Here is a 144,179-nt window from a genome sequence, read left to right as displayed (position 1 = left end):
AAAATCAAAAAGATGGTTATTTGATTTGTTTAATGATTTGAGGAGATATGAATTCTGGTTTCAAAATGAATTTCATAAGTTTTATTTGTTCAAATAGTTTTAAAAAATATGTGGTTGAATTATGACTATACATTTAATGTGAATTTAAATATTTTTTATTTAAATTAATTTAATTAAAATTAAAGTATTGCACATCATACATCATTGTAATTTTGGCACCTATACTTTTAAAAAAGTATTTTAAGGTTAGATGAGTGTTGTTTGTTTGCATAATGATATTTTTCTGTGCCACCCCAGAGTAAGTGCTGGCCCCTGCCTGGCCACCACTATGAAATATCCCTGGCTCCGCCACTGGCCTCGGAGCTTCAGTTTCACTGGTAACATCACTAATTCTAAGCACAGGGAAAAAACAGTGCTCGAACATGATGTGTACACATGATGCCCCCGTCACATTTCTGACTGCACCCCATATGTGCCTGTCTAGAACCAGCCCTGGGTAGGGACTCAATAGCCCTGCAGTAGGTGAAGTGCTGTGTGCATGGGATTGTAGTAAATCTGGTTGTTTTTTTCAACCACATTTAAGTTCCCTCTCATGGGCATTGATTTTTTTGTTGTTGTTGTTGAATATGAAGAATAAATTAGTAATATTTAAATTGATGAATAATGAGAGAGAGAAACATTGTTATGCTGCACTGATGTATGACATTGCTTCCTACAGTACATTTATTCTGAATGTTTAAACAAGATAGAGTGTGGGGTCGCTGTATAAATAACATTTAAACTCCTGTTCATTAGAGATTACATTAACAATAAGTGCTTTAAAAGTAAGAGATATTTAACAGTCCAATCTTTAGGTATTTTACAGTCCAAACTATGTCCTAGTTTTATTCGAATCAGGTTAATAAAACAAATTTTCTACACTTTTGTCAGTGATTAACTATACAGCAAATTTCTGGAGTTGCATTTTCTGGAGTAAGACATAAACATGGGGAAGAGTTTTGGGAGTTTATTTTCTAACTTAGACTACAGCCAGTGATAAAAGGTACTCTAAAGCGGTATAATATTTGGTGTTTACACACTGGGTGTTGAGGAGCTTGATTAAACTACCACTGGTATTGTTTGGTTTACATCTTTCCTGCACCCAGCTGCATTATCTTGGACTTGGAGAAGTGCCATTATACTTCTTTTTTTAAATCTTTTTTTTTACAAGGGGGTGAGAGGCAAGTCTATATGCATCATCTTTATTATCTCATCCTTAACCCCTCATCAAAATTTGGTTATTTTTGGACAATCTCAGAATACATGTGTGTGATCTCTAACCAATCCTTACCCCCTTCAAGATTTCTTTGCTCCCAAACTGTATATCATCAACAATGTTTTCAAAAACCTTATTTTTTTTTAGTCGACCTGATTGTTGATGACCTTATGGTATCCTGTGCATATGTTTTCCCAAGTCTCAATAATTTCATTTAATTCAAGCTCCCACTTTGTCTTTATATAGTGTGTTATCTGTTGATTCAAGCAGTAATCTTCTGTATATGTGCGACATATACAGTATATCAGTATGGGTCTTATTTCCTTATATCAATGAAGTATTGTTTCATATTAGTTAGAGCCTTCTAAATTATTTCCTTTCCTTTATGATTTATAATATAGTTTCTTATTTGTAGGCATCAAAAGAATTCACTTACAATTACATTAACAGTCCATTTCAGCATTTTGTTCGCGTAACCCATCAGTCACTTGCTTACCATTATGCTAAGATCCTTCTCATTCCATCTTCTAAAAAAGGATCCCACCTGGAGGGTAGAAACTCTGGGTTATCTGCTATGGACAAAGCTTTTGATAGGGTTGCTATTCCTCTCAGTTTCTTTTTTAACTCTTGTCCAAAATCAGTGTTTGCTAAACCCAAACATTTTTTATTTTCATCCTTTTCTGAGATGGGGTATTATAAAGGCTAGTGTTGACAAAGGGGTATATGGTTTTACTTCCCTCACTATGTGAAGGCAAACATAGCTATGCAGCAAGCTTAACACTCCTCCAAAAAATAATTTAACACTCTAACAACTCTAACTTAACACTTTAACAAGTGTAATTTAATGGAAGAAGTGTAAAACTGCAAAAGACAACAGTAGAAGTATATATGAGCATAAACAATTTCTAATGATAAATAGCACAGCATACCTAGCGGTAGTGTAAACAACATTACTGGGCACACAGCTTACATTTCACTTTGAATGCAAATGTTCACACAAGCTTTAAAATACACTGAAAGATTCTTAACAATAAATGCGTAGATTACATGAATCCAACAAGCAGAGGAGTACTTGATAGTCTTTCTGTATATGCACACATGTACCTTCACCTAACATTTCCAAATACAACACCATTTCGTCATCGATCCGTAACCTTGGGGTTTTATTCGACTCTAATCTATCTTTTGGCCCTCACATTTCTTCTCTTGTTAAAAACTCTTTCTTCCATCTTCGTAATATTGCTCGTCTCCGATCTTCTCTCACCATAGCTGATACTGAAACCTTAATTCATGCACTAATCACTTCACGTCTGGACTATTGAAAAAACTTATCGCAAGATTACAGTATGTTCAAAACTCAGCAGCACAAGTTCTCACCTACACTAGGCGCTCTGCTCACATTACTCCACTGCTTCATGACCTTCACTGGCTACCTGTAGCATCACGTATACACTTTAAGGTATTGCTTCTAACATTCAAAGCATTAAATGGTCTTGCTCCCCAATATCTGTCTGACCTACTTTCCCCTTACCGCCCTGTCAGGTCCCTTAGATCAGCTGAACTTGGTTTGTTGTCCATCCTTTCTGTCTGTCTACTGTTGGTGGAAGGTCATTTAGTATAAATGCTCCTCAATTATGGAATTCGCTGCCTCCTACACTACGAAACATCACATCCGTGGGTGCATTTAAGTCCCAGTTAAAAACATATCTTCTATTTAACAAGCATTTCGGATAATGCAATTATATGTATTATGTGTTGTGTATATGTAAGTGTCTGAATGTACTGTATTTGTGAAATGTAAAGCGACCTTGAGCTATGGAAAGGTGCTATATAAATAAAACTTCTTCTTCTTCTTCTTCTTCTTCTTCTTCTTCTTCTTCTTCTTCTTCTTCTTCTTCTTCATGGTCTAACAAAACACCAAAAAACATTCATTTAGAAAACACTTACAGACAATGCTTTTTCCAAGAATAAATGAAGTGTGAATGGAGATTCATCTGTGTGCACTCTCAAACAGCTCACAAGATGGCTAAACAGCACATTCTCTGCTTAAATATATGAATGTCACCACTAGGGGTCGCTAAATTGCGAAACTGGAGCTGAAATCAGCACAATGGTACGGAACTCTGTTCCACCTTGACCCATCCTGTTTTGACATCCTTGTTAATACATGTCACTATTAAGACAGAGACCTCCCTTATCTTTTCCTAAACTTAATGATTTAATTTTATTCTGATAGAATTATCCTCCAGAAGGATACATTGTTGCAATCCAGTGTTTATTGTCCAGACCACTGTCTACTGCATCCCATACTCCATTTTTTAGCCCTCCTTGTCCTAGGAAAATTTTCTGTCTCACACAGATTTAAGGTTTATGGATACCAAACATCTTAGAAACAGCAAGAACTTTATTCTGTGAAAAGCTGCATGATGTTACAAACCCCAAGAGAAAGAACACCTCTTTTGCATTATTATTAGATGTTTATGTGTCAAATTTAGATACCAAATTGACTTTGACACAAAAATTAACCAAACTGTCAACAAAAGCATCAAAACAATTGGGCTCCACTCACTGTAGGATTTATTCATTACTCTCATTTTGGCCGTAGTCTTCAGTTTCTTCATAGTCCACCAATCTCCAACAACTTGTTTTTTTTGTGTTTGACTAAGTGATATAAGAATGGCTGCATACAAACACACCTTCTGGAATCTCAATGTGGTAGTCCCAGCTCTTCTGACAAGAGCCAGGTTTTCATATGTAACCTGAGATATTCCCTTTTGAGGGAACTCAACACTATGTCATGGTTTGACGCTATAAAATTTTCAGTTGTTACACATAGCACCTGCCTAGAAAATGTAGCTGAGTTTGTATTTTTGTTTTTTATTTCCAAAATGGCATCTTTCTATGTAGAAATCCATCCAGAGACCAACGGTGTCATGTGGGGGCATTGCAAAGGGAGCTATGGAACACTTGCGTGTTTTCATGTGTTTGTTTAAATGTGTGTTTGCATTGGTTCATGTCTTGCCACTGGTTGTTGGCCACATAATTAATCTCACCTAACCCCCATGTGTCTTTGCTCTGAGTGTTCATTCAGTTTCCATTGTGTTCTATACTGAGCCTTTTGCCATTGTTGGTTTAACCTGGACTCTCAATCACTGCTGATTTTACCTACTCCCTGATTTCATTTTTGTAGATCACCTGACCAATGGCTGTGCACTGATCTACATCCACTGCTCTTCCTATAAATAAATTAATTAATAATAAGAAGAAAAAGAACAAGAAGAAAAAGAAAAACGATTATTATTATGTAAAATAATGTCTAAACATTTCTTAGGTAAATTGGATTTTCTGCACTTCAGTTGATCAAGTTAATTGTTATATCATTCTTTTTTTTCTACATAGATTTCACTATTAATGATTTCACCCAAAGGGTGCCATCAATCAATTGACCATCCCACGGAATCTCATCGGAGCCTCAAGTATGCATTAAGGGATGCATACTTGATGACAGTGCCATCACTCAATGGACCATCCCACGGAGTCTCATCGGTGCCTCAAGTATGCATTAAGGGATATCAACATCAAGTCCTATACAACAGATCAGAGCGAAAACCTTTAATTAAAAAAAGGAGCATAGTTTTCATAATTCTTTATATTTTCCATGAATAATATTCTTAATTAAGGTCATGGGAGAATGTAAGGTGTAATCAGAATATAACGCATCCTTTATGCTGCTTCCTTTTTTTCCAATGGGCAAATACACTCCTTATAACAAATAACATAAACCCCTCCCTTTTGTGAAGTAGCCACCCATTGTAATGAAAGTCATGGGATTGACTGTGTGAATGTGTGACTGTGATTGTATGACTTTTTCAAGCCATTGCAGGCCCATTCAAGGTCCCTGCCCCAGCATCAGTAAAAATTAATATTGTTTGAAGACCTTCCTCAAGTTTACCATGAAGGAATGTATGTATGCTTTTCTTTTATTTATCGTCAATGCTGGCTATGTGGATTCTGATGACTAGAAGAGGCTTTTATTGATGCATGACCAGATGCATAGTTTTCAATTTAGAGAAATACATATTACTGTAGAACTGTCTTATCTATATATTTAATCTGTGGTGTTCGAATGTGATTATACCGCATGCATTTTTACAGTCAGGATTTATAGCCAATGTTACCCGATAAGAAAAATTTACTATGTATAGTAATATGTCATTTTTTAGAAGAACCAAATTATATAAAACATATATAGATGGAGTGTATTTTTATGATTATGTTAATTGTTTTAAGTGCACTGACTTGGAAAGTTTGAATGTTGATTGTAGAATATATTGAATATTAAAGAGAACTAATATGCTAATTTTCTCCTCCCTTCACAGGTTTAATTTACATTTTTGACTGTAAAGGAAGGCATAAAATGGGCAATATGATTTCAGGTAGGTACACCTGTGAGGACCAGAAACATAAACAGCAGGGCTTTAGGGATATGCAGCAGGGATTTGAACCTGCACATTATCCTAATTCTCTTTGTGTAAGCTTGAATACAAATAATAAGACCTTCTCACACTAAGTCATCTGTGGTGAACATGCTATTATTTTTTTTTACTCTAAAGCAGGGGTGTCAAACTCATTTTGGTCTGGTGGCCACATACAGCTTAATCTGATCTCAAGGGGGCCAGACCAGTAAACTCATAGCAAAGTTACATAGAACTAACAATAAGTCCACTTTTTTCTTTGTATTAGTGCAAAGAAGAAGTAAATTATAAAAATCTTTATGTTAAATGAATTCTCCTTTTACAAAAATATATTATGAACAACCTAAGTAGTATGTGCAATTTCAACAACACTTTTACCCAGTTTAACATTTATTTAAGTGCATTATGCATAAAAACTGAACACAGTTATTGTACAATGGCACAAAACATTTAGTCACAGGTTTGTGGAACTTAAAAACACTGTCCTGCATGTTAACATAAATCAAACATCAAAATATAGAAACTGTTTAAAATCCAATTTCCAATTACGGGAAGCAATTCTGAATACATGAATTGTCTCCACACACTTAAAATCCTAAATGGCAGAAAATCTTTGTAAAAATTGTTAATTTACATGTATGTATGTTTTTTTTTTAAAGTAAACAACTTTCAATTTGCCCCTGAAACTTGGCATCTTTTAGCCTGCACAAGTGCATCAATATCAGGCATTATGTCCAGAGTAGCAGCCAATTTTAGAATCTCATGTAAAGGTGGGGTCTCCGATATTTGAGAAATGCTTCAGAAAACTGCTTTGGGCCATCAAACTAAACAGAAAACAAAACAAAGTGTAGCCAATGAGCAGAAAGGGGCGGGTCTTGTCAATATGGGTGGAGAGAGTGTTCAGTGCGCATGTGTGACATTAGCTCCGTACTACCATCTGCTGGTAGTTCCGCCGAAAATGAATATTTTTTCATGTTGCAGATTTATCCCCCGGGCCGGACTGAACTCCCTGGCGGGCCGGTTCCGGCCCACAGGCCATACGTTTGACACCCCTGCTCTAAAGCCACCAGTAATGAAGGACAATCCATTTTCTTCTACTCACCACTGACGTATCTTGCATCTTGAACATACAGGGAAACCTGTTCACCATGGTTAACCAGGAGGCTGGTTTCCAGTATACATTCAGATTCAGTTTCAAGAGATTACAAGACTCAGAGTAACTGAGTAACAATCTTCAGTTTTTACATCAACTGTGCTAATTGTGTGGTGAATCAGTGCTACTTTGCCATGTTAGCAGAAGTATAACCTCACTCCAAGGATCTATAAACTGTGTGTAGCTAAAGCTGGTAGTTATTTCACACGTGGCAGTTAACTGAGAGTTAAATCAAATTTTACACAACTCAGCTTCAGGAGGTGAATCTAATTTAAATCAATTCACTTAAGTTTTATTTGAATAACATTGGACATTTTCTAAAAGCAGCTTTACAGAAATAGAAAATTTCAGAATAAAATGTTCTCCCCGTGTTTTGGTGGTTTCCTCCGGGTACTCCGGTTTCCTCCCCCGGTCCAAAGACATGCATGGTAGGTTGATTGGCATCTCTGGAAAATTGTCCATAGTGTATGAGAGTGTGTGTATGCCCTGTGATGGGTTGGCACTCTGTCCAGGGTGTATCCTGCCTTGATGCCCGATGACGCCTGAGATGACGCTCCCCGTGACCCGAGAAGTTCGGATAAGCGGTAGAAAATAAATGAATGAATGAACTTCCTACACAAGTTGAGTTGGTTGATTAGGAATTTTGATCAATATATAAACATGAGCATCAGTGTGATCAGTCCCATTTATCTCCAGGTAGTTCATCTGGGGACATCCTCAACAGCTGTGAAGACTTCTAAATGATGAAACTCTAGATAGAACTATGGCATGAGGCTAGATTAGACAGGGCCATTGGAGAAGAAATACAGACAGTTCAGCTCTGTAAAGAGTCGGCAAAAGAGATGAAAGATCTAAAGACAATTATAATAATAAATAGTAAACAATCTGTAAGGCTGTACATACAATGAAGATGAAGCATCAGATCTGTTTGATTTTGAAGGAAATCAATACATATTTCTGGTAGACTATTACTCCAAATTCATAGAAACATAGCAGCTAAGAGATATAGAAACTGAACCATCATAGATGCTCTAAAAGATTGGTTCAACAAACATGGTATTCCCACTACCATGAGAAGGAAACACTTGAAACTTTTGCGATAGCTAGTACACAACATGTCTCACCACCTACAACACCTTTAAACAGTAAAGTGAGTGTACCATGCAGAGTACCTTGGTGTAAGGCTCCAGAGGCCTCAGATCATCTAGCATTGTTGGACTACAGAAACTTGGCTTGGGACAGTCTCGCTGACTTGAAAGGGTGTGCAATGAGCCCTAAATAGAGCAGCCAGAACCAGTAATGGGGGATGCACCGTGTCCAGACATGCATTTAGAATAAGTGTCTAGCATTTAGAAGCTGCCCTTATGGAGAAAGAAGATTTTACAGAAAAATAACAAAAAATATTAACAAATACAGCTAAGCATTTCAATTATAATCCAAGAAATGTTGCAATATAAAGGACCATATTTCTTTGTTATAATTGTAGAACTGGTCATCATCATAATCCTTATTGGTCACATAAGCACAGGTCCTGGGACTACACCAAACATAAACCATATTGTGATTGGACGATGTTATGAGTACATTTCTCTGGTAAACCCTAGTAATAGGTGAGTTCTTGCATATGCCGTCCCTTTAATTTGATCTAATGATATACGTATATGTATATGTAAATTTGTGTGTGTGTCTGTATGTATGTATGCATGTTTATACAGATATAAATGTGAAGAGATATGGCATGAATTTGAGAAAGCAGTGATCCAGAGAACACCATGCAGTGTGAGAGTAAAAGATTATGAGCAAATGTTTTATGCTGCTCCTCAGACTCCTCCCTGTGATAAAGTAAGACCAAATTGTGTGTACAGAGAATTCTTACACCTGTTTCAGCAACCCCTGATGATCCTCATTACCTGACAAACAGTAATTAATGTTACTTTTAAACCTTGCCCCAGCATTGTTTCTGTGGTATTGAAGCATTTGTTGTATGCCCACCTTAACTTATGTCTTGACCTTAATTTCTTTATGCTTACTGACTTTAATGACATACATGTTTTCCATCCAAATTCTTGCCCTTTTGTCAGCTACATTTTTTTAAAATAAAAAAAAATTAGTTGTCTGTCGACAACAGTATGTGTATTGAATTGTTTTTTCATGTTTTTCTGGGTTTGTGAGTTTTTGTGTTCAGTGGGGCTTCTGGCTTGGTTATAGGAAACACAGCATAAATCCCATGGTGCATTACAGACCTGAATTACACCCATATTCTAAAAAAACTGCATTACCCACGTTCAACATCTAACAGCTGCTGTTCTGGAGCAAGACACGAGAGCTGATGCAGAGCTACCCAGCTGTCACAGGAAGCTTTTGGACCTTGGAAGACACACTGGTGGGATTTATGTTCAAGGACCTCATCTGGTGTGGTCAGAAGGAAAGAGAATGTGGTATAGTAATATGATGTGTTTGGTTTATTAATATCTTATTAATAAATGCATAATTAAGAAACTTTAATTGCAACAAATTGAAAAGTTCTATTTTTTTTCTATTTTTCCTTTTTTATTCATCCCAAGTCTCTACTCCTAAAGGCTTTGATTTTCATTCTTGTCCAGAATGGTCCAAGTGTGTGAGCCATCCTGTTTACTCACTCTGGAAAAGAGCATCTCAAAATGTAAATCTTGTCTGGTAATTTGTCCTATATTAAATATTTCATCTGGTCTCAACTCATCAGCAACAGAAGAATATGATATTAATTAAATATGAAGTCAGGCCATTCAGTGTGGGTGATTGATAGTGACAAAGTATACAAAGTACAAACATATCAGGGTTATACACTATATGGTCAAATGTATTAAGACACCTTAACACCTCTCCAAATCTGCATGTTGAACATCCTATTCCAAAACATAGACATTAATATGAAGTTGAAATTCATGGTATGTATCCTTCAGGATTTAGACCTCACAATAGCACAGAGACAGCACTGAATAAAGTGGTTAATGACCTACAACTGGCCTCTGATTGAATCATCATTAAGCAGATGAATCATTTATTCCAATCATTTAGCACTTATGCCATTAAAGTCAACATGTCAATATATCCAAAAGCTGTTTAGTGGGGTTACGATCAGGCCTCTGTACAGGCCACTCAAATTCTTATACATCAACCTTTGCAGCTTTTATGCAACTCTCTTTGTGCACAAGGGCACTGTCATGTTGGAACAGGTTTGGGATAGGCCTCTTGATTAAAATGAAGGAGACTTGACTGCCAATGTCAGCATATTTAGGAAATATATATCCAGTTGTGTAACTGGATGGTTGCATTATTTATTTTTACAGTTTGCTGCAGCAGCCTGTGGAAATATTACAGTGCTCTTAAATGGATCCATTGAAAATGCATTCGACAGGAACAGGTCAGAAATAGGCATACAATAGTCATACAATGTTGTTAATTTGTTTACACATTTCCATTCTTGGTCATTGTCAGTGTAATTGCTTATTTTACATAATTTAAAACATTAAAATATTGCTATGTCAGTTAACAATAGTTATTGTTTTTGTGGTTTTATTTTCTCTAGCATGTTTGGGAGTGAAGAGCTGGACAATTTGAACCCCAGGATGGTGTCCCATGTCCACATTATTGTTGTTTCAAACTTAGAAGGCCCTTTTGTGTAAGAAAGAATGAAAAAAGTAGATTGAATGCAAAGCAGTGTTTCAACTATTTTCAAGCCCCATTTTGTCAGATCTCTCCTTGTCTTTGTGAAAAGAAGAACCTAATTTTAATTACTGCTCAAAGGAGAACTGACAGCTGTGTAGTCAATAGGCCTGTTTTGCTTACTGTATAGCTTTTTGTCAGTAAGTTGCACAAGATCTCCACATGGGTATTTGTTTTTCTTTGTAGCTGTTACTGATAAACACTTCTGCATGAGAATCTGCTTTGTGTGTTGAGGTCTGAATTGACATTTCTGTTGTTAATAAATTCTTTATGTTTCTAGAGAGTCCTGTTCCAATGGATCCATTCTCAGACTTGTAGGTGTACTGCAAACCCGAGGGTTCCACTGGTCCTGCACAGACATTGATGTCTATTTATTCTGACAACAATTATAACCATGATTTTTCTGTGATTAACCAACATATTGTATACTTATATCTGAAACTTGTACTGCACCAAGCCACATGGAGCATCTTTAACAGAACCTCACATACCTGTACAATACTATAGATGCTTTCTTAGCAAACTTGTTCCAAAAGCAACTTGTACCTACGTAAAAAGATCTCATTATCTCTTATCTGTATAGCCACTTTCAACATTAGCAATTGTATTCCACTGAACATACATTTATCATTCCCACATTTGAGAATTATTATAAAAATAAAAATTGATCTTGCATTGTAGTCTTAATTATACAAGGCTCTGTATAATGTTATTTCACTATGAACCACTTATTAATTAAATTCTAACTCAATAAGACTGTAATGTAGATTTATATGTTTGATATTTTCAGCATGTAGCACTGTTTTCCCTCACTCTAAAAGAAAATGCCCTAAGTTGTACATGAACAAATTATGTATTCTTAAATCAGTATTACTACTTTGGTCTCCTTGTATTTGTCTTCCTACATATGAAACAGGCTAATACACTAATAACAACCTTGCTATATTTAAACCCATATCCTATTCTTTTAGACACAAAAGATCAAAAGAAATATTCAATCATATACCAAGTTTTAACATATAACAAAATATGTTATAAACAAAGATTCTAATAAAACATTAACAGTCACATTCAGTTTCATTGATATCCTTACTTAACACATTAAAAATTCCAAGTGTCAGTAATAAATAATCGTTCAACATTTCCTGCGATTGGTGCCCATATGAAGATGTCCCTCACCTTTGAAATTAAGGTTAAATCAAAAATACCACCTAGTTGATAAAACACTCACATCACTTCATAATGACCTACTCTATGCTCACAATAAAGATTATCCAATTTTACTGTGGAATTTTTTAATAGTTCCACTTCAAAGTCACCATATTAGACAATAAAATTGTGCAAGTTGCCATAATTTAATTTACTACAAAATGAAAATGTTAGTTGCTAAAATCATGTCACAACACTTCATAGTGAGCTACTCTATGCTCAGAATAAAGATTAGCCTATTCCTCCTTCATTCTCACAATAAACATTTTTTGGGAATTCCCATTTATGAGAATAAACAAATTTACTGTGGGATATTGAAGTAATAGCTCTTCTAACTCTGTGTTTTATGTAAATATAATTGACATTTTGATTCATTTCCAAATTTTACTGATTTTTTTTTTTTTTTTGAAAATCTGTTTACTTATTGAGCTTCTCTATGCTCATTATAAAGGCCAAATAATTTTATTTTTGGAATTTTGAAGTAAATGCTTTTCAAGTCACTATGTTTATCAATATAATTGTTCCAGAGGGACAGTTCAATCCATTGTTGTCATGATGCGGGACAGGAAGCGGACCCAAACGCAGGATAGCAAAACAAAACAGGGTTTAATAACAAGAAACATGACACGGACTAGCAACAGGACAAATACAACAGTAGATTCCGCGCTGCACAAGGCAACGCGGCACAGTTAAATACACAAGACAATGAGATACAATTAGGAGCAGGCTTGGAAACAGGGCAGGGCCGACAAGGGCAGGACAGACATTTGAGGAGGAACATAAACAAACACATGCACGTGGCCAAAGTCCGGGCTGAGTCATAACAATGAAGAACATCGACAGGGACAGTTGAAATGTGAATAACCTTTACAGGTAATTCAGCACACTGGGATGACTGCATAAATTGTCCAACCACGAGCTGATGTTTCCTGCACAAAGTCTTGGTAATATTTTTTAAACCGTTTGTATGCCTAAATACCTGTTTAAAAAACTGTGCTTGGCTTAGAATCTCATTGTCCAGAACAAAACAGGTGGACCACACTGCAAAAACAAAATCTAAGAAAGTAAAAAAAAAATCTTATTTCTAGAAAATATGTCTTGTTTTTTGCCATAAAAGATAAAAAGTCTTATAAAATACATTGCACACTAGCACATAAATCTTAATTTAAGAAAATTGGTCTTCTTTCTTATCAAGTAAATGTAACTCCTTTTGAGGTAGATTTTACCAGAAACAAGTGAAAGCTATAAAGTGCAAGTTGTGTGTCACGATGAGTCACAGAGGCGAATGCGGATCCAAATGCAGTGAAATCCTTCTTCTTCTTCTTCTACCGATTATCCGGGGCTGGGTCGCGGGGGCAGCAGTCTAAGTAGGGATGCCCAGACTTCCCTCTTCCCAGACACTTCCTCCAGCTCTTCCGGGGGAATACCGAGGCGTTCCCAGGCCAGCCGAAAGTCCCTCCAGCGTGTCCTAGGTCTTCCCCGGGGCCTCCTCCCGGTTGGACATGCCCGGAACACCTCCCCAGGGAGGCGTCCAGGAGGCATCCGAAACAGATGCTCGAGCCACCTCAGCTGACTCCTCTCGATGTGGAGGAGCAGCGGCTCTACTCTGAGCTCCTCCCGAGTGACCGAGCTCCTCACCCTATCTCTAAAGGAGCGCCCAGCCACCCTGCGGAGGAAACTAATTTCGGCCGCCTGTATCCGGGATCTCGTCCTTTCGGTCATGACCCAAAGCTCATGACCATAGGTGAGGGTAGGAACGTAGATTGACCGGTAAATAGAGAGCTTCGCCTTGTGGCTCAGCTCTTTCTTCACCACAACAGATCGGTATATCGACCGCATCACTGCAGAAGATACACCAATCCGCCTGTCGATCTCCCGCTCCATCCTTCCTTCACTCTTAAACGAGACCCCAAGATACTTAAACTCCTCCACTTGAGGCAGGAGCTCTCCACCAACCTGAAGGGGGCAAGCCACCCTTTTCCGACTGAGAACCATGGCCTCGGACTTGGAGGTGCTGATTCTCATCCCCGCCGCTTCACACTCGGCTGCAAACCGTCCCAGTGCACGCTGAAGGTCCTGGTTTGAGGAAGCCAACAGGACAACTTCATCTGCAAAAAGCAGAGACGAAATCCTGTGGTCCCCAACCCGGACCCCCTCCGGCCCCATACTGCGCCTAGAAATCCTGTCCATATAAGTAATGAACAGGACCGGTGACAAAGGGCAGCCCTGCCGGAGTCCAACATGCACCGGGAATAAGTCTGACTTACTGCCGACAATGCGAACCAAACTCCTGTTCCGGTCATATAGGGACCGGAAAGCCCTTAACAGAGGGCCCCGAACCCCATACTCCCAGAGCACCCCCCACAGGTCACCACGAGGGACACAGTCGAAAGCCTTCTCCAAATCCACAAAACACATGTGAACTGGTTGGGCAAACTCCCATGAACCCTCCAGCAACCTGGCGAGGGTTTAGAGATGGTCCAGTGTTCCATGACCGGGACGAAACCCGCATTGTTCCTCCTGAATCCGAGGTTCGACTATCGGCCGAATTCTCCTCTCCAGTACCCTGGCATAGACTTTTCCGAGGAGGCTGAGGAGTGTGATCCCCTATAGTTGGAACACACCCTCCGGTCCCCCTTCTTAAACAGAGGGACCACCACCCCAGTCTGCCAGTCCAGAGGCACTGTCCCCAACCTTGAGGTACTCAGGGCGGATCTCATCTACCCCCGGTGCCTTGCCACTGAGGAGCTTCTCAACTACCTCAGTGACCTCAGCTTGGGGAATCGACGAGTCCACAACTGAGCCCCCGCCCTCTGCTTCCTCAGTGGAAGACAAGTCGGTGGGGTTGAGGAGATCCTCGAAGTATTCCTTCCACCGTCCGAGGATGTCCCCAGTCGAAGTCAGCAGATTCCCACTCCCACTGTAAACAGTGTGAGCAGGGCACTGCTTCCCCCTCCTGAGGCGCCGGATGGTTTGCCAGAATTTCTTCGAGGCCAACCGATAGTCCTTCTCCATGGCCTCACTTAACTCCTCCCAGACCCGAATTTTTGCTTCCATAACCACCCGGGCTGAAGCTCGCTTGGCCATTCGGTACCTATCAGCTGCCTCTGGATCCCCCGAGCCAACCAGGCTCGATGGGACTCCTTCTTCAGCTTGACGGCATCCCTTACTTCCGGGGTCCATCACCGGGTTCGGGGATTGCTGGGAACGTTTGACAGAGTCTCCGGTCAGAGAGATCTTCAACTCCCACCTCCGGCAGAGCTTCAATCAGATCCCGAGGGAGGTTGGAGACATTGAGTCCGAGTGGACCATGTTCTCCACCTCCACTGTCGACACGGCCGCTCGGAGCTGTGGCCGTAAGGTCTCCAGTGAAATCCTTTTAATAGTAAAAACAGGAAACAAGAAACAAACAAGCAGGCAAAAACAGGGCAGAACACTGAGCAGGACATGGCACAGGAACAGGGAAATGAACAAACAGTAGATATAAACAGTAGGGAACAAAAACCAATCACAAGACAGAGGCAATCACAGACTAAGACAAAACACCTGGGGAAGAGAATGAGTGCAGTTAATGTCCATGGTAACAAATAGGTGGGTGGGGTCAACAATTAACAGCAGGGAATGACAGCAGACAGAAACAAGGGAAAACACAGACAGACTCGTTACAGAACCCCACCCCCCCACCCCACCCCCACGAGTGGCTTCCAGACGCTCCCAAGTCTACATAAACCAGTCCAGGAGGGTGGAGCAAAGGCGCAACCAGGGTGGGAAGGCGGGTGGGGTTCGTGTAGTGGCGGCGCCGGCAAAGCAGGAGGCCAGGGCGGCGCCGGCAAAGCAGGAGGCCAGGGCGGTGCCGGCAGAGCAGGAGGCCAGGGTGGTGCTGGAGGCTGAGCCGGAGACCAGAGCTGGACTGGACACCAGGGTGGTGCTGGAGGCGGAGCCAGAGACCAGAGCAGAACCGAAGACCAGGGTGGTGCCGCAGGTCGAGCCAGGGACCAAAGCGGAGTTGGCGGCCAGGGTGGTGCTGGAGGCAGAGTCATAGACCAGGACAGGACTGGGAGCCAGGGTGGTGCCACGGGTCGAGCAAGGGACCATAACGGAGTTGGCGGCCAGGGTGGTGCTGGAGGCGAGGCCAGAGACCAGAGTGGGACCGGAGACCAGGGTGGTGCTGGAGGTGTTCTGAGCCTGTAAGCAGAGACAGGAGGTAGAAGGCCTGGCAAATCTAGTTAAACAAAACACAGGACAGATACCACAGGAACATTAGTAGGTTCAGGCCAGGCAGAGAGTTCAGGGAGTTTGGGTGTAACCATGTCGACTGCGTTCTCCGACTCAGTCATTTCGGTTGACCCGGCCCGGTTCGGCTGGTTCCGTCGATCCGGTCGGTTCGGCTGGTTCCGTCGTCCCGGCTGGTTCCGGCAACCCGGTCGGTTCAGCTGGTTCCGGCAACCCGGTCGGTTCGGCTGGTTCCGTCGACCCGTTTGGTTCGGCTGGTTCCGTCGACCCGGTCGGCCCGGCTGGTTCCATCGACCTGGTCGGTTTGGCTGGTTCCGTCGACCTGGTTAGCTAATCTGGTTCTGATGACCCGGTCGGTTCGGCTGGTGAGGCCGACGGCTTAGGGATGCCGGCCGCCCGAGCCGACCTCATCAGGGTATCCGCCAGTTTGGAGACCAGCCGGTTCACACTGGCCTCAGCCGAGCTTGCCGGTACGGTAGCCATGAGAACTGGCTCGGTCACAGGTGTGCACAGGACTGGGCTGGACGGAGGCACTGTAGGGCATTCGGGCGTCCGTGGCTGGTTACGCTCTGTAGCCCACAGACCCCGATGCTTGCATGTTCAATTAGATTGTTGTGCTAATTTTAAGAATAATACCACCCCTAAAAACGCTAATTTCAAGAATCTTAATTAAGAAAGGTCAAAGATTTGATTTTTTGTTGTTGTTTTAGTGATCTTTTGTTTGTGTCTGTTCATGTATTTGTGGTTTTAAAAATGGTAAAAGTGGTTTTATTCTGATTTATTCTTATCATTAACAAACATACAACAATGAATTTATTATATATTTACAGATTTATTTATTCCTGGGGCTGTCAAAACAGACAGCACTTACCATGAGTATTAAAGTTTATCCAAGGAATATTCTGTGTGAGCTCATAAGCAGCATTTGTTGATGAGCACAAAAATAATTGACATTTTTTTCTGCTCAAAAAAGGGGTTTGATCAACATTGTTGTTGAATAAGCTCAACTTGTATTAAAAGCAGATTATTTCAAAATATCACTGTTATACATCCAAAATAAGTCAAAACGTATTCAATTTAGAACACACCCAATAAAATTTCATAGGTACGTATGTACTGTAACGTCCCTGTGATTGAAACTGTAATACAGTGTGGAGTCTACAAGGTTGTCTGCATTTACTAGTTCAGTTGCCTCTGCCAGGTTGAGAACCTCAATTTTATAAGACATGTAGTCTCAGTCAAAACAGACTGTACTGTACATCTGACATTCAACACAATACAAAGATGAATTTATGACTTTTGCGGGTGATGACATTAGGCCTGATCAACCTGCTGTACTCAACTTTCCCTGCAAGTGGAAAAACATATTTTGTTGCACGATGTTCTGGATAATTTGGTCTAATGCGTGTACAATCCCTGTAATAGCAAAATTTGTGAAGTTCAGGGGGGTGAATGTAACTGAGGTAAAAAAGTGAACTCATTGATTTAACCTGACCCTTGTCTATTTCCTGTATTATTATTATTATTATTATTATTATTATTATTATTATTATTATTATTATTATTTTTTTATTATTATTTTAAGATTAGTTTACTATTGTTTTATATCTTCATACTTTTTTTTTTTTTTTTTTTTTTACAAAAGAATGGTTTAGTAATCCACAAAATTTTGTCCTTAATTAGTGTTCATAGAATATAACTTTAAAAGTAGCGGAACTTTTCTTTGAAAATTTGTTTGGGGAGGGAATGTTATCGGTGGGACGCTTATGTGCGGCTCCCTCTTGTACATCATGCGGTCGCCTCAGTCTATGTTGCGTATGATGCCGATGATGATGCTCGTGTTTTTCGCTCCTCCTGTACTCTTGTGGTAATATTTCTTCTCTGAAACGCATTTTGACGCTAAGAGAATGTGATTAACATGATGATTGTGTTAGTTATGTTAAAACTGTATCAGTGAATGTGTTTTTTTAATTATTCAAAACGAGATATCATGTCGTGATCGTGATGCTAACTGTTTAGCATTATATGTACTAGTGTGTACCAGTGAGGGAGAAACTGACGCCTTGGAATCAGTTCATCCTGCTGGATTTGTTTAAGAGGTTTTTCAATAAATGTTCAGCAAAATGTAAGTTGTTTGTTTATTCATTTAGTACATTATTATGTTTCATTATTGGGGTGTTTAAATAATTGATCTATTTTCAGGTTATTCTGCATCTTGGAAAAAAACAAGGTTAAATATTCTAGTTTTAATGCATTCTGTACTAAAATTACTTATTATTCAAAGTTTATAATAAGTGAAAATTGCATAATTATAAGCATATCTGTCTAGTTTCAAGACCTAACAGTAGTTTTAGTGACTAGATTTAAGATAAAATATTCTAGTTTTAATGCATTCTGCACTAAATGTAAGTATTATTCAATTCTTATAAAAAGAAAAAAAACTGCACAGTTTTAAGCATTTTTGTCTAGTTTTAAGATCTAATTGCATTTATTAGTGACTAGATATTTATGCTATTTTCAAGAATTCTTATCAAGTCAATTTTGCTTACCCCATTGGCAGATTTTTTTTGCTTGATTCTAGTACACTTTAACTAGATTTAAGCATATCTTTCTTATTTCAAGAGGGGCATTTTTTGCAGTGCAAAGCGATGAATCATTGTTAGATAATGCTCCAGAAAGTGATGCTTTTGCAAAAGCTATCTTTCTGGAAAAAAGTAATTGAAACCTGTTGCGGTCCACAGAAATATTGCATTCCAAGTATGCAAGAGACGCGCTAGTATGCACAGGACATACAAGAAGCCCAACAATGTATTTTAAGAGAAGAATGAGCTACCAAGAAGGTTCATCCTGAGGTACAAGTTTTCCAACAATTAATGGTATTAGCCGTATCATACAGTATGTTTCCACTATTTCTAAAAAATAGTGTATTTTATTACAAAAGGGAGTGGAAGCACATTGAGGGTGATTGGTCTTATCTCCCAACTTGAATGGGAATTCCTGAATCAGCTTATAAAGTTTGTCAAAGGTGAAATATTTCTTTATAAATATTAAAAAGCCAACTCAATAGGTACTTAATAACCCTCTAGGAGATCATGGGCCACATCTGGGGGAAAAACTGCAGTGACTTTAATGTACTAGAGGTTCACAGATAAAGGATACATTTTTTATACACCACAAAATGCTTCTCCTTTCTCACATGCATTTGCAGCATGTACATCATGTTGTTCTTCAAACCTGAGAGGGAAAACACCATCTCTGACATCTTTTGACTGAAAACCTGTATGTGTAGCAAAACCTACCAAAGTATTCCCCTGAAAAAGACTCAAGAAAACCTGTCAAATCATGTGCACCAAGACTGTCCACAACCACACTGTGTCAATTATCTGGAAACATTTATCAGAGTCAAACCCACCTTGTGTCACGAACTACGAGCCAGCGCCTGAGGTGACGCGTCTCCGGAATACTATCGCGCTTCCGGACTACATTTCCCATCCACCACCAGTCCCGCTCATTATCACCGTCACCTGTTTCTCATCTCCTCTCCCGTTAAAACCACACATGAACTTGTCATCTGTGCGAGGTCTCGACTAGTCTCCGTACTGTCATTCTGAGCGTTTTCCTGTGTTCTGATATCCTGGTATTGTTCTGTTTCCTGTTTCTGGCTCTTCTGTCTGTTTTCTGCCTGCCTGACCTTTTGCCTGTTCTCGACTCTGATTTTTGCCTATCCTCTTATTTGTACCTCTGCCTGTCCTGATTTTTGCCTGTCTGAACACTCTTCTGATTGTGATTAAAACTAAGCTGCAAATGGATACACAGCCGTATGCCTCCTCATTACACCTTGCTTCTCTAAAGTGATGAGGTTGTTTACAAGAGGCTCAAGAATTTTTTCATGGCCAAAGGCCTTCACATCATCACTTTTACATAACATTGCAAGATGAATTGTGGAAAGTGATGAACTAGAGCCTGGTGTTACATTTAAGATCCAATAAACTGCACATATTTTATGCTTTTTAAGTGATGTTCCTAATGGATTACACAGCTCAAAGTCATCTATGTATAGTCACAAGGAGAGTCTGAGCTCAGTCCCTGAGAGAATCTTCAAAGTGTTGACCATCTTTGAAATATCTGTAAGATCCATCATGTATGATTTGTTGCCCTGTATGACTATTATCTACTTTATTAACTACTTTATTAAGTATGTCTATCTAATTAAGCAGCTGTTGTAATGATTTTATGATGGGTATACAGGTCCTTCTCAAAAAATTAGCATATTGTGATAAAAGTTCATTATTTTCCATAATGTAATGATAAAAATTTTACTTTCATATATTTTAGATTCATTGCACACCAACTGAAATATTTCAGGTCTTTTATTGTTTTAATACTGATGATTTTGGCATACAGCTCATGAAAACCCAAAATTCCTATCTCAAAAAATTAGCATATCATGAAAAGGTTCTCTAAACAAGCTATTAACCTAATCATCTGAATCAACTAATTAACTCTAAACACCTGCAAAAGATTCCTGAGGCTTTTAAAAACTCCCAGCCTGGTTCATTACTCAAAACCGCAATCATGGGTAAGACTGCCGACCTGACTGCTGTCCAGAAGGCCATCATTGACACCCTCAAGCGAGAGGGTAAGACACAGAAAGAAATTTCTGAACGAATAGGCTGTTCCCAGAGTGCTGTATCAAGGCACCTCAGTGGGAAGTCTGTGGGAAGGAAAAAGTGTGGCAAAAAACGCTGCACAACGAGAAGAGGTGACCGGACCCTGAGGAAGATTGTGGAGAAGGACCGATTCCAGACATTGGGGGACCTGCAGAAGCAGTGGACTGAGTCTGGAGTAGAAACATCCAGAGCCACCGTGCACAGGCGTGTGCAGGAAATGGGCTACAGGTGCCGCATTCCCCAGGTCAAGCCACTTTTGAACCAGAAACAGCGGCAGAAGCGCCTGACCTGGGCTACAGAGAAGCAGCACTGTTGCTCAGTGGTCCAAAGTACTTTTTTCGGATGAAAGCAAATTTTGCATGTCATTCGTAAATCAAGGTGCCAGAGTCTGGAGGAAGACTGGGGAGAAGGACATGCCAAAATGCCTGAAGTCCAGTGTCAAGTACCCACAGTCAGTGATGGTCTGGGGTGCCATGTCAGCTGCTGGTGTTGGTCCACTGTGTTTTATCAAGGGCAGGGTCAATGCAGCTAGCTATCAGGAGATTTTGGAGCACTTCATGCTTCCATCTGCTGAAAAGCTTTATGGAGATGAAGATTTCGTTTTTCAGCATGACCTGGCAACTGCTCGATTTTATGATGATAATGAACCAATGAGCTCTTTTATGACCAGCTGATCAACACCTGGTTTGAAGTCTTGAAGAGAATAAGGATTGTGCTTCCTTTATTTATGGGACTTATATGTGCCACACACATTTGTCTGGAAAGAACAGTGTTCAAACATACAACAAACTGTTTCTTTGTTTTTTAGGTGGTTATTGAAGTGACTAAAATACACTCGTTCTGATGCTATATCGCTACTAGAACACACCGCAAATAAATGTGGCTAAGCTTGCCGGTAATTCAGTGTTTTCTTTAGCATGGTAACTTTTAAGGTGGCTGTGTAGCACATTCCAGATTTTAGCAAAACTAATAATACGGACAGTTTATTTTTTGGAGTTTGGATGTTCCATAATGTTCATAAACAAGCTCTAGTCCAGAATGATTTATTTTAAAATAACTTATACTTTTTGTTTTTGTGAACTGAGATGTTGTTAATCTCCAACTCTCTCATGTTCACTCAACCCTTGTGCAGACCAGGGGTCTATTTGACTCATCTGGAAAGTTTAATGTGTCATAACTTGGGTTTCCTTCCACATATTTGCCTGAAATTTACCAGGATTGTTCCAAATTATGAACTTTGCAAGTAAAATTAATTTTGTCTATTTTCATTGAACTATGTGTTCGTAAAATAAATACTTTCCTCCTCAAGTAATCCCGAGTCAATGTGACCTGGCCACATTTAGTGGGGCAATAGGTCACACTTTTGCCCTTTTCAGCGCAACGAACATACATACAGACACAAAAATGCACACATAAAATGTCCACTAACACATGCACCCAAAACACACACTCACACACCACACACACACACACACATACACATGCACGCACACACACACACACATGTGCGCGCACACACACAAATTGGGCATTGCATTTCATTAGGCCTCCAGAAAAAAAAAGTCACACATTTGTAAATATTTCACACTTTTGATATGCCTTTGCCTAGCAGAGGGCAGAATATGATCTACCGAAATGAAGCTACACACACACACACACACACACAGTCAAACACTGTTCAACGCATTGGGCATTGCATTTCAGTTGGCCTCCAGACAGAACAAAAGCTATACATTTGAAAACATTTCACGTGCACGTGCACGCATGCACACACACACACACACACACACACACACACACACACACACACACACACACACACACACACACACACACACACACAAATTGGGCATTGCATTTCATTAGGCCTCCAGAAAAAATAAAGCTACACATTTGTAAATAATTCACACTTCCTTCACAGAAGCAGGCCCGATGCTTCTCCCGGTGCGAGCAGCACGGAATTACATTAGGACTCATCCGCCTCCAATCCCGCTGCTATATCGGCCTGCGAGCCCCACAAGTGCCAGTGCTGCTCTGCCTCGGCAAGAGCGGGACCGGAGCCGCGAGGGAGAGAGCTCTTCTCGAAGGGTTCCGAAGGGAAACTGAACTGATACAGCGAATCTTCAGTACACTGAACTGAGAACTGTTTCTTCCCGACATACTGAGAACCGATGAGCTGTTGTTACTGCGCACGCGTAAATCACTGAACTGATACAGCAACACTGATACAGTTTGTGGAAAGAACCGAACTTCCCATCACTAAATCTGGCTAGAGCCTGTGCAATTCTTCTTGGACTCACATATGCATTATTAAACTGCACCTACCTCAAAAAACTGAGACACCCGTTCAAGGCCTTATAGAAGCTTCTTTTTGGAACGGAATGTGTGCAAGTTTTCACCCAAAATACAATCACTCAAAAAGAAAACTAATCTGTTAGATTTTGGGAGACAAATCCATATTTACAAAGTTTAGGTAATAATGCATTACAATGACTTACTGATTGTGGTAATATTGTTCTACAGCTTTTATCAAGTTAACTGGGGGGATGTGGTAACTCAGTGGATAAGGTGTTGGACAACTGATTGAACGGTCATGTGTTCGATCCACAGGTTCACCAAGCTGCCTCTGCTGGGCCCCTGAGCAAGGCCCTTAACCCTCAATTGCTCAGTTGTACAAATTGAAATAAAAAAAATGTGTCACTCTGAATAAGGGTGTCTGCTAAATGCCATGAATGTAAATGTAAACTGGTTTTATATGTTATAATACAATACACAAGTTCTGTCAAGTTTTAGTCCTGAATGTGACACAAAAAAGTTTGTGTAATGCGGAGAGTATGCCAAAAATTACGCACAAAAAGATAAACCTTTTATTTCCACGACATGCATGAATTCAAGCAGTGTTATTTCAGATCTTAAAACTGCTGTACATTTTACATAGATTGTTTTACAAATGGTGTTTACCATTTTGTTATCAGTGAAACATGTAATAAAAGAAGCATGCATAATGAACAAATATGCATTATACATTTTTCTATTTCAGAATTAAGTAATTTTCTGTAATACATGAAAGTAAATTGTGATTGATTTTCTTAAACCAAAAATGCACATACCATTAATAATAAAAAAAATCATCCTCTGTCAGGGTAAATAATTTAGGAATTTTAAATGATTTATTTAATTAGATTCTGCTTTTAAAAAAAAGTCTTCAAAACTAGTCGAAAATAATATGTACAATATTGTTACCATTATTTTTTTAAAAATTAGATTGCAAGTAAGAGAATTTTTTTACAGTGTTCCATATAAATGCACATACGCATTCACATTTACATGCATGGCTGTGTGCTCAACGTTTTACACGCATGGCTGTGTGCTTTCTCTCACCAACTCACAGCAACAGAGAACAATCATTACTACAGTTAAACACAGGTGTGTGATCCTGTTCCCTAATATGAGCTCTTACACAGAATCTTTTTTAGAGTAATTTGTGATGAAAGTACATGTTTAGTACCACCAGTAGAGATCTCATTGTTTAAAACACTATGGAACTTCACTCAAAGACACTGTGGAAGCAGATCTTCCACATTCCAAATAACCACTCTTTGAAGAAATGTCAGCTTACTTTACAGCTACTAAAAGGACAACTGCACTTAATAGTATGTAAGATGGCCAAAACTCAACCAGACCTCCAGCAAACCAGTGCAACCTGGGAAATCGCTTTCATAAATTATGCAACATGGGATTCTCATCAAATAAATACAAAACCATATACTGTAAATTGCCTCTAGATTCTCCTTGAACTGGTGCGATTTACATACATACATACATAAAACATTTATAATAAAACTAAAAATTGGTCACATTGTTAACTGAAATGTAATTTCATGATTTGAGAAATGGTATGGTATTGTGCTGGAAAGATTAATTCGTTTCTATGCAATCAACCTGTCTAAAATAATCCATACTGTATGTGAATCTAAATAGCTAATGTTCATACACATGATTTACAGTAGTCATCTAAGATTAAGTTATGATTTTTGCTTACTCAAATTGTATAAGGGTCTGTTATTTGTTCTTTCAAGATGTGTTTGCCACAGTGTGTTCTATGCATGTACACCTCAGTATAAAAATCGACTGTATTCAACTTATTTTTAAACTATGTTGTCTCTAGGCTATCTCTGTCTCCTTGTATTTTTGCTTGTGTATTTTTCCTTTGATTAATAGTATTTGAAAATTCAAGGTCCTCTTACATCTAATAAAACTGCAGAATTAAACATGCAAAACAGTACATACAGTATGTATTCCAGATAACATTTGTTGCTGTTGTGGTTTGTATAAATTATTACTGGTTCAGTTCAATCAAAGTGAACACGTTCTAGTTCAAAAGACCTTTAATTTTTTGTGTTCAGAAACATTAATGGGTTGAAGACAGAGGGGTACAAAGTGGTTTCAGCTCTTTGTGGAGACTGGGCCTGCCTGAAGGCCATCTGCTGCAGTCTATGTCGTAAATAGAATGTCTTCCTTTTATTGTTGTTATTATCTGTATAGGGGCAGTAAAACTTTAATGAATACCCTATTCTTAAGAGTGTGAGGGTGCATATTGTGAGGATATGAAAAAAAATGGATAGTAATTCAATTGTATTGCAGCTTGAGCAAGTTTGCATGGAAATAATTGCTTGTGTGTTACCAGTGTGGCTCGTTTGGGTGGGAGGCAAAGTGTGGGGGACAGCTGACAATACAACCACTGTTTGCTCCTCTTGAAAAGCTATTGAGTAATGGATGGTAGCATGGCATAACGAAAAAGGGAGGAGAAAGAAAGAGCTGGTTATTTTGAGCAAAATCTCCATTGGCCGTTAATCGTACTATATATTTTGTCAGGCTGTTTTTCTAGCAGTTCTAGATCAGTTAAAAACAAGAAGAATAGAGCATTCATGCAGGTGAGTTGGTTTTATTTTTATTAAGAAAAACAAAAAGTACAAATCATTTTTGGCATGTTCTTTAGATCAAAATGTAAATAATTTAACAGTACATATGAATGGAACATTTGCAATTCATGTTGGCAGTCGAAAACGCCCTTGAGATGGCAAGAAAAGATGCCTTGTGTGGAACCAGAAATGCAGTTCAAAGACATATTATACTATTCGAACATATAATCCATACAGAGGAAGAAAGTAAAGCATGTATTAAATGAAGAACAAACACACCGTGACATTTTCACATATATTACTGCTCTTTCACAATGAGGCTCAGTTTTTTAAGAAATGCTATTTCTTTTGATTGTGTTGATTATGCCAAAACTCTTGTCTTTGATTAAATAATTAAAACTGTAGAAGAGCCAATTTTGGAGAACATTCCTCATTTTCTTATGCAGAGCCCTAAAGAAAATATATAATGATAAAGCTTTTCAAAGTTTTTATCTTAGATTGTGGGGCCAATATTGATTAAAATATTTGAATAAATAAAAAAGGTTACAAAATTGTAATAATACTAAAACTAAAAATAATTTGGCTGTAACATTTAAAAAAAATGAAAATTTATCCAATTATATATAACATTGTTTTGGAGCACCACCTGGATATCTTTACTTTAAAAAACCTATTGTAAATGACTTCACCACACCTTATTGGTAAAGGGAGCTGTGCATATTTCTGTTCTGGTCATTACCTTTGCTCCTGAATATAAAAAAAATGTATCCTGTATATAAAACATATATATAAAAATTTCATTTTTCATCAACCGTGTGTATAGTGCAATTTGGAAATTCGATTCTGTAACAATCAATATATTTATTGTTAACCACAGGATCCCATGGCCATTCTAACATACTAATCGACCACACAGTTCTGACCTCATCATCTGGAAAAAGAGAGAGAGAGACAACCAATGAGTGGCTGTTCTGTTTTTCTTGTGATCATCATGATCTCCTTCATACCTGGGTCAGTGGGGAGTGATCAAAGACTGTCTAGACAAAGAATAAGTGACAGCCAACTCACTGAAGACCATCGTGGATTTAGAGTCAAACGTGGCTGGATCTGGAATCAACTGTCAGTTGAGGAAGAAGATCCAACTCCAAAAATAATTGGTCAGGTAAAACAAGAAAGATTTACGTTCCCTTGAAAAACATCTCAGATTATATATGTAAGCCAGTTTCGTAAGGAAAAATCCTGTGTCATGGCTTGACAATGTGGGAATGTCTGTGAAGCTTGTCTGAAAACACATCAATTATATTGATGAATGTGGGGTCAAGTTACAGTACAGTACATAGCAACACGTGTCAGCAATACAATAAAAGGGCTCCTATGTTAAACAATACCCAGATTCTATCTGTCCAAAGAACGACTTGGGTATGCCTGACATGACCACAATAGTGTTGCAACATATGGTAGCCCTTCAGCAGTTAAAAAAATTGTTTCCAAGCCAGAAACATCACGTTCTTTTCCAGGCAGTTTATGTGTCATGAAAGACGAGTGTCTCACCAAGGTGAGAAACCACTGTTATTTTCTACAAAAGAAGCCTGACTATATTTTTCTTTTTCTTTTGTTCAATGTCTTTTTATTGATATTTTACATAATATAGCAACATTTTTTGCTGTCTCCAAATTAGCTAGGATTTGTGAAAGCCTAAGAGTCATTCATGTTCATAGTCTCACTCTCTGACACACACAGTCGCACACACACACACACACACACACACACACACACACACACACACACACACACACACACACACACACACACACACACATGCATTTCCTATTTGCCGTTGTGAAAACCATGGCATAATTCAAACACCGTTTATGCAAACGCATGAAAGAATGAAAAAGCAAAGTCCATCTACAAATGAATTTCCTATGTCTTTAGAGTTACAACCCTGCCATATTTGAATCGCAATACCAATTCCCCATTTGCTATTTCACATCCTCTGGTGTTGCGTATGGATCCTGCCAAAAGTCAAATGCGATTCCTTTTGCATTTGTGTTCCAGAGCTGCAGCAGCCTCTCACAGCAGCTAGGAGACTGACATTGATCTTTCTATTTCTTAAAAATAAGCGAAAGGAATAAAAGTTTTTTCAGAGCTACGGTCTAAAGATGAGGACATTACACAATTCATATCTCCACCTAATAACAAATAATGTGTGACCAGATTTGGTAGCGAAGATGTTTAAAAAAAAAAAAAAAAGACAGTCATAGTTTGGCACATACGCATTAGCTAGGACAACTGATACATTGCAGTTTGATGAACATACAAGTTTACTGACTACAATGACAAAACTATCTGCAGAATCTGCTTCAACCATCATGGCCTCAAATGAGATGTTTTTTTCAATAAGAATTGCCATACCTCTAGATTTGGAATCAAAATTAGAATGATAACTTCAATCTGGAATGATCTGTTTTACATAAATGAGTTTCCTGAAGAAAAGAAATTCCTACTTTTCGGTACTTGCATAAGGTAAATGCATCCTGCTGACCTATTGGCTGTATTCATCATATTTTGTGTATCTGACATAATTAAAGAAAATTACAGTATCTAATCAAGACAATAAGCGAATTAGAGACAATAAGAGAAACAAATTGAATAAAAGCTAATACTGTACATACATTTAATGCAGTTAAACCCAACCCCCTGTCACTCAATGGAACAACAATGACCACTGTGAGAAATCACAGTGTAGCAGGCATTCCTAGACCAAACAAAGAGCATATAACCTACATTCAGAATTAAGCACAGGGAAAAAGGTCCAGAAGATCATAATGTCTAACTAGTTAGTGTGATATATATATATTTAAGTAGCCTAGTAGTTGTATCAACATCTGCAAGCAATCAATACCTGATTCAATACCTCCATCAAGTACAATTCAAAAACTTGACAATATTTATTGTCACGTAACATAGAACTGAACATATGTATGATTGTAGATATGTATAACGTTCTCTCATTAAATAAATAAAAGTAGGGCTACATTTCAAAATAAGAGAAAATAAATAAAATGTGAAAATTGTGTATGTTAAATAAAGTGCTTAACTTTGCCTTTTATATCTCAGTGAAAGAACTGAGCTCTAGCTTGGATTGCCAGGATGTTAAACCTGGGCGTGAATGGAGTCAGGACCGTTCTCATACACACGTGGAGGTGCTCATTAGTGGGCCTGGAATAGTATTTAGATTTGACTATGTTCATTGTAGAGAAAATTACCTCGCACGCTGTCTTCAGATTTGAGTGGATATGTTTGTTCAAAACCTGTATGTTTTGTCTCATAATGGCGTTTCACATTGCCAGTGCCCCGGTTTCTGAACATATGAGACACACTGGTTTAGTGTGAAGTGGGAAGTATGAACAGAAAGGAGTCTGTATATTCTGGAGTAAATGCTCTATTTTCGCTGTCCACTTTCCTTTTTGGAGAGCGGCATTTGTTCTTTATTCTCCCTTTCTCCGTCTCACTCGTCTGTTTCTCTCCCTTTCTCCGTCTCACTCGTCTGTTTCTCTCCCTTTCTCCGTCTCACTCGTCTGTTTCTCTCCCTTTTTTTCTACATGTATCGCTATCTTTCTTTCATGTGTAACTTTACTCTAATGCTCTCTCATCTGTCTTGCACTGTTGAGTCACATAGTTTCCTTCAGGAATGCACAGATTTGATTGGCTAAGTGGTATCACGTGGGATGGCTTAACTCGCATGCAATTGGTCTGTGCGTTTCCACTACCTTTACCGTAAAGATTGCAAAAGCTGCACCGGTTAAAATAGACGTGTCCCGTCAGGTTTTAAATCATAACCTTTTATTTTGGCTCTAGGTCCGGGTCAGTATTGGACAGCTTCTGGGTCCGGACCGCGGTCCGCTTGTTAGTGACCTACAGTATGATATAGAGGCATGTTCATGAGAGAAGCTTTCCATTTCTCGTCATAAACTATCGCAAGCCCTCCACCACGGCCAGACGCGTGAGGCTGACAGGTGTAAAGCCAGGAGGGACAGCTTGATTAAGCTGAGAAAAGTCATGGGATTGTTGCCATGTTTCAGTGAGACAAAGAAAATCGAACTTACTGTCATTCAGAAGATTATATATAAGAGGTATTTTGTTTGTTAACGAGCAAATATTAAATAAAACTAAAGTAAGATCAGTTCATGCTAATCTACCGATACCGGCCAGCACACTGTGGTTGACAGTCCGTATTGATTTCTTTGGTGGGCGATGAGAGGACGACCAGAACAATCGTATTGGACCAGTGCCATCATAGATATAATTCCGTCGTGACCCACGATGGATGTACTCCTACAGAGGATAGTAGATAATATCCTGGTGCGATCGAAGGGTCAGTGGTGGTTCAGTGACACGGGTTTGCAGTGAAAAATGTTCCGCTGCAGTATATTGGAAAACCAATGTCACTGGATGATGAAAAAAATATATACAGTATAGAATCCACATGAAAAGTCGGCTAATCCACGTTGTTGAATGCAAACTTGGAAGCGTCAGGTTGACCAATCAGTAGAGATCACTGCATCTCAGATTTCCTTAATTAGGTATAAATGGTCATTTGAACGGTCCTTAATCCTTCTAGTTAAAAATTACCACAAAAAAGCAACAGTAATCAAACATTTGAAATAAACAAACAAATAAACTTAAACCATGAGGAGCAGCGGCAGCAGTACGCGCCAGCATTCACTCCGGAAGTCTAGTTTATAGGAGCATTACCCTGTAAGCATAACTTTTGTCCTGCACTGTCTTTTTGTCTTGCACTGTTTGCACCAGGTTGCACAGATGCAGTTTATGTGTACTTACACCATACACCATACACCAAGATGGCGCCACAGATGGCAGCCTCAGTACTTAGCTCCTCAGTGTTTGGTCTGTTTTTGTTAGTTTTTACTGTTTTGTGTCAAGGAAATACGATCAGTTTCACCAGGGATGAACTGCTGAACATTCGGCAGTACACACCACAAGATGTTTTACCGGTTTTTGATTATTCCGATGTTTTGCTGAATTTCATGGCGGAGCGGCTGCACTGTTTAAGCGCTTCAGGACGCGCAGGCAGGGAAAGCGTGCCGGCGAGCTAGTGAAACTCAGACAGCGCGGTTTAACACCGCTGCCTAGCATCCATCTGGCGAATCTCCGCTCCCTATCCAACAAAACGGACAAACTCCTTCTGCTCACCCGGACTAATAAATATTTTTCGAACTCTGCTGCTCTCTGTTTCACGGAAACCTGGCTGAACGACCACATTCCGGACAGCGCGTTAAGTCTGCCGGGCTTGCAGCTCTTTAGAGCGGGCCGCGATGCGGAATCAACGGGGAAATTGCGCGGTGATCTTGAAACACTCTTCATTAACTGCAAACCGTTCTATTCGCCACAGGAGTTTTGCTCGTTCATTCTGGTTAGTGTTTACATCCCTCCACAAGTGCACGTGATCTCGGCCTTACAGACACCCGCTAATATGTTCATAGAGAGTGAGCAACAACACCCGGACTCTGTACTAATAATTCATGAAATCATTTGAAAGACTGGTTTTGGCTTATCTGAAGGACATCACCGGACCCTTATCGGACCCTCTACAGTTTGCCTACAAAGCAAACAGGTCTGTGAATGATGCGGTCAATATGGGACTGCAATATGTTCTGCAGCATCTGGACAGACCAGGGACTTATGTGAGGATCCTGTTTGTGAACTTCAGCTCTGCTTTCAACACCATCATCCCATCACTCCTCCAGCCCAATTTACTGTAACCCAGCTCTCCATGCCTTCCTCTGTCTGTCAGTGGATCACCAGCTTTCTGACAGACAGGCAGCAGCTAGTGCGACTGGGAAAACTCAAATCCAGCACCCGCACCATCAGCACTGGGGCCCCCCAGGGCTGTGTCCTCTCCTCACTGCGCTTCTCCCTGTACACGAATGACTGCAGCTCAAATGACCACTCTGTCAAGCTCCTGAAGTTTGCAGACGACACCACACTGATCGGCCTGACTAACAACACATAGTATGGTTTCGGTTTGGCCTTTGCCGGGCCCTATTCACTCTGTGCTGTGATTCCTTGTAAATCCTGTTTACTTTCTTCGGTCCTTTCTACGTCCTACTTCTTTTAAGCTAGTCTCTTCCTCTGAATGCTGTCCTGTACTTCCAGATTAAATCATCATGTTTCCTTATCTTTTTTCTCCTTCCAAATGACAAACCTACAGTAGCACCCTCCTACCTGTCTCCCTAATAACTTCTGCTGTAGATTCCCAGTCATTTTGAAGCTCTTCCTGACCACCCAAAGCTCTCCTCTTCTTCCTGATCACCAGAGACATCGTACACATCACAATCCGTTGCTTTCTGGCTACATTCTCTCCTACCACCACTTTCACTAATCTCTCTCAAATTGCCTCATCTACTGTATATAGAATGTAGTCCACCTACATACTCCAACCTCCACTCTTATTTGTAACTCTATGTTCCACTGCATAACCACTGACATTCAAAATTACAACTTCAATTTCCAAACTTAAAATGATTACCCTGTCTGACACTCTTGTAAGTAAATAAAATGATCTTAATGAAAAAGAGTTTATTCCAATGTAGCAGTGACAAAATATATGAAGTACTTTGTACATACCATCTGTCATTTCTTACACTCTTTTCACCTCTAAAACATTTCTCAAAAACTCAGGATCACTCCTACCTCATTTCTCTTCATATCCACACCATAATAAAACAGTTTGTATCCCCTTCCAATACTATGTAATTTGCTCCCCTTCCACCTGGTAAATACCTTTCTTCTCTCCATCATGTCTGCCAGCTCTCTACCATTCCCTGTCATTGTGCCAACATTGTTTCCCTATTCTCAAACCTATACTCCTGCATTTCCTCCTCTCTCTCCACTTACTCTAATCACAGAATCAGCAGAGGACCAGTTTGACAACATCAGCTAAGCCTTTGCCATGCCCAAACCAATCACATTACCTCAACCCAATCAAGCATGATTTTTACTTAATGAAGACAAAACTAAGGCAAAAAGACAAACAAATAAGTAGCTAAAAAAATTTGAAATTTACTTCTACTAGGTGTGTTTTAGCTCTTAATTTTGAATATATTCTCCTGTGGTAAGGTATGATTTTCACTTTTGTGTCCTATCTGCTTAACTTAGTTTGTTGTAGAGTTATTAAAGGCCCCCTATTTGTAATTAACTCTACCAAGACCTGTAATACATTCTAAAAGAGTGCCTATTGCTGTTCTTTTTCTGTTTTCCTCAATCACATTTTAATCTTACTTTGGTTGACTTTAGTTTAGTCACCTCTTACAGTTAGTCACAGTACCATGTACCTTCGTCTGTTTTCTCATTCTCAAACAGAGGTGGTGGGTTGGCTCTGAAATTAACAGTCTGGCCTTAAAAAAGCAGATTTTTTCTTGGCTTTAAGCTCCCATTGGCACCAAAGGAGACCTGGATATCCACTGGATTTAACTTCTTTTGAATTTCAAATCTTCCTGGTTCAATGGGAGACTTCCTGGAAGAAATGGACAAAGTACTCTTTGCTTTACTGTTAGAGTGCGAATATGGGCTCAAACGCAGAGCATCGCCTAAGGTCAAAGAAAGGCTTTAATGTGAGTAGTTCAGAATGCAGAGGCAGGAATAAGGAGAAAGGTCAGTCAAAATTGCCAGGCAACAGGAAAAAAATCCAACATACATAAGAAAATGACACAGGGAGAACAGAACCAAAGAAAGTGAAAAAAGTAGAAAAGGAAAAAAGGAGAAAAAAGGAGAAAAAAGTTCCGTCAACAGTAAGGCAAAACCGAAATGGAAACTTAAGGGAAAAAGGTATCCACAAGTGCAGGGCTAGTAGTAAAGACCATCTACCAGCGGCATCCTTAAATAGAGAAAGGGTATCCAACCCGGAAGAGCCACGATCAAGATGGCCGCCACCCTGCCACGCTTCTGACAGCATTCCTCTGACAGTGCTTAGTGATTTAAAGCTTCCATCTGATGAGCTTTAGGCTTCAAGCTTTAGGCTTCTTTAGGCGTGTCTTCTGGATTCCTTCTTTTGACGTTCAACTTGCACTCTTTCATCTCTTTCTACGCCTACTGTATACAGCCAAGATTATCCTACTCCTAGACCTCCACAGCTTATGTTGGATCTCAGCATGTCTGGAAGACATGTCATCTTGGATGACAGCTCATCAGTTGTAACAGTCCCAGCAAAACTGAGCTGCTGGTCAGTCCAGGTGATTCATCTCCAGATCACTCCAAAATTCAACTGCATGGCTTGTTTTTAACCTGGGTAAGTACTCACATACCACCCGACTTCTGCACTCCCTCCAACTGCATCTGGTAGTGGCATACAAAAGATTAGATTAGATTCAAAAGACTAATGCTTGCCTACAAAGTGAAAAATGGACCAGCTTCCTCTTACCTCAAAGCTCATCACTCCTCATCACTGCACCATGCTCACTCCAGCCTACTAGCACTGCTCGACTGGTCCCACCATTTCTGAGGGTAAGAGGTAGGTATACAGCAAGACACATGCTATGGTAAGATAATCTGTCCTTAATATTTTCTAAATTTGTTTACATTTTTGTGCAATTTTCTGTTTCAAATTTCCCCACATTATGTTGTGCCCCACTCTCCAGTACACACTCCACTTCAGTACCAATTACTGTAATTATAAAAATGTGATAAAACCAGCCTTTCTGCAGTTCTGGTGTAAGGATAGTGACCAGTGAGTGATATATAGTTTTGTTTCTTATTTTGTTTCTATAATTTTTCAGAGAATAAAGAAGACAGAGCAGAAGTTGTCTAAAGGCAAACGACTCCAGGTAGCACCTCTTAAAAAAACATGGTCATCGGCACCACATACTACTTGTTTCTCGCTAAAAGAGAGAGTGGAAGCTAAGACCGAAAATGTGTGTTGTAAAGGTTATATTGTGTAAGGTTATTTGTGCACGTGTGTATATTACAGTGTGATGGCAAATGTCATTGTCCAATAAATATTTTAAACAAACTCACATATACATATAATATGTGTGTGTGTATCATAGACAACATATGTAGACCAGCACACCAGCATCCCAGGCTGGTCGGCCAGCACACTACCATCCCAGGCTGGTCAGCCAGCACACCAGCAACCAGCACCTAATGCTGGACCAGCATACCACCATCCCAGGCTGGTCGGCCAGCACACCAGCAACCAGCACTTAATGCTGGACCAGCACACCAACCATCCCAAGCTGGTCGGCCAGCACACCATCATCCCAGGCTGGTCGGCCAGCACACCGGCAACCAGCACCTAATGCTGGACCAGCATACCACCATCCTAAGCTGGTCAGCCAGCACACCAGCATCCCAAGCTGGTCGGCCAGCACACCAGCAACCAGCACCTAATGCTGGACCAGCATACCACCATCCTAAGCTGGTCAGCCAGCACACCAGCATCCCAAGCTGGTCGGCCAGCACACCAGCAACCAGCACCTAATGCTGGACCAGCATACCACCATCCCAAGCTGGTCCCAGCATGCAAAACATACCTTATGCTGGACCAGCAATGCTGTTTTTTTTAGCAGGGCTACGTTTGTGAAATAATCAATTCTATACTTTTGTAACATGAATGAATTGTGATTGCCACTGAGAGGTATTTGAGCACATCCTTCTGCACAGACCTCACCTTCATCCTATGTGCTACACACAAAGCCTCACAAGCTTTTGTGAATTTAGGTCTGATTGAAGCCTGAACCACCAAAGTGTGGTATGCAACACCTCTGACAATCACCTGTATGTAGTATGTCCAAGTGAACCAACATCTCCACCGCCATCACATGGCACTAGTCCTGGAAATTGGCCAGCTTCTCCGCAATGCCAGCAGATATACCATGCCTCACTCCAACACTTGTGAGACCATTGTCATGGACCTGTAGGGGAGAGGAAACAGACATTCCGCACTCCATTCAAGCTTCTGCTTGACCACACCTCGCTTCCACACCATTCTATTTCTCTTAAACCAGTCTGGCTATCCCCCGTTGACTTTTCTCATCAACAGGATGTTTCTATCTACGGAACTTACTGGATATTTTTTCTTTGTGAAGTCACATTTTTCAGATATATGTCAATGTTACCTGAATACACAATATGGCCAAATATGTTGCTTATTTTTGTTCTATCAGCAAAACTATTTCCAAAAGAAACCACAGCTGGATGGATTATTGTGTATAGCTATGCAGACAGACAAAATGACATAGAACTCTGTCAAAGCAAATTAGCTGACTGGAACTATTTGTTGTATAATGTATGATTAAATAGTAATGTGTGTATTGATTTGTTTATAATCACGTCTATATATCATTGACTATAATTACTGTTATTTTACTTCTGTTAAAATATTTTTCACTCAGCTGAAATCAACCTACGACACAGGAGACTTTGCCATCAGCTATATCCTTTCTGGAGAAGGAGCAGAAGATATCTTTAATATTGATGAGTTCAGTGGTGAAATTCATGTTCATAAGAGCTTGGACAGGGAAAAGAAGGCATTCTATGTACTCCATGCTGAAGCTATTGACCGCAGAACTGGCCAGCCAGTGGAGCCTGAGTCAGAGTTCATCATCAAAGTCCAGGATATCAATGACAATGGTCCTCATTTCATAAATGAACCCTACACTTCCAGTATCCCTGAGATGAGTCCAATTGGTAAAGTATAATCTTATTCATTATTGAAAATTAAATTTTTTAATTAAACAATGAGAAATTATTGTATCAAATTAAGAAATGGAAAAAAACTAGAACCAAGTAGATTCCAAATAGTGAAAAATATTCTGTAGGTCATAGCACAGAATTATAACTTGTAGAATGCTCTTAGGTGGCACCATACTGTGTATAGCAGGATAATGGATAATTTTTCAAAACTGGAATGTATGGAAGCTTTGCAAGTCAAGTAAATTCTTTAAGAAAAGAAGAATAAGGTAGCAGTAACTTATCCTTATTACATACATTAAGATCTAAAATAGTGCAACAACAGCCTCTAGAGAGCAGCTGTGAACAATTTTATTGAGTTCAAATTGTTACTTTAGGAGGAGATTTTAAAGTGTAGGAGCTTTTTGCAGATTATGTTTTGGTGAGAAATGCTACCCTTGAATTGATTTAATATGCTTTTATTTAGAAATTCAATTTCTATTTCAATTTGCCTTTTATCCCCTGTTAAAATTCCAGTTGAAAAAAGTAAAACACATTAAAATGGAAATAAAAAACTTAAAAACTTAAAATTTCTGATGTATACACAAATGATATTTTGTTAAAGACCTTTTGGGTAAGGGCTTCCGCAATAGGATTCCTGATTCCCTTTCCAAAAAAGATTATGCTCTTCTGATTTGTTTGCAACCTTATACTTAGGCTTTGGGTCATTATTATGTTGTAATCTTTGGCTGCCTAACAGAGGCCTATATATTTGCACAATATTTTCTGTATCCTGTATATAGCAGTGTGTCCTGCTTCTTACATGTTCATAAAATAAATAAATGTACTGAGGCAGTCCATGGAAATTAATTTTACAGCTAGCATGTGTGTCACTACAGAAAACAATCACCTGTCATACTCTCCAGGATAAGTGCTCTGTTTGTATACCATCTCTTTCTCTACATAGGGACTACAGTGTTTCAAGTGACAGCCATAGATGCAGACGACCCCATGTTTGGAAATAATGCCAAACTTATCTATTCCATTCTGCAAGGAGAGCCGTATTTCTCAGTGGAGCCAAAGACAGGTAGTAACTCAAAGATATGCTAACTCTTTTTACATAGCATATACTATAGATTTACAGTGTTTCTTGAAGTTTGTGAACCCTATATTTCTGCATAAATATGACCCAAATCATCATCAGATTTTCACACAAGTCCTAAAAGTAAACAAAGAACTCAGTCAAACAAATAGGCCAAAAATATTATACTGCTTAATTTTAATTATTGAGAAAATTGATCCAGCATACATATCTGTGATTGGCAAAAGTATATGAACATCAAGCATCGTGTTAGTTCTGGCAGGCCATGTCATCAAGCGTGCATCAGCTGTTAATCAGTTGTTAAAATTTTTGGATTAAAGTCAGGACTTTAACTTGGCTATTCCAAAACATTATCTTTGTTCCTCTTTGGTTGGCAGACTTGTGTTCCTTGTCTTGGTGTATGACTAATTTTCTCTTGAGATTCAGTTTATGGACAGATTTCCTGCCATTTACCTTTAGAATTCACTGGTATGATTCTGAATTCATTGTTCTAAATTCATGTCAATGATGGCAAGCTGGCCTGACCCCGGTGGAGCAATACAGGACCAAAGCATGGTGCTCTCATCTACAGAGAAGAGTTCACATTTCCAGTAACCTTATCTACACTCCTCTGTTGTGTGAGTCTCAAACAGTGAGCTCTGGAATTGCCAGTCTGCTGTAAGGAAAGCTGATTTTTATCTCGGTTTTAGCTTCCCACTACTCCTTTTATTTTCTTTCACTAACAGAGACCTGGATATAGTTGCTCTATTCTCTGCTCTATTCTCTGCTATGCTTTCTCTCACTCACCACGAGAAATGGCCAGAGGTGGTGGTACAGGTCTACTGTTTTCAAGGAGATGGTGTTTCACACCTCTCCTCTTGTCTCATTTAACCATCTCCTCTTTTGAATTTCATGCTGCTCAGTGCTTTCCCTTCCGACAGCACCCCCCTGACAGTGTTTGGCGATTTCAACCTCCCCTCTGAAAGGCTGACTTTCTGAACTCCCCCTGACTTTCTGAACTCATTCGCCCTGACACTCAAAAGCTACATCCCCACACACAAAGTAGAAAATGTCCTGGACCTGGTTTTCACCCGTTCTTCCTCAGCTACAGACATGACATCTAGAATCTAGATCATCATCTGGTATCCTTCAAGCTGCACGCATCAGATTTAAAACACTGATGCTTGTCTACAAAGCCAAAAATGTCTCTTTTACTTCAAAGCCCTCATCACTCCTCGCACTGTACCTCGCACCCTCTGAGCTACTGTACCAACACTGCTTGACTAGACTTACCACCTCTCAGCGTAAGAGGTAAGTATACTACAAGACTCTTTTCTGTTCTGGCAGTAAGGTGGAGGAATGAACCTCCCATAGCTGAATCACTGGCTACAGTATTTTCAAATGACAGTTGAAGACCTACTTTTTAATATATATTAAACACATTAACCAGTCTGTTGCCTAGTAAACCAGAGTTAATGCATTCAATGATAGAGCACATTTGTACGTCGCTCTGGATAAGGGTGTCTGCCAAATGCTGTAATTGTAAATGTAAATGCATGATACTACCACTACCATGTTTCAAGGATTGTATAAGATTAGTATGGTGGAATGCAGTATTATCCTTTTTCCAAAAATAATGCTTCTCATTTAAGCCAAAAAGTATTATATTGGTCTCAATTGTCCCAAAAATAATTTTTTAATAGCTCTCTAGCTTGTCCACATGATCTTTTTCTTCATGGACTGCAATGTTCTTATTAGAGACTAATGGCTTTTTCCTTGCAATACTACCTTTTTTAAAAGAGGGCACTCACTGACATCTGATTGTCAGGCCACTGATTGAAAACAGATGGACTCTAATTTAACCTTCAAATTAAATACTAAACCTATAGGTTCATCTACCTTTGCCTCTTACAAATACATAATATTGGAACCAGTACCAGTTATAATATAGTTGTCTTATTTGATTGGGATCATTTTGTCTGCTTTTAGGATTTTTTTAAAGCAAAAATATAGAAATGTCTATTTTTATCTAAGCAGGTTCAGAAACTTTCAAGCAAAACTTTATATCAATAATATATTTGCCCGAATATGCATAATTGCTTAAAATGCCCAAAAAGAGTGTGAATTATAACATTTTCACATCTGACTTTTCTCATCTGATTAACTAATTTTAAGGCACCATAGTTACATCCTGGCCAAACATTGATAGAGAAGCAAGTGAGAAGTATTTTGTTGTAATTCAAGTGAAAGACATGCTTGGAAATACTGGAGGCTACAGTGCTACAACAACAGTGACCATCACCCTAATTGATGTGAATGATAATGGGCCTACCTTTCAACATAGTGAGTAAAAAGCAATACATTATTACTGACAACTTATTATGCACAAAGCTTATAAAACACTGGAAATACTTGTACCATAAGCGAGTCAGGATGCATAATTTTTTAATTTGCTTACTTCAAGACTGTAACAGATAAAACATCATGGTCAAACATTTTTGAGAGGCAAATTCAGCACAAGCAATCATAAACCATATATAAACCACAAGAGAAAAGTAGTAATATTGCACATTCAGATAAATTATATGGTCAAAATTATGTGGAAACCTGACTGTTGTATAAGTCTTCCTGAAATGTATGTAAGTCTTCCTGAAATTTATGTAGTATAATCTTGACTGTATATGTTTTCTTCATTATTTCAATATCTCTGTGCACAAAATGAGACCATACATACATGGTGTGCCAAGGTTGATGTGGAAGAACCCAAAGCACCTGCCTAATATTATGTAGCTCACATTTGTGTTGCAAAACAGCTCTAACCTGTTGAAGCCTGAAAAACCTCTGAAGGTTGGCTGTTTTTATCTGGCACTAAGAGTTGCAAGATGGATTGGACTTGTTAATTTAGCATATCCCAAAAGATCCATAGTTGGACTGCCATCGGGAGAATTTGAAGACCACTGCCATTAGGGAATACCATGTATACATGAGTGTATTTGACTGCAGCAATGTTTAGGTAGGGGGTATGTGTCAAACTAACATTCACATGAATACCAGGAACCACGGGTTCCTATTAGAATATTTCCCAGAACATCATACTGCCTCTGCCATCTTGTCATCTTCCCATAGTTCATCCTCTTCCCCAAATAAGCAACACATATGTGGTTAGCTCTTACCAATCTGTTATGCACTGTGTGTTCTGACAACTTTATATCATAGACATCATTAACTTGTTTAACAAATCTTTTGCTATACTTGCCCTTCTGTGAAATCTGACAAATTTACTTAACATAGTCATCAACTAGCCAACTATACACGTTCATACACAATCATTTATAGCTGATTATGCTATTTAGCACAATACATAAGGCTTGTCTTAGTGCTAGACAATTAAATTTTTTAACAAATCAAATAGACTGATTAATTGATTACTGGACTCTGTTGAATTTAAGCATCATTTAACAGAAACTGTCCAGCAATGTGAAACAGAGTAAAAGGTCTCAACATGCAACACAATGCCACAAAAGATATGCACTTCCAGGAAAAGATAATTCCAGGAAAGATAAAAAAAATCTATTGAAATATATCTGTACAGAAAGGATTACAAACCTGTTTCTAAAGCTCATACAATAAACCCAATGTGATAGCCATTCAGTGATTGGAACAATGGTTAAACTTGAAAGTGGCTGCTCTACCAAACTTTGACTACTCATCCAAAATGTCACAAAAACTCAGATAAACAATGCCCCACGGTATGGTTGACTTGCCATTAATAAAACATGAACCTATTGTAAAATCCTAAAGAATATCCAGGCATCTGTCCAAGATATAAAGCTCAAGCAAAGTAAACCGTAAATATGAATTGATGGCTGAACTAAGGACCACTGAGATAAGCTGAGTCACTCTGCTACAATTAATATGTTACAGTTTGATTATATTTGACAGAATGCAGTTTAAAAATAAAAAAGGGTTGTAGGACACTACACTTTAATTTTATGAACACAAATCAATGTTATGTAGCTTAACAACATTTTTATAAAGTCAAACAAAGCTGCTATTTTCCACAATTCTTTGTTAGCATTGGTACTTGTAGAGATGTATTGAAATATTTCCAATGAGTCATCACATATTCTCCTCTTAACCTGGCAGACCTGTACACGTTTGCCATTCTGGAATCAGCACCAGTTGGCACCGCAGTTGGTAGGGTCATGGCAAAAGATGCTGATGTTGGCATAAATGCTAGGATGAACTACACTTTAGATGACCTGGAGGAAAGCGGCACTTTTAGGGTCCAGACAGACCCTGCCACAGAGGAGGGTATAGTAATACTGAACAGAGTAAGTAAAATTTACTTTATTTATTATATAATATATAATATATATTATAATCTTATTAATAGTTATAATATATATTTTTATATTATATATTATTATTCTTAATTATTAGGTGGTTCACATCAATTTTGATAAACATACAGTATAACCTTAAAAAAATGACAACAAAACACATATTTCAAAATGTTGTATTTTTTTTCACAGAACTGTAAGGCAATATTAAGAAACCAGTTGTGAAAAATTAATAAAAAATAATAATAAAATCAATAATAAATTCAGAAATCTAAATTAATAATACCCTATTCCCAATATCAGTAAAAATTCCTTCTTTTATGAAAGTGCACATGGCTTCACACTCCAGTGACAATAATCAATTTAATAAATTTAGGTCTAATCAATTAAGTTAAATGTTATGTTAAATGGTAACACATTTAGCGTACTGTAAAGTATAATTAAGGGGCAAAGCTTTAATTATCCTCAGTCACTGTCAGCATGGCCAAGAAGAAAGAACTCAGTCATGATCTTTGTACACATGTTGTCAATGCCCTTAGTGGAGACAAAGGCTACAAAGCCATTTCTAAAGAACTGGATGTCCCTGTATCAACCATACAGTGTCATCAAGAAGTTTAAGATGTTCAACATTGCCAAAAACCTGGATGGCATGGAAGGAGTCACTAGAAAGTTCTGCCATGATGCAAAGAACTACTCACGCATCACCAAACACCCTCAACCAAGCAGGAGAGACAGTATCAAGATCCACCATTCAGGGAATTCTTCATCGAGGTGGTCTCCTTGGACACCGCCCCAGAAATACATCACTCCTTACCCAGAGACACATGCATGCATGCCTGGCCTTTGCAAGGGGTTATTTAGATAGAGATATGAATTTCTGGCCATCCATCCTCTGGTCAGATTAGAAACACTGGACGTCTTTGGATATATGGATGTATATGTTTGGTGTAATAAAGAAGAAGCCATCTAGCCAGATTCTTGATGAAAACCTGGTGGTGTCAGCACACAAGCTCAACCTGCCAGATAACTGGACCTACAGTACCAGCAGGATAATGACCCAAAGCATATGGCAGGACTGGTCAAGCAGTGGTTCAGGGACAACAGCATAAATGCACTGGAGTGACCAAGTCAGAGCCCTGATCCGAACCCAATTGAGAATTTATGGAGAGAATTGAGGATCCAGTTCAATGCTATGAAGTCTTCCAATCTACAATGACTGGAGGCTTTTGCGAAGGAAGAGTGGGAAAACATTCCACAGCAGACCTGTAGAAATCTTGTGGAGACCTATAAGAAGCATTTGCAGGCTGTCATTAAGAACAAAGGCTTTTCTAATGATTATTGATACTGTACAATAATTCTAAACATATTGATTTTGAATATTCATCAATTAAAACGCATGAAATGTCACGTTTCTTGAAATATCATGTTATATGTCACATATTAAATATATGAGAGAATTATTAAACTCAATTATCACAGAAGACAACCCAAAAAAAAAACCCACTATAAAAATAGAAAGTTATGAATAATTTTGAGCACAACGGTATATATTGCCTAAAAGCATCATCTACACAAAGGACATCAATTAATCACACTCTCCAGTGTCACCTGCCAGGTACAGGTTGCCTCCATTGTAGCAGAATCCAGACCCAAACACAGGGATAGAAAACAGATGGGGGTTTTATTAATAAAAAAAAGTAAACCAACAGAAATAGGAAACCCTATGGAAAAAACTAAGCAACAAATCACAAACCAAAAACAAGAGACAAAGACTCAGCAAAAAACACACAAGACAACCAGTATAAATTGGGGAGGTAATTAGGCGAAACATAAGGAACAGGTGTGCAGGGGTGGAGAACGGGATAAAGGAGCTTTAGGATTAAATATAAATTCATTATTTTTACTTAGTTAATTTTATTTTTAATTGTCATATCTCTGTAAAGCTGCTTTAAAACACCATTCATCAAAAAAGCACTATATAAATTGAAAAAAAAATTAATTGAATGAAAATACTCTAGCCATGTGTTACAAAAAATGACCAAGTTTAGTTAAACATCAATAAGTGTAATTACATATACAAAGGCACAACTTTAGAGTTTGAGAGAGAAGAGTTTGTTGATCTGGAGATGTTCTGAAGAAAATGCCAATTTTTCACCTATAACCTATAACCTGCTGCTTATGAATTTGGAAAATGTTTTAAGACCATATTCAAAAAAAAAAAAAAATACATTCTATTATTAAGGAATGTTTGCCATGCTACAAAATTATTCTTATATGCTATACTGTTTTTTTTTTTTTACAAACTGGTTTCTGAACAAAAAAAACAACAACTAAATTCCGGTTTAGTTTTTGGAGAAAAATTACTACATATTGAAATATCTGTGTGTTTACAGAAGTGAGCTTAGGTAGGGACTACTGGACAATGGTGTACTTTCTTTTCCTTTTCCCATGACAGAATTTTCTGTGCACAATGTTGGTTATAAAAATGATAATGATAAATGTGTTAAAATCTTTTAACATATTAAATCTTGTAGTTCATTCACATGGTTCATTCAGAATTGTTTAGAATTGTCAAATTGAGTTAGACATTCAATGTCAAAGACAAAAACATATTATATATATATATATATATATATACATATTGAAAGCCTTTTATTTTTATTTTATACATTTTATTGTGATATAGATTTAATTTAAAAAAGATTACTTTTTTAATTCTTGCCATCAGTCTACACATATTAATCAATAACAGTCATAGAAGCAGATGCAGTTGCAGAGTTGTGACAGAGCGGTAGACTGGAAAACATTCATTCATTCATTCATTCATTTTCTACCGCCTATCCGAACTGTGCCTATCTCAGGCGTCACCGGGCATCGATGCAGGATACACCCTGGACGGAGTGCAGACTGGCAAACAGTTCCAAAATAAACATTAGGCAAAGGTAGTGTAAAAAAACATGCTTTGTGTTAAGCTGTGCTTCCCTTGACAGCAAGGGAAGGATTCAAAGGGCTCACTCATCCTCCACCCAGGTCCATGTAGCTGCTATGCACAGCTGTCATGTCTGTGATTGTACCTGGAGCTGCCACATATGGAGAAGCTCCAAGCAGAAGAGCTGAAGCTGGAGGAGCAGTTAACTGCAGCTGAGTGATTGAACTGCCTCAAAATTGCTGATGTTGATTCTGGCATAGGATGAGGAGAGCCTACTGTTGCAGGCTTGCAAGAGACTTAACTATCTACCTTTACATTTATGCCAATCTCAACTATCTCATTAAATTAGGAGGTTTGTGGTCTTTGGAGATGTGGTAGCTTAGTGGTTAAGGTTTTGTACTACTGATTGGAAGGTTGTGAGTTCAAATCCCAGGTATATTAATGTGCCACTGGTAGCCATTGAGCAAGGCCCTTAACCCTCAATTGTATAAGATGAGATTTTTCTAGATCTGTTAACTCCTTCTGATTTTAGCAACACTGTAGTTCCCGCGATGTATGTCAGGAAAATGTGTTGTGAGATATGCAACTTACTGTACAGAGGTTTCTGTTATTTTGCTTCTATTCTTTTTATTTATTTTTGTAACTAATATTCAGCGTGTCTGTTCTTGCAAACAAATTAGTCTGTCCTCTTGTCAATTGCATTCTTCTGAAAGTAAAAAACAAAGCAGACAGGTAAATTTACTGTGATCAGACACATGTGAGAATCATTACACAGTACACACTGATTCAATTCACCTCTTATCTGGACTGTGAGTCCAAAACATACATAACCAAATCCAAAATAACAACAGGTTAATATCTGATGAGAAATTACACTACAGACCTATCAGACTTCATTTTAATTTAAGAACGGAAATGTTTATGAATATTATTGAGTCAACGGTTCCGTGCGCATGCATGGACGGGGAGGGGAGGCAGCAGCTGGGGAATGAATAGACCCCCAAAACAAAACCATATGCCAGAGGGGGACCCCCCAACATAACTGATGCATGCGTAGGGACCGCAAACGCGATCGGCGTATTGGCCGAAGGCGGCGGACGGTGTGCGAGGCTGGGTCAGAGCTAAGCATGGGTCATGGGAAGAGGGAGGCCGGGGGCCCCGCCGTGTGATGGACTACAAGAGTTGGGGTCCACTAGCTAGTGGAGATGTGGAGGATGCGTCGCCCTGGGCTGGCTTGCAGCGTAATCACGACAGCTGTCGCTAAAACGCATGGCCCCGCCGCACGATATGACAACGCATGTTGCATACCCACTAAGCTATAGTGGAGACGGTAGGGGAAGTGTCACCCAGGGCAAGCACGGCAAGCGTGCTGCTGGCCGAAGGTTGGTCATTCGTTTATTTATTTATTTTTGGAATCCCACGAGCAGCTTCGCACCGGGGTTCCCCGCCAAGCACATGCGTATTAGCGCTACGGGGGGACGGCGGAGCGGCACGTCCTGGGGAGCGCATGCTGGGAGCGGTAGGTGTTTGCTCTCCTGGGTCAGGAACAGCGGTTCGTCGGGCCGGGCGTGACAGCGAAGACCCAGATAACGGGACATGGAAAAAAAGGGGCAGAACTCTGTGTTAGTGCGAGTTATTGCAACGGGAATACCTTTGAAATGTTTGTCGGATTTTGAGTGTTTTAGGAAAATTGAAAAATAATGTTCGTCTAGCGTGATGTCCGACACCGTGAGGTCGTGGGAGGCCTTGAATATGTTGCTACGTGTCGTGAATTCGCCCACCCTGAGGAAACCGTAGAAGGCACATAGAAACACCACTTCCAGGAGTAGATCCTGGTAAGGACTGAAGCACCCCTGTCTCAGTCTAGTGACCAGTTTTTTGACGAGAGGGAGGGTGAGAGGGAGACGCTTGTCTGTGCCTTTTGGTGTCTGTTTCCTGATGCCGGCGAGGAGCAGGTGGATGGACGGATGCCCCAGCAGACTGCATGCGGACGGGTCCAAACACCTTAGGTGGAATTGGATGCCTGCGACTTGGCTTTTGATGGAGGAGGGTTGCATTTTTTGAGCTTGGATACAGTGCACGATGTAGGTGCTCATGATGGCGAGGTTGACAGGCAGAACGGGGTCTGAGAAGGTGGCGCTAAAGCTGTCGAAGCGAAACCATGCGGAGTCGTAGGCTTTTAATGTGGATTCGGCTAGGCTTGATCTCATGTACCGTGAGGCTGTGGAGAGATATGACTGCAGGGTAGAGCTTAGTTGAGGAAAGTCAGGGCGAATGCTGGGCAGGGCAGGCCTGAGGGAGAGGCATTTGGGCACAGCGCTTGGAACTCCTGAAATTTAAAACGAGACAGACAGTCAGCTATTTTATTGTCAAGCCCGGGAATGTGAGCTGTGCGCAGTATGAAGTTGCAGGTGACGCATGTCCACGTAAGGCGCCTTAGGAACTTGTTAATGAAGGGGATGGAGGAACACCCTTTGTTGATGATGTGGACGGTTGCTTCGTTGTCGCAGTACACTAGAATTCATTTCCTGGACCACTGATCGCCCCAGAGGATGCACGCCACGACTATGGGATATAATTCTAATAAAGCAGTAGAGAGAGCATTGGGGGGAAGGGCTGACAACTCTTTTGGCCAGGAGCTGGCAAACCACTGACTATTAAAGAGACCTCCGAAGCCTCGTGAGGGGGCGGCGTCGGTATAGAATTTGAGCGCGACGGAAGTCTCGACCATATCGTTGTAAAAGAAGGAGATTCCGTTCCATCCTGCACATAGCATAGACCAGAAATGCAAGTCGGACTTGCAGCCAGCGTCCAAGGTTATAGAATCGTGCAAATGTTCGGCCGTTTTTGAAATGTCTAGGAGTCTAGAAATGAATGAGCGACCTTGCGGAATGATCCGCATGGCGAAATTTAAATATCCTAGCAGAGAGAGCAGCTCTCTTTTGGAAATGGAGTCGCGTTCCACTGTGTCTGACATAATTTCCCTGATGCGGACGAGTTTATCGAGGGGTAGCGAAGCTTGCATGAGATTGCTATCTAGATTAATTCCGAGAAATTCTAATGAATTTGAGGGACCCACGTTTTTTTCGTCAGATAGGGGGATGCCCAATTTCTTAAAGGTTTCTTCAGGATGTTGATACTTCGCTCGGGGGGGAGGGGGGGGGAATTTGGGTAGTTGACGACGAGGAAGTCGTCTAAAAGGTGGAGGACGATTGGCAGCCTGTTATTTAGTAGAATCCAGCAGAGCGCTTCCGATAAGGTATCGAAGATGTGCGGGCTGCTGCGGCAGCCGAAAGTGAGTCTGACAGCGAAGTACTGTTTGTCGCGCCATTGCACTCTGAACAGGTGCCACTGGGACGGGTGGAGCGGCATAATTTTGAAGGCATCTACGATGTCGGTTTTGCCCAGCCAAGCCCCGTTTCCAGCTGTCTTGATGAGTTGAATGGTGTTGTCGACTGAGGCATAGAACAGGGAAAAATTGGGGAGGGGAATCAGGCTGTTAATGCTCGGGACTTGTGCGATGTCATGGGGAGCTGAAGAGTCTATGATAAGATGTTTTTTGCCGGAATACTTACGTGTCGCCACGCCGAGAGGATTAATCCTATAGATTGGGAAGGGGGGAATGTCGAATGGGCCGATCATGTACCCTTTTATCTACCTCTCTAGCCAGGAGAGAATCGACCACTTCGGGTTCTTTGAGAGCGGACTGGAGGTTGTTGCAGATGTAGGAAATAAGGGGACGCGTGTTTAGACCGGCTGAAAAGCCTTGAGTGAGTCCGGTGATCAGATAATGGACGAAACTGCGGTCAGGATGCTTTGTAAGTGCTTTGTCCAGTTCGGGGATATTGACCGGTGTTGGTATTACTTTCTCTTTCTGGAGAGAGCATGCATTCGCCGGGGGCAGATGGACTTTAGATGCCCGTCTCCGCAGTAGCTGCAAGCGTGAATAAATTTGCAATTACGAAAGGTGCATACGCTTTCATTAAAACTATAACACATGGGAGTATGAATCGTGGGATAGACCTGTTTGTCGTCTTTGGCTTTGGGGGGGGTGTTCGGCCGGAATAGCGAATTTGGTGGACCTCGGGCACAGAGAAGGGGTGTGCGTGAAAGCGCCGCACAGAGAGCACGACAGCGCGCGGTGACCGGTGAAATGCCTGCTGATAAGGCTAGGTCTACTGCCGACCAATCTAATCTTTGTTTGAGCCTTTGGATGAAAATAGCTGACTTGGCCGAGAAAGATTTGTGATAGTCATAGAAAAGGGTCCCGCCATAGGTCATGGCGAGGTCCGAGATGATAGCCAGGTAGGAGTCTAGCTCTGCCCTGTGCTCCAGATAGGAGTCGCAGATGACGTCTCTAAAAACGCCGAAAGCGACATTGAACTTGGGCATGGTTAGGCGATTGGACAGCCTCAGGTCGTTGTCTTTTAAGAACACGGAAACATCCCCGCATTTGTCCTGGACTTCGGAGCCCAGCAGGATCTTAACTAGGTTAATGTCGTTACCTGCGAGAATCTGGGCGTGCAGGTGGGAGAGATAGCAGCTGCAAGTGGAAAGAATGGGGCGCTGGCGGTAGGAGCTGGAAGGGCCGTCACTAGCGTGCCACGGGGGAGGAGGCTTAGGTCTACGCCGGCTGGTGAGGAGATTGAGGAAGCGCCGGGGGCCGGCGGAGCAGGTGTCGTGGACGCGGTGGCCGTAGGGGGAACAGGCGGAGGCAGCTTTTCCAAGACTTGGATCCTGGCGTCAAGATTGGAGAGGGAAAAATGAATGTTGTGGAGGGCTATCAGCATGGGATCTTCAGAGATCGGTGGGGGGAAGTTGGGACGAACAGTCCTCTTTTTTGGAGCTGACGGGTTTTTTTGCGTGCAAGCAGTGCTTTCTTTTCGCAGTGGCCTTCTTGGGGCCGGAGGTAGGGGCAGGTGGGGTCGGAGGTACTTCTGAGATATTGTCCAGGAAATACTGGAACAGTTGGCCGTGGTCGAGACTGAGCGGCGCCTGAATATTATGGCTAAACAGGGTCGTGAGGATTCTTTCGACGGGCCATTCCGCGATTGGTGGAGGCGATATGCACGCCAGGCGGGGGCTTCTGTGAACTGATGGGCCGTGAGAATTTTCTGTAGGGCTCGGGTCTTCTCCAGAGCTCGGATCAGACATATTAGGAGGAGTGGCGCGCTGATAGTAGCAGAGATGCGTACGATGGCGAGCAGCGTTGCTAGGTTAGATCGCAGCAGCGGCGATGCATGGGAGCGCTCGCAGGCGAGGATTTAAAGGAAGGAAATTACTGATGTCGTTGCCGGATTGGTGCGTCTGTGGACGGCTGATTAGCAGCTGATGCAGCTTACTGCGTGGCCTGCCTGAACTAACACAAGGCTTGATTACTACCATCTGTACCATCAGTAGTTCTGCCGATTTTTTTTTTTCCTCAGCATAAATGCCTAAGTAGATTTTGAGCAGTGTTTTGGGTCGGTGTCTTGTTGAAATATCCAGCCCTATTCTCAAGAATCTGCTGATATTGAGTGGAATCCATGTGACCCTCAACTTTAACCAGATTCCCAGTACCGGCCACACAGCCCCACAGCATGATGGAACCTCCACCAGATTTTCCTCTGGGTAGCAAGTGTTTTTCTTGGAATGCTGTGTTCTTTTGCCGCCATGCATAACGCCCCCTGTTATGACCAAATAACTCAATCTTTGTTTCATCACTCCACAGCACCTTATTCCAAAATGAAGCCGGCTTGTCCAAATGTGCGTTTGCATACCTCAAGTGACTCCGTTTGTGGTGTGTGTGCAGTAAAGTCTTCTTTTGCATCACTCTCCCGTACAGCTTCACCTTGTGCAAAGTGCGCTGATTTGTTGAACAATGCACAGTAACACCATCTGCAAGTTGATGTTGTAGGTCTTTGGAGGTGGTCTGTGGGCTGTTTTTGACTGTTCTCACCATCCTTTGCATTTGCCTCTCCAATATTTTACGTGACCTGCCACTTCTGGCCTTAACAAGAACTGTGCCTGTGGTCTTCCATTTCCTTACTACGTTCCTCACAGTGGACACTGAAAGCTTATATCTCTGTGATAACTTTTTGTAGCCTTCCCCTAAACCATAATGTTGAAGAATTTTTGTTTTCAGGTCATTTGTGAGTTGTTTTGAGGCCTCCATGTTTCCACTCTTCAGTGGAGAGTCAAAGAGAACAACAACTTGCAATTGGCCACCTTAAGTACCTTTTCTGATGATTGGATGCACCTGTCTATGACGTTCAAGGCTTAATGAGCTCACCAAACCAATTGTGTGTTCCAATTTATTAGTGCTAAGTAGTTACAGGTATACAAATCAATAAAATGGCAAGGATACCCAAATTTATGCACCTGTTTAATTTCGTTTTGATGCATATTGCACATTTTCTGTTAATGCAATAAACCTCATTTCACTACTGAAATATTACTATGTCCTTCAGTTATTTGATTGATCAAAATGAAATTGATGATCCAAACGCCCAAATATATATATATATATAAATCTAAATATATATAAAAATATATATGAAAATCTTGAAAATGATCAGGAGTTCCTAAACGTTTGCATACGACTGTACGTTGCATTTATGGCATTTAGCAGACACTTTTATCGAGAGCAACTTAATTTTTTTTTTCGCTTTATACAACTGGGAAATTGAAGGTTAAGGTCCTTGCTCAGGGGCCTAGAAGTGGCAGCTTTGTCAACCTGGGATTTAAACTCATGAACTTATAATCAGTCATACTCCTTAACCACTAGCCTACCACAACCCCATATGCTCCAAAGTGTGTCACATTCCATCATAAGGTTCCTAAAAACATAAGAACATATTCTTCCTCTAACCCTAAACAATGGGTGTGTAATAATTAACAAGTGTCAATTAATACTCTTAATGTAACTGCTTACTCAGAGTGTGTGCCTCAGCCTATGATATTCTCCCTATTTCTCAATGAGGCTGAGCAGCTACTTCTCTGATTGGCTGTCAACCTTGAGTGTTTCTGCTCGTTGCAGCCATGTGCTCCAGGAAAGGCCATCTGCACTGCTGATGGGGGCCCGGCTTTATACTATAGGATAGGTGAAGTCCTTTAAAGAAAGGATCAATTTAGTTACCTCAGAAGTGGTGTCCTTTGCCTTGGCTATCAAGTGCAAAGAGGTATGTGGTCAGTTACTAGGATAAAGTAAATGATGAAGAGGAGGCTCATGTTGGGGTTCTAAAGAAGTTAGAAACTAAGTTCCAGTAGTAAAAAGCCATCTGAAGTGCTGAAGGCCATCTCGGTCTTGGCATCTGGTGCAAGGGTTGAGATAAACTCGGCTCCTCCCGGTCATATACAGTACAAAGGTAAGGGAGTATGCTGTTGAATTCTGATACTTGGTTGAGCTTCCTGGAGTTGTAGTTGTGGACTTACATTGGGCTATGGCACCATGAGAGTGGGGAGAGGCGGAGGCTGTGGAGTCTCTCAGATAGCATAGAGGACATAGGGCAGGAATCAGTTTCTGTTCCCCATTCTGATAGTCAGATGTTTTTAGTTGTTTTCAACAACTATGAGAAGGGAGACAAATGGTGTACCTTGGTAGTTTATAATGTTCTTTAGGAGAAAGTACATAGATTCCTCTGTGGCTAAAGTATAGAATAAGCTCTTGCAATTTTGCAGGAGGTGGCTTTCCGATATAGGACTGCCTCACCTGCTGGAGTAATCAGTGATCCTCAAGATGTTCTTGTGACCCTGGACTAACTTCATCAGTGACTCAAGGAGATCCAGTTTCTTCCTTGGGGCAGTTCATTGGGTGCACTAGGTGAATTGCTGGCAGAAAACCTGCTTCATCCATGACGGGCCAGAGGAATCTGTCCTGTACTTTCTCCAGTGTGTATCGGGCCCCAAGGTGTCCTCAGTTTCATTCACATCTTATGTTACTTAGGAATAGCACCCACATGTTGTGGAATCGCAGGAGATGCAGTTTGCAGTTCCCACACCAAAAATTGAGACAGATGGTCGGGACACTCTCTACATTTACATTTCCAGCATTTGGCAGATGCCCTTGTCCAGAGCGACTTACATTATCCACCTTGACCATTAGGCTACCACATGCCCCACTGACCCTCTTTACTGACCCTCTGTTGTGAATATGAGGAGTTATCTTTCTTGAGCCTCTGGAGGAATTGGCAGGTGGTGTTGAGAGTCCAGAAGAGTTGCTCTGTCATGTGCATGCCAAGAAATTTTCAGCTTTCGACTCACTTTACAGTTGTTCCATGGACATGCAATGCTGACCAGTCTATTTGGATCTTTCTGAAGTCAATAAGTTGCTCTAGAATGCACTAGTGCAGGTTAAGTTTTCCTATCAGTTTTTGTGGGATGTCATATATTCATTATTATCACCACCTTTTTTTTTAAAGTGTAAGTCAATGGGAAAGCATACTATGGTGTACACCTGTCAACCCTAAGGGTATTTTCCAATTAAGGAACAATATGAGGGGACAGTGCAATTATCATGAAGGAAATAATTAACTTCTACATTAACATTTTTCTCAGATATTTCTGTTTATATCCTATAAATGGTTTTACAGGATGCTGCACTTATATGGCAAGTATTTTTGGCAAACACAATGCAATGAATAGAACTTATGGAACAAGTTGAACTACTTCTACTTTTACAAATTAACATTTGTCAGTTGGAAAACATTTTACTCTTAAAGTGAAATCGCAGAAGTCTCTTAATGCTACCCAGAACAGAATGTGTTGCCAATTGTTGATTAATCGTTTTATGTTAAATTACTGAGATTAATTCATGCTCTAAATTTTGTACTACAAGGTCTTAAAGTTTGTATTTAGCTGTAATGTCAATCATTAGATATGTCTATGTGTTACAGTTAAATGCTATTCTTTTCCAACAGCCTTTAGATTATGAGCACAAGAGGCGCTTTGTGATTGCCATAGAGGCCATAAATTCATTTGTGGACACGCGCTTCCTAAGCATCGATGAATTTCGGGACAGAACAATGCTCAAAATTTTGGTGATGGATGTTGATGAGCCACCTGTCTTTTCTGCACCTTTCTATGAATGGAAAGTTCTAGAGAATGCATTGGTTGGTACATTGGTTGGCACAATATATGCCAGAGATGCAGATGCTGCTAATAACCCTATCAGGTAAACCAAACATTATTTATTTTTTATTGCACATGATTGGGGTCTTTGTTAATGGATATATTTGTGTATTAGTGTATGCATTAATAATTAACTTCAGTTTTTTACATATTAAGGTGGTAGAAGTGCAATATCATTTGGGATGGAATGTGAGAACTGACTTCCAAGCATGTTATAATCAAGTCATAACAGTCATCATTCACCCTTTAAAGTCCAATACAATTTATAAACCATATTGTTTATAAATCTCTCCATACTTTTGAAAAATATTTGCTGAATAATATGACACCACAGTGCTGATGATATGGCAAAATCCTAGGACAAGTTCTCAAAAGTGCTAAGTAAGGGTTATTTGACCATAGTGCACTGAAAAAAATTATACTATGGATGTACCTAAAAAAATTACTTCAATTTGTTACAGCTAATTTTATTGCTTTTTATTAAAATGATTAATTTGATTAAATGATAATAATACTTTTACTTTTCCCTAAAGCAAAAACCTGCATCCACACAAGTCAAAAACCTATTGTTTCACTTTAACAACCCAATATTTCACTTTATTAAAACCTCAAATTTATAATCAAACTCAAATGTTACTTTTACATTGGAAGAAACTAATACAATTTATAATTTCTAGCTAATTTTTCAAAATTTTCTCAAGTTAAAAGTATGAGTCATAATAAATAAAAAATGATAATATTACCTAAATCAATATCTTGTCCGGGGGGCACGGTGGCTTAGTGGTTAGCATGTTCGCCTCACACCTCCAGGGTTGGGGGTTCGATTCCCAAATCCGCCTTGTGTGTGTGGATTTTGCATGTTCTGCCTGTGCCTCGGGGGTTTCCTCCAGGTACTCCGGTTTCCTCCCCCGGTCCAAAGACATGCATGGTAGGTTGATTGGCATCTCTGGAAAATTGTCCGTAGTGTGTGAGTGAATGAGTGTGTGTGTGCCCTGCAATGGGTTGGCACTCCGTCCAGGGTGTATCCTGCCTTGATGCCCAATGATGCCTGAGATAGGCACAGGCTCCCCGTGACCCGAGAAGTTCGGATAAGCGGTAGAAAATGAATGAATGAATGAATGAATGAATGAATATCTTGTCCGTACGCAAATAAAAAATATACTTACACCTAAGCTGTTTTTTTCTTGAGGTGAAACTATAAAACTTATTACAGATAAATGTATTTTACTGCAGAACAAAAATCACACTGAAAAGACTTTCTCCTCCAAAGACTTGCACATTTATTAGTCTGTATGTATACCCAACAGCTTTTCTGTGTTCAACAAAATGTCAATAAGAGAAATAATACTTAAGTATACCAACAGAAACAAACAAAAGTGTGCTGATGTGAAATGTATACCCAGAAACAAAAGTGTAATATATAAAATTAACACAAACATTTGTTCATTAAAAAATAATAATAAATAAGGAATTGACAAAAAAAAAATAAAAATAAGTAAAAGGTATGATGTAAATTATGGTCTTTTGAGTGAAACATACATTTCTAGAACTGCTTTCAGTACTTAAATCTTGCAAAGTAAAGCAAGTTTGCGCATCTTTCCATTGTTAAAAAACATGACATGTGTACTTCAATCTGCATAGAACTGTATAAGCAATTGCTAAAACTGTTTAACTGTGGTAATTCTTTGAGAAATTATTAGTGACCATTAGTGATATTTAAAATATTGGAAAAGCAAAGTTAAGAGAAATGTCAATAAAGGCATTTTTTGTTGCTGGTAAAACACTGTAAGCAATGTATTTATCTTCTTCCTTAGATAAAAAGAAATAAAGGCCTGTGTATTTTGTTAATGAAATTAAGATACGCAAAATTGCTACAAAATTTATCATCATTCAATTATACACTGTAGCTCTAATGTAAATCTTAAATTTGCTAGCCTCTCCAACTATCTGAAAATGTTAATTTTGAATACAGCCATTACAACAGAACAAAAATGATGTATCCAAATGTCTTGATTTATCTGATGCTTAGAGCTTGACACTCAAACTGCACACTCTGTGTGACATTTTCTTTGGCTCAACCTCCATGAAAACTTTCTGCAGTGATTCAAAAGTGTATCTAAGCTCAGTCGGATAGCTCAAGTTTAGTGCATAGATGAGGCCAAATAACATAGCGCATGCATGTGACACTGACGACAACTCTTTAATGACTTCCACAACTTCAATCACAATCCCGATTTCATGCGGTGGTTATATATACAGCCTGATCAAAAATAACAATATTAGACATCCGAGTCCTGCACGGGTCCAATTTTGCAAACCCACACTCGCACAGCTTAGTACTGGACCTGACCCATTACCCGCATATATCTCTAAATAAAATCCTCACCCAACACACTACCCATAGCCTTATTAAACACGTACACCAATCATCTACAGCATTAACATAACATGTTGTGGTGGATAGGGGGTCAGTATACATACTCTGACCTCAAGCAACTCTTATATAAGAAGCCATATTATACAAGTGACAGGCACAGTATATTGCCACTGAAGACATAGTACAGTGGCAATCACCAAGGCTTTAAAAAATTTGTCTTGTGAAGAGTGACAATAAACACTGGAAAACTTACATGCGTGATTAAAATAAACTGCAATGTAATCTGTACTGTGCTGGACATATGTAGACATTTTATGGATTGCTTCCAACATTCCCCATAGACCTTTTATAAGGGTTATATGCGTCTATAGATAATATGTTTGTGAAATAATTTTTTCAATGTACTGAGCAAGTACAAACCTGATCAAGAACTTTAAGGCTGTCCCTTGTCTTCTTTCTGACAGTCCCTCCTCCCTTTCTGATTATCTCTATGTGCTTGCTGTGGTGTTTGTCCAGTGAAGCCAGGAATCTTTTTTTTTTTTTTTTTTTAAGATCAATGTTGAATTTCTGAGAATTACAACAGTACCACTTCAAGCAAGATTCCTGGCTTCACTGGACAAGCACCACAGCAAGCTCCCACTCTCTCACTCATTTTCTACCGCTTATCCAAACTACCTCGGGTCACAGGAAGCCTCAGGCATCATCGGGCATCAAGGCAGGATATACCCTGGACAGAGTGCCAACCCATCGCAGGGCACACACACACTCTCATTCACTCACGCTATCACACACTACGGACAATTTTGAGAGATGCCAATCAACCTACCACGCATGTCTTTGGACCGGGGGAGGAAACCGGAGCACCCGGAGGAAACCGACGAGGCACGGGGAGAACATGCAAACTCCACACACAAACAGGACGGAGGCAGAAATCGAACCCGACCCTGGAGGTGTGAGGCGAATGTGCTAACCACTAAGCCACCGACCACAGCAAGCTCATAGAGATATGTGCGTAGGTGTGTGTGTGTGTGTGTACTTTTTTGTTTAAGATCAATGCTGAATATATATATATATATATATATATATAATATCCTGTAGACATCCAAAGCAACATTCTTTGTACAGGTACCCAACCATATCATCTTACCTCATCCACACCAAACAATGCCAGCCATCTCCCCTTTAACTCCTCTACTCCTATTTCCTTCTCCACAATTTCTTGCCTTCGAATTGAAAAGGTCTTGGCCATTTTCTCTTTGATCACCATGCGATTGTTTTGCTTCTTCACTTCATTTAAAAGTGCTAGTCTCTCATCCTCCAATTTTCCTAGGGTGTCTCTCCAACTGGAATATCAGGAATGTGGTTGGCCTCTCGTCGCCTTGGTCTCTTTACATTCTTTGCTGCCAATGCATCATCCAGAGCTTTAAATAATTTTAGTTAATTTGCAAGCAGCTCAGAACACCCAGTGCCCTTAAGTTGGGTTCGGTAGATGCTCATCTTGGTTTTCAGTCTCTGTTTCCACCCATAGCAGCCATTGTATGAGCCAGGTTCAGAGAGGCATGGATGCTTCTTAATGAGTGCTTCTGAAACATCACTGAAGTCCGAATCTGTTGGATAAGATTTGAACTTGAAAATCTCTTCAGCTACCATTTCAAGAATATCTGATTTAATTTTTTAACTAAGTGCCAACCTTGTCATGTTTGATGTGTATGCTGCATTTCCCTTTTCTAACTGCAGTTCAGTGTCATAGGACAATGTTGGTATTGGAAAATCTCTTGGCCACATTTGTGTTCTGATAGAAATTGAGCTAGAAGGTGAGGAAAGAAGCTCTGTGTAATCTGTATTAACAGAAATTGACTCATCATGGACAGAGTGATCAAATGTTTGCCTGGAGTCTTCTGTTACTAGAATAACCTTGACAGTTGCTAAATCCTCAAGTTCAGCAGTTGATGTCAGGTTTAGAAGTGCATCTCCAAAGTCTGCAGCCTAACCCACAAACTTTTCTGACTTCACTCATAAGCTCTTCCATTGTCTCTGGAATTCCTTGTGGCAGAATTAACCTCTGGGTATCATCGAGATTCAGAATAACATGCAACTTGTCTGGCCCTTTCTTTGTCAAGTCAGCACATCCAAAAGGATCTGGGGGAAAAAAAAAGAAGAATTTTAATGCAAGTATTAATTGTATTGCAAATTTCTAGCTATAACCCACATGTAATTTATATTTATGGCATTTAGCGGACACCCTTATCCATAGTGACTTACAACTGAGGGTTAAGGGCTTTGCTCAGGGGCCCAGCAGTGGCAGCTTGGTGGACCTGGGGTTCAAACCCATGACCTTCCAATCAGTAGCCCAACACCTTAACCACTGATCTACCACATCCCACAAATTTACAAATTCAGAGGTGATAAGTAATCAAATACATTTACTTGAGTACTGTATTTGAGTACCATTATGAGATACTTGTTATAAAAATGAGATAATTGATAAAAATCAATTATTTTGATTCTTATACCAAATATTATGAATACCCACTAACACCACTACTAACATTTATGCTACTAACAGTATCAAACTATTAGTAAATTAAAGAAAATGAAGTGGTTCCTGTACTTGAAGTACTTTTAATTAAATTGTTTTTAATAGAAATACCCCTCTGTACAAATAATAATAAATAAAATAAAAAAAAAAATCATAGGAGGACCTAATGTACTAAATGTAAAATAAGTAAAAGAAATCAAATCAATTAACAGTGTAACTTATACCATTTCACCTGTTATTATTCAGTACAACCAACCATTACTCTGTATGTTAATGTACTACTATTGTTTTAGAACCGCAGCTATTATACCCCTAGTATTTATGCATCACATCATATATCATAATTTGCACCTTATTAATATACATCTGCACTTCTATTAATACCAAATCTGACCACACAGACATACTGCAACCAAGCTCAAAGCTACAACTGTAATTAAAATATAATCAAGCATTAGGGATAATGTCACACATTTACAATTTTCATTTAGATATTAGTACCTCCACAACCATACATATCTAACCTTATGCGTGTATGTATCTCTTCAGAGATACGAGGCACCATCCATCAACCCTGTGGTGAGCCAAAGGGTACTGATCTGTCAGTTCCTGTGCCTCAACAAGGCTTAGGTCTCTTGCAGCAGATGTGGTCAAGTGATAAGCTCAATAATGTTCCATGTACCAAGCATCCAATTTCCTGACAATGAAAATGAGTCTTGTGTGTAGAATAAACATGTGAACAATTTCACAAAACTCTGGAAGTCCTGCCAGTGACCCATGTGCTACTACCATTCCAATCCTGTAGTTGAAGCCATTGTAGTTTGCATTTTTTGCAGGTTCACACTGTCTATACGTGGGTTCTTCTGTTTCACTGCCTGTGCAATATCCTGATTAATGACATCAATGGGAAGTTTGGAAACATCTGTAACTTCTAAAATTGGTTGAGAAAATCTAAAAAATGTGCAAAACATGTGCAGTGTGAAACTGATGCTTTTGAGCTAATGAATACAGTTTTTGTAACAGTTTGTGTGACAGACAACTCTTTTGAAGGAGCTATGTTTTGCTTTGATTCTCATAGTCCACAGTGCAACAAGAGGGCCAAACTGACATGTCAACTGTGGATAATGCTCCAAGTAGTGATGCTTGGGCAGAATTCTTTCATTGGAAAAAAAACTTGAAATACTCTCCTGTGTTCAGATATCTTGAAGTCAAGATAAGCAATAGACTCCTTAGTGTGATAAGGTGCAACAACAAGTTCAACAATGTCCTTTAATTCACTGAAGATCTGCTATGCTGGTTCGTTACGAGGAACTCTGTATCCAATCAAAAGAGTAAGAAATCCCAATAAACTCCAGTTCTCGTGTGCATTTCCTCCAATTGTTTTCTTGGTTGTGTAGGAGAGTGGCACAGGATGAAGGCAGTTTGTCTTATCAGTCCACTTGAATGGAAATGTGGTTATTGCATCATTCAAATTGGCTAATGTAAAATATCTTTTGGAAATTAACACATGGAGACAAAGCACGATTTCAACAGGGACAATTCCTTCTAAGACATCATGAACTATATTGGGGGAAACACAGAAATAACAGATTTTCTGACAGCACACACTTTCTTTTCACACCAAAATGACTGGCCAAAGAATTTTCTTCAATAGCTTTGAGATGAGAAGCATGGGTATTTCTTAGACAGAAAGCTACCGATTTGACTTCTTTTTTTTGAATGTCTATATTTTCTGCTGTGCAAAATCTGCAAATATATTTTCCTGAGAACTTTTCCACAAATTTCCACAAAGGGTTACAAATTTTAAAATCATCTACATACAATATCAGTGAAATAGCACAGTCCACTGACAGTGATGTATTTTCTTTGTAATTAATGCCATCATAGAAGGATCTACATTGAATTTTATCAGTTTGGATTGGATAATGTGCTGTTAAATTAATTGCTTCATTCAACAAGGTTTGACAATTTATTATCTGCTGTAAAGACTTCAGTTTAGGTATGTACTGGAAGGATTTATTATTCTGTGCATCAAGCACATATTCTATAGGTTCTATAATATTGAAATGTTTTTATAGTAGGTCTTTCACTTCCATGCAGTAGAAAGTGGACCATCACGACCAAAAGAAACTGTAACTGGACGTGACTTACAAAGAGCAGTTGCCAGCTCTTGCAGAATAGTTTTATCTACAGTACTTGACAGTTGCTATACTGAAGTGTATGTTGATAAATAGTTTGGTAAATAAGAGGGATAGAAGCAGTACTTATTAAATAGTCAAATTCTTGTAAAAGCTCACTGACGGCTACACTAGGAACAAGAACGAGAACGAGCCTTTTGAAAGGGGGGTTCTTTTTTTCATAAAGTGAACCTTTTTGCAGTTTTTCCTCCTCCTTTTGTATTTAATTATGAGGTTCAAATACTTCATTTTGGTGACATTTTGTGCACTAATTTGTGTTGGATTAGCTTGTCTGCTGGTATCTTATCTGGTAACGAGCACGCTTTTTGATGCACCTAAATTATTTACTGCATTGTTGTCAAATTGCATCCTCATGTACCACATTTGTCAGTCCATACACAGTTCATAAGTTTAAAGACCACACTAACAACAGAATAGATTTAATGAACTTTACAAAAGTATTATTTTTTTTTTGTAATTCACACAAAAATACATCACAACAGAAGGAGAGAAAACCTTTTAAAACTAGCTCCCAAAACCACTCCCCGTCCCACCCCTATCCCATTGCACCCCAGGACCCATGTAAATACCAAAGTAAACAATATAAGCTCAAATAAGTATATATGAAAATATACAAACAGAATTGGTAGTAATATTAACAACAGAATCTTTATACTAAATAAGTATAGTGCAGAGTCCGTGCAGAAGACAGTTCCAGGTATAGTTTTTCAACAAGGAGTGAATCCAGTGCTTAGCAGAATAGTAAAAACAAGAGTAAAAATAAGAGTCTATTCCTATGTTTGGCGCATTTTGAATCCATTGCATTACTGGGTGAATTTGAAGATTATTGCCCCAAGGAATCTTTAGATATTTTAAGGCGGAACAAAGTTGGAAATATAGAAATAAGGTGTTACGGGAAATGTTAAATCTTTCTATTAAGTCTTGAAAATTTTAAATAGATTTTTCTCCATTCATATCTTTTTAATGTTAGAATACCTTTTGTAGCCCAAGTTGGCTGTACAAATGGTTGTCCACCAGAAAGCAGATTCCGATTGTGCAATACGGGAGTATGGGTATGCCATATGGTTTTAGAAGGAAAAAGGGATTCAATCTTTTTGAATATTTGGAGAGTGTAGGAAAGTATAGGTCCATAATGTAATGAGCACTTCCTATATGTAAGACCATAAAATAAAAAGTCTTGCAATCGAATTGGTGAAATAATCTCTTGCTCTATTGCTCTCCACGAGGACTGTGAACAAGGATCAAATGATTTCTTGACCGAGAGCAGAATAAAGGACCAATTATACAATTTAAAATTTGGGCAGCCTCATCCGTCTTTCATTTTAATTCTTTGAAGTGTAGACCACTTAATGCGGGGCCGTTTTCCATTCCAAATATATTTTCTTAGTAAAGAATCTATTTTCTTCCTATGATTTGAAGGTGGGGGAGAGGAATCATGGAACGAATAAAATGAATGCAAGGCAGAATATTCATCTTTATCACTGACATTCGGGCTGAAGGTGATAAGGGTAGATACATCCAATGCTGAGTATCTGACTCAATTTTCTCATAGATTGACAAAGTTTATTTTTGAGATTAGGGGTTGTGGTGGAAATTCTATTCTATTAATCAAAGATAATAGTTCAAGTGAACTTTTCAATAAGTTGCAGAGAAGAACAGAGCAGAGTCCTGTGGAATATCAAACATATTTATAAAATACACTTGCAAGTGTGAAGTCAGTCTGTCCCGACCTAAGTCTGAACAGAGTGAGTTAGTTTGCTTGTAAAGCAGTTCTCTATTTATACAAGATGCTGGACCCAAGGTTCATAATTATGTGTTCGTGTGGCGTCTTCCACTGATCTTGTCATCCTCTAATCATGTCGTTGCACAGGCAGGGCAACGGTCACAAAGTTCTTATCTTTTAAGCTTAGTGTGAAGTTTGGAAACCAGTTCAGTTCCCCTTTATCATCTTTGCTGTTCCTAATTTCAGGTGTGTGTGTGTATTGGTAAAGAATGTTCAATGTTCATTTTTGTTATTCACAACATTTTTCTATTACAGGGTAAAGTAGGTCTGAGTTCGATCCCTAAATATTTGTGTTATCCCTAATACTTGTGTTGATATTAAGATATTGTTTGGAATAAAAAAATTCAGACCATCAGAATTAGGAGGCATCAAAATAATTTTTGAATAATTAATTTTAAATCCCGATAGTATGCCAAATTCGTCTATAATTTTGAGGGCATTAGGAAGCGAGCACTGCAAGTCAGATAGAAATAATAATGTGTCATCTACATAAAAGGAAATAGAGTGGCTTGATGCGCCTAACCGAATAATGGTAATGAGCCTGCACTGTCTAACATACTGTGCCAGGGGTTCTATTGACAAGTTGAACAAAAGGGGGGAAAGTGGACAACCCTGCCTTGTACCTCTATGAATATTAAACCTGCCTGAGATGAGTCCACCAGTAGATACCCTGGCCATGGTATTAGTGTATAAAGTTTGTATCACTCTAATGAACCGGTCACCAAAATTTAACTTCTTTAAAATATACCACAGATAACCCCATTCAATCCAATCAAAGGTTTTTTCGGCATCAGTAAATAGAAGGCCACTAGACGTTTCAATTTCCCTGATTCTGCGATGACATGTAACACTCGGCTGACATTGTCAGAAGCCAGGCGTCCAGGGATAAAACCTGATTGATCTGGATCAATTAGCTTATGTATTACTACTTCGATGTCTAGCGATAACTTTAGCATAAATTTTGACATCCTCATTTATCAAGGAAATGGGCCTATAATTAGAACAGTCTGAGTGATCTTTGCCGGGTTTAGGTAGAACAGAGATTAAAGCTGTGTTGAGGTCTCGGTGAAAGTGGCCTTTGGATATGGCCTCATTTATAGTACGTAGCCAAATATGACCTAATAAATCCCATAGCACCACCTATAACTCTGTTGGAAGGCCATAAATTCCGGGAGACTTTCCTTTACTTGAACAAATTATTGCATTATGTATTTCTTCTAAAGTTATATCAAAGTCAAGGTTGTCCATTTCCACTCTTAAAAGTTTATTTAAATTCAATTGGTCTAAAAATCTCTTTAACTGGCCAGTACTGGTTTGTGTTTCTGAAGCATATAATTTTTCAAAGAATGACATGAATATTTTATTAATATCTTTGGGATGTGAATTGAGAACATTTTTTTGAATTTTTAAATCACCCATATATTAAAACATTGTTCATGTTTTTTCAGAGTAAGTGCAAGGAGTCGGCTTGGTCTGCTTGGCTTGGTTTGTCTATATAGTATTTCTGTTTTGTAATATGCATCAAATATTCTGTTCTTCTGCGAAGCAAACATTGAGTGCAACCCTTTCAACATTTAACTCACGTAGTTTAGTACTGGAAAAGTTGTATCCTAATTCCTTTTCTAAGTCCCCACATCTTTTTTTCTAATACTGAAATTTGTTCAAAATATTTCTTTTTAAGTCTAGCAGAAAAGGAAATGGCTTTGTTCCTTAAAAAGCCATTGATAGATGCCCATAGCATATCATTATTGGAGACTGAGTTTTGATTCAATCTAATAAACTCAGTCAGTTCTGGTCTCAGTTAAGATAGGAAGTCTCGTTTTGTGGAAGTAGATTGTTAAATCTCCATTGGGACGGTTTACAGGATGTCTTGATATGGAGATGTGCTAATACAGCGTTATGGTCAGAAACACTTTGTGGTAGGAATTCAATGTGTATGAGATCCAAAAGTAGTGTAGGTGAAAGTAAAATATAATCAATTCTTGAAAATGATTTGTGACTTGGGGAAAAATAGGTGTATTCCTTAGCTATTGGATTATGTAGATGTCAAGCATCACATAAGTCTAGGTCTTTAATAAACAATCTCAGTGCTGCAGAAGATTGAGACTGTGTTACTGAAACTGAAGGATTACAGCGATCCAAGGCTGTGTCAAACATAGCATTCATGTCAGATCCAATGACATTCGTGGCCTAATGGTTAGAGAGTCTGACTCGTAATCCTAAGGTTGTGGGCTCGAGTCTCGTGCCGGCCACGACTGAGGAGCCCTTGAGCAAGGCACTGAACCCCCCAACTGCTCCCCGGGCAGCGCTGCATAAATGGCTGCCCACTGCTCCGGGTGTGTGTTCATGGTGTGTGTGTGTGTGTGTGTGCACTTTGGATGGGTCAAATACAGAGAACGAATTCTGAGTATGGGTCACCGTACTTAGCTGTATGTTAAAAAGAGTTTTCAAAACTTGTGGAAAAAAAGGAGATGTCATATGAGTTTGGGGCATATATTAACAAATGCATACCTACAGTATTTCCTTCAATTAAGGCACAGCAATAAGCGACTCGGCCATCGTCATCAGAGACTTTGTGATCAATAATAAAATTAGAATTACGTTTAAAAAGAATTGTCACCCCTTGCTTTTTACACTTACAACTTGATGACATAATATAACGCCTGTTTTGCATTCTTTGGGTGTCTGTTGCAGTAAGATGGGTTTCGTGAAGAAACGCTACATCGATTTTCTTTCTGTGCATAAGATCTAAAACCGTGTACGTTTGATCGGAGAATTCAACCCCCTAACATTGAGAGACAATATATTTATATTAACCATAGTCTGCAATTGCTGGATTCACACAGAATAACGCATAAGATAAAAAAAAAACAGATTGTAGAACATATAATCAAGATTTTCACAACCATATGTAGTAACAGAACCAGCATCGGTCCTGGGTGCTTTAAGCGCCCCCTCCCTCTCCCATATAACCCTTTTAGTAAACATCTGTGGCGATCGTGAGGTAATGTCTAAAACACTATTTACCTTATTAACCTCTATGATTTAAACAAACAGAAATGTAGAATTATAGGATGAATTTTATAGAACTCGGAATAATCATCTAACATGTGATTTCCATAACTGGACTCTTTATGGCAACCGGAATAAAATTATGAACTGAGGCCCAACTTTTCAAGGTTAGTGAGCTTACAATACTCAACTCAAAACTCTCTATAAAGCAATATCTAGCAGTCTGCACATGATGTAGAAATAGTAAAAATAGAATAAACAGTACCATATAAATAAATATAATAAATAACATTATAAAATACCATATAAAAGTAGGAATGTTACCAATTCACTCTGATGGGCTGAACCATGAGCAAACGTTGAAAGGGTTTCTAGTTCTTGTATTGAACAAATCTGTGGTCAAAAGCAATTATACAGTAAGTCCTCCTCCATTGACTCCTCAGGTGGAAATTTTAAAGATCTGCGAGCAGTCGGTGTCGCTGTTTCATCAAGACCCTCCAGATCTCCCGGAGATTCAAACGAGTTTTTCTGACGCTTGTAGGTGACTTTCAGCAATGCTGGGTATATAAGAGAAGTTTCAGCGCTTTTCTGGTGAAGCTTGGATCTTACGGTTGAAAACGCTTTCCTTTTTTGTGCCATCCTGTGGCAGCAGTCAGCGTAGAACTCCAGACGCGCTCCTCCGGGCAAAGTGGGTTTTGCTTTACGTGCTCCTTGAAGGATGGCTTGCCTGTCAGGATAATGAAGAAGCCGAAATATCATCGATCGTGGTCTAGATGAGTTGGAATTCGAATAAACGCAATGGGCTCTGTCGATCTCAATCTGGCATGAGCGCGCCGAAAGGTCAGGGATCAATTTAGGTAGCATTTTCTGTAGAAAACCGATGGGGTCGTCACCTTCCATTCCTATTGGTAGATTAACCAGACTAATGTTATTGCGATGTGTACGATATTCGAGGTCATTGCATTTTCGTTGAACCTGCTCTAACTGAGTCAAGCATAAGTTCGTATCCTTTTTTGATTTGCGTAAACCACCTTGAAGATCGAAAACTTCTCACTGATACTTTTGTGATTCGCAGAGTTTTATAGCCTTGATATTGTTTCTTACTCAAAAGTGGTGACAGAAAAAACTCTTCACCCCCAACCTGAAACCTCTTCCCCTGTCACAATCACATCATAATCAAAATTAATAATTAGGATTAAAAGCAAATGTATATGTAAGGGAATTAAGTTTAATAATTACATGTAATATTGCTCCAAATATTATCAATAATGGTGTGTGCAATACCATGTATAACTTGCATTTAAGTCTGTAATTTACTTTGTGTGTGTGTGTGTGTGTGTGTGTGTGTGTGTGTATATATATATATATATATATATATATATATATATATATATATATATATATATATATATATATATACACACACACACACACACACACACACACACATATATACTGTATACCTACAGTTTTGATCTTAGGCTTTTCATTAATCAGCATTAATGTGTTATTTTATATTTTAATTTGAAAATGTTTTGCATTTGTTTGTTGTTGCTAGTTTGAGTTTAGAAATACAAATTTCAGCATTATCAGTAATCTGTGTGTGCATTTTCTTTGAGAACCAAGCAAGCTGACTCATGATACCATTTGTTTATTATATCGCAATCGCATATCGCAATATTTACCTCAATAATCGCAATATGACATTTTCCCCAAATCGTGCAGCCCTACTGGGCCATATACCTCAAAATGAGTTGTGAACCAGGAGAGCACTTATCGCAGATTTTAAAGTTATGGCAAAACAAATATAGCCATAAACAATTTGGCCCATATCTGTACAGCCACGCCACATCTAGGCCATATGTGCCAGATAATACCCACATGTGGCCCAAACGTAATTGCTATCTGGGATGCTGCTAGTATACGTAATAATGCTAATATAAAACGTATTTATATTGTATTTTCACCACATAACTATTATTTTTTTATATATTTGGCCTGCGTTACTTAAAGGCAGGGTCTCCGATTTTTGAACGCCAATGTCGACATTTGAAATCACCAAAACAAAACACACCCCTAACCCAAATGGGTCCCACCCCTGTATTGATAGCTCCGCCCACACATACATACATACATAACCCAGGCAACTAATGGAAAGAAATGTGTCTATCATAGCTGAAGGGAAGAACAATATGATTGCAGATAAACAAACAAGCAAAAAATGACACGCAAGCATAATCATGCAAACGACAACATAGATTAGTTCTGTGTAACAAAGCAAAACCAACGTTACTCACCTATCGAGAAGGAAAAAAGCACCTCGGCGTCTTAAGTAAAGTTGGCCGCATATTCACAGATTGGAGTTTCCCGAGTCAATAACTCCTGAGCTAAACACTGTTACTAGCAAACGTGGTTGTAGCTGCCTCTCTACATTACTACAATAGAAAAGAGGTGTTATTTGTGTAGTAACAGCGTTTAGCTCAGGAGTTACTGACTCGGGAAACTCCAATCTGTGAATATGCGGCCAAAACACTTCCCGCTCCTTCAGTTCTCTCCAGCGCTGGAAAGCGGATCCTATATTAACACGGGTCCTGCTTCTTGCCTTATTGTTTGGCTTATGCCTTATCTTGCCTTTCTTCGCTTTCTTTCTTTGTTTTTATCCTCCGTGTCAATGCTAAAACCTGTTAATGTCACACATGCGCACTGAATACTCTCTCCGCCGCATATCGACAAGCCCCGCCCCTTTCTGCTCATTTGCTACACGTTTGTTTTGATTTTTTGTTTTTTTAATGTTTGTCTATTTAATGTTTGTTTATTATTCGGCCCGACTCAGTTTTATATAAAGTTTGATTTAGCAGTTTTACCAAGTTTTCTTATGGGTTTGGGTTAAACTTGAGCTTAGCTAGTCTGAAAATAAGACTGACATCTTACCTTGTTTAACAGGAGTTTTCTTGTGCAGCACACTCTCGATGCAAGCGGAAAAAAAAAATAATGGCGGTCAAAAGATTCTTTCGAAGTGAGCTGGTGCTACTTCATGAGGCCATGTGACTATTCCATCCTTTGAGATGTAGAAATGTCCTTTGAGTGAACGGAATCAGTGCAAGTTTTACCAGGAGTGGTGCTGGTTACTTTTAAGCAAACAAAAAAAAAAAAAAAAAACAGGTTCAAATGGAAAATCCAAAAATTTGGATCAATTCAGTGTAGAAACATACTTTAAAAGAATGACAAAGCTGTTTCACTTTTTTCAGTGTATGGCCTAACCTAAACAGTGCACCTGACATCGGAATTGAGTCCTGTGTATGCCTTTCAGGATTGGCTTGAATACACACAAGCATTCATGAGCTACAGCTCTTTTGAATAAATTATGCTCCATCTGATGGAATGGCCTAATTGTTTACACTGTCAACATAATTTTAATAATTATTGAGTTTCATGTTGGTTGGTTGGATGATGACCCCCATGTTTTTGAAGTAACTAACTCAATAGTAAAAATCCACAGATTAGCTACAATGCAGTACATTGGACTTCACAGGACAGAATAAGAAAGAATATTTTAAATCTAACACTATCTCTCTTAAAACCTTATATTTAAGAAAGATGTTTTTTACATGACCCTTGATGGAGCACATCATGTCTCAAACTGCAGAAACATTTGGGTCACGATGTATGCCATCAGAAAAAAAAAGATCTTATCGGGGAAAACATTCTAATAGGGTGCTATATATGCTTTCTCTGAAAAACACTTATCTTTCCTGTCAGCTTTTCCATATCCAATAACTTTGAGTATCTTAAGTAAAGTTGGCCGCATATTCACAGATTGGAGTTTCCCGAGTCAATAACTCCTGAGCTAAACACTGTTACTAGCAAACGTGGTTGTAGCTGCCTCTCTACATTACTAATAGGGTGCTATATATGCTTTCTCTGAAAAACACTTATTTTTCCTGTCAGCTTTTCCATATCCAATAACTTTGAGTTGGAGAATGCCTTCAGGATTGACGCCAACAATGGAACTGTGTTTCTGGTCAAGCCTTTAGATCGAGAGACTGCAGCATGGCAAAATATTACTGTTATTGCTAAAGAAACAAGTAAGTGAGTGATTTGAAAAATCAATATGTTCTTTTATCCTATTTATTCTTCTGATTTTCTGATTTTGCTCAAGTTCCACTTATTTAGGGCGTCACCACATTGGACAATAAGCTATATTATTCAAATTTTCTTTTTCTTTCTTTCTTTCTTTCTTTCTTTCTTTCTTTCTTTCTTTCTTTCTTTCTTTCTTTCTTTCTTTCTTTCTTTTCAGATAAAAATCAGCTATCCTCAGTTTCTGTGGTCATTCAAGTCTTAGATGTCAATGACAACATACCCACTTTGTCTAGGGACTACAAGCCTTATGTGTGTGAGGGAGCACAGGCAGGAGAAGTATGTTAGCATACACACATACTGTACACAAACAAAAAATATTTTTCTCTAAATTTCAGGCTCCCTTTGTCAGCAATGTAATAATGCTTTGGCTAGACCTCCAATATCCTCAGTATTCTCAAGCATTTCATTTATTCTTCATTATATTATTCTTCATTATACTTCATTATCCTTCAAGTATTCTTGTACTGTTGCACTTTTAGAACCAACTTTGTTCTTTCTATTTGACCATTGTTGTCCCACTTGTAACCCATTCCTCTACCTCTGTGTTATTCAAACTGATTATAACAAGCATTTCCCTATATATTATTTATCAAATTTAGCATTCCAAAATTCTATTTTGATATCATGCTCATAACAGCAAGTTATTTATTCTTGCCAGCTTGGCACAAACAGTATACACCAGAACAGCACTTCTAAAGTATTGTTTCATAAGAATAATATTCGATTTATATTATTTATCAGCAGAAAAAAAGTGTTCAAAAATGGCACAATTGCAATAAAAAATGTTTGTTAAAAGTCTCTTGCTAATATTTTTTAATAAAGGTCATCCAGGTTATAAGTGCTGTGGATGCAGATGATCCAGCAGAAGGTCATCATTTTTATTTTTCCATGGTGGCAGATAAAATCATTAACCCAAACTTCACCATCAGGGACAACCAAGGTGCAGTACACCACACAATAACAAAACACAGCTCATGTTTTTTGTGAAGAAATATCTAACATGAATATTGTTTTGTTATTAAAATATATTTAGAACTGTATTTGTGTTGTATCAAAATACATTTAGAAAAGTTAGATGTCTGTTGTTTTTTAAAATGAATCTCCCTTTTTTAACAGACAACACAGCAGGCATTTTGACCCGTCGTAGCACATTTACACGTCATGATCATATACTTTATCAGCTCAATGTGGTCATAACAGACAGTGGCTCTCCTGCTCTCTCCAGCACTGCCACTCTTACCATCAGTGTTTGTGTATGCCAGTTTAGAGGGCACTGCCAATCTAGTGGAACGAAAGCACTGGCCATTTCTATGGGTTTCAACATGCAGGCCCTTCTAGGCCTCTCATTATGCTTCATCATTGTAATAGGTATGATATATTAATTGCAATATAAAATAAATATGACTACAAACAAAATGTATATGTGACTTTATTACTTGCCAGATTAAAAGCACAGAATTAGACACCAAAAAATAAATAAATAAATAAATAAATAAATCACAGAATGCTCTTTTGACAGAGAGCCTGTTACAGTAAGATATAAATCAGCTCTGCTTCACATCAAGCAGGCAAGTATGATCTGTGTCTGACAAGTTATTTAAGGATTAACAAGGATTTAATAGAGATATTAAGATGATTGAGAAGATTTAATAATAATAATAATAATAATAATAATAATAATAATAATAATAATAATAATAATAATAATAATAATAACAACAACATATGACATATGTATGGTGCCCTCCTATGTGAATTTCTTTTTATAGATTGTCAGAAAATCTTTTAAAATAGTAAGTACCTGGGAGAAGCAAATGTAATACACTGTACTCTCAGACCTGATGGACCTTATTCATGGACATTTTACATTGAAAAACATAATATATATATTAGCGAGAGAGAGAGAGAGAGAGAGAGAGAGAGAGAGAGAGAGAGAGAGAGAGAGAGAGAGAGAGAGAGAGAATATTGTAATTGACATAATTATCATTTTAAATATCTGCAGGTCAATGTTTTGGACATGCATATCTCCACTGTGAAACTATGAATTGAGAGTTTCCCTCATGATCACTAGTTTGGACAGCAGTAAACTACAAAATTGCAAGGTTACAATGTAGCAATTTAGTAATTAATATTCTCTATTAATCAGGTATCATAGGTCTTGTAAATAATTTACTTACATTATAGTACCAATTCAACAATTAGTAATAGGTTTCCATGTGTTTTGCTTTATAATACTGTTCCTGATCATCATTAACCCTTTAACTACTTAAAAACTTCACAGTATCACTTTTTTCTATAAATATAGTTAATGATGCTAGAATATGTACACTTGTGAGGCAAGACATTTGTTGCTATGAAAAAAATAAATTATAATATTCAAATAAATGGCATTAGCATTCATTGCTAAGAAGTAAACAGCACAAGGAATAATGTCTCTTTCTCTTACTTGCAGTGCTTGCGATACTAATGGTAGCTGTGTGGAGACACAGGACAGTACAACAGCAGAAACCTGTCATGGAGGAGCTTGACACAGAGGAGTACTCAAGGAAAATCATACATTATGTAGAGAGTGAAGGTATTCCAGATGTACACAACCAGATTCCACTAAGAACACGTACACCCTTCCGCAAGAATACATTTTGTAGAGAGGAACTGGTACCAAGTGTACATCTGTCTCTATGTCACTCTCACCTTATTGAGCCAGATGATGAAGTCTTCCGCCTGTTTATGATAGATCGGCTGGCTGAGGCTGATCAGGATACCTGTGTCCCTCCCTACGACTGCTTGCACTATTATGTCTTTGAGGGTACTGGATCACTTGCAGGCTCCCTTAGTTCATTGGAATCCTCAAACTTTGACCCTTATTTATATCAACCATATGACCCTGGCCTAGGGTTTTTGAGACTGTCTCGCTGGCAAGGTGCTAGTGATTATGATACAGCATTCTGAACTGAAGAGAAATAAAGGAACACTGGTAACAATGGTGTTGGATTTACTTAAAATATACATGCAACATTTTTGCGTCAGACTTTTTAAGTAAATTCAACTTGAGGCAATATTATGTGTTTTCTTATGTATGCATGTTCGCTCAACATTCTTAACTTAAAAAATATCTAACATCCACTGGATTTTCTGGTTAACTTCAAGTTGTGTCAACAATATTTAAGATCTTTATATATCTATATATAAAAATGTATAATTCATTGAGATGATCAACATACAATTTTAATTTATTTTAGATCCAGAATAGAATAAATCTGTTCTGCCTACTGGTCTGCACTATACCAGACCATTTAGTGTCTTAAAATAAACATAATATACAAGCACATAATAAATCATTTATTTTTGTACAGAATAAATTGAGAAACAACTAGAAACAATATGTATCACTTCATTTACAGGTTTGCAAACATTTAAAAAAAAAAAAAAAAAAGCATTTTGTCATTTGTTTTGTTTTGTAAAAGACTGCTATACTTCTCTGCAAAATAAAAAAGCCTGAAAACTAGAAATCATGAATACAATACTGCTGAAAAGTATGTGACAAAGTTGACAAAAGGAAGTTCACAAGAATTTTGAAACCCTTCATGAAAAATATCTTCAACATTTAGTTTTGGAACATGCAACACATTTCCTAATTTCCTTTTCACAAAAGAGAGTGGAGACTAACAATGTAGATCAGTATGTAGTTGAGTGTGACTGAATATTTGTTGAAAAGTAATAGTCACACAGGTATCAATGAAATATTTAATTCAATGAATAATCCTGTCTTAAGAGAATGAATCTTTGGACATAGTTTGCCACTGTATAGCTCAAGTAAAATCTTTTGAAAAACATCAAATGTATAACTGAAGGTGAATAAAATGAATTGCGTATATTAGGCCAAGTAGAAAAGCACAAGCCTTTGCAACACCTACAAACCCTCTCAGCACCTCTATCCCAGTCTCTCCAGGACCATCCATTGGGCCAACTTTCATGATAATTCCATTCATTCATTTCAATTACATTTTATTTGTATTGCACTTTTACGAAAAGTATTCAGACCCCTTTAAATTTTTCACTCTTTGTTTCATTGCAGCCATTTTCTAAAATAAAAAATTTCATTTTATTTATCATTAATGTACACTCAGCACCCCATCTTGACAGAAAAAAAAACAGACATGTAGATATTTTTGCAAATTTATTAAGAAAAACTGAAATATCACATGGTCATAAGTATTCAGACCCTTTGCTGTGACACTCATATTTAACTCACATGCTGTCCATTTCTTCTGATCCTCCTTGAGATGGTTCTACTCCTTCATTGGAGTCCAGCTGTGTTTAATTAAACTGATTGGACTTGATTAGGAAAGGCACACACCTGTCTATATAAGACCTTACAGCTCACAGTACATGTCCGAGCAAATGAGAATCATGACATGGCTAGACATGGCCGTCCAGCCAAACTGAGCAATCGTGGGAGAAGAGCCTTGGTGAGAGAGGTAAAGAAGAACCCAAAGATCACTGTGGCTGAGCTCCAGAGATGCAGTAGGGAGTAGAAAGTCAACTATCACTGCAGCCCTCCACCAGTCGGGGCTCTATGGCAGAGTGGCCCAACAGAAGCCTCTCCTCAGTGCAAGACATGTGAAAGCCGGCATAGAGGACTCCCAGACTATGAGAAATAAGATCCTCTGGTCTGATGAGACCAAGATTGAACTTTTTGGTGTTAATTCTAAGCGGTATGTGTGGAGAAAACCAGGCACTGCTCATCACCTGCCCAATACAATCCCAACAGTGAAACATGGTGGTGGAAGCATCGTGCTATGGGGGTGTTTTTCAGCTCCAGGGACAGGACGACTGGTTGCAATTGAAGGAAAGATGAATGTGGCCAAGTACAGAGACATCCTGGAAGAAAACCTCTTCCAGAATGTTCAGGACCTCAGACTGGGCCGAAGGTTCACCTTCCAACAAGACAATGACCCTAAGCACACAGCTAAAATAAGAAAGGAATGGCTTCAGAACAACTGTGACCATTCTTGACTGGCCCAGCCAGAGCCCTGACCAAAACCCAATTGAGCATCTCTGGAGAGACCTGAAAATGTCTGTCCACCAAAGTTCACCATCCAACCTGACGGACTTGGAAAGGATCTGCAAGGAAGAATGGCAGAGAATCCCCAAATCCAGGTGTGGAAAAACTTGTTGCATCATTCTCAAGAAGACTCATGGCTGTACTAGCTCAAAAGAGTCTGAATACTTATAACCATGTGATATTTCAGTTTTTCTTTTTAATAAATTTGCAAAAATTTCTAAATGTCTAAATGAACTTTTTTGATTTTAGCAAATGGCTGCAATGAAAAAGAGTGAAAAATTTAAAGGGGTCTGAATGCTTTCTGTACCCACTGTACATTTGTCTCAAAGCAGGTGTACAGAATGTTTAATTTTTTTTTTTAATTCATCACTATCCTTAATAAGCAAGCATGTAATGACTGCAGAAGGGAAAACTCCCTTAGAGGGTATGAGAGAAATCTTGAGAGGAACCAGGCTCAAAAGGGAGCCCATTCTCACTTGGGTGGTAAGTGTGAATATAAATTATTATACATTGGAGTGTGATTATAAATAATTCCCTTTCTACAGTTATATACAGTCAATTTGGAATTGTGTATCCTGGAGCTAATGAGAAACTCATAAATTAGCTGAACTTTATTACAGATTCAACACCAACTCCTCCATGCAGAAGCATATGTAGAATAGTATGTGGTGTGTGGGAAATTGTGTGGGAAAGAACAATAAATTCAAAGTGAACACATCCAAATCATAATCCAAAAGCACAGTCAAAGAACAGGCAAAAATACATTTAAAATAAAATAAACTCAGGCAACTCAGAACAATCTCAAAATGGGAAACACAAAGCAGGGTCATAAATGGTAAGGGAGAAACAGCAATATCACAAGGAGGGGGGGGGGCATTCTGATGGTGGAGGCTAAGATTTTTTTATTGTGTCTGGTGAAAGTCTTCCATTATGTCTCAACAGACCAGGCAAGCACAATGGATTATGGTAGGATAGGTCCGGGGCATGTGTGTTGGTGTAACGGGTAATGACGGCAGGAGAAATCATCTGCCTTGCTGTTTTAAATACCTGGTCAATGGGTCACCATGAAATGGAAGCAAGTGAAAACTAGAGCCCACCTAGCTTGCTGTGGGTTAAATGATATTTACTGCTTAGCTTATAGGGTATTTCAGATGAATGTTTATAACTTATAAAAAATGGGTCGATATTGCATAACTTAATGAGACACATGTTGATATAACCTAAATTTACAGCAATAAGTGGAAAGTTTTACGTAATGAACAAATGGTTAATACAAAGCACAAGCTTTTTCTTGCAGTTACTTTGTGTAAATGCTATTAAATGCATAACTTAAAAGGGTATTTCAGATGAATGTCTATAACTTATAAAAAATGGGTTGATATTGCATAACTTAACCTTCCTGCAGACCTCGTCTGAATTCCTATGCAAATTAGGAGCGCCGAGTCAACTTGACCTTGTCTGTTTTGACTACTTATAAAAAAAAAAGTATATTTATGTGGTCACCGTGCCGGCCACGGCACACCACCGCTAGGAGATGAGGCTGCATCAACTTCATTGTAACTTTTAAGCATTAAATCCTCTAAATACACGGTTATGTTATACATTGTTTGAAATCTCAGGATTTTATTAATCCCACACACAAAGCATAATATGATTTATAGCAGTCATAAAAATGTAATCAATTTGATAGTCACCTGAACTAGGCGGCGCCAGATCAGTTTGTTTACTTACCTTTAAACGCTTCCCTTTCTTCACTTGGGTAATATATTTCATAAATCCCCAAGAGTCCAAGGAAATGGAATATCCAAGCCTTTTAATCCAAAACGCTTTGCTCGCCTCACAATAATTACGTTTCTGACCGAAAACTGTAAACAGTAGTTCACTTCCGTCCATTCTTTCGGCTCTCACTTCTCATTGGAGGCTTATAAAACTACACTTGTAGTTGTATCAAATTTGTAGTCCTGAGTCTAACGAATCAAACAATCCCATTCATGAGCCAATCGGTGCCCGTGGTGCAGAGATAGACAGCTAAGAAGCCAATGATGTCTCTCCATTCTATGTGGAACACCCTCCTTTTGATTGACAATTGCTCCCTCAGTAGCGATTTAATGATCCGGGACCTTTACAGCTCTTTAGCCAATAAGGAGACGATTCCAACAAGACGCAACATGACACATCTGGTAGGGGAGGGGTGCCTGGTAGAGGCGTGAGAAGAGCTTTTATTGCGCAATTCTCGAACTTTCTCACTCTCACGCCTCAGGGTGTCAGTTGTTTTTCACAATTTTTCAGTTTCGTCAGTTGTTTTTCACAGTAATGTTTTTCACATTAGGTTTCTAGGCAGAGGGGTTCCCTATGTTATAGGCCTTTTAAATTCAGCATGAATAACTTTTTATACAAAGTTATACAGTAAACAAACAAACAAGCAAAACATAAATGCACAGACATGTCTGTAGAAAAATATTCATATAAAATCAATTTTTGAGTCTTTTGACTTCAAACTTTTTCTGGTGAAAGCTACGACATGTGGCTATGACCCCGAGTTGTTGTTTAGCTCCCATCATGTTTTACAGCAATGTATTTAATCAGTTTGTCAGGTAAATAACTGACGGAAATCAAAACCCTCCATTCTAGCCTCTGTAACTCTGTGTCAGTAAGGCCTAGAATCACCCTGACACTTGTATCAGAAACTAGAGACTATCTTCTTTCCAATGAGACCACTGTGGGAGCTGTACCACTTTTTAGGAGGGTATGTCATCTAGGCGAAAATCATGAAAATAGGGGGCGACCACATAAGTGGTACTGTATGATAGCCGTTTTTTTTCACCTTTTTGTCTAACTTTTTTACAACATATTAACATATATTTTGCAAAAAATTTAACAATAACCTCATTAATATGCAAAAATGTCTCATTTTGTAGTAAAAAAAAAAACTGAATTTTTTAATTATTTTCACTCTAGAGGCACAAAAGTTAATGCCCAATTACAGGCTGGTACTGTACATTTCAAAGCCAAGAGAATGTTTTGAAACCATTTTGACCATTTTTAATGTCAGTAAATAATAAATAATAATAATAATAATAATAATAATAATAATAATAATAATAATTTTCCCTTATGAGAAAAAAATAACACAAACTATATTACAGCTAAATATATATCTTTTGTATAATAATAATAATAATAATAATAATAATAATAATAATAATAATAATAATAATAGTAATAGTAATAATAACAAATTGAATAACATGGTTTAGTCTTGTTAAGTACAAATTTACAGAACATCGATCAATACAGAACACAGCAGTGTCTTAATGAAATTAAAATTAGCCAGTATTTGTGCACCTGTAAATGTACAAAACAAATGCAATACAGAAGACAATGCAAATAAATGATTTTAGAGATATTCTATAAATATCTCTAAAATAAATGATTAAAGTAACTGAATAAAATCTCTTAATGTCACTTATGTTATGTTATGCCTAACTTGAACTGTGATTTCCTTTATATTTTACATTGCTATTAATTGAGTAAATGTGGGCAACATATAATAATAATAATAATAATAATAATAATAATAATAATAATAATAATAATAATAATAAGAAGAAGAAGAAGAAGAAGAAGAAGAAGAAGAAGAAGAAGAAGAACACATGTTAATTTAAAAAATCCCATAGCCAATGGTGTTTCATACGTATTTATAATTATATTTTATTGTGGATGATTTCTCACAATTCTGATGTAATGTGAAGTAAAATAAAAAATCTAAAATGTTTAAATGTAAATTAATAATATAAACATATTATACAACCTCAAAATCCTTTGCGTGTTTAAGAGAAACAGTGTTCTTATGCGCCACCTGGTGGATATTCTGTGAAGCAAAACACATTAAGGTGATTGCTAAGATAGCCCCCCCGAACAGAAGTGCAGAAAGCTGCGGTACACTGCGGCACGAATTGCAGAATATTGTGGGAGAAGACGTTCGTTCTTAAAGGCCACATCTGTACAAAAGGTGCGATTATGTTCTTCATGTTGCTTTAATTTTGAACCATGAGTTGGGGTCTGAATCATCATTAGGACGGATCTCCAGATTTCGTTTTGCTCTAGCCAGCAAATTTACGGATATGCTACTGTATATGCATTCAATTTTGGGCTAAAAAAAAAAACAGCTGGCTGCTTGGTTTGCTCCCAATTATGAGTCAGAGCGACCTGTAACATCCATTCTAAAAAGGGGGGACTCATCATTGGCAGATTTAGCTAGAGAGAATAATGTAAAAAAGCTTATTTCTGAAATTTCTAACATAAACACAATGTGTCCTTTCATGTTTCATCGAAACGAGGTGAAAAAGTCCTTCTCAAGCATGTCAGATGTGTGCTTATATAAGGTTGTTTGAAAACCGCTATAAGGAGCTAGAGGGCTGAGAGTCACGGAATCACGTTTTCAGCTCCTGAGATTCACGTTTGTACATGCATGCGGGCTTTCACTCAAAACACATGCTGATACCTCATATTTCATGAGAATGATCATTCCACACGTAACTCATCAGTTTTTCAAGCTATAATCATATTTTTATCAACATATTATTATTTAATGTGAACTATCATATTTTATATTTTTTTTTTACCATAAAAAAGTAAAAAAAAGCTTTTTTCTGTGATTTCTGACATGAACACAGAGTTTTATCATGTTTCATCAAAACAAGGTGAAAAAACACTTTTCAAGCTTGTCAAATGTGTGCTTATATAAGGTTGCACAAAAAACACTTTCTGAAGGTGCTAGAGGGCTGAGAGTCACGGAATCACGTTTTCAGCTTCTGAGAAGCACGTTTGTACTGTGTGAACCCCACAGGCTTAAAAAAAAAAAATAAGGCTGTCAAATTTGAAATTTGTTCAACATGAACTGAAGTTATTAGGACATTTCATTTCTGCAGAAGGTAAACAACTCGAGTCAAGTAGAATAGAGACAATTCAGAAAATTCCAAAACTGGTTACAAAAAACAGTTAATGTCTTTTTAGGCATATGTTTATACTGTAGGATGTTCATATCAGATAATGCTGTTTTAGAGGCACCGCTGAGTGCAATTGCTCACGGGCAAGGCCTCAAGGCCTACTAGCACACAGCAAAGTGACGTGCACCGAGACTGCAAAAAACTGCATTTGAAAGACTGAAACCGACATTACAGATGACACCCACACTCGGCATCCCTGACCCAATGAGACTATTTACACAAACTTTTGACGAATAAGGGGGATGCATGACATCAGTTGTGCTCCAAGATAATGGGGCAAACTCAGACCAGTAGCATATTTTTCAGCTCAACTGGATCCAGTGGCAGTCGGTCTGCCTATGTGTCTCAGAGCAGTAGCTGCAGCAGAAAAGGCCGCCAATACCTCAGAGACATTGTAGGCTACAGTAAATTAACTCTGTTGGTACCACATGTAGTGTCGCAACTGCTTTTAGAACAAAAAACAGCACATATGACATATGATGGTTGAGATATAACACTGTACTTTTAGAAATGCTGAATGTCACATTTAACCCTTCCGCAGACCTTGGGTCAATCTGACCCGGCTGGAAAGTTTAATGTGTCATAACTTGGGTTTCCTTCCACATATTTGCCTGAAATATGCATACGCATAATAACAATCCTATTTCCATAAGTATTGCAAAAGCTGATGCAAAGGCAGCAGAAAAGCTACCTGAGCAGAAAGAAAACACTAACATTATGATTAAACTTCTTTCTTCTATCCTAAATCTCACTGGGTATGTGTGATCGTGAGGAGAAACAATGCTGGAGGAAAATAAAGCCTATAACATGCCAATGTTTCCTCAATTCTGATACCATCCCTCCTTTAGACACGTGGTCTTTACCATATGTCAACTTAGCATAAAAAGGAAAGATTTTTTTTGGTAAATATGGTTTCCCTGAGGGACCATACCAAACACCTTGTTTTTGGACACTTTCCACCTTCCTCCAGCATTGTTTCTCCTCACGATCACACATACCCAGTCAAGCAAGTGTTGAATTGGTGTAAAGATCACATGGAGTTCTGATCTCCTTTTGGTATCCTAGAGTCCAACTGGAGCTGGTAGATCTGTAGATGTCTCAGGATTTTCATAGAGTCAACCTCATCTCGGTGGAGGTCCAAAATCTTCATTGCGCGGAAGACGATCGGATCTGGTACAATAGAAAGAGAGTAGCAGTGTAGAGGGATTAACATATTTGCTGTTCATAAAAAATGTGCAAGTCTAAAGTATTGGTGCATAATTTTATGGGATGTATTATGTGTGTGTGTGTGTACGCCTGACTAAAGAGGTGAGTTTTTAATCTGCTTTTGAACTGGGAAAGTGTGTCTGAGCCCCGAACACTATCAGGAAGACTATTGCAACGTTTGGGAGCTAAATAAGAAAATGCTCTACCACCTTTAGTAGACTTAGATATTCTGGGAACTACCAGAAGTCCTGAGTTTTGTGATCTCAGAGAGCTTGAAGGATTGTAACGTGTTAGAAGACTAGTTAGATACATGGGAGCTAAATCATTAAGAGCCTTGTATGTAAGTAGCAGCAGTTTGTAATCAATTCTAAACTTAACAGGTAGCCAGTGTAGAGATGATAAAATTGGGGTTATATGGTCATACTTTCTTGTCTTAGTGAGAACTCTGGCAGCTGCATTTTGGACTAACTGTAGCCTATTTATTAAAGATGCGGGACAACCACCTAGTAATGCATTACAATAGTCCAGTCTAGAGGTCATGAATGCATGAACTAGCTTCTCAGCATCAGATACAGACAGGATGTTTCTCAGCTTTGCAATATTTCAAAGGTGGAAGAAGGCTGTTTTTGTAGTATGGGTGATATGATTTTCAAAGGACAGGTTGCTGTCTAGTATAACACCCAGGTCTTTCACTGTCGAGCTACTAGTAACAGTACATCCCTCTAAGTGAAAGTTAAATTGTGAAAGTTTCTGTATACTGGTTTTTGGGCCTATAAGTAGTATTTCTGTCTTATCAGAGTTTAACAACAGAAAATTACAACTCATCCAGTCTTTTATCTCTCTAAGGCATTGAGTTAATTTGGACGCTTTGGCTATTTCATCTGGTTTTGATGAGATATATAACTGTGTATTGTCAGCATAGCAGTGGAAACTAATCCCATGTCTTCTAATGATGTTCCCTAATGGAAGCATGTATATCAAGAAAAGCAGAGGTCCTACAACTGATCCTTGAGGGACCCCATGATTAACTGGTAATAAACTGGAGGATTCACCATTTCATTCTACAAAATGGTATCGATCAGACAGGTAGGATCTAAACCAACTTAAAGCCTGTCCATGAATACCTGTGTAATTTTGTAAGCGATCTAGGAGAATGTTGTGTTCTATAGTGTCGAATGCAGCACTAAGGTCAAGTAGAACTAGTAGTGACATACAGTCTTAGTCCGAAGCTAAGAATAAGTCATTTGTAACTTTAACAAGTGCTGTTTCTGTGCTATGATGGGGCCTGAAACCTGACTGAAACTCTTCAAAGATATTGTTCTCTTGTAAGAAGGAGCTCAGTTGAACAGACTCAACCTTTTCTAGTATTTTAGACATAAACGGAAGATGTGAAATAGGTCTGTAATTTGATAGTACATTTGGATCTAAATTAGGTTTCTTAATGGTTTCTAAATTAGGTTTGCCTAATGACTGCCAACTTGAAAGATTTAGGGACGTCACCTAAAGATAGCGAGGAGTTAATAATATTAAGAAGAGGCTCACCAGCTTTATGTAACACTTCTTTCAGTAATTTAGTTGGAATGGGGTCTAGTGAGCAAGTTGTTGATTTAGATGTGGTAACAAGTTTATCTAACTCTTCCTGTCCTGTACTTGTAAAGCACTGTAGTTGTGTGTCTAGAGCCTTAAGTGAGACTGGGTCACTAGTTGCTCTCATATGTTGAGCGTCACCTATTTTATTCCTGATACTTTCGATTTTATCAGTGAAGAATCTCATAAAGTCCTCACTACTGAACTGTGATGGAATAGTGTGTTCAGATTTCTGTTTTTTGTTAATCTAGCCACTGTGCTAAATAAAAACTTGGGGTTGTTCTGGTTATTTTCTATGAGTTTGCTCAGGTGCTCAGCCCATATACTGTCCTTATACGCAATTCTAAAAACCTCTAATTTAGATTTTCTCCACTTTCGCTCGAGGTTATGGGTTTCTCTCTTGAGGGTGTGAGTATGACTATTATACCACGGTGCAAGCGTTTTATCTCTAACCTTCTTTAATCAGATTGGGGCAACAGTGTCTAATGTGCTAGTGAATATAGCGTCTATGCTGTAAGTCATTACATCTAGGTTGTTTGTGTTTAAGGGTACAGTAAGAAGTCCGGACAGATCAGGCAGGTTATTTGTGAATCTGTCTTTGGTGGTCGGAATAATAGTTCTACCGAGTCGGTAACGTGGTGAGACACAGTTAGTCTGTTCTACAGGTAGTGTGTAAATTATGAGATAATGGTCTGATGTCATCACTTTGAGGTATGATATCTATGTCAGTGACATCTATTCTGTGTGATATAATTAAATCTAGTGTGTGATTATGATGATGAGTTGCTTTAGTGATGTTTTGTTTCAGCCCAAGTGAGTTTAGTAAGTCCAAAAATGTGAGTCCTAAAGCATTGTTTGTATTGTCAACGTGAATGTTAAAGTCTCCTACAATTAGTGCTTTATCAAAGTTAACCAATAGGTCTGAGAGAAAATCTGTAAATTCTCTAAGAAAATCGGTGTAGGGCCCTGGGGGTCTGTACACGGTCGCTAGAGTGAGAGACTTCTGGGATTTCTTTGTGTGCATGTGTGGTAATGTAACATTAAGGACAAGCACTTCAAAAGAATTAAATCTATACTGTGTTCTCTGGGTAACAGTAAGGTAATCACTAAAGATAGTGGCGACACCACCTCCACGGCCAGTCTGACAAGGCTCATGCTTATAAATATATCCTGATGGTGTAGACTCATTTAGACCGATGTAGTCATTTGGTTTAATCCAAGTTTTGGTAAGGCAGAGTGCAGTAAGGCTATTTTCTGAGATGATTTCATTTACAATAAGTGCTTTGGGTGTAAGCGATCTAATGATCAGAAGACCAAACTTTAGGAACTGTTTTTGTTTGTTTCTATGGCATTTTTTTGGTCTAATTACAGTAAGATTATTTTGAGAACTTCTCACGTATTTACTTTTTGATCTCACTGCTCGGGGAACAGACACAGTTTCTATAGGGTGAACTATGTGTGCATTTGTGTCAGAAGTGTTGAGGTGAAGGATGACTATTGAAATTTAAATTTAAGGAGTAGTCTACCAGTCAGAAGGTGTGCAGCGCCCTGGAGATGTGGTCTGAGAGGATATCCGCTCCAACTCTGCTGGGGTGTAGGCCGTCAGCACGTAAAAGCCTAGGACGCTCCCAGAAAACATTCCAGTTATCAATAAAGAGTAGATTCTGAGTCTGACACCATGACTGAAGCCATTCATTTAAAGCAAAAAGTCTACTGAACCTTTCAATTCCTCGCTGGTATGTTGGAAGCGGTCCGGAAACAATGATCCTCGCCGTGGGCGCTGTGGTGCGAACCGTCTCCACCAGGGTCCCTCTTCAGGATCTCCGACTGCCTCAGGCTGGTGTCATTCGAGCCAGCATGAAGAACCACAGCTCCGGAATTTCTGCTCACGACCTTAGGTACCTGTGCAGCGACATTAAGAACACGAGCACCAGGTAAGCAGTGAGAAGAGACGAGAGCACACATCTGTTGGAGATTGTGACATGGACTTTCCACCTGATCAAATTCAAACTCTGGCATTGACAAATGTAGATGGATAAATTAGCTTTGCTTAGTTTTATTCTTCTCTTTTAGTTAATGAATATGATCATGTCTGATGTTTCATCTAAACCTGTCTTTTGAATGCCTTAAGTATTGATTGTAAAATTTTCATTTATATAGTTTGACCTAAAGGACAAAAAGGAGTGAAATGTAGTGGAAATTTTAAATAACATTTAAAATTTATTGTTTATGAGTGTTATATGTGCTTTCATGGTAAATTGTGTGTGTCAGACTAGGGAGAGAGAGAACAGGAGGAAATGTTCCTGCCATTAACATTCCTACCACAAATTCTCCTGCCATAAACGTTCCTGCCATAAGCATTCCATGTGTGAAAGGGATGGGAACTTCATGATACCTCAGATTTCATGAAAATGATCGTACCACACACAAATAATCAGTTTTTTGAGCTATAATCATATTTTTATAAACATATTATTCTTTAATGTGAACTTTCGTATGTAATATTCAGTGGTGTCAAAAGTATTCACATTCATTACTCAGGTAGAAGTATAGATACTAGGGTTTAAAAAGACTTCTGTAGAAGATGAAGTATCAACTCAAGCTTTTTACTGAAGTAAAAGTGTAAAAGTACTGGTTTCAAAAATTCTTAAAGTACAAAAGTAAAAGTAATGCAAGGAAAAAATGCTATTAAGGACAAAAGCTTAGGCTGTGCCACAGGGGCCTATTGTGCACTACCCCACCTCTTCAAAAAACATATTTCTAAAGGCCATAATGACACAATGTTATATTAAAATGATAATGTTGAAAAATTTGGGATGCACTAGGCTACCTGTTTCAGTCCCATACTGTATATGCCCATGGAAAAAGAATGCATTTTAGTAGGGGAGACCAGGGACAGTTGTAACAGGGCACGGTTGTAACACCTTGAATTCCTCCAATCAGAAACAACCTAGTGATGACACTCAATGTGCACATGCTCAGTTAGTTCCCCTCCATTTTTGCCATAAAGGGAGCCACATTTGAATCTTCCTGACGGAGTTATCTACAAAAGTTTGTTTTTGAGGTAAAAAATTACTTTTCTTTCTGATGTACTTTTTTGGATGCTGTTATAGGATCAAATGTCTATGAATTCAAACAAGTATTATTGGAATCACTATTTTGTAAGCTAAAAATATAAATGGCTAACAAGTGTCAAACTAGCAGTCAAGCTAGCTCACATGAGATGAAAACATGGTTGGTGATACTGGGACGGTTGTAAGAGACGGTTGGCCTTTTAATAGGAATATTTTCACTGACAGTGACTTTGCACCATCCCTAGTCACAGACGGCCCAATGCCAGCAGTGACATAAGAGGTTACATCTTCCTCTATAACTCCATCATCCACTGTGGCAACGGTGGCATCCTCCATGCCACTTAGAGCATCATCCCCTGTCACATGATGTGTGGTGTCCAAGCCTGAGCCTAAGCCATCATCCTCTGCTATGGACACAACTTTTTCACCTGTGTCCATACGTCCACACCCAAAAGCTGGCCCAAGAAAGCAGACGACAAAGGGCAGGAAAAGAAGGGAAACCATTTTTACACTTGCCACAACTGTGACTCAGACTAGGCCTAGCGAGACCCCCACCCACCCCCTCTCTGTTTTTGAGAATGTTTGAGTTCATGTTTAACCTTTTTTGAGGTGTTCTACCCAATAAATAATTTTCTTGCATTATAATTTGACCGTTTCATCCTCTTTTTTGTCATTTCTGTGAAAAAAAAGGTAATCATTACTTAAAAACATGAAATGAATAGTCATCATAACATGACTGATAAATAATATTTTCTATTTTGAGTATACGTGTTACGTCTGTCTGGCCGTGCCTGTGTTTTGCGCCTTCTTTTTTTGCTCTCTCGCTCTGTCTCTCTTCAGGTCCATCCTCAGTTTCCCATTGGTCCATTGAACCGTCAATCTCTCGGCTTCAAAAGTGACGTCATGAGCCTCTGCTCCAATCACAATCATCCCAGTACTTTAAGAAACACCACTGGAGGAGTGCAAGTTGCTCTGAGCGTCTCATTCATCCTCGTTGTTACTCTTTGTCAAAGCCGATTTTTTGTGAGTTTGTGTCCTGTGTGTCATACCCGTCCGTTTGTTCTGTTCTGTCACCTTTTGTGTATATTGTTGGTGACTCGTTTTCTGGTTAAAGGGGAAAAGTGGACAGGTAAGAGGTTGTGCGACATACATTGTGCACACATAGGATACCTTATCTTTGTATTAGACACACTAGTTTAGGAGTTAGTGCCACCTCTTGTACATTTTATGTTTTGGATAGTTTAGTGTAGTTTAGATAGGGTGTTTTTACGCTGAAGACCTTTTGTTTCCAGACTACTATTGGGATTAATAAACTCCCTTATCGATTGAAGTTGTTGGTATGCCTTCCTCCATTTCACACACATACTCCTGGAAATAAATCCTTTTTTCTTGAGTGTTACTTTTCCTAAATACCCCTAGACCGTAATTGGGTCGTAACAATATGATTGTTTCATTATATATATTTTAGACTTTACAACCATCCCTGACATGCGTTTCAACCGTCCCTGTACACTTGGACATTTTTAACAGTGGAGAGACTGCATTAAAATCAATTTTGCAACCTGTACATACCTTAATAAAACCACTTAAATACATCGTTTCAGCAGTTGACAGATTGAAGTTTATAATATAACAAATTGGTTATTCCAGTAAAAATGGTTTTTGATGTATTGCTAAAAATTGCAAAAAGTGTTACAACTGTCCCTGGTTCCTCCTACAATGCAAATACATTAAAGAACCATATATGTGTACTACTGAGCTGTGTTTCATGGAGCGGAAGATATAACTAGTTGGCTATAAATATTGTAATGGTGGAAAAGGTCAAAGTTCAGAGGCATGTCATCAATAACCTTTATTGAAACAAACACATTGTACTGTACTCAAACGACAACAAGGTAATCAACATCATTTAAGAACAGAACATGCGACAAAGAGTTACCAATAGGCTTTGTTCAGCCGCAAAAGCAGCTGGTTCTCAAAGTTCTTTGAGCCAATGCATGCTCTCTTTGGCCTGAAGATCAGCCCTGCAACACTAAACAGTCTTTCACAAGCTGCTGAGGCAGGGAGTGCCGTATTAAGCTTAAGTGATAGCTGGCACACAGATGGGAAGGACTTCAGTACCTCTACTGTGACTCCTGGGCACCCCAGGTACGCATCCAACTGCTGGGTTGTTTCAAGAGGGCTGGTCTTCTTCAAGGAGGAAAAGAAGTCCTCTTCCTCAGATGATTGGGAGCCCTCACTGAGCCCTCACTAAAACATGAGGATGAGAAAATTATGACAGAATTTTTTTTTTGGGTGAACTATCGCTTTAAAGCTGTTTTAGGACAACAAGCAGCTGCTGGCATGACTGAAAATTAGCAGTAAAATAATTTTAAACAGCATTTGGCTAATAGCTAATAATTTGGCTCTTTACAAGGACCCATAGGGCCTGCCCCATACTGGCGAGTGCACTTTCATACACAGACAGGATCATGACTGTCCTTAGTACATACCTTATCAACCAGTTGTAGATTATAGCTTTGCACAATTAACTTACAAGTATTGCATATAGTAACAATATAAGCTCAGATAACATTTTGTAATGGTTCAGTTTAATTGCTAACTGTAAAGAGATGATTTTGTTTACATGTTGAACTTTAAGCGCCATCTTGTGGCATGGATTGGGATGGTAACTTCCGTGTTTTAAGTGTTGAGGTCATTGTTAAGTGTCATGGCTGAAGAGCGGCTCATACAGTGAAGTTGTGATAGCATAAGGCTGTAAGTCACTAGTACTTGTCATAAATATAAAGGTTAGTAGGTTAAAGATGTTTTACAGTAAATCTATTAATCTAGAGATGCAAATATTACTAAAAGCAAACGTAAAGTGCAAAGAGTTAGCATTAGGTAGTGCCTTATGCTAGCTGTCTTTTGTTATGCTAATTAAGGTAATCCGGATTACAAGCCATGACCTAAAACTAAGAACATAGTTATGAGATACACATGCCAATGTAATGTTTAATGCTTAATGTGTTGATTTAATGTTACTTTTGAATGTTTAGGCAGTAAATACTGTTTAATTAGCTATGCTTGAATATGTAATTGAAAAGAATTCTAATCGCTGTATATTCATTGTCTGTTTACAGTTTTACAAAGACAAAATATTAAAGTTAATTGAGAATATTCATGAAAGCTATTGAAAGATTAAAAGCCAAGAACCAACCTCTCACTTGTTCACTGTCTGTGTAACTGGATATAGAAGTTACACATCTAGTGAGGACAGAACACTAAAAAGCTTTTTTTTTTTTATCAGAATACAATGCCCTTCAGAAGCTGTTGACTTCAGTCATCAAATCAAAAAGCACAAATCTGAAAGCACAAGATAAGGTAATGGAAACGAGTTCCCGGTGCTCTTCTTCTTCAATGTGGTCTACCAGGTCATCTGCAAGCGTAGCAGCTCTCAAAGTGCGAGCCAAAGCTGAGGGTACAAGTGCAGGTGGTCTATGCAGAAGAGGAAGCTGAAGTAATAAAACAACAAGCTGAAATGCAGGCTCAGCTACATATTTTAAAGATAAAGAAAGAAGCAGCCACTGCTGCAGCAGAAGCAGAGATAATAGAAGTAGCTGCACAGTTTGAAGAACAACAGCCTTACAGCAAAGAACATCCGTGCGACAACCTCATGGACTCCAAGGAAAAGGTTAAAAATTTCATTGATTGTCAAGTATTCTTGCAAAGCAACCAAGTGCCATCATAACCTCAAATCTCAATTACGAATCCCTTCTACCATCATGATAACACAGGGGCAAAACCATCACCATCCCCCTACATTACTCCTGTAATCTCTTTAAGCAAGAGAACCCACAGCACAGACACCATCGGCCATCCACATACATGTCAACACCACATCCTAACGTATCACATCCAGTTCTCAATCATCAACACCAGTCCTTCAGCGCAATGTCCGCAAATCCTCAAAAGATGTCTACGGTAAATGATATGGCTAAATATCGAATGAAACGTGAACTGATGTCAGCCACTTTGCAAACCTTTGATGATGATCCACAAAATTTTCATAGCTGGAAATCCTCATTTCTGAATGTCATTAAAGACTTGTCCCTGTCCCCTAAAGAAGAATTAGATCTACTTGTAAAATGGCTTGGACCAAAGTCAAACCAACAAGCTAAAAGAATCAGTGCAGCTCAAATCAATGATGCCACTGAAGCCCTTAACATGATCTGGCAGCACTTGGAAGAAACCTATGGAGCACCAGAAGTAATTGAACATACACTCTTTAAAAAGGTTGAAACTTCCCTAAGATTACAACTATAGACTCCAGTAAACTAAAGGAGCTACAGTAGGAGATCTCCACCAGTCTCAGCTACAGCAATGTGCACAGAAGTATGTGGCAAACAGCGTGGCTCAAGGTCTTGTGCTAAAATATGCCTAGCCAAAGTTTATCCATCACGTCAGTGGGACAAGGCAATAAACCTGTATGCCGTTATGGACAAGCAAAGTAATCAGTTTCTCGCTCTGACTTTTTCGACATCTTTAGTGTTAAAGGAGGCACGGAGGTGTATACCTTAAAAACATGTTCAGGTATCATGGAAGTTAGAGAGAGAAAGGCTAAAGACTTTATTGTTGAGTCTATAGATGGTCACATAAAGGTGCCCCTGCCCCCGATGCTGGAATGTGACATGATCCCAGAGGATCGCTCAGAGATACCTTTGCCTGAAGTCGCCCAATACCACCCACGCTTAAAGGCGCTCTTGCACAAGATACATGCTATAGATTCAAATGCACAAATCCTGTTGCTATTGGGTAGAGACATCCTGAGTTTGCACAAAGTGAGAGAGCAGTGCAATGGTCCCCATAATGCACCATTCACCCAGCACCTTGACCTCGGTTGGGTTATTGTGGGAGATGTCTGTTCGAATGATGCACACAAACCAAAGTCTGTCACAACGTACAAAACAAACAAATTGCTCAATGGATGTCCATCGTACCTCAGTCCATATATTAATGTCCTGCAAATAAAAGAAAAATCTGTAAGGGAACTAAAAGACACTCAAATCTGCACAGATACTAGGCAATACAAACCAACAATCTTGGGGACAATATCTTCATCAAGAGGGAGGATGATGAAAAGTTAGCACCTTCACAACAGGATGTGCAATTTCTCACAATAATGCAGAACGAAATATATCAGGATGAGACCAACAGCTGGGTTGCACCCCTTCCTTTTGTTACACCCAGACAACATCTACCAAATAATCAAGATTAGGCTTTAAAAAGACTCAACACACTAAAACAAAGTCTCTTCAAAAAACCTGAGATGAGAGAGCACTTTGTACAGTTCATGTAAAAGGTCATAGACAACAAGCAAGCAGAAGTCGCACCCCCCCCCTTACAGCTGAATGAAGAGTGTTGGTATCTCCCCATGTTTGGGGTGTATCACCCACAGCAGCCCAAACAAATATGTGTGTTTTTTGATTCAAGCGCTAAACATGAGGACATAGCACTCAACGACGTCCTTTTAAGTGGCCCAGATCTCAAAAACGCTTTGCTTTGGTTTCTAACCAGATTTTGCAGAGAGCCCATCGCAATAACAGCAGATGTGCAACAAATGTTCTACTGTTTCACAGTAAGGGAAGACCACCGCAATTTCCTGCGATTTTTCTGGTTTAAAGACAATGATGTCACAAAAGAGATCATCGAGTATCACATGAAAGTCCATGTTTTTGGAAATCGTCTGTCTCCCTCTGTTGCAATCTACGGGCTCCGCAAGGCAGTTGAAGCTGGTGTGAAAGAATATGGCAAGGATGCAGAGCATTTTGTCACCAGAAACTTTTACGTGGACGACGGTCTAACCTCACTTCCAACTGAACTTGAAGCAATCGCTCTCCTGCAAAAAACACAGAAAATGTTAGCTGAGTCAAATCTGCATTTGAACAAAATTGCCTCAAACAGCAGCAAGGTCATGGAGGCGTTCCCAGCAAATGACTTATCAAAAGACATCAAAAGCCTTGACTTAGACATTGACCCATTACCATAAGGAGCTTAGGCATCAACTGGAGTCTTGAATTCGATACTTTCACATTTCAAGACTCTAAAGAACAAAAGCCATTCACCAAAAGAGGCATCCTATACACTGTTAATAGTTTGTATGGCCCCTTAGATTTTTTTGCGCCAATAATTGTACAGGGAAAAGCACTCATAAGAGAACTTACCTCCAAACCATGTGACTGGGACGACCCCCAATCGCCAGCTAAAGAAAGACTATGGTCTGTATGGAGAGACTCTCTTCTAGAGTTAGATCACCTACACATACCCAAACCGTACATACCATTGTCTCTTTCCTCAACACAACACAGAGAGCTGTGTGTCTTCAGTGATGCCTCATCCACAGCAATTGCAGCTGTGGCCTACTTGCGAGTTGTCAACGAGCAGAGACAGCACCTCACCGGATTTGTCATGGGCAAAGCCAAACTGGCACTAAAACCAGCTCACACAATTCCACGACTGGAGTGCGCAGCGGTCCTTGCTACAGAAATGGCAGTGCTTATATGCCAAGAAATAGACCTAGAGCTTCATGCTGTAAAGTACTACTCGGATAGTAATATTGTACTAGGTTACATCTACAACGTGTCAAGAAATTGTACGTCTATGTATCAAACAGAGTCACATCAGAAAATCTTCAGTACCTACACAGTGGCATCATGTCTCATCTGGCAGACATTGCTATTCGCCCAATAGCAGCACTTCTACTGCCACAAACATACTGGTTCACCGGACCACCATTCTTGTCAAAGGGACTGCCTCAGTGTTCATCTACAGCAGATACAAATGAGTTCAAGCTAATAGAACCAGAGCATGAATCAGAGATTTGACCAGAAGTGAATATCTATGCAACTAAAGCCAGCATCGAATCACTCAGATCACACCGGTTCGAACGATTCTCAACATGGAAACGTCTCATACGAGGTATGGCAAAACTCAATACTCTAGCTAGAAGCAGGTCCAAAGCTTCAGATCAAAACACTATAAAACCTCAAACTTAAGCTAACCTTACTGTCATGTCAAGCGTCCAACAATATTCATTCTAAGAGGACATTAAGAAACTGCATTAAGGGGAACGAATCCCAAAAACGAGCCCCTTGTGGACTCTAAACCCTTTCATAGACTCAGATGGACTGTTACGGGTGGGGGGTTGGATGTCTCTATAGCCAACCTCCCGTATGATGAAAAGCACCCTCTGATACTCCCTAAAAAACATCATGTGTCATCTCTGCTTGTGAGACATTACCACTAAGGTGTTGCTCACCAAGGTCGTCACCTAACTGAGGGAGTGCTGCGATCTGCTGGTGTTTGGATAATTGGAGGCAGGAAACTAGTCTCAAGTGTAATCTATCAGTGTGTCACCTGTCGTAGACCTAGAGGAAAACCTGTTGAACAAAAAATGGCCAACCTCCCAGAAGATCAACTCACCATGGAGCCCCCGTTCACTAGTGTAGGTTTAGATGTTGTTGGGCTCTGGAGTGTAGTCACTTGCAAGACAAGGGGTGGGGCCGCAGAAAGCAAACGCTGGGCAGTTTTATTTAGTTGCTTAGGCACTCGCGCAGTTCACATAGAAGTAATCGAGACTGTGTCCACCTCATGCTTTATTAATGCACTGAGAAAGTTTTTCACAGTTAGAGGCCCTTCTAATGTTTTCAGATCAGACCGCGGCACTAACTTTATTGGAGCCTGTAAGGAGCTAAAGATCAGTAAAGTTCACCCGGAGATCCAAGACTACCTCAGCAATGAAGGCTGTACATGGATATTCAACACGCCTCACTCATCACATATGTGTGGTTCATGGGAAAGAATCATTGGCATCACCCACCGCATTCTAGATGCAATGTTACTGCAGTCAGGTCCAACTCGTCTTACCCATGAGGTACTCACATCACTAATGGCAGAAGTCATGGCAATCATTAATGCTCATCCATTGGTTCCCATTAGTACTGATTCAGACTCACCAACTATTTTGACACCGTCTGTATTTCTAACTTCAAAGGCAAGAATTGCTCCCGCTCCTGAAGGAACATTTGACATAAAGGACATGTATAAAAAGCAATGGCAACATGTTCAAGGTCTTGCAGATGCCTTTTGGAAGGACTGGAGACAAGAATATCTGTCCGTGCTCCAGCCAAGGACTCACAAAGATAACGGACTGACAAAGATAACATTCAAGTAGGGGATGTAGTCTTGTTAAAAAATTATCAAGTTAAGCATAATGAATGGCCCATTGGACTCATTACTAAACGCATCCCAAGCGAAGACAAGAGGATCAGAAAAGTGGAAGTTGTGAAACAAGGGACTGCTCGTGTCTACTTGCGCATAGTGACTCAACTTATTCTCCTCCTTCCATAAAGTAGTGATACAAAGACTGAATAGTATTAAATAGTGGTATAAAAGCATTTACACCAGGCAGGGAGTCTAATGCTTCAGTTTAATTGCTAACTGTAAAGAGATGATTTTGTTTATATGTTGAACTTTAAGCGCCATCTTGTGGCTCGGATTAGGATGGTAACTTCCGTGTTTTACAGTTTTTCTGATTGCTTAACCACATTTTTTATAACTATTGGCTATTTTTGCAAAACTCTACACACAAATAAGAAAACCTTTCACCCAATTATCAAAACATTGTAGTTCTCTTGCAAAAGCGAACACAGCTAGATAAACTCTTCACACCTTCATAAAAATTGTGTTTTTGTATCAAACAGTAAACACAAGCCATCATCTACTAAGCACACAATGTGCCAACTACACACTGATGGTATGAATACAAAACACATCTGGCTTTTGCTTTCTCTGTGTACAGATGTCAATTTGAGGTCATATTTTTGTCCTAGTGTCATGTAAACATACAAGGATCCAAACTTCAAGTATTGGTATTTATTCACACTCATCAAAACCAAGACAAAGTTAGAACACAAAATAGTAATTTCACAAAAAAAACAACAAAAAACAACAACAATCAGCCTACATCATGTCGTCTTTCTGTGTCCAGCCACAAAATTTCGTCCACATCGCATGCGATATCCTCCAGTCCAAGGCACCGGGGAAAATATCTCTTTGAATGCCGTATCCAGGCCTGACATGATGCCTGATCAATATCTCCACATGCCTCCTCCATTGCCTGTAAAAGGGCTACCTGTTGATGAGGATGACGGTCGTACACTTTCCAGCGCCAGGCAGAGAAGAACTCCTCGATGGGATTTAAGAATGGAGAGTATGGAGGGAGGTTGAGTGCCATGAAGAATGGGTGGTCTGTAAACCAGTTGCGGACCAAAGCAGCCCTGTGGAAACTAACATTGTCCCATATGATGACATATCGGGTATGCTCTGGTCTCTGAACAGTGAGCATGTCATGTAAGGTGTCCAGGAATGCAATAATGTGTGCAGTGTTGTATGGGCCTATGGTTGCATGATGGTGAACAACACCATTTTGGCTTATAGCTGCACACATGGTTATGTTACCACCACGTTGTCCTGGGACATTGATGATGGCACGGTGTCCAATAATGTTCCTGCGACGTCTCCTGGTTTTACTGAGGTTAAAACCGGACTCATCTACAAAACGTAGCTTATGTCCCATGGCATCTGCTTCTAGTTCCATCACTCTCTGGACAAGACAAAACAAATGCAACACATCAGGCCCATGCACAGCACTACAGTATGCACTTCCAAATTCAGAACCAATGAAACTATAGCTTACCTGCACATAGTCATATCGCAGTGGCTTTACACGTTCTGTGTTTCTCTCAAAAGGAACTCTGTAAATTTGCTTCATTCTTATTCTGTGGCACGCAAGTACACGACTTAGTGCAGAAATGCTTACACTGTGTATATTTTGAAAGATGGTGTCATTATCAATTATGCGCTGCTGAATTTTGCGCAGTCTTATTGCATTATTGGCAATCACCATGTTCACTATATGGGTCTCTTGCTCTGGAGTGAACATTCTTCCTCTGCCCCCAGCATCTGGATGTCTAGCAATTCTGTCAAGTAACAGTTTCAGTATTTTTGCATGTATGGTACTGTTGTGTTTCTCATTAGCGTATGACAGGGCCACAAAGTACTTACCGATTCTCATTTCGAAATGTCCTAATGATGCTTGCCACAGTGTAGCGGCTCAAATTAGGCTGAACCCGTTGGCCAGCTTCCCTCCCTGTCATCCCATGGTTGATGACATGGTCCACTATTGTAGCTCTGATGTCATTAGTTATTCCATTTCTTACTCTTCTTACCCTTCCTCTTTCCCCTCCTCGTCCTCTTCGTGCTCCTCCGCGTCCTCTTCCTCCTCTTTCTTCACCTCCGCATCCTCTTCCTCCTCTTCCTTCACGTCCTCTTCCTCCTCTTTCTTCACCTCCACCTCCTCTCCCTTGGCCTCCTCTAATTCTCACTCTTCTCACTCTTACTGCTCCTTCCATCGTACTCCACACAGACAGCTTACCTGTGGCTTATTTATAGTGCTTAGGCTGATTGCAAAATGAACTAATTATCTAAAACAGACACATGTGAAAGTGTCCCAGACAGTTGGCAAAATAGTGTTAATGATAGCCATACATGTGTATAATTTTGCTAGGATTGTGTTGGAAATTTGGTAATTGAGTGTAAGCAGTGAGTTGTGTTTAAAGTTCTGCAAAAAGAGTGTTGTGCAGTGAATTGTGCCTACAGTTTTGCAAAGTGTGTTACAAAATTGCAAACTGAGTGCAAAGCAGTGTTTGTGTTTTTAGTTTTGCAAACTCAGTGAGTGGTTTTGCTACACATATTAATAGTTTTAGAAATTGTGCTACAAGAATCACGATTAGCGCTTAAGCATTCAGAAAAAACTGTGGGTGTTGAGTTCATTGTTCAGTGTCATGGCTGAAGAGTGGCTCGTACAGTGAAGTTGTGACTGCATAAGGCTGTAAGTCGCTATTACTTGTCATAAATATAAAGTTTAGTGGGTTAAAAATGTTTTACAGTAAATTTATTAATCTAGAGATGCAAATATTGCTAAAAGCAAACGTAAAGTACAAAGAGCATTAGGTAGTGCTGTATGCTAGCTGTCTTTTGTTATGCTAATTAAGGTAATTCAGATTTCAGAATTACAAGCCATTACCTAAAACTAAGAACATAGTTACAAGATACACATGAAAATGTAATGTTTAATGATTAATGTGTTGATTTAATGTTACTTTTGAATGTTTCAGGCAGGAAATACTGTTTAGTTAGCTATGCTTGAATATGTAATTGAATAGAATTCTAATTGCTGTATATTCATTGTCTGTTTACAGTTTTACAAAGACAAAATATTAAAGTTAATCGAGAAAATTCATGATAGCTGTTGAAAGATTAAAATCCATGAACCAACATCTCACTTGTTCACTGTCTGTCTAACTGGATAGAGAAGTTACACATCTAGTGAGGACAGAACACATTTGGTTAAAGTTGAATTTCAAATCTCACACTGAGCCACCAAACTAGTTTGCAATGTTGAATCATAGCCTACTGGTAGTAAGCAAACCATTGGCATGTACCCAAGTTTGCCATAGCAAACATCACAAATTTATCATTATTAGTACGTAGTACAATATTGTCAATAATCGGCTGATAATAACAAAAACTAGAGCTTTGCACAATTAACTTACAAATATAGCAATCATTTAAGCTCAGATAACATTTGACTAAAGTGGAAATTCAAATTTGTTAATAATTGACTGATGATAAAATTTCAGCTCACCACAACATGCTTTTACAAATTAGACGGTGAGTTTTTGAAAGCCATTAGCTCATGGTATTTGGGAGCGCACAGCTTACAGCGCATGCACAATGAGTTCTTTTTTCCATCTGACCATTTAAAAAATTCTTCCAGGTCCGGCCAGGGATGTATCAGGGTTGGGGTTGATTGGTCTTCCTGGCTACCAACTTTCTCACTGGTGCTGGTGGTTGAGACATTTTGCTTGAGTTTTGAGCCTCTGCCACAGATACCTTCGTACTTGGCTCCGTCTGCTATGTCCAGCGTTGTGTAACTGAAATGTGACGTGATTTGTGTTATGTGCAGGTGCGATGGATCGCGTACAAACCAATAGGGTGTTGGAATGGTATATGTTTATACTCATCCAACCACAATCAAATTTACTCTGTCCGGATGGTGCGTTTTATCTTGATAGGTTGATGACAAGCCGAAATGAAATAGGAGTAACGTGGCTATTTTTAAAATGTAAGAAGAAGAAAATACAGATAATTACATGAAAATGTAAGGAATAGAATTAAACAGTCTGCTAAAAAAATTACACTAATAAAGTATAGATACTCAAAATTTCTACTTACGGGGAAGTCAAAGTGACCACTAGGGGATGACCCAGAAACAAGCTTCATTTCATCTTTAAAGCATCAAATCCTCTAAAAACACAAAAAAAACCTATTTACCTAGTAAAGTTTATAATCTCAATATTTTTTTAAGCCCACACACAAAGCATAATATGATTCACAGCCTTCATACTATTAGAAAAAAATTTTGGACAAAACTGACCTAGGTGGCGCTAGACACAAATAATCCACAAAAATCCACACAGGTCCAAGGAACTGAAATCTGTAAGCCTTTTAATCCGCTTTGGTCACGCCGCAAATATTCCGTTTATGTTCCGAAAACTGGAAACAGTAGTGCGCCATCATCTTGTTTTGCTGCTCTAACTTCTCATTGGGGTATTCAAAAATTCTAAATTTTCGTCACATTTATAGCCCAGGGCCTAACGAATCAAACAAGCCCTCACTTGAGCCAATCGGTGCTTGTATTGTAGAGATAGACGGCTGGGAATCCAATGATGTTATGACATCATTTTTGGGAACCCACATTTGACTGACAATTACTCCTTCCAATAGCAATGAAATGGGCCGGGACCTCTACAGCTCTTTAGCCAATAAGCAGACGATTCCAACGATATACAACATGCCGTGTGTTCTCTGGCAGTGTCTGCGTGAACAAGCTGCGCAGAAGAATTCTTGCGTAATCCTTGACCTTTTGTCACTCTCACAGCTCAGGGTGTCAGGTTACAGGCCTGTTTTCACACCAGAGTGGTAGAGAGAGAGAGTCTCTGCTTGTTTATGGCCTTTCAGACTGAGCATGCAGCCTTTTAATTCAAAGTTATACAGTAAACAAGTACACAAAAACGCTGCACCAGACGACCATGTCCGTAGAAAAATATTTTTATTGAAGCCATTTTTGGGTCTTTTGACTTGAATTTTTTTTGGTGAAAGCCAAGACATGTGGCTATGACCCTCAGTTGTTATTTGGTCCCTAGCATGTTCCAGAAAAATAAGATTAATCGGTTTATCAGGTAAACAACCCAGGCGGAAATGAAAAATTCCATTCTAGCCTCTGTAACTTTGTGCCAGTAAGGAATACTGTGCTAGAATCAATCTGAAACTAGTTTCTGAAACTAGAGAATCTCTAGAGGCTCACCCATGTGTGTCAAAGTATGTGGGAGCTGTACCACTTTATGTTGGGTAGGTCATGTAGGCGAAAAACCTGCAAAAGGGGGCCGACGCATAAAGGGGTTAAGTAAAGTAACAAAGTATTTGTTCTTCATTACTTGACACCTCTGATATCCTACTACAAAGAATCTGAGCCATTTGGAGATGCATCAGTGTATTTTACCAGGTAATGAACTGCCCTGACACTGTGCCTATTTTAGCATTCACTGACCCTAGCAAGCCATACATTCTTCATGAGGATACCAGCCTAAAGGGCCATGGTGCAGTGTTAAAATAAAAGCAGTGCAGTGTTAAAGTGAAAATATCCACAGCGGTTATGCCCTGTGGCTTTGAGACCTACGGAGCAGAGGTACCCAACACAACAACTCAAATTCTTTGTGTTGAAATAAGCAGTCACTTCATTAGTGATCATTATACACATTATACACATTATGTTAATGCAATTATTATAATTATATGATTTAAAATGTAAAATTCATATTCAAATATTTGAATTAAATATAAAAAATTTTATTGGACTTTATACCAAGTAACTAGTCTGCATTTATCTTTTTAGTCACTAGATGGAGACGAAGTACAATAATAATTAAAGAAAGTACTCAATGTCAGTAGCAGAGTCTATTAATATTAAAAATGTATATTTTTGTAAATATATTTAGTAAATATACAAATAAATCAGGACTTGGAAGTGACTATTAAACAAAACCAAAATCTGTGAATTTCAAATTCATGTGAAACGCTAAAATAAGAGAGATTTTCCTGATATCTGGATTCAAGTGCTTATATCCACAATCTTTAAAAGCAGACACAAATTTGAACTCTAGGTTTGTAAACCTTCTAACACAAGATAATGTACATAATGATATTTTTTAAATATCATTTATAAATGGAAAACTTATAAATTTCTCTTTTTGCATATATGAGATGATACTGTTAAAATATGTTTCAACAAAATGATAAAGTATATTCTATGATATATACATGGAGATTTTGGAATATTATACATTACACATTATTACAGAAATATATTATATATGTATTATACAACCATTGTATTTTATAATGTGTAATATCATAGTGTCATTAAAATTGTAACAAATATTTGTTATTACAAAGGCTGCTGTAGCCTTGCATAGGCCCTGACTCTCCCAGGAGCACAGTGATGCTGCAGGCACGCACACACACACACACACACACACACACACACACACACACACACACACACACACACACACACACACACACACACACACACACACACACACACAATTGTCTACTCCACCATTTCTGACCACAGGACACACATTACCCAATGGGTGTAATTATTTTGCATCGAATGGCTTTTTCCTTTTTCTTGTTTACTTGCACTCACTGTCTTTTATTCTCCACTTTTTCCATCTGGGTCTTGATCCAGTGCCCTGCAAGTCAGCCGTAGGGATTCAGTAAGCTTATAGTAGTGTGTGCTGAATATCGCTAATAGTGGCATTAAACAGGTGGGGGATTACACGACTCACAACCCTGGCTCACATCCTGAGCTCACATCCTGGGGCTAAACAACCTGCCTGGCCTCCACTGCATCCCCCCCTCTCTCTTTCTTACACAGTTTCTCTCGCCATCTCTTGCTTACACTTTAACCTTTACCTTTAGCTCTTTAAATGCATTCTCTCTGTATATCTCTCTTTCTCTGATTGTTTTTATTCCTTTCTTTATCTTTGTCCATCCCTATTTTTCTATGAGCTGGCTTTGTCCTTGAGCAGAAAAAAGATTACTAATCCTGGTCCTCCCTGAGTGTTTTCACTCAAGAGAAAAAGAGTGCCATAAGGAGAGAAATGAAAGACATAAATGTCAGCATTTCCTGGACAGCGGTCTGAATTGTCACACTGTTTGTTTGGAGTTGGTCTTCTTATTCTTTATGGGATGTGTATGCACTCGCTTCTGACTGAATATCAACATATGCACTCATCATCATGTGCTTTTGTGGAAAGAGTGACCATCTCAACAGTGTCACACAGTGCTAAACTGTAAACCTCCTGAGGTAGAAACATGTGTCACTTACGATTAAAGCTAACAGCTACCTCCAGATTTGAAGGTATGTGTATGTATTTCTGTGTTGATCCGTGGACATCCCCCAGCACCCTAAGTCCCAGACACACACCTAAAAATCAAAACCTCTTAACCTTTTTTATCCAACTATCGGTGCACAGGAATGGTGTACTCATTTTCCTCCACCATTTGGGGGAAGATTTTGTGGGCCATTGTTTTTTCCATTAGAAGCTCGGGGGTATGGGTTGGGAGCAGTGCCGCGCTGGATCAGGAGTTCGATGGCTGCTTTGATGGCAGACCTGGACAGACAAGGCCTGCCAGGCATAAACTGTTCAGTCTCATGATGTCAGAAGAACAAAAAAAAAAAAAAAAAAAAATTAGGCAGCACCACAGCAGAGACAGATGACACCCAGCAGGAAGCTGCAGCTAAATCTGTAAGCAGCCACGATCCAGCTGACTCGCCCTAGGGTACCTGTCTCACTGAGGAAGGATCCACAGCACACCGTGAGCTGTCAAATTAGCTCATCACACTGGAAAGACTGAAGAGACATGGCCCCATGTCGTGAACAGGGATGATTAGAAAATGTTCATTTATTGCTGCTTCTCGGTCCCTGTTCTGGGATAATAATAATCATTCATTTTAGACATTTATAAATGTAGCTTAAAATGATTTAAAATCCAAAAGATGCGGTTCTTATATGTGCATTTTATTGATTGTGTTTTGCATATTTATTTTTTCTAAAATTAATATCACATCACGGAATTAATAACAAATATATACATAGGTAACTACAGCCAAATGTGAACCTACAGTTATATGGCAAACATTGTACATGCACAATCACAAAGCTGTACACGCAGCTGTGTATTCACTATGTCTACAGTACACACACATACTCCTTCAGTGAAAGAAATGGCTAAAGGCAAGTTTACAATTACTGAGTATGTTGAACAGTCACCTGGGATGTTTGTGGGGAAGGAAGAAATAGGCTCATTCAGTTAAATAAAGTTTTGACCTCATTAAGAAAAGAAAATCTAAAAATCAGATAAGAAAATAAAGATAAGAAAATCAGAAGCTGAAACAAAGGAACAATAGAAAAAAGAATAAATGACATAGCATTAATTTCCAAAAACTACATTTTGTTATCACCCAGGTGCTTGGGGAGACTCTTGTGGGCTGTATGTGGACAGTGTGTGCGCATATACAGTATATAAAATATTAAAAGTGTTAATTAGGTCCTTTAGAGTGGTTCTTGCCATTGCACATATTTGGCAATGAGGCACAATACAGCTCATAATACCCACAAAAGGAATGTAACTAATTGTAAAAGTGTGGAAAGCTTGGGCTTTCTATTGAATGGTATTTTGTTCACTTTTAATAGGAAAATCAACCAGTTCAGAAAATCAAACCTTCAAATAATATGTTCAAGAATGTGTCATTTTAAAGCTTAAACCATGTACCCTGTACCGTGAAACAGGGATCAATATCCTAATCAAGTTCATAATCAAACTGAAAATTGATTATTTAATTGATCACATATTTAACAGATATTCACAGAAAGCACTAATAATCTAAAACATTAAATGGTGTACAGTGAAGTGAATAGACCACAGACAGAAATGAGACCATGCTTTCATACTATAATTTTGCATTAATGGCCTTCATGGTGCAAATAGTAAGCATCATTCAGATGTTAATCCACAAGTATGATGTAATACTGAACCATATTCAGCAAAATGGGTCCAGGCAAGGCGTTACAAATTGAGGATCAATTTGTCAAGCAACATGAAGGTTCATCAACACAGCTTATAAGATTCCACCAGGCTGGTGCCTCTGGTTACATGATCAGTTCAAAGGCTGTTAGATAGTGGCCACTGGACAAAGTGACCCTCTAGCAATGAAGGATGTGGTTGGGCAAGTTAAAGAGAAATGCAGAAGGAACACGAGACCAGATTTGCTCCCTCCTGGGCCTTCTGCACAATAAGGAACCTTTGTCATGCATCTTGATGCGCCACTCTTGGGTGCAAATGTCGATTTCATGCCTGCCTCGAGCACATGTGATTTTCAAAGGAACCAGAAATCAGCAGTTTGTCATGTGTACTTAAAAATAGAATAAAACATTTGCTTTCTTTTAACAGTCCCCAATAAGCACACAGTCATCTTGGCTAGATGGTCTTCTTGTCAGAGAAGACAAGCCTGGAGGTGAGTGTCCTAAAGTGGAGAAAAAGAAAAATTTTCAGCCTAATACAAATGTCCCTTGTTTTCCCTTCCCTGAAGTCTTCTCTGTAATTTCTGGCTAACTTCTGGCTAAAATGCCATAATAATTCAACATTTCCCCAAATGAAGCCAATGCACAAAGCCTCCAGCTTGCCAGTTTTAACTGATTTCAAAGCATGCATGCATATTAGTAAAACTTATACTGTTGGTAAAAGGTATACATTCATGGTCACAATTATTGGAACTGTTGGTAAAGCTGGGTAAAGGTGCATTTTATGAAAATTATCTATGTGGTTAATCTTTTTAATCTCACTGAAAATGTAAAAAGAAAGTACTGTAAATGTATTCTTAAAAAAAAACATCAAACAAAAAAGCTTCATAGAATTTAACATAAAATTAAGTTTTTCTACTATTTTAACTATTAAAATCTAAAATGTTACAGTCTCTGACGTTGTGGAGTGCTGAGAACTTGAGCATACATCTTTCATGACGTTATGGTTGGAACTTGTAGTTAGATTATAACCCAATACCTTTGTCCAAACACAATTAATCTAATAACCACAGAATAAACCTTTTACCATGGCTGTCACAGTCATTTGACCATGATCTATCCCTAATGAGCAAGTCCATAACAGTGGAACAAGGAACCTGGACCTGAACCTCCAACAATACCAAAACAGAAATATATCCAGAATGATGACATTTCTGTATGATGATGTTTCTGAAAACCAGACATCATGCTTGCTCCTCCTACCTAGAAACAAATCTGTTCAGTTACAAAATTACTATTATAATTGCATAACCATCTTAGATGGCACTAAAGGTGCATGAGGTGCAATGTTTTAATTTTATTCTTTGACCTTGCCCCTATTCTCAGGTTCACAAAACTTTACCCCATACAATAAAGTTCAGCTAGAATTTCCAAGCTCAACTATCATTAGCAAGGATTAGAATTATAGCATGGCATTTAGCATGGCATTCATAAAAATTGATGATGATATTATTATTATTATTATTATTATTATTATTATTATTATTATTATTATTATTATTATTGTTATTATTATTTTAATAAGGAACTGATATGATAGAGGAGGGCATGGTGGCTTAGTGGATAGCACGTTTGCCTCACACCTCCAGGGTTGGGGGTTCGATTCCCGCCTCCGCATTGTGTGTGTGGAGTTTGCATGTTCTCCCCGTGCCTCGGGGGTTTCCTCCGGGTACTCTGGTTTCCTCCCCTGGTCCAAAGACATGCATGGTAGGAAGATTGGCATATCTGGAAAATTGTCCGTAGTGTGTAAGTGAATGAGAGTGTGTGTGTGTGCCCTGCGATGGGTTGGCACTCCATCCAGGGTGTATCCTGCCTTGATGTCCAAAGATGCCAGAGATTTCAAAGTTTAAAATTAATTCACTATGTATCTCTAACATCTATCCCTAATGAGCAAGCCGGTGGTGACGATGGCAAGGAAAAACTCAGATTTTACAATGGACATTGTTGCAAAGCACCTTTAAAGGATTGTAACATTTAAAATATAAATGTATATTTATTCCAATTGAGCAAGCCAGAGGAAATTGTGGCAAGGAAAAACTCTGTGAGACAAAATGAGGAAGAAACTCTGAACACATTATAGATTTAACATACAGTATTTTCCGCACCATAAGGCGCACCGGATTATAAGGCGCAGTCTCAATTACGAGCTCTATTTCTGGTATTATAAGGCGCATGCTAAAACATACGGTCTACAAAAAAGGTAACAGAAGCAAAACAGTGAGTTTAGTTGAACTTTGTTCTACTATTTAATAATACACACATTATTTTTTAATCAATCTTCTCTAACAAATCCATCAAAGTCCTTATCTACTGTGTCTTCTTAACTTGGCGCAGTACATTTTCTTGCTTCCTCCACTCCCGAACCATAGATACATTGATGTTGAATCCTTTCAGCTGCTCTATTCCCATTTACAACCGTGTAACTGATAGCCTGTAGTTTGAATTGTGCCTCGTAAGCATCTGATTTTATTGGTAGATGGCAAACCAACTTAAGGTGCATTTACCGCCACCTACTGGACTGGAGTTTGGAGCGCATAATGGTTAGGAAGAAACAAATGTTGTTTTGCAACATACCAGTAATATACCTACCGGAGGCGTGGCGGAGGTAAGCGTACGTACTGTACGTATTACGTAATGTTCTCTGATTGGTTTATCGCTGCCAGCGTACGTAGTGTGTGTTTACCAAAGTCACACAACATTTTTACAGATTTTTGGAACTCGGTGCACACATAAGGTGCACGGCCGAGGTCTTTCTGAGAAGCCATGATCAGACACTGCCATGGTAGGTCCATCAGGATAGATCAGGCAGGTCCTGAGTGCAGAAGCAGTCAGGAACACTGCACTTCACACAGCTGACTCATTTTTCTAAACTATAGCATCACCAATCAAAACTGTGTGCTAATGTATGAAACTGCATTTCACACGTAAAAACTCAATTCATCTTAATTATTCACTCTGTTTTTCTTATTGCATGGGGTAAAGACATTCCCATGGGGTATGTCTTTTTATTTTGAGGGGAAAAAAAGACCTTCTGTTTTCAAATACAGTCTAGCTTAGTGGTTGTTGTAGATATGCATCTGCTTTGTGTTTGTGACACTTTTTAGTTTTAGGTTTTCAGAAATAGAAATGTGCATAATGCTTGGGGAAGTGTATTTGGAACTAATTTGGAAAAACTAAAACATTACCTTTCCCTTTTCATTATGTTGGCTTTGTAGAAGCCAACATTCTGATTTCCGTTATAAGCTTATTATTATTATTATTATTATTATTATTATTAGTAGTAGTAGTAGTAGTAGTAGTAGTAGTAATAATAATAATAATAATAATAATAATAATAATAATAATAAGTATTTGTATTATTAATATATAATATATTAATAATAATAATTATTATTATTCTTAGCCCCTCCTTGAACCGCCACCTTATTGTGGTGGAGGGGTTTGCGTGCCTGAGTGATCCTAGGAGCTATGTTGTTGGGGCTTTCTGCCCCTGGTAGGGTCTCCCAAGGCAAACAGGTCCTAGGTGACAGGCCAGACAAAGAGCGGTTCAAAAACCCTTATGAAGAAAATTAAAACAAGGTCCGTGACGTCGCCCGGTATGGCGCAACCGGGGCCCCACCCTGGAGCCAGGCTCTGGAACCCAACTCCTCGAGAGAGGCTGGACTCTCTACTACTCTGGAGTTGCCCGCGGTGAGAGGCGGCGGGCTGGTGTGGGCTTGCTCATAGCCCCCCAGCTCAGCAGCCATGTGTTGGAGTTCACCCCGGTGAACGAGAGGGTCGTTTCCCTGCACCTTCGGGTCGGGGAGAGGTCTCTCACTGTTATTTGTGCTTATGGGCCAAATGGCAGTGTAGAGTACCCAACCTTCTTGGCATCTCTGGGAGGGGTGCTAGAAAGTGCCCAGACTGGGGACTCCGTCGTTCTACTGGGGGACTTCAACGCTCACGTGGGCAGCGAGGGTGACACCTGGAGGGGCGTGTTTAGGAGGAACGGCCCCCCCGAACTGAACCCGAGTGGTGTTCTGTTATTGGATTTCTGTGCTAGTCACAGTTTGTCCATAACGAACACCATGTTCAAGCATAAGGGTGTCCATCAGTACACATGGCACCAGGATACCCTAGGTCGGAAGTCGATGATCGACTTTGTGGTTGTTTCATCTGACCTCCGGCCGTATGTCTTGGACACTCGGGTAAAGAGAGGGGCGGAGCATTCAACTGATCACCACCTGGTGGTGAGTTGGTTCCGATGGCAGGGGAGGAAGTTGGACAGACTTGGCAGACCCAAACGTACTGTGAGGGTCCGCTGGGAACGTTTGGCAGAGTCTCCTGTCAGAGAGATCTTCAACTCTCACCTCCGGCAGGGCTTCAACCAGATCCCGAGGGAGGTTGGAGACATTGAGTCCGAGTGGACCATGTTCTCCACCTCCATTGTCGATGCAGCCGCACGGAGCTGTGGCCGTAAGGTCCCCGGTGCCTGTCGTGGCGGCAATCCCCGAACCCGGTGGTGGACGCCGGAAGTAAGGGATGCCGTCAAGCTGAAGAAGGAGTCCTATCGAGCCTGGTTGGCTCAGGGGACTCCGGAGGCAGCTGATAGTTACCGGAGGGCCAAGCGAGCTTCAGCCCGGGTGGTTGCAGAGGCAAAAACTCGGGTCTGGGAGGAGTTCGGTGAGGCCATGGAGAAGGACTATCGGTTGGCCTCGAAGAAATTCTGGCAAACCGTCCGGCGCCTCAGGAGGGGGAAGCAGTGCCCTGCTCACACTGTTTACAGTGGGAGTGGGAATCTGCTGACTTCGACTGGTGACATCCTCGGACGGTGGAAGGAGTACTTCGAGGATCTCCTCAACCCCACCAACATGTCTTCCATTGAGGAAGCAAAGGCGGAGGGCTCAGTTGTGGACTCGTCGATCCCCCAAGCTGAGGTCACTGAGGTAGTTGAGAAGCTCCTCGGTGGCAAGGCACCGGGGGTGGATGAGATCCGCCCTGAGTACCTTAAGTCTCTGGATGTTGTGGGGCTGTCTTGGTCGACACGCCTCTGCAACATCGCGTGGCGGTTGGGGACAGTGCCTCTGGACTGGCAGACTGGGGTGGTGGTCTCTCTGTTTAAGAAGCGGGACCGGTGGGTGTGTTCCAACTACAGGGGGATCACACTCCTCAGCCTCCCCAGAAAAGTCTATGCCAGGGTACTGGAGAGGAGAATTCGGCCGATAGTCGAACCTTGGATTCAGGAGGAACAATGCGGGTTTCGTCCTGGTCGTGGAACACTGGACCATCTCTATACCCTCACCAGGTTGCTGGAGGGTTCATGGGAGTTTGCCCAACCAGTCCACATGTGTTTTGTGGATCTGGAGAAGGCATTTGACTGTGTCCCTCGTGGTGACCTGTGGGGGGTGCTCTGGGAGTATGGGGTTCGGGGCCCTCTGCTAAGGGCTGTCCGGTCCCTATATGACCGGAGCAGGCGTTTGGTTCGCATTGCCGGCAGTAAGCCAGACTTGTTCCCGGTGCATGTTGGACTCCGGCAGGGCTGCCCTTTGTCACCGGTCCTGTTCATTATTTATATGGACAGGATTTCTAGGCGCAGTCGGGGCTGGAGGGAGTCCGGTTTGGGGACCACAGGATTTCGTCTCTGCTTTTTGCAGATGATGTTGTCCTGTTGGCTTCTTCAAATCAGGACCTTCAGCATGCACTGGGACGGTTTGCAGCCGAGTGTGAAGCGGCGGGGATGAGAATCAGCAGCTCCAAGTCCGAGGCCATGGTTCTCAGCCAGAAAAGGGTGGCTTGCCCCCTTCAGGTTGGTGGAGAGCACCTGCCTCAGGTGGAGGAGTTTAAGTATCTTGGGGTCCTGTTCACGAGTGAGGGAAGGATGGAGCGGGAGATCGACAGCGGATCGGTGTATCTTCTGCAGTGATGCGGTCGATATACCGATCTGTTGTGGTGAAGAAAGAGCTGAGCCGCAAGGCGAAGCTCTCTATTTACCAGTCGATCTACGTTCCTACCCTCACCTATGGTCATGAGCTTTGGGTCATGACCGAGAGGACAAGATCCCGGGTTCAGGCGGCCTAAATGAGTTTCCTCCGCAGGGTGGCTGGGCGCACACTTAGAGATAGGGTGAGGAGCTCAGTCACTCGGGAGGAGCTCAGAGTAGAGCCGCTGCTCCTCCACATTGAGAGGGGTCAGCTGAGGTTGCTCAGGCATCTGTTTCGGATGCCTCCTGGACGCCTCCCTGGGGAGGTGTTCAGGGCATGTCCAACCGGGAGGAGGCCCCGGGGAAGACCTAGGACACGCTGGAGGGACTATGTCTCTCGGCTGGCCTGGGAACACCTCGGTATTCCCCCGGAAGAGCTGGAGGAAGTGTCTGGGGAGAGGGAAGTCTGGGTGTCCCTGCTTAGACTGCTGCCCCCGCAACCCGGCCCCGGATAAGCAGTAGAAAATGGATGGATGGATTATTCTTAGACAAAAATTTATTATAAAAAATGCGGCCTAGGGCTTTTGAGCCACATGCACCAAATTCGGATATGTCGTAGACCCTGGTCTGAAGTTTGTTGCTTCTATTTTTCTAAGTGATCGGAATTCCGGCATTCCCGGTTTGGAAGCTCATAGTGGCCTTTTTCCCTATAGACATCCATTGTAAACTTTTGAGGTTTATAACTCGACAAGTTTTCGAGCGATTTAAACCGAACTCGGACAGGTTCTTTACGACCTTACTCCGGACGAACGTTTTATTACGGAGTTCCGACGGAATTTTCGGTTTTCCCGTAGTCGACGATCGAACATCCCATAGACTTGAATGGGGAATTCCGAAAAGTCCTCTAAGCTCTCACACACAATACATCCAACATTAAGAATTGCAAGTACTGTTCTATGCAGTATAATAAGTAGAATCCCATAATGACTGCAGTATTGACATGACATATTCTGGTCACGTCACGTGACGTCACGTGTAGCCCCACCCCCAAAACAAGCGAAATCAAAAATTTGCACAACATGGACATGTGACATGTCAAAACACTTAGCACAATGAGGGGAACTGCCCCACGGGTATTATGGTCATGTCACATGCTCATGTCCACTCACCTCCAAAAGTATTGGCACCCTAGCGGTCCAGTAGCTTTCACAATCTTTCTGTCCACTCGCCTCCAAAATGCACCGGCCTTTGCGAATACTTGCACCGTCAAAGCCAACATCAAAGTTTGTCGCAACAAACTTTACAAATCTAGATGCATTTTTTTTCTTTTCTTACAAGCATAAGTTTCTTAACACAAAATTGACCTTATAAGCTCGAGTCATGTTTCTTTTTTCTCTAAACATGCTGAAATTCGGATGGAATATAGACACATTTTTTTATTGTGTTCTGATATATATATATATATATATATATATATATATATATATATATATATATATATATATATATATATGATTTCTAATATAATTTGTACGTGTAAGGAATACAACAAATCACTTGCATTGTTTGAATAAATTGTAAGATGTTATTACTGAGACAAAGAAGGCATTACCTTTTGTTATGTATCGTTAATTAATTTCCCTGTATGCTTCTTGCAAAACCTTTTCCCTTTTTTTTTTGAACTCATCTCTATGCCAATACAAATATTTAGTAGTGTAACAACTGAAAAGTTAAAAATCTAGAGTTAAATCAGAGAAAAGTTAAATTAGGCATGAATTATGTGAGGTGACAAAAAAGTATGACAGCAAAAAAAAAAAAAACTTGTAGAAACTTGTAATTTCAATTTATAAGCAATCTTCCATTCTAAAAAAACCATATGGTCTTTGAAGATCTTTTCTCTTAAAAATATAACCTTAATCTTCTGCCAGTGTTGGCATTTATGGCTTAAAGCTAAGCACAGACATGCCAGCCTATTCTGTTTACATGCTGGCATTTCTTTTGTAAGAATTGAATGATTTGTTGTATTTGTCTTTGCTTGATTTTTTTTATTAATGCCAATAACATAAAAACATTTTAATTTTTTTTTTATTTTTAGTCCACAACCTAGTGAACCACCATGTGTTTTTAATAGAGACACCAAACCAATTCTATCATTATTCTTGCAATCTAATTACACCCCATTCATGGCAAAAGTATTCCATAATTAATGCTCTGCAGGATAATAGTCCCTGCCCCAAAGCAAAACTTGTTCAAAAATTATTTGAGGAGCATAACAAAAATCTCAAGGAGGTAACTTGGCCACCAAATACCCTAGATCTCAATCCATATCTTTCATCTGGACCACAAAATATTAGGTAGCTGCTTTTAATGTTATAGGTGATCTCTTTTTATATAGACAGCTTAAATGTGGCATATTTTTCCATGTGTCTTAACTGTAGTGTCATTGTAGTATACTTTACAAATGAGTAGGTATCTGTCTCATCTACATGCCTTCCACATCAGCCCCCGCTCCCCTACAGGTCTTGCCTGTGAACTTGAAGTCAGGCCGCCTCTCTTAATGTCTTCTGATAGGGTGTCTCGGGGCTGCTTGGAAGTGATACTAAAGGTAATTGCATCTGAAATGGTGTGACAAAGAGGATTCATTATAAAAGCTCTCTCAGGGCTGGAGAAGCTCTCAGTGTTGGGCACACTTAACCCTGCAGTTCTGTTTCATGGTTTATGCACTGAGTCCAGGAGAAAGAGCATCCTATTGTACACCCTATAATGACCAAATGACAAAAACAGGTCATTTGCATTTGTCTCATCATACACAAATAATAGAAATTTGTGTTTTTTAATCACAGGTTAAATAATACACACACTAAAGGGGTAAAGTATTTAGAATGATTCATTTAGGCTGGATTTTTAAAAAATATTTCTCTCTCTCTCTCTCTCTCTCTCTCTCTCTCTCTCTCTCTCTCTCTCTCACACACACACACACACACACACACACACACACACACACACACACACACACACACACACACAACATTGTACCATTTTTTAAATGAGTGAGAATGCAAAACAAAATTTATTTTATTTCTTATAAGGGCTCAAGTTAGTATGTAAGGCATAACAAAATGACTAACAAACAAAATATAAAAAAGAAAATAATCCCTGTTCAAAAATTTGCATACCTTTAATTCTTAATATTGTGTATTGCCCTTTTTAGCATTAATGATGGCATGCAGTCTTTTGTATTAATTGAGGTCCATAATTCTCTCAGGTAGTATAGCTGGCCATTCCTCTTGACAAAATGCCTCCAGTTCCTGTAAATCTTTTGATTTGTCTTGCACAAACTGCATGTTTGAGATCCCCACAAAGTGGCTCAATGATATTTAGGTCAGGAGACTGTGATGGCCGCACCATAACCTTCACCATTTTCTGCTGTAGCCACTGTAGGGTCAACCTTGATTTATCCAAGAGCGTCCCATGTGGAGCTTTCGTGCTGTAAAATGCAAATTGTCTGCCAGTATTTTCTGATAACATCTGATAAAATTAATCATGCCATCAATTTTTATTAATTTCCCTGTGCCACTGGAGTTTACACAGCCCCAAAACAGAAGAGATCCACCACAATGCTTTACAGTGTGGATGATATACTTTTCACTGTAAGGCTTGTTGACTCCTCTCCATGGTTGTGACTATATAATTCAATTTTGGTCTCATCGCTACAAATGACTCTGCTCCAGAAGATGTGAGGTTTGTCTAGGTGCTGTCTGGCATACTGAAGGCAAGCCTTTCTGTACCATGGGTGCAGTAAAAGCTTTCTCCTTGCAACTAAGGCCATGCAGGTCATTTGTGTTCAACTATCTCCTCATTGTGCTCCTTGAAACCACGCCACCACTTTTTTCCAGAGCAGCCTGTACTTCTTTTGAAGTTGTTTGTGGGGTTTTCTTCTGGGGTTTGTGGGCTTTGTATCAAAAGAACCTCTTATTTTCCACATCTTTATCAGAGATTAAATAATACTCATTGGCATTTTCAAGTGTTGAGGTAACTTTTTATATCCTTTTCCTGCTTTAAATTTCAACTACCTTTTTACGCAGGTCCATTCAGTGCATCACCTCATGAGCTGAGAAACTCCCAGACTATTTATGCACATACACTAATTGCAATTGAGCCACAGTTACAATTGAATTAAAAACGATGCACAGGTGTGGAAATGTCCCATTTAGCCATTTAAACTTGTGTGATTTAGCCTGTGTGTGTATAATGTGGCCAAACATTAAAAGATATATAAACTTTTGTTTAGGTGATTTCAGTTATCATTAGGTTAAGTAAGAAAAGGTTAGGTTAACTGAAAAATTTTCTTTTGCATTCTCAGTCATATTTTCTAAATAAATGGCAGTGTTTAACAGTTTCTTTCAGGGTATGCAAACTTCTAAGCACATACATACATACATATATATATATATATATATATATATATACACACACACACACACACACACACACACACACACACACACACACACACACACACACACACACATATATTCAATTATGTAGCCTAGATGTTTTTAAATAATTTGACCCTAAATAAATTAGTGATTAAAAACCACATATATTTAGAAAATGTAACTAATGACATGAACTGCTCAATAAGAACTGCTCGTGTCACCTTGGAGCCATGAGAATTTAAAAACAAAGCCTCAATCTTTCAAATTAGCATTAATAACCTAAAAAAAATCACTATAAATAACTTTTCGGCAATCATACTGAAAATGCTTTAAAAGTATTTAATGCCATGATTTAGCAGTTTCATCAGCAACAGCTGCCTTGTGAAGTTCTCTAGTAGAGATTTACTGTAACGAGTGATAACCTGAGTTATGGTTGAATAAGCTGGCCTTCCACATTGTCTTAAGCTGGATTCCATAGAGCTCCTGATGCCCTTGAGCCATATGCACAGCTACTTCAGTGAGCAAATGAACACACAAAGTGCACACAAGGCCTGCACATCCATGCTATTCAGAGCGAAAAAAAGGAACTTCATCCAGCTGAGGCAGGGATCCACAGAGTCTAATTCTAGAACAATCTGTTATCCTTACCCAAGTTAAAGTGTCCTCCCTGCACCTTAGGTCACACACATGCACCTTTTCTCCATTTGACTGAAGCGCACTTTTTCCTTTTGTGGTTTTACTATTGTCTTGACAATGTATTCAAATTAGAGAGTGTGGTCTGATTTCACTGATAAATAAATGCAACATATTCTTCTAATATCTGAGGGTAAAATATCAGAAAAAAATGGACAAAATCTAAAAAGAAAAGAGATTTGGGGTATACAGAGAAATCATTGAATCAAGCACATCCTCCCCTTGATGGCCCCATCTGCTTATGCCTTTACACTGATCTATTTGTAGTAGACGATCAGGTTACATACAATAGTCGCTGACGGATAGAGCAACAGAAGTGCATGCTGCCAGACCTATTTTGCCTCTGTTAAAAGACCCCCACTCAACTCAACTCACTTAACTGACTACATCTTACAGTACTTGCCTGGCATGTGTCTATATTTGCACAGCTGTAAATGGAGCTTCAGAATCATTGTCAACCAACGTGCCAACAGTGAGAAATTGTGTTGTCTAGGCAGAAATAATAGGCCGGTAATATCTCCCATCCGGAGAGCAGGTCTACAGAGTGTCTACAGACTCGGATTCTTACCGTGTATGGACTCCTGCCAAAATCTAATGTCATCACACTTTCTGTTTCATACGTTAAACAACTTGGACTTTGACACCAACTAAAAAAACAACAAAAAAACAGGGGGTGGGTGATGGGGGAATTTGGGGAGGCTAATTTATGTGCAGCTTAACCACATGGGAGAGAGTTGCCTTTCACTACAGAAGAAACGGCCAAGTTTACTGAGCTTGCCGAAATAACAGGCTGTTGATTTCTACAATTAATTACATTAATCCAGGATGCCAGCTGGCTGAAATGCTTTTTTTTTAATTGTTTTTTTTTTTTGTAGGAAACTTCAGAAGACCTCAAGACATTAATTTCTGGATTCCTGTGCTAGTACACAAATACATGCTTTCAACAAAATGTATTTTCATTGTTTAAATATTCACTTAGTCTAAAAGTCTAAAATGGCGCTTTTCTTTGACACCTAAATTCATTCCAAATCTCCTCTTAAATTATCCAATTAAATATGATGGGACAGAAATAAGCAAAGAAACAAACACACTACTGTGGAGGTATTCGTTATGTAGTCACAAGACCTGTCCTGATGACTGCCTGATTTGAGCTGTTTGTGATATTCCCCTTCAAACACATGCTGCTTTGTTCCACTGTTTTAGTAAAACACTGAAGTGACACTACATCAGTGGCAAGAGCATTTATAGAACACATGAAATTCTTTACATTATTGGCACAACATTCATTATAAGCCAGTTAACAAATACAATAAAAGCAGTATACTGTCAGTATATGAACAGCAGAGAGATCAACACGCAATAAGGGCCCCCCCCCAAAAAAATTAAATAGCTAGGACAAAGGTTACATTCCACACAGAGAAGAAATTGACTTAAATAAAAGTAATAATAATGATAAAAAAATAATAAGAAATGTGGCTAAACAAGCAATCCTTTCATTTTTTTCCCCATTTACAGACAAAATATTACGGTTCCTTAAACAAACTGCCTTATTTAAAATACTGTATATGTATCCAAATCTGTGATATTGTTAGTGTTTCGGCTGGTAATCAATTGGATCGAGCTGAAACCCCACGTCTGTGCCACGATGGGATTTTCTAGCCCAGGGTGGGAGACTGATGGTGAAATGATGAAATAAAGTGCATTTGCTCCCGGCAACTGGCTGTGGAGATACTTAGAAGAGAAAGCAGCATTGGCACTGGTTTGCCTGCTGCAGCTGGTAGCCTGCCCTCTACCCCAGAGCACAAACTCAGTATGCCAGGCTAAGCACTGTATACTGCCCACACAAGTATTATTACTGCTGCTCAGAGAAAAAATGATGAGGAGGAGAAAACTGAATAGCCAAAAACAAGAAAACAGTCAGAAAATGTATAAAGGGAGCGGAAATAAAACCTGAAATAAACAGGAATACGGTACATCTTGTGCAGTCTGGCTGGCTCTAGCTGCATATGTATCTTTCTCTTGCTTCATTCTTCATATTTATGTAGTATATGCCTAATAATTGTATTAACTCCAGCAGCCTAACTGCCCAACATGTACATGAACACAACTGAAAGGGGAAAAAACAACAACAAAATGTTTCTCTTGTCCCAGTGGTCTGAATTGCCCCAATGTCTAATCAGTATAGAAAACAAAACCAGCAGGGGGCATCAGAAAAAAGGATAGATGGGACTGCTCTGCATTATCCATTAGAGGACAAAAAAAGGTCGTCAGTGTTGACCGCTTGGGTAAACTCTGTTCCTCAGAACTACCACAGGGGGCAGGTGATGGCACACTCCTGGATAGTGTTGAATGTGATCAAACCATCGGGTCACGTTCGAGTATTTTTCTTTCTGCTGTACTGCAAGCTCCATCTGATTTATGGGAAGAAGACCACAGCAAAGAAATCATTTACAGAAACGGTGAGAAATCATTTGAATAGTTATTTACAGCAATAAAACCATTTTACCATCTTTAATTTCCATTTTACCATCTTGCACTTCATTCATATATGAAGCTTTCGTTGCTGAATTTGCAAGTGACCAGTTTAACACATAAATGAAAACACCAATATAAATGAAATATATCATTATGCTTTTCATCCTAAAGCTTTTCCATCTTCCTGGTCATCAAATACAAAGCAGAAGAACTTACAATGATGTGGTGGATGCCATAGTACATCAGTGTGTCAGCAAGAGTGATCCTATTTCCAGCCAGATACACCTTGTCCACCAGGTACTGATTGAGCTCCTGCAAAACAAAGACAGAAGAACTTTTGAGCTTAAAGTCTAACTTATAATGGATCAAATATAGATTCACATATTCAAATCATTTCATTTGAATTATCAGGACTCTCTAGTGACCCCTGTTAATGCTAAACCTTTGTATTCACTCAGTGTGAAAATAATAAGGTATTACCAAAAATTAAAAAAATTAAAAACGGCTGAATGTTAAGAATGTTGATGTCTAATGGGGAAATGCACTGGTTTCTGTTGTTTATAGATTGCTGCTCATTGTTCTAGTAAATATTGTGTTTAATAGCCTGTTTACATCTTATAGAAATCATTAAAATGCTTCTGCTTCCTCAGGCAAACTATTAATTTTTTTTTTTTTTGCAATGGGGCCTATGTAGCCTCTCCACTGCATATACATGTCTGTCGGTGTGTGTTTATGTAGGTACATATGAGTCAGCATACAGAGAGGAAGGTGCAACAAATAATAGCCTGGTGCAGAGCCAAAAGCCTGTCTCTGGACATTGACAAAGTAAGAAATTGTTGTAGAGCACAGAGCAACAATCCTCTGCTAAACATCGGGATCCTGACGGATCCTGGGGATTAACAACTAGACTGTCTGATTCGTTCCCATTCAACAGCTACTGTAACTTGCTGAAAAAGTAAATGCGGTCTATTATAGAAAGGTTTCAGTACATAAAGTGAATTACAGCTGGGATGCAAAGCTATAGTGCAAAGCTTTGCATTTTCAGATTAAAGTGTTTTATTTATTAAAATGGCCTTTGGAAAATAATGTGCAAAAATAATAACAGCAACATCTACAGCAAACAGTGCAAACAAAAGTTTATTTAAATAAAGAATATTTAATAAAATTGTTTAAATAAATTCAAGTGTGTTAAAGTATATAGTAAAAGTACATTTTTGTGACAAAATGCGACCGTCACTGAAGTCAACTTGGGGTAACGAACATGGTGGTGCATGTTTACTATTCCATATTTATTTTAACTAGCATGTAGTGCTTGAAGTTAGCACACACTTTAGGAGCATTTAAGTTATAACCGCTGTGCTTTTGCTTTATACTGGTGAAAATCTTAAATAATTAAATTTTTTGTTCACTGTAAAATAATATTGTGAATAACTCTGCGACTGCGTAATAAACGAATCAGTCATTAATCTTGCGTCTATTCTAAATAGCTTCATTGACATTTGAATATCTGAATTAAATTGTTGTTTAATAGATCTCGGACAGGAAAATGAGTCTTTTGCCACTGTTGCATCTAATAACTGCTATATTTTATAGAAAAAATAAAAAAATAAATAATTTGGATGTGGACAATCTTTTGCACTTTTGTGCAGTATTTTTGAGCATCTTGAGGGATAAAAGAGACAGTGCCTGATTAGTAGGAAGTTAGGCATTTAGATGGCTCTCTGATGTCTTTGCCATGAGCTCATGGCTGCAAGTCCTCTAGCCTGCTCTCTCCTCAGTATTGTGATGTGCTATTGTCGACGCCTGTTGACTTGCTTAATCACAGACAGTGAACGACCCTGGGCAAACACCATCGGGTCTTCATTACTGTTTAAAGTGACAGTATTAAAAGTCACTCAGCACATTTCCACTCCTGAGCAGTCAAACACTGCTAAAGCAAAGCTATTCCAGTCTCAGTGTACACATGCTCTTTACATACATGAGTTTTAAACAGGATTGTGTGTGATTCTGAATACTGCATGATATAAGCAATTATACCCACCAAGTCAGTTTATGTCTTAATCCGATTACTGTTTAGATGCCGTAGTATCCGTTTAACATGTTTAAAATACTCAAATTTAAACAGTATTTTGAACTGTATCTTAGGAAGACATCATTATGTAGTTACACCACATACCACAGGTCCCTGCTGTATAAATAGTCCACAATCAAACATTATACCCAGAAAGTCCCTTTCTATTAATAAACAAATCTGAAGGGGGCTGACAAAATGTGCGTGGCATTAAATGGACTACTAACTACAGGGTCAAACTTCAGTTATTGTGTATTCTCTTCTTATTATTAAGAGTCCAATCAACAAAAGTCATATTATAACCATATCATATATACATTGACACCCAGGTTTCATAGATCCGCTGCCAGACACACATGGTGAACTCATAGATGTGAATAATTTGAAATAATCTTAACTTGAACACATATTTACTGAACTTGTACACAATGGGATTAGTGTTAAATCTATAACAAACTTGGTAATGACTCAATAGCTCCTGGTTACACAAATGACTATATACAGTTGCAGACAAGCCATTATTTATAATCACAATGTTGTGACCCAGATAAGGATGGAGTCTCTTTTGAGTCTGATTCCTTTAAAGGTTTCTCTCACATCGTCTCGGAGTTTTTCTGTGCCACTATTGCATCAGGCTTGCTCATTAGGGATAAATACAAATTTAGGCTATTCTTAAAAATATTCTTGTTTGCCGTAACCCGACCGACCCTGTCAATTTAGGACCGACTGCATTAAAAAAAAAAATTTTTTTTTTTTTTGCTTTAAGTCTGACCAACTTGCCGGTTGTAAATTTGCGTTAAGACCAACCTTTTTTTTGTAGTTTTCAAGCAACTAAGACAAAAGCAATAAAATAATATTAGTGGTAGTAGTAGTAGCCTGAAGGCACGGGTTGAAGACCCAGTCAGTGACGTCACGATATCCTAATTTGTTTAACGTCATACCTACGTAATCACCATCACCAAAATTGTACTATTTTTTTTACATTGAAACTTGAAAAAAAAAATATATATATATTATATATATATATATAGACCTATATATATATAGACCATATATATATATATATAGACCTACCTACCGACCTTTTTTTTTTTTAAACTGTTACTGCAAACCAAAATATTTTTAAGGATGGCCTTAATTTGAAACTTTTATTCTAATTTTTATTTTATTTCTGTAAAGTCATTAAGACAATGACCATTGTTAAAAGTGCCCCAAACAAATGTGTACAATATGAATGATGTGCATAGTATATCTTATGAATGAATCACATTAAGGTTAAAACACTCAAATGTCCAACAGAGTGCACAAGAAAGTAGATAAAAATTAGAATGATTTCAGATCACATATGAAGTAAAAGTGAGTAAATGTTAATAAATAAAAAAATTACTCATTAACTATTTGGTTCATAAGGTCATAACCATGGCAACAGGTAAACTCAGATCATGTGTTATGCACCACACAGATAAAATAAACTATTATAAGTATTTAGATCAGAAAATATTAAACAACTGAATTATTTATAGCTTGCTAAGAAAATAATTCTGATGGTGATGTTATGCAGTATCATTGCAAGACCATTGGCGCCCTCTGCAGGATAAGTGGTTTTTTAAAACATGATCATTATTAGAATTTTCCCCATATTGGCTTTTCCACCATTTAGAATTATCAGTTGTTTTTGTTTTACTCTCCTTAAAACTTTGTAAAATCACCCAATTTATAATCATGGAACTGAAACTATCCCCCCAAAAAAGATTTTTTTATTTTATTTTGATATACGGTAAAGTTCATCCACAACATGCAAACAAATTTAACAGTGAGGTCTTTAAACAAGAAGTGAAGGTATATTTTAGCGACACTTCTTTAAACCCAACCATACCTTGTAGAAAATGAAGGACCTCACCATTGTGTACTTACTTTGAGTAATTCTAGAACTGCCATCAATCTACTGGGATTTTAACACACAACAGCCTCTAGAGTTTTTTCAGGGTGGTGCAATAAAGAAAAAACATCTGGCAGTTCAGTTGCTGGAAATGCCTTTTTGATGAGAGGTCAACAGGCAATGGCCAGACTGGTTAGAGCTGACACAAAGGACAGAGTAACTCAGATTATCGTCCTGTCTAATTGCAGTGAGCAAATAAGCATTTCAGAATGCACGGCACACTGAACCTTGGCCTCAAGGTTCAGTGTGCCGTGCATTCTGAAAAGGGTTACAACAACAGAAAACCATGTCAGATTCCACTTCTGTCAGACAAGAACACAAAGATGGGGCTGCAGTGGGCACAGTCTCACCAAAACTGGAACTATTCAAATATAGTCAAAGCTACAGAGATACTGGAGTCTAATCAACACTTGCATTCTACCATATTTTAGTTGAAGGGGCAAACATGTCAAGGACGGGAAAGAGTAGGAGAGAGAGAGAGAGAGAGAGAGAGAGAGAGAGAGAGAGAGAGAGAGAGAGAGAGAGAGAGAGGATATGTTTATAAAAACATACAGACAAAAATAAAATATTGAAGCCAATTACAGCATTTCTGATCATTTGTTACTGTACATATAATTCAAGTAAAACGAACTAGTAAAACGAATAAAGTAAAACGAATTCAAGTAAAACGATATTCCATTTTTTAAATGAAATTCTAATTTAGGTGAAAATGAACTCAACAGTTCTTCATTTCTGTTCTGCTCCTTGTTGGGTCGTGTTTTTTAGGTCAGTGTGTTTACACAGTTACAGTGTATGATTTCTAAACGAGTTACATAGTGGGATGACCTCATTTTGAGACATATATGAAGTGTTTTGAGTAAGTTTCTACAGAGAATGGAGTTCACAAATCATGTCCATTCAACAGAAATTAGCCCCTCATGTTCTAGATATATTTGCAAAAAGTTCTAAAAACATGTTTTCCACTTATTTTTATCTTGTTCGTATTTTTGACATTCAGACCAAATAAAATACAAGTAGAATATATAGACTGAATATTATATATATATATATATATATACACACACACACACACACACAAGTAGTTTAGCAGATTAACAATGCTGTTGTATAACTAAAAAATTTTTTTTATTTATGGCCACCATAAATCTATAGATTCACAGTGCATGAATGACATATTTAACTTGAATTTGAGGGTTATAAAAAGAAATCCAGAGAGGTATTATTTGGAGATAGTAAAACTACATAACCATAAACAGAAATAACTTTTTCAAACACGGTCTTTGTTAAAATGATTGTCTGCATGGCAAAATGTCAAAAACTCTTACTTTGAGTATAAACTTGACCTCATCTTTAGAGCAGTGGTCAAGTCTGGTCAATCGATACTCCAGCCATTGTTGGACAACAGCTCTCTGCTCAGCTGAATCTCCCAATAGTTCCCTTCTCTTAGCCTCCTGTACCAGGTGGCAGCTGATGGTGGCCAAGCCAACTAAAGACTGGCCATTGTTGTTCTTGAGAACAGGGACCTAAAAATAAAAGAAAGAGTATAATCACTGGCTTTATAAAAAATATCATAATATAAATTAAACATAAAAAGAAGCTTGAACACATTTTCATCCCAGAATGCGAAACTACAACATCAAACTCATGGGCGTAAATTTTATTTGACAAAAAATATAAAAATTTCTCATGAGCAATTTTTGAAGGGGGACACAAATAATACAGTCTAATTGTACTTATAAAGATATGTTCCCACAGTGAAAAATGTTGCTTTTATCATTATTATTGTAGCATGGAGACTGCGTCATTATGATCATTTTCAAAGTTTTTCTCAGGTTCAATGACGACAGCAGATTTTTCTTCAAAACAATTTAATGAAAAAAAAAATGGCTTTGGCGTGTTAGTTGCAGTGCGCTATGCAACGAGCTATTGTAAACAAGCTAACGTTAACTAGATAAGCAAGATTTTAATCGCTAATATAGCAGATTCATGGAAAATTACATCGGTAATCAGCATTTTTGCCGCAACTAGATTATGAATGAGTTTGCATCACCTACATTAAAGAGAATCGCTTTATTTAAAGTGAATAAAATCCCCTAGTCCAACATTACTCGTGTGCGCAGAGTAGTTGAGATTGACTGGGAAAGCAGGCAGTGGGTCAAAACACTGTGAAGAAGGGGAGGGGGAACTCAACTGTTTCTAAATGCATTTTTTGCGTTTTTTTTTCCTACTTACACAATTATTTAGGTATACATACATATATTTTTCACAATAAAGAGTGCGATATTTTTAAAATCCTTTTTTTTTGGGGGGGGGGGGGGACGACGACGACGACGACAACGCTCGGATGCGGGGGACATGTCCCCTCTGACCCAATAAGAAGTTGCAGCAATAGCCAACAATGACTAATTACTCTCTGCCTGTGCCAATCTCTCAAATCCTTCACGTTTGGGATATGAGGTAAATTGTTTGGATGAAAGCACTCTCTCACAATAAACATCCAATATCATTTAAATCACCACAAAACATGTAACAAATTATGACATGATCTAATTAAGCAATTCCAAATGGTATAATAATTGCATAACTCCAAAGGGCACATCAGTCAAGTCAAGCTTTTATTGTTATTTCAACCATATATAGCTGTTGCAGTACAACGTTTCTCAGGACCTGGTGCTACATAGAACAAAGACAGAGATAGGGACTTACTAAGTTAGTCCTAGATACATAAAGTTCATCTGTGCAACCTGGTGCAAACAGTGCAGGAGAAAAAAGACAGTGAAGGACCTGAAACACTGTCTGGTGAAGTGAATAACATTATTTTGTTATAGGGGTCAAGGGGTAGGATATGTTAGGCAACAACTGACCAGTCCGCTCTCAAAGATTGTGCTGAAACGTTTTTACTCAATTGCAAATCTGACGACATTAAATATTAAGTAGAAAAATAATCAGAAGCTTTTAGTAAAACAAAACAAAAATACAGATGGATCCTGCAACAAGACCATTGTTAAAGTGGGGTCTTTAAAGCACAAGCGCTCAGCATTACCAAAGTAATGTCTATAAATCAGGTCAACTTGGACCGAACGTTCTGCTATAGAATAGTTCTCTAATGAAAACCTCAGATGACTGTAATAATGTAGGTGTGTGCTACATGGTTCTTCACATATCAATAACGAGCCTTAAGACATAGGACACAGAAAGCAAGCTGTAAATATCCTCACGCCTTTATAGGCCTGAGCACAACCGTGGCTCCGGATCCACTGCGCTTACTGAATGTGACTGTGCAGGTGAGTAAAACGTACCATAAACTATAAACACTAGCCAGAAGCCAGTTACTTAATTCATCACATCACGTCGTCCTCCATAAGCAGGTGTAATCATATAGCCTATACTTGTTTATACTTATCGTGTCTCCTCTTACTGATCAATGTAAAGCCTCAAACTGAAACTACATTCTCCGTATTACAGTCAAAGCAGCTAGCTAAGCTAACTGTTGTTAGCATTAAGCATTTTGTTTAGCCCCATTATAACAATGTAAGTGCCCGTATATCTATCACTCAGTATAAGTGTCACAAACGTTAAGTGTGTGAAATCACCTTTCTTTCTCCTTGGGTACTGTATTTATTTGTTTTTTTTAATCCCAGGAATTTCTCCAACGAAGAGAGCTCTCTCAACGCCATCTTGCCGCACGAGGGAAGTAGTACAGCGCCACTCGCTGATTGGTGGAATGGTTTGACCACACCCACAAAAGAGCCGTGATCTGATGTGCTCACAGCACTATTCATACATGTTACTACAACTGGTTGCTATTGTAATAAGCTACAGAGAGTGGGTAGTGTAACTGGTATTCCTCTTGACAACTAATTCTTATCATTAATGTTCATTATTTCACTAATTTAACTCAAATAGTGAAACCTGTGTATTATATAAATTCAGTACACACAGACTTAAGTAGTGTAAGTCTTTGTTTCTTTTAATTGTGACGATTTTACAATTAAAAGTAAGCCAGCCATTTTGTCTGTGGTTCATGAAAGGCTTAACAAGAGGACTAATACAACTACTGCAGCCAATTTCTTGACACGTCTGTGTGTGGTGGCTCTTGATACCTTGACCCCAGCCGCAGTCCTTTCCTTGAGTTGATTTGCTTATTGGCATGTCACCATATTCCAATTTATGAGATACTAGAATTGTTGGGTTTTTGTTAAATGTGAGCCAAAATCATAAATTTATTTCTAAGGAGAAGAAGAAATGGACTGTTGCCCTCTTTTCAGATGAGAGCAAGTTTTGTATTTTATTTGGAATCCAGGGTCCTAGAGTCTGGAGGAAGGGCGGAGAAGCTCGTTGCCCAAGTTGGTTGAAGTCCAGTTTTAAGTTTCCACAGTCTGTGATGATTTGGGGCCCAATGTCATCTGCTGGTTTCGGTCCACTATGTTTTTAGAAAACCAAAGTCACTACACCCGTTTACCAAGAAATTTTAGAGCACTTCATGCTTCCTTCTGCTGACCAGCTTTTTAAAGATGCTGATTTCATTTTCCAGCAGGACTGTCACCTGTCCACACTGCCAAAAGCACCAAAGGTTGGTTAAATGACCATGGTGTTGGTGTGCTTAAATAGACCTTTTCTAGTGGAAAATGAGAAACAAGAGGACAAAAAATTCAGATAAGTTGAAGTCCACTGTCAAAGAAAACTGGGCTTCCATACCACCTCAGCAGTGCCATAGACTGATTAGCTCTATGCCACGCCAAATTGAGGCAGTAATTAAAGCAAAAGTTAAAATTTTTTGAGATTTTTTGTATTGGTTTTTGTAAAATGTGAGCCAAAATCACTACAATTAAAAGTACCAAAGACTTAAACTACTTCAGTCTGTGTGAAATGAATTTATATAATACACAAGTTTAACTATTTGAGTTGAATTACTGAAATAAATTAACCACTACATTCTAATTTATTGAGATGCACCTGTATATATGCATAATGTAATCTAGCCATAGGAGTTGCAAGCCAGTGATTTCTATGCCGGCCTCAAGCCCGGATAAATAGAGGCATAAAATGTGCCAAATTTAAACATGCGAGTCGTCAGCGTGAATTCCATACTGGATTGTTCGAGGCCTGGGTTAACAATGACCACTTCCGGCACCCTGAAAATTTGCTACTGTTGGCTGAGGAAGGGGAGGAGGGAAAGGGCCAGGATTAGAAATGAGCACATAGGAGGGACAGCTCAGGTTGGCTGTTTTGGGAAAAAGGTCAGAGAGACTAGATTGAGATGTATTGGACATGTACAGAGGAGGGATAGTGGATGTTGGAGATAAAGCTTCCAGGTAAGATGTCAAGAGAAGGCCAAAAAGATAATGTATGAATGTGAAGGGGACATTAAGTTAATTGGTGTGAGAGTAGAGGATGCCAAGGGTAGAGTTAGGTGGAAACAGTTGATTCGCTGTGGTAACCCCTAACAGGAAAAGCTGAAAGTAGAAGAAGAAGATATGCATAATGTCAAAGGAAAGGGGGACACGGTGGCTTAGTGGTTAGCACGTTCGCCTCACACCTCCAGGGTTGGGGGTTCGATTCCCGCCTCCGCCTTGTGTGTGTGGAGTTTGCATGTTCTCCCCGTGCCTCGGGGGTTTCCTCCGGGTACTCCAGTTTCCTCCCCCGGTCCAAAGACATGCATGGTAGGTTGATTGGCATCTCTGGAAAATTGTCTGTAGTGTGTGTGAGTGAACGAGAGTGTGTGTGTGCCCTGCGATGGGTTGGCACTCCGTCCAGGGTGTATCCTGCCTTGATGCCCGATGACGCACAGGCTCCCCGTGACCCGAGAAGTTGGGATAAGCGGTAGAAACTGAATGAATGAATGAATGTCAAAGGAGATGAAGGAGAATCAGCGTGTGCTCTTTGCCATGGACCAAGTGCGTTCTATTGTCTTCAGTCCCATTGGCAGTCTCTGCACCAAGTCGCTTCATATTTGAATTTTAACTTTCACAGACAAACGCTCTCCCTACAATGTTTAATTTTAGCAGATGATTTATTGTCAACTGGAATGCTATTATTATGTCAACCTAAATATTGTGCTGAAATGTGTGTGAACGTAGCTTAATGTGACATTCACACACAGTGACTCTCTGCAACAAATCAATTTATTTTAAATTACACAATTTATTTTCAATGGGAGCTGGCGACATGAGCACCAGCAAGCTTGGTCAATATTGCCATGTCCAGTCACATGAGAAAGTTGAGAAAAGTTTAATTTTAGGCAAATAGGGAACAACTTAGCGACTGGCAATGGGACAGTAGAACACAGATGATCTATGGCAAAACCACACACTGATTCTCATATGTATGTATGTATGTATATGTGTCTGTGCTCTCCCTCCATAATGTTTACTTTTAGTGGCCACAAAATTTATTTGTTTTAAGAAGTGTAACCACCCACTGATAGATACAGTATACCCACTGTACATTATTATTATTAGTAGTAGTAGTAGTAGCCCTTTATTGTCACTAGTCACAGGTATGAGCAAAATTAGCCATCAACCTGTCCATACATACAATACATACAATATGACAAGGGGGGGACAGGACAGGAAGAGAGGGGATTGAGGAAGAAATATAGCATAACATGAGGGAGGGGAGGAGAAAAAAAACAACCCCCAGACTATGCTCCTGTGGGGAGTACACATAATCAGTACACCATGAAAAACACACGACTTGCAACAGGGAGGGGAGTGGGGAGTGGAGGTATCAACACAGGCAAGCAGCCATCCGGTCCTGTAGCCATTCTCGGCGCTGGTCACAGACCCGCTTGTCAGACTGGCGATACAAAGCAGTGAAGGCGTGGGATGGGGGGGGGGGGGGTGAATGCATATCTTTATATATGTGCACATGTATCTGTGTATGTATGTAAAAGTTCTTGTATGTGTAGGCCTCAAGAGTCACACTCCCAGCATCAAATCTAGGTTGTCTCAGTTCGCAAGATTGCGATACATAGCAAATTGCCATGGAGACAGCCTTGATCAGATCCCAGAAGAGTCAACAATCAGTCTGTGGAAGCGGGGGGAGGAACGCAAGAGAATCTCACTGCAGTGCTCTTCCGGGGGAGTTGTTGTTCCAACAGCGGCCTTGGCTGAGGCCAGTGCTGGTTGAGGGGAGCCGAAAGCAGATAAGATTGGGATTGTTTGGTCTTGGGGCGAGTAGATGCATTCCAATTTACTTAGTCCATTCTGGTCTCCGAATCGATCCATTTCCGTTTTCTGAATTTCAAGTCAAGTCAAGAAGCTTTTATTGTCAGTTCAACCATATATAGCTGTTGCAGTACATAGTGAAATGAGACAACATTTCTCCAGGATCAAGGTGCTACATAAAACAAAGACAGGGCTAGGAAAGTAAGTATTTAGTAAAGTAAGTTAGTAAGTAGTCCTAGCCACATAAAGTGCAACTGTGCAACCTGGTGCAACCAGTGCAGGACAAGACAGACAGGACAGTGTAGGACAATAAAAACAAGACAGACAAGACAGTGCAGACAAAAGGTTACAAGACAATACACAAAATACAAAAAAAGACAGTACACAAAAGACAGTAAACAAAAAACAGCGCCGACCGACCAGTGTCAATACTGTATGTAAATACTGTAAGTTCAGACAATATTGCGTGCAGTAATACTAGAATGAACACAATTTTTTTAGCAGCAGGTCCCTGAGTGTATAAGATTGTGCAAAAAACAGCAACAACTGAAATATTGTACAGTATGAGCAAAATGACTGAAATATTGTACAGTATGAGCAAAATGACTGGTCAGGTTCTCCGCTAGATTAAAACCAAGAAATTTGGTGCTCTTGATGATCTCTACCAATGATCCGTCGATGTTCAGCAGAGAGGGGTCACTCTGTGCTTTTATGAAGTCGACAACCATCTCTTTAGTTTTATCAACATTCAGAGACAGGTTGTTGTTTCTACACAAGGTTGTTAGCTGTTGCACCTCCTCTCTATATGCTGACTCGTCGTTCTTGCTGATGAGCCCCACCACTGTCGTGTCATCGGTGAACTTGATGATATGGTTTAATCTGTGCATTGCTGCACAGTCGTGAGTCAGCAGAGTGAACAGCAGTGGACTGAACACGCAGCCTTGAGGAGCTCCAGTGTTCAGTGTGGTAGTGTTGGAGATGCTGTTCCCGATCCGGACTGACTGATGTCTCCCATTTAGAAAGTCCAGCATCCAGGTGCAGAGGGAGGTGTTTAGTCCCAGCAGGCTCAGCTTCCCAATCAGGTGCTGAGGGATGATTGTGTTGAATGCTGAACTAAAGTCTATGAACAGCATTCGTACATAAGTGTCTTTATTGTCCAGATGGGTGAGGGCTAAATGGAGGGCTGTGGCAATGGCATCGTCTGAGGAGCGGTTTGGACGATACGCGAACTGTAGGGGGTCCAGTGAGGGTGGTAGCTGGGTCTTGATGTGCCTCATGAAGAGCTTCTCGAAGCACTTCATAACTATGGGTGTAAGTGTGACGGGACGGTAGTCATTGAGGCAGGACACTGTAGACTTCTTTGGAACGGGGACAATGGTGGTAGTCTTGAGGCACGTAGGTACAACGGCGCTGCTCAGGGAAATGTTGAGGGTGTCAGTAAAGACATCCGCTAGCTGTTCTGCACATTCTCTGAGTGCCCTTCCAGGAATGTTGTCTGGTCCAGCAGCCTTCCGTGGGTTAACTCTGCATAGAGATCTCCTCACATCAACCGTGGATAGACAAAGTACCTGGTCATTGGGGGGAGGGATGGTCTTCCTTGGCGTTATGTTGTTCTGTACCTCGAACCGAGCGTAGAAGTTGTTCAGCGTGTCTGGGAGGGAGGTGTCACTATCAAAAGCAGGTGAAGCTGTCTTGTAGTTCGTGATCGCCTGAATGCCCTGCCACATGCGCCGGGTGTCCCCGCTGTCTTGGAAGTGGCTGTGGATTGTCTGGGCATGTGCGCACTTTGCCTCTCTGATGGAAAAGTTTGGCCCTTGCTGTTCTTAGGGCCGCAATGTCCTCTGTTCTGAAGGCTAGGTCTCTAGTCCTCAGCAACGCACGCACGTTAGCTGTCATCCACGGCTTCTGGTTGGAGTGTGTAGTGATGGTCACATCATCAATGCACTTGCCGATGCAACTGGTCACTGCTAACGTGTACTCCTCCAATTTGATGAAATCACCATTGGTTGCAGCCTCCCTGAAGATGTTCCCGTCAGTGCACTCAAAGCAGTCCTGAAGGCTCCTGCTGGCCAGGTTTTCAGAACCGGTTTTGAGCATTTGATGAGTGGTCTGTATGCTGGAATTAGCATAACAGTGATGTGGTCTGAGTAGCTGAGGTGAGGTGAACATTCTGCATATCACTAATAGCTCCGTATAGCTCACTTAGCACCTCTTTAGCATTAGCGCTAGGAGGAATGTAAACTCCGACAATAAAAACAGTAGTAAATTCCCGTGGTAAATAAAATGGCCTGCATCTATCATTCACAAACTCCACTGATGATGAGCAGAAAGTAGAAATAAGCAAGAGTTCTTGACCATTCCGTGTTATAAACACACACACCACCAACATGAGTCTTACCGCACAGAGCTGCATTTCTGTTGGCTCTAAATGAAGTTAGCCCGTCGAGCTGAATGGCGGCGTCCGGAACTCTGTCGCTGAGCCACGTCTCTGTGAAAACAAACATGCAGCAGTTTATAATCTCTCTGTTCGAGTCAGATGTAGTCCAGTTTATTGTCCAGAGAGCAAACGTTGACTAGTAGAATGGACGGGAGAGCTGAGAGCTTTGTTTTTAGCCTAGCACGGACACCCACCCGCTTACCACACTTACCACACCGCTTTTGGTGTCCCCTCCCCTGGTCTCCGGTATCAGGCGACACCGAGGACTGGAGGCCTGGTCTCCGCAGCAAGCCGAGGTCACATAGCCTGTCCAGCACATCATCGTGCAGGTTGGTTGTTACATGATTTCTGTACTTTATTAGGTCCTGGTGGTTGTATACATGAACACCGCTGTCTCTGGCATCCATGTAGTAGCGATGGTTGGGCTAAAAACCGTAAATAAAAACTTAAAAAAACTTAAATATCACTTGATCAATTGAATCCGGAATTTCTCGATAAACCAGGTGAATGCCTAATCCAATCAGCAGAAACCCTGTTATCAAGGTTCCGAATAATGTAATAATGTCCTCCATGGAAAGAGCCGCCAGACACACGACCCGCCACCTCTCCCAAGCGTCCATCGTATAGCCAGCTGCGAACGTTCCGGCAGGGGAGTTAGGTTTCCCCGAACCCAAGCTTTTCATCAAGAAGATGGTGTCAATTTCGTTGAGAGACCAGTTGATCAAATCCATGATATTTAGATTTTTTAGTTTGGAGAGCAGTGCGGAGAAAGTCTCTTAAAGTATAAGACAATAGACGAGACGAGAGGAGCAAAGCAGGGAAGGTGAGGGGGAGGAGAGGGAGAAAAATGCGACCGCCTTTATTGAGAGCCAGAAAGAGAAGAATATGAAGTCTTTTTGCTAAGACTATTATCCCCAAGTCTTCAGCCTCCATGGATGCCATATCAGTGCCTTTTCACAACATGGCAAACACTTTCGAGGCTCCCCACAAAATGGCTGTCATGCCAGAGCCCTCAGCCAAGATGGCCACCTTAGCAGAGCCTTCAGCAGTTATGGATATTGTTCCAGAGTCTGCCACCCTTGAAGGGTGTTATCCCAGAGTCTTCAGCCACCATGGATGCCATATCAGTGTCTTCAGTTATGAGTGTTGCATATGAAGATGTCAAGGTTTCTTATAGGTGCAATAGACTGGTGTCAAGATTGCTCATGAGTCTCACATGTGCCATAATCTGTGACATTCATGAAACGTTCGCTCTGCCTTGGTCACCTGTTCAGCCAGTGCTCTACAATCTAGGTCCACCATTACACCAGGACCTTCTGTTCATTGCCCAGGTCTGCAAATGCCTCATGGCACAGGTCCTCCAGTGCTCCATAATCTAGGCCCATCACCACACTAGGACCTTCTGCTCTATTGCCATGGTCTGCAAATGCTTCATGGCCCAGGTCCTCCAGTGCTCCATAATCTGAGACCACAACTGCACCAGGACCTTCTGCTTCTCTGCCCAGGTCTGCAAATGGTTCATGGCTCCGGTCCTCCAGTGCTGCATAGGTCAGTTCCGTTTTTATTGGTTCCCCATGTGTATTTTACCCAGAATATTTGCCATGTTCTTTGTTGGTTGTTGTCCTTTATGGCTCTTACATGTGTTTGTGTTACTTGTCCTGTTTTGTCATTACCCTTCCCTGGATTACTTTGTGTTTTTGTTTAATAAATCTTTGCCTGCACTTGGATTTTCTGCCTCATCATTCTTAACACAGGACAGTTAAACTTTTCTCAAATTGTATGCCTTGCTGGACCTGCCCACATCTAATTGCCAATAGTTACTGTCATTCATGTTGCCAAGTTAGCAGCTATCATTGAAACTGTACAGTCTCCTGTGCTGCTAAACCCAAGACTAACAACTTATCATCCATTTGTTTTTACAAGATAGTTGTGGGCTTGATAAACACTAACATATATCTTTGTTTATTTAGTCAGTTATTGTTTGTTCATTTATATATTTGTTTTCAAAGGGCATGTATGTATATGTATAGAAAGAATGTACTGTATATACTATAGTTGGACCTGGAGGACATATTCAAATTGTTATTCAAATTTTTTATAATCCTCGGTTCGTCTATAGTGTAAGAAGAAACTCAGTACTGTTCAGTCTGTCCCAGTTGTAAATATCAAGATTAAATGATAATGCTGCAGCATATGCATATGTACTATCTGATTTCACTTGAATGGTGTAAAACGGAATCATACTGACACAGCACGTATCTGGAGTTTTCCTAGATTCTGCAAAGCTTTTTCTCACTCTTTCACACTGTCTTCAGGTCTATAAAGGAGTCACTGGATGATTTCCCTATAATTCTCACGGTCAGCGCATTGCACGCACCTCCCGAAAACCAGCAAAGGGAAGCATCCCCAGAATATTAAGCTCTTCCAGACTACACCTCCCAGAATCCTTCACTTCCACTGATTACACTGCCACCTGTTCCTCATCAACCACTCCCTACATAAGCTGAACTTGACTCTAAGCTGGTGCAAAGTCTTGATGTGTTTCTACTGTCATTCTGAGCCTTTCCTGTGTATTTCTAGTTTGGTTTTGATTCTGTTTCTGTCTACTGCTTTTTCTGATTGCTTGCTGCCTGCCCCGACCTTCTGCCTGTTTGCCGTTGCCGATTTCTGTATCTGCTTTGATATTGTGTTTGCCGGCTTTGACCCTGCCTGTCTGACTTTGATTGTTTGTTCATTAAAACCACTGCACATGGATCTTCAGCCTGTTGATCCCTCATTACAATAATGACAAGTCAGCTGTCAATTAAGTAGAGCTTAGTAACTCTTTGTGGACCAGGTAGAGATGGTGGACGCCATAAGAATTGACTGAGAGAATGAATTGTCTTTTCCAACTTATTCATTCACTCGCTAGAGTCAGATCACAATTTTATCATTCAGCTGTATTAACAAAAGTACAATTGAATGTTTTAACTAGTAAAGGTGCAACTGAGAGAAAGAAAACTTTTAATAAACTATAGACACAAATAGTGTTCTCCACTAAAGTAATTGCTATTGCTGCTAAATTAACTGAATATCATATAGTAGAGTTTTTACTGAATAAGCTTTGTGATTGTTTTTTAATTTGTGCTTTATAAAGCCAATAAAAATGTATTTTCTGAATAGGTTCTGCTCCCAGGATATAAGACAGATCTGCATTCTATTAAAATTCACAATTGCAATCTACTAATTCACATTAATTCTTTATGATTAAATGCAGTTATATTACAGTTACATGAATTTGAATCACAAATTTTTACAAAATTAAATCACAAAAAGAATGATCTTAAACCTAAAATTTACTATTGCTATGGAAAATATGAAATATGAAATAATGAAATGATTTGGGGATTAGAACACCATACACTGTCTGAGACACTGTCTCTGATACAAACTTAATAATGTGAACACAGATCTGCCATGCTTTAGAAATGTATAGATGGTTGAAAATAGGTAGGCCTAATGCAGCCCTTGTCTTCCTCTCTAATTTTCTTTGTTCTCAGAGAACTGACTATAATGCTTTTAAACTGCCCCTCCTTGAATATCTATACTGGATTACAGAACAGAGATCTGCACTCCCAGAATTCATCCACAGCCTGTGAAAGTGGATATTTTGCTCACCTAATAAGTGGGTACACGATCCATCTTTTAAGTTGTTAGATTTAAATATTACTTAATGAAAGCTGAAATTCTGACCATCAGTGTTTTGATGGAAAATATTTATTTAGTCAAGCCTTTTATGAGCAGGTCTTTTTCTTTTGTTAAAGGTGAAGACCTTGATGGCTGATGGGCATAATGTTTTTTGTTGAACTGGGATGTTTGGATGTTGTCACCCACTTATTCACTTGTTGACGGTGGAATGCTTTTATGACTCAACTTATAACTAAATCAACTCTGCATACAATGTGCATTGTTCTTAATCACTATGTGACAGTAAGAATACCTAATAATCTGTCTCTGTCTTTCTTTCTCTCTCAATTTCTATGTTGAATTACACATACTACTGCTGGGATATCAGTGATCCTGTCCTCTTCTGCTCTCTGGACCTGCTTGATCCATCTTAATGCCCTATTGCTGGTTGGTGTTCTCATCACTTGGAAACAATTCATGGGTGCTGAAGGTGTACCCACATAGAAAGTCTAAAGATACATGAGGTTACAGTGGCTGGGACCAGATAGAAATGATAAAGATGTTTTGGACTGCAATTTCCCTAAACAGCTAATTTACTTAACAAACAGACTTCAGGTCAAAGCTATAATGATTTTGGTTACATAATTGAACTATCTGACAATATAGTAAACAGATATAGAAGGAGTATTTTTTGTTATCAGATGTTACCCAGATAGTTTTCAATGTACAGGAAAAACAAAAGAATTGGTCCTGTACAGAGTACCTACGTCTCAGTGCAACAATTATTATCCCATGGTGTCCTTCAATGATTTACTCTTGTTTCTCTAATCTGTAGCCTTTATAGGCTTTTACTAGCTTGCATTTTTACAAATAGGGCATTTAATATCTTGTATATGCAGATGACATACCACTATATGTGACTTTAATGGCTGATTTATTTTTGGTACAGTGGATTTCTTCTCTTTTCTTGCATAATTTTTTTGTTTCATGTTTTTAATCTCACATTATTTTTGCATTCTTTCTTTGTATATGTATGTTTGCACAAAAGTAAAAATCGTTTTTACAATTTGTATCAAAAATAAGATGTATGATTATCCATTTGTTTTCTGTGCTGCATATCCTACACAGGGTCTAGGGGAACCTAGGGCTTATCCCAGGGGTTTTATGGCACACCCTGGACAGAGTACCAACCCATTAGTGGGCACAAACACTTACACACACATACAACTCCAGTTACACATTACAGACAATTTAGAGATCCTAATCAGCATATAACACATGTTGTTAGACTGGGGAAGGAAACAAGACTACCCATAGAATACCCTTAAAGCACAGGGAGAACATGAAAACTACATGCACACAGAGCAGAGGCATGAATCAAACTCTCAAAACAGAAGTGTGAGGCAAACATTCTAAACTCTGATTCACTGTGCACCCAACAATGATTCTTCTTCTTCTTCTTCTTCTTCTTCTTCTTCTTCTTCTTCTTCTTCTTCTTCTTCTTCTTCTTTATTGTTATAATAATAATAATAATAATAATAATAATAATAATAATAATAATAATCAATACTACTACTAGTCGTAGTACTTATATGACTAATAGGAATGAAGGCATAGCTAAAGAGAGAGAGAGAGAGAGAGAGAGAGAGAGAGAGAGAGAGAGAGAGAGAGAGAGAGAGAGAGAAAGTGTAAAATGTTCCAAAGTGAAGGGATGCTTTTATCTTCATTGCTTGCGAGCAGAAGGTGATGGTCATGCTGGAGGCCACAGGATGAACTAAGCAGCTCTCACCCAGCAGCACTCACTTAAGATTCTTAATTACACTGTGAATTTTTAGCCTGGAGTGTCCAAAAAGACTTTTCATGAGAGAAAATAACTACAGCAGAGATTACGATTATTATACATTGTGAAATGTCCGATGATCTTGCCCATTGGCCACGCAGGTTGTCTGTGACTTAGACAAATTCTAGGAATTACAGTCAGGCTTTTGCAATGCCTGCTAGGGTAATTAGGCTATTACGGCAAATGCACACACACACACACACAAACACACACACACACACACACACACACACACACACACACACACACACACACACACACACACACACACACACACACACACACCACATAAACAAATCTTTTTACTAGTCACATGTGTTACACGTTGGTTACACTCATTCAGTCTTTAACCAGAAGGGGGCACTGTGGCTCTTCCAAATTTATTCCATCAAGGGCCTCTTACGGACAGACAACTGAGAAAGCTATTTGTTTTCTACTTTACTTTTCTTTCCTTTTTTTAACATGCAGAAAAACTCTAACATGCAAAGCCAAGCTGTTGTGTGGCCTGACAACCTCTCTTTAAATCAAGAATAAATGAGAGAAACAAGTCACATCAGGATCAGGGAAATGCCTATCAACAATTGCCTCTGACCAAACGCATAGTAATGGGAAAATGATTCTAAAATAACATTTTATGCTTTTTCAGATTAGGAGCGTGGCTGATGATGTACTGATCCATAATGGACTCCAAGCTTTGGGGTGGCAAACATGCTACCCAGGGAGCATCTTCAGAAAATAGATCAGGTTAATGACCTTGGCTGCAATCTTTAATACTGTGATTAATGCAAATGTAATTGCCATTGTGCTTGAAAACATTTTATAATTTCTGAACTATGCACTCGGTTATGCTCCAGTTTTCCAAATCCACTTTTGTTATTGATATCTAAATATAAAACATGTCGGACCAGGTCTTTTTTTCTGCGGCGTGCCCTGTATGCATCTCTGCAATAATTTTCCAAGTGTTTAGAAGCTTATTCACATCTGTTAATATAAAGTTTGTGTGTGTGTGAGTGTGTTATAGGCCAGAGAAAAAGAGAGAGAGGTGGTTTAGGTGACAAGTCCACCCTTTTCTGCTGAAATTTTGAGAGGATCTATATGAGTTCAACTTTATTGGCAATTTTAGTGGTGGGACAGCTGAGTCTCTGGCCATGATGAATGCAGACACACCCACGCACACGCACACATACAGGCTGTAGAAAAAAAGACCTGGTCCGACATGTTTTATATTTCGATATCAATAACAAAAGTGGATTTGGAAAACTGGAGCATAACCGAGTGTGTGTACACATTTTGTGTGTGCATACTGATGTTCCTACTCACATGGTCAGTGAGAGATACCAAGCAGTCGTAAAGTGCCTGTGATTAGTAATTTCTTATCAAACCAGATTTACAATAGCACATTAGATTATTGTCCATCAGCATTCTTGGGCAGTTCCCTTTAGCATATTTTTCCATTTATTTCTGTGGGCAGTCTCAGTGAATTGCCTCAACTGCAGCAGAATCTTCTACATTGTTTCCTCAGGCTATTCTGATACTGCTGGTCTGAAAAACAAGCCTACAAGATGAGCACCATGAAATGGGCATGTAATGAATAATCACTCCACTATATGTTCCAGTCAGAATTAGGGACCTTTAACACACACTCTTTGTCTCATGGAGCTAAATCAATTTCTGCACCTCTCCTACAAAATGTATGCAGTTTTGCTCAGCACCAGTTGGCCTGGAACTCTTTGCCTGCAAATGTGTGTATGTAAGCCAGTCTTTGTCAGTTTTCTAGCAGGACTCCTTATTAAGTTCATTATCAGCTAATTATAACATTAGGTCATAACACTGACCACATGACCTATAGTTCTAGCCCAAAATACAGTATGTTTGTTGTACCAGTAAACATTGGTAATGTTTATGATTGATACATACACAGTACAAGCAATCACTGTGTAATGTAATTACTGAGATCAATACAATGCATGCATTGGCAAGAAAAGTTTCATGCATAAGCCATACAGTATGGCACTTTTATTCAATTACATACATTACATACATGCTTTATTATAAGCATGCTTCCAAACACTTTGCCACAGGATGCGACAAAATCTTTATCGGGAGTTTGTTTTATACAGGTGTGTAACAACTACAGGTAATTATGTAAAAAGATGTGTATTTTCCACACAGCTATGCATAAACCTTACAGACAGATTGCTGAATTCAGACAGGACTAAATTCACAGAGATCTCAAGTCTCAGATTTGGAGGATTGATCATGTCATTGACAACAGATTAAGAACCAAACCTTATGAAGTTTAATGCAGCTAGTATTATGAAGACACGAATGGAAGCAATGGTACCAATCAGCAGACAAATTCTATAAAGGGATAGTCTGTGTGTGTGTTTGTGTGCGATGATACCATTTGACTGGTCTCTCTCTCTCTCTCTCTCTCTCTCTCTCTCTCTCTCTCTCTCTCTCTCTCTCTCTCTCTCTCTCTCTCTCTCTCTCTCTCTCTCTCTCTCTCTCTCTCTCTCTCTCTCTCTCTTGCTTTCTCCCCAACCTACTTATCTTCAGATAACTTTGTCAGATTGTCAACCAAACTCTCCTCTGGGAGCTCAGCCCGAAAGCCCATTAAGAGGGAATAAACCTGGGCCTTGCTGGCCACAGACAGCCAATACCTTTCCCCAAACATCTCTATGACAACATTAACCAGGCTGTGTTACTGCCCCCAAAGCCAGCTAGAAGCAGCTAATTACATTTCCCACTGCCGCCAACAGCCTTTGTTTCGGTGATTACAAAGAAATAGGATAGAATCACTTTCCCCAGACCAGATGTACGACAAGTTTAACACATCTGTAATTGTGTTGTGGATCTTAGCACAAAAGGTGGGCTGCAAACCAGCGAATATTAAAATGGCTTGGTTTCGGAATTAGCAGAGGAGTAGAGCAGAGTGAGTGTGATATGTTTTTGCTGTGTTGTAACTCACAATGGTGTTACATTATGGCAACAATAAATTACACAAAGAAACATGAGTAACTGAAAGAGAAGTGGAAGATCTTCAAGGAAATCTGGTCTACAGACAAGCAGACACAAATTTGTGTCCTTCATATTCCATGGCAACAATAAATTACACAAAGAAACATGAGTAACTGAAAGAGAAGTGGAAGATCTTCAAGGAAATCTGGTCTACAGACAAGCAGACACAAATTTGTGTCCTTCATATTCCATGGCAACAATAAATAACACAAAGAAACATGAGAAACTGAAAGAGAAGTGGAAGATCTTCAAGGAAATCTGGTCTACAGACAAGCAGACACAATTTTGTGTCCTTCATATTCCAGGGCCATCAGTGTTCTTAAAAAAAGCTGAGATGGTGGCTCCACACAGTCAAAATAGTTTAGTTCTAAATTTAATGCCCTGTTTAATTATAATGCTGTCTGGTAAGGGCATGAATCCATTGTCGAGTAAAGATCTTTCTTGTATAAGGATTACGGTGTGTCTCTATCACGAGTGTTGCGCTCATGTCGGGAAGAAAAAGCTTGCAATCAATGGTATGGACTGTAGTGAAGGGGCCAAGGAGCCATCCTGTCACCTCCCACTTTTCTGTGTCAGTGACATCCTAATTTAATGGGTTAATGACCCAGAACTAACAGCAGCCCATTCATTTGGCTCTATCAAAGTCAATGTCTCTTTCTCTTTTACTCTACACCCACATTACGTATCTACATCTCTGTTTTCATTATTGTGTTTGACAGACAGATATCTGAACCTAGGTTCATGCATCTAGCAACCTTAATTTATCAGAGGTTGTGTGTGTATACTGAATGTATCAGTCAAGTCCAGGTGCTGAGTCAGCCTTGAACAGATTGGTAGCTTTTTATTTGTTCTTTCTTTTTCAATTTATTTGCGTATTTATTTTTAATTTCTCTTTGCTTATAGAAAATTATTAATGATATTATACACCATAGGACCCCAAAATAATAATAATAAAAAACTCATAAACACAAAGTATACAGTACATAGTTATGATAGGATGGTTTCGTGTTTCCTAGTTATTTCCAAGTAGGAATAAATGTGCTTACTTGAGGGCTCAAAGAATAAATGACAAAAGCAGAATCTTCACTTGTGGTGTCAAAATACCACCTGAGAAAAAATAGGAGAGAGAGTTCTGTTGTGTGGGAGGCTGGAAAATCTCATTGTTTAAGGGGATTTGGTGCCGCAGTGCTTGAATATGCAGGGGATGGAATATCTCAGGAAAACATCTCAGGAATGCAAGAGGGAGTTTTGTTCTGGTTGGGCCCTAGAGTATCTGTTCCTCTGCTACAGGCATGAAACAGAGCCCATTGCAGTTCTGGCTATAGGCTGAGCTGCTTAATTCAATAACATAAAGCAGCCTCAGTGTGTGCAGATAATCATAATCCCAGACAAGAAATACAGTTAAACATAAGTAGAGAGAAAGAGAGAGAGAAATCTGGGAAAAATGAAATATAATTATTTTTTTCTGAATTATACAGAATATATGATACTTAGGCTGATGTACATTATCTGAGTAATTTACTGTATGTAACATTATGGCAAATGTTTGCCATTTGTGCATCTGGCATTACATAATTATTTGATATTGGTAAGAACCTTGAGTGATTTTTACTTAAATAAATGAAAGTTAAAATAAATAAAATGCAATTGTTTTTGTTTATAACCAGACTCTCTCTCTCTCTCTCTCTCTCTCTCTCTCTCTCTCTCTCTCTCTCTCTCTCTCTCTCTCTCTCTCTCTCTCTCTCTCTCTTTCGTGCCTTAAGGGCTAAAGGCACTTATTGAATTCTGGCTTTAAAAACAGTCATACACATTTAGGATGTCCATCTGTTGATTTCCTATTTGCATTATCCACTGAGAAGACATACTGATGCTTATTGCATTGGTATGCACTCCCACTGATAATGTCAGAATATAGTGACAGATTGCCAGTCAGAAAGGACACAATTTTTTTTAAAACAATTAAATCTGTGATCTATGAGCAAGTACAGTAGTAAGTAAATCTGTGATCTATGAGCAAAACTTCATTCTTAGAAATAAACCTAAATTGTTCTCATCAAGTGAACAATTGAAGATTCTATGCAGAAGCCTACAAAAAGGACATACAAAGAAGTCTAGAGTGACAATTTCTTTTTTCCAATAGTGTATCAAATAAAACAATTAATAGTTTAATTTGTGTTGCGATAGATAACTGGTTAGTGATCAAATGTAGGAATGCCAGAGAGCTGCTCTTAAGCAAGACTATTAACCCAGTAGATTATTAGCTCCATTTTATGCAAAGATTATAGTTCATATTGTAGTAATATTGTATTATTTCTGAAACCTGCAGGCATGCTGGACATTATGTTACATGGCAGTTTACATCAGTTTATGCCAATTACATGGGTGGACTAAAATGTTTGGTGCATTTTAATAATTTTAATAAAATACAACTGTATACTTCTACTAGGTCTGATAACACACATATATGTCTTACCTACCACTATATTAAGACACACAAGGCCAGGGGTGGCCCTCCACAGCTCGACTTTATTCCTGTCAAAGCTGTCTGATCAGTGCTTCAATCTCTTTAACAATTTTCTCCTTTTTCCCCTGTCTAGCCAGCTCAGACTGTCTCTGCTGACAACACTTATATCATTACAGTGGCTCAACAGTGTACTACCTATGAGCAGAGCTGACAGGGTAATATACCTATACACCCCCATTCCCAAACCACACACACACACACACACACACACACACACACACACACACACACACACACACACACACACACACACACACACACACACACACACACACACACACACACACACACACACACACACACCTGAGAAAAGACTACAGTACTGTATGTATGCACTAGTTACCACTGGCATTTCTTGTTTTGATTCTGACTGGAACCAAACAAGGGGTCAGTAACCAATTCACATTTCAATGCACTATCTCTTCATTGCTAGGGTCAAGTCATAACTGTCCATCTGTCTTGTTATCCAGCACTGATTTCTTCCACCAACTGTGCATGGTGCTTGGGCTGCATTCAGATCCGAACCCACATTTGTAATGCTGACTGCTCTAATGAAGCTGCAGATCTGCATGGAAGATGGAGGCAGAAGAAGAGCAACACAGTAGATGAAGAGAAGGAAATGTCACATACAAAGGGAGTTAGGATCAGTGAAGTCTCTGTACTCCACCCAACCCCCTTATCCCCTTTTCCCAACATGATTAGAACAATTACTTGTCAAACGTCTGTCATGGCCAATCAGATCTCACCTCCTATTTGGCAAGCAAAGATTGACCCTGACCTGCCTCAGCCGCAGCAGAGAACGCTTTTCACACATCATCCAACACCCAGCACACACACAGACTTATCAATGCACATACAGACTAACTCATACATATACAACACACATACACACAAACCTAATATGAACAGATACATTTACATAGTCCTTGGGCCTATGTAATGTATGTGGGCCTAGGACACACAGACACATAGTTTACTTTTAGCTACTGTCTCTTTTTCTTTCCAAAATGATCTGACCACCTCATTCACCATGATTAGACCTTAATCTTCCATAATTGTTTACTTTCCATTTTCTTTTCCTAGTCATCACCCCTTCTATGTCTCTATATCTTTTTAAAACTCATCAGTAAAGTTGGACGTCCTTTGCCAGATTACTATTACAAAGGGCTGAAGAGACTAATGAACCTAATTAACTAATGCTCTCGGATCAAAGGGAAAAAACACTACAAGTGTACTAGCTATTGTATATGCTATAGGCTAGAAATAACAACAACAACAACAACAACAAAAAACCCAAATAATCATTTGAGCATATTATGTATTGCAGTCTCAGATCTGAATCAAAGAATTATGTGAATCTGTAATAATACTCTTGAGGATGATAACAAAATGAAAGCAAATTAAAGTTGCACCAAAGTCTTCTTTTGTAAACACATCTTTATATTCTCATCTTTTTGGCATGGTGTCTTTGCCTTGCTGTAACAACCATGTAACTGCATTATAGGACTCTGTCTGCTCTTTTCTGCACTTTAATATGAATATGAACACTGAAAATAGGGAGCAGTGACAATCTGTAGCTACATCTAGTCCCTACATTGCTGCAGGCCTCTTCCTATCCTATCAGCCAACCCCTCATCATCCTTGCTCTTCCTGTTCTATTTCTATGTTTTTCATACTTTTCTTTTCATTTATTTGCAAACTGAAAATGACAACTGGTTTATAGCAGAGGACAAAGGAAATATTTGTTCTAGACAAACCCCTGTAATTACACACAGGCTATTCAATCTAAAGTTGAAACTCAGACATATTGTTTCCGAAGTCCCTGGTCTAACTGTCACCAGCTGAATATGTCTGCATCCTTGATATAATTTCTGGCCTGTGCAAGACCATCTTGGGGCACAAGCCTGACTCTTTTATTTTCAGTGTCATAATATGATAGTGACGCTCACCCTGCAAGGCATGGCGGCCCTTGCAGAGGTCGACTAACATATGTTGAGTCTCAAATATGTGTCTCAGCTTTGTCCCACTGGTGGACATGACCGGTGTTCCAATGCCTTTAGGAGACTGAGTAGGACACTTCATGTCTGTCAGACTTCCGCTGGCTTATCTATAGAGAATAACAAGAATGAATCATAATCTCATAGCTGTGGAAGAAAAGACTAGATACAAATCTGTCCTAACAATTCTCCACCCACAGATCCTAAGGGCATTGACACTGCCGAGAAGACACTGTGTGATGCAAATCTCTTTACTGATATTTATGAAGAGAGGCAAACAGCAGATTTGTAGAGCCTCTCAAAAAAGTGTGTGTCCAGCTACAGGCTAAATCTAAGCTGGTTCCTCCAAATTCCAGTCTCTGGGCCTGCCTTCACTAACAAAAAGGACTCATTTATCTCATTTGTAATTTATTAAACACTGCATATGCTCATTCAGTTGTTAGCTCATGTTAGACACAATGGTTGGGCTGGGGATTGTGGATGATTGAATATAGCTCATAACAATTTTTTGTGAAAATGGAATCAAAATGTAAATGTTGACATTAAATAGGTACCATTTTTTACAGAAAGGTAGATTTTTTTTGCCCAGCTACCCCTACCCCTGGCAAAGCCTCACCTATTCTGAACATCAGATGCTCCATCCATGGGGCAGAAAAAATCTGACATCTTTTGCATACCATTCTGGCCACAAGCTTTGGAATTTTCAATCTGCTTGGCTAGTCATTATATAACACTGTACCATATCTGTGTATAGGCACCTCAATGAACTAGATTCTCAGGGGGAAAAAATCTGTATGCTGTGAGATTTTCAGTGGAGAAGGATGCAGGACAATACAGGTTAGTATATCTTCTAAATGTAGTTCACAATAGTGTTTTAATATTAGACATGACAAAATAAATTTTAAAATGAAATAAAATTTGACTATTGACAT

The 144,179-nt window shown here is 39.3% G+C and overlaps 3 protein-coding genes and 1 long non-coding RNA gene across 6 annotated transcripts; 3 read left to right on the top strand and 1 right to left on the bottom strand.

Annotated features, from left to right (window-relative positions):
• The first annotated feature begins 8,080 nt into the window (after positions 1-8,080).
• Positions 8,081-11,371, top strand: LOC113659789 (ADP-ribosyl cyclase/cyclic ADP-ribose hydrolase 1). Its single transcript, XM_027172828.2, has 7 exons — positions 8,081-8,493; positions 8,599-8,725; positions 9,183-9,321; positions 9,463-9,545; positions 10,213-10,286; positions 10,452-10,544; positions 10,869-11,371. Exons 1-7 carry the CDS (start codon positions 8,327-8,329, stop codon positions 10,966-10,968), a joined length of 783 nt encoding a protein of 260 aa, XP_027028629.2. The 5' UTR covers positions 8,081-8,326; the 3' UTR covers positions 10,969-11,371.
• Positions 11,372-17,698: 6,327 nt separating this feature from the next.
• Positions 17,699-19,919, top strand: LOC113662120. The gene is made up of 3 exons (XR_003445191.2): positions 17,699-18,155; positions 18,772-18,882; positions 19,239-19,919. It is a non-coding gene; the product is annotated as an uncharacterized LOC113662120 (long non-coding RNA).
• Positions 19,920-25,475: 5,556 nt separating this feature from the next.
• Positions 25,476-73,323, top strand: cdh19 (cadherin 19, type 2). 3 transcript variants are annotated; one of them, XM_027176896.2, is made up of 13 exons: positions 25,476-25,634; positions 26,500-26,784; positions 36,038-36,332; positions 37,282-37,401; positions 39,571-39,738; positions 41,542-41,729; positions 53,565-53,818; positions 69,633-69,769; positions 69,982-70,100; positions 70,647-70,764; positions 70,941-71,192; positions 71,344-71,392; positions 72,277-72,408. In XM_027176896.2, the coding sequence occupies exons 2-12, from the start codon at positions 26,581-26,583 to the stop codon at positions 71,358-71,360; spliced, it is 1,872 nt and encodes a 623-aa protein (XP_027032697.2). In that variant the 5' UTR covers positions 25,476-25,634; positions 26,500-26,580; the 3' UTR covers positions 71,361-71,392; positions 72,277-72,408. The 3 variants fall into 3 exon arrangements, with proteins under 3 accessions (XP_027032697.2, XP_027032687.2, XP_047664850.1); XM_027176886.2 differs by lacking the exon at positions 71,344-71,392 and having other exon boundaries at positions 25,477-25,634; positions 72,277-73,322; XM_047808894.1 differs by lacking the exons at positions 25,476-25,634; positions 71,344-71,392 and having other exon boundaries at positions 26,558-26,784; positions 72,277-73,323.
• A 42,011-nt stretch (positions 73,324-115,334) lies between these two features.
• On the bottom strand, positions 115,335-124,326 carry eef1e1 (eukaryotic translation elongation factor 1 epsilon 1). Its single transcript, XM_027176871.2, has 4 exons — positions 124,187-124,326; positions 121,919-122,116; positions 116,800-116,895; positions 115,335-116,519 (listed from the first exon to the last, which is right to left on the bottom strand). The coding sequence occupies exons 1-4, from the start codon at positions 124,268-124,270 to the stop codon at positions 116,376-116,378; spliced, it is 522 nt and encodes a 173-aa protein (XP_027032672.2). The 5' UTR covers positions 124,271-124,326; the 3' UTR covers positions 115,335-116,375.
• Positions 124,327-144,179: the final 19,853 nt, after the last annotated feature.

Source organism: Tachysurus fulvidraco, chromosome 25 (assembly GCF_022655615.1).
Source record: "Tachysurus fulvidraco isolate hzauxx_2018 chromosome 25, HZAU_PFXX_2.0, whole genome shotgun sequence".
Taxonomy (NCBI): Eukaryota; Metazoa; Chordata; class Actinopteri; order Siluriformes; family Bagridae; genus Tachysurus; species Tachysurus fulvidraco.
The sequence above is the reverse complement of the archived record's forward strand: the minus strand, read 5'-3'. Positions and strand labels throughout refer to the sequence as shown.

Coding starts and splice junctions, on each gene's coding strand:
- LOC113659789 (XM_027172828.2), top strand. CDS start 8,327: ATGTTGCAATATAAAGGACCATATTTCTTTGTTATAATTGTAGAACTG. Junction 8,494..8,598: donor CTGGTAAACCCTAGTAATAG/GTGAGTTCTTGC, acceptor ATGTTTATACAG/ATATAAATGTGAAGAGATAT. Junction 10,545..10,868: donor AACTTAGAAGGCCCTTTTGT/GTAAGAAAGAAT, acceptor TTATGTTTCTAG/AGAGTCCTGTTCCAATGGAT.
- cdh19 (XM_047808894.1), top strand. CDS start 26,581: ATGAGTGGCTGTTCTGTTTTTCTTGTGATCATCATGATCTCCTTCATA. Junction 26,785..36,037: donor CTCCAAAAATAATTGGTCAG/GTAAAACAAGAA, acceptor TTTTTCACTCAG/CTGAAATCAACCTACGACAC. Junction 70,101..70,646: donor AGGGAGCACAGGCAGGAGAA/GTATGTTAGCAT, acceptor TTTTTAATAAAG/GTCATCCAGGTTATAAGTGC.
- eef1e1 (XM_027176871.2), bottom strand. CDS start 124,270: ATGGCGTTGAGAGAGCTCTCTTCGTTGGAGAAATTCCTGGGATTAAAA. Junction 122,117..124,186: donor GTACCCAAGGAGAAAGAAAG/GTGATTTCACAC, acceptor TTTTATTTTTAG/GTCCCTGTTCTCAAGAACAA. Junction 116,520..116,799: donor ATGGCATCCACCACATCATT/GTAAGTTCTTCT, acceptor CCCATAAATCAG/ATGGAGCTTGCAGTACAGCA.